The sequence below is a fragment of the Ipomoea nil genome, unplaced genomic scaffold (assembly GCF_001879475.1).
Source record: "Ipomoea nil cultivar Tokyo-kokei standard unplaced genomic scaffold, Asagao_1.1 scaffold0176, whole genome shotgun sequence".
NCBI classification, from domain to species: domain Eukaryota; kingdom Viridiplantae; phylum Streptophyta; class Magnoliopsida; order Solanales; family Convolvulaceae; genus Ipomoea; species Ipomoea nil.
Window position 1 is genome coordinate 852,474 of NW_017616604.1, and position 112,527 is coordinate 965,000.

General features: G+C 32.3%; 5 protein-coding genes and 3 long non-coding RNA genes across 10 annotated transcripts; 6 read left to right on the forward strand and 2 right to left on the reverse strand.

Annotated features, from left to right (window-relative positions):
- Positions 1–9,775: 9,775 nt before the first annotated feature.
- On the forward strand, positions 9,776–55,555 carry LOC109177658 (putative disease resistance protein RGA1; the record flags this gene model as incomplete). Its single annotated transcript, XM_019327077.1, has 5 exons — positions 9,776–9,950; positions 24,489–25,134; positions 25,201–25,279; positions 36,872–37,223; positions 54,567–55,555. Coding segments are annotated over exons 2-5 (1,995 nt in total), but the record flags the coding sequence as incomplete, so codon positions are not given.
- On the forward strand, positions 26,677–39,576 carry LOC109176677. Of its 3 annotated transcripts, XM_019326090.1 has the most exons (3): positions 26,677–27,656; positions 27,707–27,726; positions 39,525–39,576. In XM_019326090.1, coding segments are annotated over exons 1-2 (849 nt in total). In that variant the 5' UTR covers positions 26,677–26,809; the 3' UTR covers positions 27,709–27,726; positions 39,525–39,576. The 3 variants fall into 3 exon arrangements, with proteins under 3 accessions (XP_019181635.1, XP_019181643.1, XP_019181630.1); XM_019326098.1 differs by lacking the exons at positions 27,707–27,726; positions 39,525–39,576 and adding an exon at positions 28,049–28,223 and having other exon boundaries at positions 26,677–27,645; XM_019326085.1 differs by lacking the exons at positions 27,707–27,726; positions 39,525–39,576 and adding an exon at positions 27,779–27,920 and having other exon boundaries at positions 26,677–27,645.
- Positions 37,243–39,401, forward strand: LOC109176656 (late blight resistance protein R1-A-like). The gene has a single exon (XM_019326069.1). The coding sequence runs from the start codon at positions 37,281–37,283 to the stop codon at positions 39,264–39,266; it is 1,986 nt and encodes a 661-aa protein (XP_019181614.1). The 5' UTR covers positions 37,243–37,280; the 3' UTR covers positions 39,267–39,401.
- LOC109176737 lies at positions 51,988–53,909 on the forward strand. The gene is made up of 2 exons (XR_002053441.1): positions 51,988–52,189; positions 53,745–53,909. It is a non-coding gene; the product is annotated as an uncharacterized LOC109176737 (long non-coding RNA).
- LOC109176669 lies at positions 55,553–56,912 on the forward strand. Its single transcript, XM_019326077.1, has 2 exons — positions 55,553–56,690; positions 56,827–56,912. The coding sequence occupies exon 1, from the start codon at positions 55,568–55,570 to the stop codon at positions 56,570–56,572; it is 1,005 nt and encodes a 334-aa protein (XP_019181622.1). The 5' UTR covers positions 55,553–55,567; the 3' UTR covers positions 56,573–56,690; positions 56,827–56,912.
- Positions 56,913–66,466: 9,554 nt separating this feature from the next.
- On the reverse strand, positions 66,467–67,775 carry LOC109176750. Its single transcript, XR_002053444.1, has 2 exons — positions 67,698–67,775; positions 66,467–66,763 (listed from the first exon to the last, which is right to left on the reverse strand). It is a non-coding gene; the product is annotated as an uncharacterized LOC109176750 (long non-coding RNA).
- A 2,636-nt stretch (positions 67,776–70,411) lies between these two features.
- On the reverse strand, positions 70,412–92,044 carry LOC109176747. Its single transcript, XR_002053443.1, has 3 exons — positions 91,857–92,044; positions 72,205–72,210; positions 70,412–70,425 (listed from the first exon to the last, which is right to left on the reverse strand). It is a non-coding gene; the product is annotated as an uncharacterized LOC109176747 (long non-coding RNA).
- A 15,795-nt stretch (positions 92,045–107,839) lies between these two features.
- On the forward strand, positions 107,840–109,414 carry LOC109177671. Its single transcript, XM_019327101.1, has 2 exons — positions 107,840–107,930; positions 108,045–109,414. The coding sequence occupies exons 1-2, from the start codon at positions 107,840–107,842 to the stop codon at positions 109,412–109,414; spliced, it is 1,461 nt and encodes a 486-aa protein (XP_019182646.1).
- The last annotated feature ends 3,113 nt before the right edge of the window (positions 109,415–112,527 follow it).

A 112,527-nucleotide genomic window follows, 5' to 3' on the forward strand; every position in this document is an offset into this window, starting at 1 on the left:
ACTAAAATATTGATAGGGAACTTACGAATTAATTAAATAATTAATTCGGATTTAAAGGGCGTAACACGAGGTGTTACACCTAAGAATTTTCTTTACCAGTTTAGGCTGAGGAAATCTACTATGGATTCCTCTTCCTTCATTTTCAGCTGTTCGAAGCCAGTCTGGACCAGCTGTAATTTTGATTGTTTCAATGAGCTAATGCCTCTATACGTGGTTTCAAGAATTTCCCACGCCTCTTTTGCTGTATCACAACCTGCAATAATAGTAAATTGGCTCTCATGCATTAGAGAAAATATAGTATCCAAAGCTTTGTTTTTGTAGTTAGCCAACGTCATTTCGGCTATTGACCGTTCAGTTTCAGGCTTTAACACAAGTGGATCATTTGTTGTTGAACCATCCTTTGTTGGATGATCCCACCCAGTTATAGAACAGATCTCCATACTAGTTCACATTGAGCTTTTAGGTGCATTTTGGTGCGGGTTTGCCAATAGGCATAGTTAGCCCCAGTTAACTCCGGTGGACTATGTCTATCCATCTTGAAACACTCAACAAACAATTAGCACGTTCAATACAGAAGAACACAATTAATAAAAACACATGAATAAACTAAGTTCCTGAGCTCAAGAAACACAAATCACCCAGATCTTTGGACTAATAAATTAAGTCCACGTGCTCTGATACTAATTGAAAATTGTGAATGTTGAATGCAGGAGATCGAAAACATAATTTGTTCCTACTAGTTTTTAGAACGAATTAGTCATATGTATTTAGCATTGTATTAGGAACAGAATAAACAATAAAACAGTGCAGGAAAAGTAAATTGAACTAGAATATGTTCATGCAGTTCGGAGGTGAAACCCAACTCCACTGGATGATCACATATGATACAAGGTTCAACAGATTTCCATACAACAGCTATGACTAATCTATACCAAGTTGGTATTTCTTCACCTTTCCTGGACCTATCGATAGGACTCCCAATACTTGAATAATTCCAAATTACAACACAATCTCAATCTAGACAGACATTATATTTGAAATAAATAAGCCTGAAATAATTTAACAGACTTTAAACATTAAAAACCATTGTTAAAGCAGCAGGGCCAATATATTAAATCATCAGGGAAGTTGGCGTGAAAGAGATCTGTATTTCTCAGCTTCCAAAATCTTTAGGATTTGTCTTCTATTTATACTTGAATTCTCTTGAAGATGTCTTGCTTACACTTTCCCTTGAATCATGGAGAAACACCCATCCAAATCTTCTCCCTACAATATATCATATTTGCTTGAATAATTAAACACCACAAATTCATCCTCAACTTTAACAGCTTAGGCATAATTAACTAACCTTCTAAAACCTTAATTAAATATTTAGACTAACAAATATATTGTCAAGCTAAAATTAATTTACACAATATTAATTTTCTTGCAATTCTTTATTATTTTTTACTTATTTTTAATTTTGGTTTTTTTTGTGTTTAATAGTATTTTTTGTGTAGTTTCTAAATATATAAATTTTGTATACTAATACTAAAATTAATATTATGAAAATTTGAATTAAAAATAACTTTAATCAAGCTTCGTTAATCAAACCAGGCACATAAAATACTACAAGGCAGTATCATTTTGATTCCAACTAGGGGTGGGAATAGGCCAGGCCCCTTCGTACGCAAATTATGCTGTGCAACCGTGTGTACCATGTATGGTGCACACGGTTGCAAAAACGACGGCGTTTTGACTAAAAACGCGTGTCTCACTTAAAAAAAAAAAATCAGGTTCGATTCCCGGCAATAGCATTTTTTTATGCATAATTTGAATTATATCCACAAATTCATAACTATATATCCACAAATTTATAACTATATATCCACAGTGAATGAATAACACAAAATCCAGAATGAATAAACTAAATATCCACAATGAATGAACTAAATATCTACAATGAACGAACTAAATATCCACAATGAATTAACTAAATATCCACAATGAATGAACTAAATATCCACAATGAACTAAATATCCACAATGAATGAACTAGATATCCACAATGAATGAACAACATAATGCTGTTGAGGGGAATCGAAACTGATTTTTTTTTTAATAGACGTGCGTTTTTAGTCAAAACGACATCGTTTTGCAACCGTGTGCACCATGCATGGTGCACACGGTTGCACAACATAACTATCCCCCTTCGTAGGGGCCTAAGGCACGACCTATTTAAGACCTACATAGGCCTGACTTGTTTAGTAAAAAGGCCAGGCTTGGGCCTATTTTGAAGCCTATTATAAACTAAACATGTCATGCATATTTATACCAAGCTCGGTCTCCAGGGGGTCGTTATATCGTGGACTGCGGTGCATAATCGATTATTCACTGCGCAATGTTAACGGAGTGACACTATAGTGTATCTAAACCGACACTGCCTCACATATTATTTTTATATTATCAAATGAAACTGTAGTTATATCAAAATGATACTGTAGTTGTGGTGAAATGAAACTGCAGTATATATATAATGAAACTGAATAACATTTCACATATTTGAGTGTATATTGTATAATGAAGCTGTAATTATATCAAAACGGCCATGTAGTTGTGTTTTAATGAAACTATAGTGTATATAAAATAAAATTAAATAACATTTTCACATATTTGAGTGTATAAATATTGCATGAAACTGGAGTTATATCGAAATGAAACTGTAGTTGTGTTGAACTGAAACTACAGTGTATACAAAATGAAACTGAAGAACAGAGTTATTTTTTTGATGCGTGGTGCATAATCGATTATGCACCGTGGTACACGATATAATTTGCTGTCTTCAGGCCTACAGGCCTAGCCTATTTACACACATATATATAATTTATTTGTAATATTAAGTTAGTATATATTCTATTCTATACCTAATATATTTTTACATTTACAATATAGTTCCAAGTATATATAATTATGAAACCCTAACACTCCACCTACAAAATCGCATTCTAAATTCTGATTCAACTATAAACATTGTTGTTAATCCTATTATAAGTGTTCTTATTGTTTAATTGTTCTTACTGTTAAATATTTAATGAAGTGTCACAGCTTAATTATGTGAGTTGATTACTATTTATGAGATTATATAGACTAACAATCAATAATACAATTTAATTCATTGCTAAACAAGTTAACAAGCATGTTGAAGTTTTGATTTGTTTTATTTTATTTTATATATGGTTTAATACTATTATGTTTCCATTGTGGCGATATACTTATGTAGTTATATATTAATTTTGTATTAGCTAGGTATATTTCTTAAATTATTTAGAAATGCTTATTAAAGTTTTTAAAAAGACTTAATATATAGGTTTTAAATAAGCTCAAAGCAGAACTTACTTTGAAGCATTTTTTTTAATCATTTTTAATGGCCTACATATTAAACAGGCTTTTAAAAAGATTTCAGACCAGGCTAATTGTAGACACAGGCTTGAACCTAACAAAAAGCCTAAATACAGACTCAGGCCTAGACCCAAGCCTTAAATTTTCATAACAGGTCAGACTTAATTTTGTAAAACTCGGTTTGGCTCGACCTATTTCCACCCCTAATTCCAACATTTTGAAGTTTTGAACCCAGTAACCCACACACCCTTAAGAAGCCGTTTGGGCATTGCAATTAGAATATTAAAAATATGGGGAGGGGTGGGGGTGGGGGCGGGAGGAGCGTGGTTTTGGGCATTTGGCCTAAGGTTGTGTAATTAAGAGATTGAGTACCTGGAAGCTCACCTGGCTTGGGGGATCTAATTAACATGGAGATATGTAATTAAAAGATTAAGTATGTAGAAGGTCACATGGGTTTGGAGATCTAACATGGAGATGTCCGTTTGGGCATTGTAATTAAAATATTAAAAATATGGGTGGGATTTGGGCATTTGGTCTAGGGTTGTAAAATTAAGAGATTAAGTAAAAGATTATTAAGTATGTATAAGGTCACATGGGTTAGGGTATCTAACATGGAGACGTAGTGCGATTCAAATATTAATGGGTAATACTTATGTGAGACCATTATCATGGATCATTATTTGTGAAACGGATTGTGTCATCAGGTCGGGTCAATGTGTAAATGTAATAATTATACTAGTAAATGTATTAATTAGGAAAAGATAATAATATTTGTTACTTATAATAGAAAATATAATACTTTTGATGAAAAAAGTAAAACTTTTACATAAATGTAAAATTATTACATTTGTCCTTAAAAGCATTATATTTTTAAATAATATTTTATTCATGATTTAGTATTACATTTGCTAGTGTAAATATTAAATTTGACATCATATTTGGATTTTATAACTAAAAAAATCATATTTTGTGAATATGAAAGAAAATAAATAAAGAAAGAATAGTTGACTTAAATAATGAATAGTAAATATGAAAAGTAAAATGTGATTGAGTCATTAATTTACACATACTATAATTTAATTCTCATTTTGGTTGATTATAATATGATACTAGTAATTATCCCATGTGATGCACGGACTATAATTAATTTAATAAATTTTTCAATTAAATTTTTGACATCCTCTAAATTAGCAAAGAAAATAATGGTTGTGCAATGTAATATTATATTTTTAAAAGTTTAATTATGTTATTATTATGTTGATTTTAAAGTTTATTGTTACTTGTATTATTATTTGAATTTGAATTTAAAATAACTACTTTAATTATATAACTAACGTATTTAAATAAAACTTGTAAATAAAATAACAGATAATATTTGTCGAAAATCTCCACCAAAAACTTATTCATTTTAAAAAGATTATTTATGTAAGAACTATATTTATTTTATATCTAATTTCTCCTCTTTATATATGTGGAGTCAAATTAATTATAATTGAGGTTTAAATGAATATATACACATTATATTAAATATAAAACTTTACCAATAAATTTGAACACAATTACCTTTTTTTTGAATACTATTGAGACAATAAACTTTTTTCCATACTTCATTATGCTTTGATATATATAGAGATAGAAAAAAGAGTTATAATAATAAAATATAATTTATAAAATATAAATACACATAATAACTTCAAAAAAATATGTATAAAAATACATCTACCCACACAATTAACGCATTCATACTTGCTAATCTTGTTTCTATCAAAATACATTTACACTTTGGAGGGAAAATTTTGTGGATAGATTCCTTCATTATATATAACTAGCATTCCACCCGTGCGATGCACGATCTTAAAATTATACTCAAAATTATCAATTATTATTATTTGTTATATTTAGTAATACTAATTACTAATAAAAAGTAGAAAGCATTACTTTATTGGTCAACAGCAAAATTAAAAATATAAAATGAAATATTTGAAATGTACTTATAATATAGATATAATTATTGAAATTGATAAGATATATTTGAAATTGATAAGATATAGTAGAATTTTAATATTCATACTTCAATATATTACAAATTATTAGATGTAAAATACTAATTTTTAACTTTTTCAAACAAATATTTGCAAATATTATATGTTAAAACCCAACTTATAAATTTTTAGAAAGAAATAATCATACATAATATTTAAATATAACCAATTACAATAACATGCTATAAACTCTAACACAAACCCAATTAATCCAAAACCCAACAACCCATCCTATAAATGTTACAATTCACCCGTTTTAAACCCTAAACATCAATTCTTCATTAGTCCATAACTCTACCCCGTTCTCATTCGCTCCGCATCCAGAGAGAACCTAAGAAAAAACATACTTGAATTGTCATTAATTTCTTTATTTCGTAGATACTATGATTGTCTCAACCTCATTGAGGCTTTCTTCACGTCCTTCATTGCAAAAATATAAATAACTATGAGTTCTAAAAATTTGATAATTACAAAGAATATAATAAAATATATTAAATTTAAATTAATACTGAAATTTTTTTAATAATACATTAAAAAAATATAAATTGGGCCATATGATATATAATGACTTCATTGTCCAAAAATTAAAAAGGCAATCCCAACAAAATAAAACATGGTCCAACAATAATAATTCCACTTATTTCTTGCCGTTTTATTAGTTTTGAATGCTCCCGTTTAATCTTAAAAAAAAATCATATTCCACAAAACACCTAATCAAAAATTAATATGAAAAAAATTATTTAATAAAATGTAAAATAACAATTTGCAAGCTTAAATATGAGTTTTTTGAAAAATGTTAGTATTTTAAAAGTTATTTTTTAAATGCATTATTTAGAATGAAATAATAAATTTAAGTATAATATTTAGCATAATTCCAAATATATAATAGTTTTACCACAATTATAATTTTTTATAAAAAACAAATATGGTAAATTTATTTGGAACCGTTGATTTTAGGGCTTCGGACATAAATCCTCTTTCACTCTGTCTCTTACCCTCGCTACCGCTCACCGCCCACTTAGCCTCTCCGTTGTACCGTGATTCCGTCTCCGCCTCTCCTTGGAACCGTTACTCCGTCTCCCCCTCTCTGTGGAACCATTACTCTGTCATCTCACTTTCTGAGTTTCACAGACTCATCGTCTCAACTCTCAGTCGCTCTTTCTAACATCTCTATGGCTCTCTAAACAGGAAACCTTATATCTGCTCCGGGATTATTCTCCTTTGAGGGTTCGAGTGCTCTGGTCATGAAAATGTAACAGGTATTTTAATACTTTATTAGCTTTTTTTCTTTTCTTTTCTTTTTTTTTTTCTTTCAAAAAATTAAAATGTACAGTCTTTGGGAATTTGACCCTCAAGGACGGAGCCTTTCAAAAAACAATATGATGCTTTAACTGTACAGTTTAATGAGTAAATGATCAGATATGCACCCCAATTCTGTTAATTGAGCAGATTGAATTTCTTGCGAACGCACTGCAATTAAGTGTTGATTTTTTTTTTATTTTTTTTTTTTTAATATTTGTTGGCTGGTTTCTGCTTTGTATTGCTTGAGACATAGGAACACATATCAAGGGAGCATTTCTGTTAAAAGATTTACATGTTGATGCAGTTCTCTTGGTAAACCACAATGATTTCCATCACAGACCTAGTGTTTTAATCCCTACATCAATATTTTTCTATACATCATATAGAAAACTAAGAAGAATACCTTACATAGATGATGTTCTCTTACTCTTGCCTACTATTGTTGTGTGCTTCCTTTCAATTTTTTCATGAATGTTAAATATAACTTGTAAATTTGAAATGTGTTTTGTGAACTCTGTTTGTTATATGATATGTTAGTGTTCAACTTTGCAATCTACACTTCTATCTTACTCCGTATGTATAAGAGATACTAAAATTGGGGTTCTTATATATAATACATACATTTGTATTTTAGTGCATGTGATTTTGTAAATATAATGATTTACTTTTGTTTCTAAATCTGATATACCATGTTTGTAATCCCATATATAATTTTTTACTATGATGATCATACTTTATTCTTGATGATTTTAGGTGCCAATGGCATAGAGAACCCTTGGTAGTGCAAGATTACATGTTGCTTGGTATGCTGTTGAAACCCTTCCAAAAAGTGTTTCTAACAGTGTGTCCATACTAAGCTTTGCCTCTCCCATTCCTCCCATCAAAGAAGTGTTTCTATACTGCCTAAGTATTAAAAATGAAGAACGAAGGAATTTCATACGATAAATATAAAAAATGGAGGAAGTGCATACTTCAAATCACCGGCCTCTTGTTTTCTGCCATTTAACTCTCTTTGTGCTCTCTTGTTTTCTGCCCTGTATCTCTGTTTGTGCTTTAGTGTAAATGTGAGATTTCAACACAGAACATGTACACTATTTATAGGCTATTTTTTGCCAAAATTCAAATTCAAAAAGATGTAATAATTATTTTTAGCATTATTTTACATAACTTGTAAAACTAAACTATCTCTCATTCAATCATTTCAATGTATCTTTATCACTCAAAAAGTCAAAAAGCAATTGATAGCATTGGAAAATGGAATGCCAAAAACAACTAATTCCAAGTCCAAGTCCCAAGGTAGGCATTAAATATGTAATACTCCGTATCAGATTTCTTCAATAAATAAACCATTTATTATAGACACTGGTCACACTTCATCATCCCTAAATAATAGTAAAAAAAATAAAAATTAAATCTAAATTGTTTGGGCGGGAATTGGAGCCAATATTTGTGAGCAAAAGATTTGGCTTTTTTATATATAGGATATAGGATAGGATAGGATAGGATAAAGAAGATAAAGATTAGTAGTTGTGTAAATATAATTATACATTTTCATTTAATGCTATCAAATATCTTAAATTCTATTCTTAAAAAACAAACAAACAAACAAGATCGAACTTTGATTGTGGGGTACCTTATGCTCAGATTGCATTACTGTGACTCTCTTTGAGAAAAGTTCATAGGATCAAACTCCAATGATGGAATACTATCTTGTAATAGAGTTAATAGTACTAAAATGGAAGCAAACAAACAATTTAGCCCAACAAGAATTAATTTTTGGGTCAAACTTTGTAATATATAATGGATTACAGGTAAGAATGCAAATGAATGTGCATGAATAGTTGTTGGGAAGTAATTAATCAGCTTGGTTGGTGTGAGTAGTCGTGCACTCTTGTTCTTTAAAAGAGGTCAGGAGTTCAAATCCCTTCTCGTATGAAAAAATTAATCTGGCCAACACTTGCTGGCTCGGTGCGAATGGAGATTAGTCTGAGTATGGTATGAGTTACAATTTGGGGCTTGTGATCTGATAAAAAAAAATAGTTGTTGGGAAGTCGAAATCATCCATTCAAAAAAAAAAATTGAGCACCTTTGCTTAATATGACAGAAGAAAATTAGAATACATTATCTATCTGATCTTCAATTCTCATTTTGGTTGACTATAATATTATATTAGTAGCTGTGTAAATATAATTAGCTTAGCTTGCCGGCCTTTTCTACGCCACCTTTTCTTAATCTCAAACTCTACTCTACTTAAGACACCCCCATTATCATTTTTAGACTATCAATAAGTATTTAGACTATCATTTTTACAAAATTACAAATATTTATTTTAATAACAAATATAATCAATATCTCATATATTATCTTGTATTCATATACTTTGAATTAACGATTTAAATAAATAAATTTAACATTTAATTACATATGCATGAACATCTCTTATATAATCTTGCATTGATATATTTTGAAGTAATTATTTATAAAAATAAACATTGGACATTATCTCAAGAAGAGCAGCAAGAATACGGAAACAACATGAAAATAATAATTAGGTCTCAAAAATATAGTGGATAAAAATTAACTTGGTCCAAACATAACTATTTATCACATAGGAGGGAAGCTCAACCCAACACAATTAGCCATTTGTTTTCACATACTATACAAACCCATTAATTACTTTTCAGAAAGTACAGTGCTTCTTCAAATTTTGTTAGCCAATTAAGCATTAATCAAAGGCATCTCCTTTAGCACTCCCTTGGCTGAAATAATTGAACAAATTTAAAAGACATCTCCTTTAGCCGAAATAATTGAACAAATTTACCTGCTACAAACATCTTTTTGTCTACTCACATCTCCCACCAAATTAAAATTTAAAAGCACAGGAAAAGGCATCTCCTTTTGCATTCCACTAATATTTGTCTTAAATCCATTCCAATTTTTTATGACAAAAGGCGCCACCTAAAGCCCTCCTCCCATAATAAACTTTTGTCTTGTAGCTATACCCACTTCTCCTTCACTGCCGAAATCAACAATCAATCAGCTACCACTCTCATTACTCTACTCTGCAAATATTCCAATTTCAGCATTTTTCCTCTCTCTGCTAAACACCATTATATCTATCTTAATTAGCTCTTCAATTCGATCTACAACATCACCTACTGTCCATGCCTTTTGCTTTGCTGCTGCATCAAACCTTTGATCTCATCTCCAAATTCGCTTCCATCTCATGTAAGTTTAAATATTAAAGTATGCTTTTTTGCTTTCTTTTTTTTTTTTTTTTAAACATTTGTTACACTTTACTTTTCATGAGCTATATATATATATATATATATATATATATATATATATATATATATGAATGAAAATGAATATGACTTCACTATTCTCCTAGATCGGTGTTACTTTATGCTAAATGATAATAAAGCTATATTTTCTTTTTGCTCGATATAGTAATTACATTAACACACCTAATTCATTTGTATATACAGAGTATATATCATAATATAATCAGGGGTGGTCATTTGATTAATTTTGAACCAAATTAATTGAAATTGAATTAATCAAAATTCTAATGTTAATTTTGTGAATTGACGCTATTCATCTATCAAGTTGAAAAGTGATTTTTGATTTAATAGAGTTAAATTATAATTTTTTTTTTTTTAAACAAGTTAAATTATAATTTTATTATATATTTATTATTAATTTGGTTGATTCGGGAACTGTTTTTTGAACCAAACTAGTATTTGCGCCCGTGCGATGCACGGAATAGATTTGTTGTAATATATTAAGAATATTTGGATCGATATATAATTATTTAAATTAGAACATCAAATATTATATAGTTCAATTGAATATACGGGTTGGATCATTTATGTGTTTTTATATTATCATTGTATGAATTTAAGCAAATAATTGCTCAAATTAATAGCTAATGTGTAGATGTATGCATGTAGTGTTATAACTTTGGAGATTTTTTTGCATCATTGTTTAGTATTTTTTTTTTATAAATTATACGAATGTGTTTGTTTTCTAGCAACTCAGTTATATGAATGAATTGTTATCTTAATTCATTTGTATGGAGGATATTTTTTTTGTCTATACATATAGCAATTTTGTCATTTAAAAAATATAATATCAACGATTTTATTTACACATTGTTGAAATCTCTTTGTAGACGACATTGGTAGTAGCAACACAATCTTGTCCATCATCGTCTAGAGCTAACACCTTCAATTGATCAGGATGGGTGACTCGGTGAAAATATATAATGGTATAATATTAGTCAATTAGCGATCCTTTTATATTTTAAATAAATTAGTAATATCATATTCATTTTCAGTCAATTATTCTTTTGTATTTTTAGTCCATTAGAATATTACATGGAGTGATATTTTTACCTAATTTGTGTTCCATTTTTAATTGAGAATGTATAATATTATTATTGAAATATTTCTGTTCCATTTGTAATTTACCTTTATTATTGTTTAAAATATGTATTTACTATTTATGATGTAGAATATTATTATTGAAATATTGACGTTCAATTTTAGTTTCCCTTCCATTTTAATTAAAATGCAATGGTCTAACCATTTATTTTTTTCATATTAGTCAATTATGAATAATTTTTTATTTGCAGTCAATTATTAATATTCATTTCCTTTTAAATTTTCAATCCATTAGTAATATCATATTTATTTTCATCCAATTACTTCTCTTTTATTTTTAGTCAATTAATCAATTAGCGAACTAAAATATCAAATGCAATGATATTTTTATCAAATTTTCGTTTCATTTTTAATTGATGATTTAGAATATTATTATTGAAATATTTCCATTTCATTTTTAATTTTCGCTACATTTTTAATTTACCTTTACTATTGTTTTAAATATGTCTTTAGTATTGATGATGTAGAATATTATTATTGAAGTATTTCCTTTTTATTTTTAATTTACCTTTACTTGATAGTGTAGAATATTATTATTGAAATATTTCCATTCTATTGTTTAAAATTGTGTAAAATTTATGACATATTTATGATTTGATGTATTATACTGTGTAATATTATTGTGAAAAATTAAAATGTAATGATCTGACCATTTTTTTTTCTATTTTAGTCAATTATGAATCTTTTCTTATTTTCAAACAATTGTTAATATTCATTTCCTTTTTCAATTAATCTAATGTTTGTTGCCGAGCAGCTTGTGCTTAGATAGCATGTAGTGACATCTCTTATGTGGGAAGTCATGAGATCGAGCCTTAGTGAATGTGTTGGTTGAGAAAATATGTTTGAACAGATATTTATTTATTTACTTAATTTTCATTCCATTTTTAATTGATAATATAGAATATTATTGTGAAATATTTTTGTTCTTTTTTTTTATCATTTTTTTTAATTTACCTTTACTATTTACTATTGTTTGGGCGATAAATCAAGTAAATAGAAATTTGTTTTTAATTATATTATAGATTTTTTTTCTTTTTCTATTGTTTGGGTGTGAAAGTAAGGAAGAAGGCTTTTCTTTTTAATAATGGTATAGATTGAGAATCTTTTTATATTTACCTATTTAACTTATTATTATTAGTATTAATCAGTGACTTTCGTTTCTTTTTCTATTTTTAGTGAATTAAGGATCCTTTTATATTTTTCTATTTTAATGTTAACTTTTAATTTTACTGATTATTATTAGTATTAATTATTCAGTGAATTCCATTTCATTTTCTATTTTTCGTAAATTATGAATCTTTTTTTTTTTCAATTTTTTTTGTAGGATTGTTTTTACTGTAATTTTTATTATGACCCCTTTTTTAAAAAAAAATCTTTCATTTTCATTGAATTAAGAATCCTTTTTTATTTTCAATTTTACTGATTATTATTAGTATTAATCAGTAAATTTCGTTTATTTTTCCATTTTTAGTGAAGTAAGGATCTTTTTTTTTCTTCATATTTTACTGCTTATTTTCTGACTGATTATTATTACTATTAATTAATCAGTGAATTTCATTTCCTTTTCTATTTCTCGTGAATTAAGAAATTTTTTTATTATTCTAATTTTTGGTAGAATTTTCTTTTTTTTACTGTTATCCTTATTATGACTTTTTTTTTTTCACACCCTTACATTTCTTTTTTCCATTTTCATTGAATTAAGACTTTTTTTTTACCAATTATTATTAGTCATAATCAGTAAATTCCGTTTATATTTTCATTTTTAGTGAATTAAGGATCTTTTTTTTTTTACTGATTATTGTTTGTTTTAATTAATTAGTGAATCTCGTTTCCTTTTCTATTTTTTGTGAATTAAGGATCTTTTTTTCTATTTTACTACTAACTTTTTTACTAATTATTATTAGTATCATTAATTGGTAATTTTTTTTTTATTGTTTGGACGGGTAAGTAAGAAATGGGGGTTTAGTTTTTAAGAATAATATAGAATTTTAGTGAGTTAAGGATCCTTTTTATAGAATTCTCTTTCAATATTTAAATACATTAGCATAGTAATTACACCAAAGAAGGAAAGAAAAATTATTAGAATAATAGTATTTTCACCCGTTCGATGCACAGAATGGATTTGTTGTAATATATTAAGAATATTTGGATCAATATATAATTATTTAAATTAGAACATCAAATATTATATAGTGCAATTGAACATATGGTTTGGATTATCTATGTGTTTTGATGTTATCATTGCTTAAATTTGAGCAAATAATTGCTCAAATTAATAGCTAATGTGTAGATGTACGCATGCGGTGCTGTAATTTTGGAGATTTTACTTATCATTGTTTAGTTTTTTTTTTTTTTTTTTTTTTTTTTTTTTTAAATTAGTCAAATGTGCTCATTCTCAAGCAACTCAGTTATAGGAATGAATTACTATCTTAATTCATTTGTATGGAAGATATATATTTTTTTGTCTAGATATATAGCAAATTTGTCATTTTAAAAAATATCAACGATTGTATGTACACATTATTGAAACATCTTTCGACATTGGTAGTAGCAACACAATCTTGTCCATCATCGTCTATAGCTAACACCTTCAGTCCATCATGATGGGTGACTCGAGTGAAAATATATAATTGTAGAATATTAGTCAATTAGAGATTTTTTTATATTTTAAGTAAGTTTGTAATATCATATTCATTTTCAGCCAATTATTCTTTTTTATTTTTAATCAATTAGTCAATTAGAATATCATATGCAATGATATTTTTACCTAATTTTCGTTCGAGTTTTAATTGATTATGTATAATATTATTATTGAAATATTTCCGTTGCATTTTTAATTTAACTTTATTATTGTTTAAAATATGCCTTTATTATCTATGATGTAGAATATTATTGTTGAAATATTCCGTCAAATTTTAGTTTCCATCAATTTTTAATTAAAATGCAATGATCTAACCATTTATTTTTTTCATATTAGTTAATTATAGATCATTTTTTATTTGCAGTCAACTATTAATATTCATTTCATTTTATATTTTTAGTTAATTAGTAATATCATATTCATTTTCAGCCAATTATTCTTTTTTATTTTCAGTCAATTGGTCAATTAGAATATCAGATGTAGTGATATTTTACCCAATTTTCGTTCTATTTTTAATTGATGATGTAGAATATTATTATTAAAATATTTTTGTTTCATTTTTAATTTTCATTGCATTTTTAATTTAACTTTATTATTGATTAGAATATGCCTTTATTATTGATGATGTAGAATATTGTTATTTAAATATTTCCTTTTCATTTTTAATTTACGTTTACTTGATGATGTAAAATATTATTATTGAAATATTTCTGTTCCATTTTTAAAATTGTGAAAGATTTATGACATAATTATGGTTTGATGTACTATATTGTGTAATATTATTGTAAAAAATTAAAATGTAATAATTTGATCATTTCCCTTTTTCATTTTAGTCAATTATGGATCATTTTTTATTTTTAGTCAATTATAAATATTTATTTCCTTTTTCAATTAACCTAATTTATGTTCCTTTTTTCATTTTTAATTTTCAGTCAATTATTAATATTCAGTTATTTTTTCAGTTTACCTAATTTCCATTCCATTTTTAACGGATGATGTAGAATATTATTGTGAAATATTTATGTTCTTTTTTTCCATTCTTTTTTTAAAATTTACCTTTACTATTTACTATTGTTTGGGTGTAAAATCAAATAAATAGGATTTTGTTTTTAATTATAGTATAGATTGACTCATTTACGAATTGGTTCAATAAATCGTAAATATTACCAATTGTTTGATCACAAAATAAGCTTTATCTAATTATATCTATATTAAATTATATATATATATATATATATATATATATATATATATATATATATATATATATATATATATAATTTAATAAATTAGAAATTATAAAAATAAAAAATGATTAAATTGTGTAAAGTATATCAGGGAATATTACGAATTATTTGCTTAGAGGAATTACTTACTGAAAAAATGTAGTGAATTATTTTATTAAAAGTAGCAAAAAGTTGTGTATATAAATTAATAAATTAGTTGTATAAATTAAAAATGAAAAAACAGGAAATACATACTTAAAATTAGATTTCTAACTTATTTAATTTTCAGAATTTCGGAATAAATTTGTAATTGTATATAATAAGGTAAGAATAATTCTTCTGCAATATACAATTTGACAACTCAATTAATATTAAGATTTCGTGCAATGAACATGTATATCATATTTGAACGGTAATTTATTTTTATACAGTAATTATGCATAATAAATTAATATTATGCTAATTAATAACTAATAAAATTTATTATTAATTTGACCATTAAAATTAGTCTGGATGATAAAAAACATATATGAATTGGTTCAATAAATCATAAATATTACCAATTGTTTGGTTAGAAAATAATCATTATCAAATTAAAATTTATTAATTTGACAAATTATACTTAAGATAAATATTACATATTATTTACTTATATAAAACTTTTATTGAATTATTATTTTATGATAAGGAGTGAAAAATTTTATATATATATATATATATATATATATATATATATATATATATATATATATATATATATATATATATATATATATATATATATATATATACCATATTGGTTATTGGTTATATACCATATTATTGGTTATCAATATAGATTTCTTAAATTGGTTATAAATCATATTATAGTATTACGTCCATATGAAATAATATTAACATACATAAAATTACCATACATACTTGTTAATATTTAGATTTATTAAATTGGTTACAATTCATATTATGGTAAAATAATTCTTATGCAATATACGATTTGGAAACTCAATGAATATTAAGATTCCGTGCAATGAACATATATTCCATCATGTGTACTCATTTGACCAAAAATATGAAGGTTGGTTCAATAAATCGTAAATATTACTAATTGTTTGGTTAGAGAATAATCTTTATCAATAAAAATTAAAATAATTAAATCTCTATCATATTCATATGCTGTTGCTTTAGGCTTTTGTCAAGGAGCACTACTCACGATCCTCAACACATTGCCATGGCTCCAAATCCTTGTGTTACTCCTATTGGTGCTGGAAGGACCGTCACATCAAGAAAAAAAATATTAATAGTCCAAACTCATTCAATGATGTCCCCTCTCATGCAAATGACCTGCAGATCTAGTTGCTCAGAGTCCACTAATAATCAGATGGTCAATTTTTTTTTTTCTATCACTATGAATAGTGCATTACTTAATCTTGCCCAAAGTCCAATAATAAACAACTTTTAATGGATTGAGATAAGGTATTAGAGAAATACCTTTTAATGGGTTGAGCAAACTCGTCCAGATTAATGATGAAGAAGATCATATGATATATATGATCAATATAATCATAGTTTATATAATATATGTAGATAGATTTTAAATTTCACCAATGGTATATATGATTTTCTATTCTTTATTAAAAAAAAAAGAGTTGAAAAAGGATACAGAGATTTACCAAATGTGTAGGTGTAGTACGCACTTCTGGATACGCAGAGAATATGGGTCTTGTTCCTCCTCTTCTTGAAGGTCCCTGTTCTCTACACCATTGCTATGCAGTTGCAGAGAATATTCCCTTAGGTTCTTCATAACTTGGTACTATTTGTATTGAAGAGAATGTGATGTATATATAGGTGTTTAGATATGATTAAAGGTAACATTTATGGTTTTTATTATATTACCAATTACCAATTAAAATTAGAGTTACAATTTTACATTTGCTTACCAAAAAATTATATATAAATACTTAATTTATATTTGAAGAATATATTTACCTAATTTACTTTATATACAGTAATAATTATGTCTACACATAAATGAATAATATATAATATATAATTTCAATATTTTGATAATTAATTAAATTAGAAAATTAGGATATTATATAAATGCCACTAAGTTTTGGGGAAAAATTTATATGATTTTTATATTATTATTATTATTATTATTATTATTATTATTATTATTATTATTATTATTATTATTATTATTATTATTATTATTATTATGCTTACATTATTTCATAAGATTTTTATTATATTTGAACAATAATATTTTCAATTATATTATAGAATATAATACCATACATAATATTACCAATTATGTAATATAACAATTAATAGATTTATTTAATTTCCATTTGACATTTACTTACCAAATAAACTTTACTACAAAAGTTTTGGGGGGAAAATTTGTTAGGAGGATTTTACTTTTATATATATATAGATATATAGATTATATGTCATTATTGTTTAATTATTTTTGTGAAATTGTCTACGAGAATGGTATTTGGAAACTTATGTACATCTCACTTACCTTATGTCTTAATTTAATTCCCTAATCTTTAGTACAATCTTTGGTATCTGAATCAACCAAATCCTGATCCTTTATTTTACTTGTTTTATTTTCAAGTTGTTTAATCATATCAGCCCAACCTATTAATGTTCGATTTAGCTTCTAAAATAATAGTTTTAGCTTATATTTAACTCCACTTTGCATTAATTCTTAACATTACAAGACTCATCTCCAATTGAATGAATGATATCTTAACTCTATACTGTATTTTGATACTTGATGGAAGTGTAAAAACCATCTTATCACCTCTCGTCGCATTTTGACATAGTGTGTTTCCATATATTTTTTTTCACCTCTAGAGCTTTGCCTTCGAACAAAATTGCTGAAACACAAAGCCTATATCCTTAGCTTTAGGCATCTTTTTGTGATTTAGGATACATAGTCCATTTGGTTCCTATAATTGTCTCTTCCGTATCATTAGTCTTTACAATTCTCATGCCTTTTTCTAGAGAGAAGGGGTCACACATACTCACCAAAAAAGAAAAATTCTCCCTAGCGTTTACCTCATGTCACACAAAAAAATTCCAATTCTAGGTCATACCACTTTACAATCCAGGCCACCAAAATGGGAATAAATGAAGCAAATTCATAAGCCAAATTATGGTTTATCACTTAGTTACCAAACAAAATTACTTCGAGTTACACTTGTGTGAGACTATTTCACAAATTTTAGGTATTCAATCATGACTTTCATAGACTTTTAAAGATTTTTATGAATTTTAAAAGGTTGGAGGTATTCAATTCTGACTTTTTAAAATAAAAAAAAAAAAGTTTATAAAAGTTTATGAATGCTCTTTATATAGATTATTATAGAGTCTTACAAAGTTTTAAAAAACTTTGAACGACTCAGTAAAAGTCAATCAAAGTTATTAAAATCTATCATTTTAGAAGTCTTAAAAAGTCTACAAAATTCAGGATTGAATACACTCCCTTAGTGATGTAAAAAGTCAATAGAAAAGTCGGCTAAGGAAAACATACAAAACACCACCAATCTATTCAATAAAAAAGAGCCAACTAGCCGCCAACTACAAAACATTGGCACATTGCAACTTTCCATAGACCCCATAACTTTACTTAAAAAATCAATTAAACCCTTAAATTTTCAAAAATTGTAATTAAATTTATAAATATATTATTTTGAAACATTTAAACTTAGAAATCGATTGGTAACATGTACTCTGTAATTACATGTTATCTAAAGTTTTGGTAAACTTTTCTACACTTTTTGACACTAATCACCAATGACCGAATGGTCGCTAATTGTGTTTGGAGAAGGCGACCAATTTGCCTTCTCCTCCGCTTGAGAATGCAAATGAATGTGTATGAATATTTGTTGGGAGGTCGCAATCATCCATTATGAATAGTTGTTGGGAAGTCGCAATCATCCATTTAAAAAAAAAAAAAAAATTGAGCACCATTGCTAAATATGACAGAAGAAAAGAATACATTATCTGATCTTCTACCTTTTCTACACCACCATTATTTCTCCCCTTTTTGCTCTATTTTTCTCAAAACTTAAAGTCGCACTTTTTTTGTATTTTCCCTCTATTTTTCTCTTTCATCGTTTGTTTTCCTTCAGCCGACAACAATATTTTCCCTTCTTCCTATTAGGGGAGGGACAATATATGTTACGTTTTAAAAATTGAGAATCAATATTTATAGCACCAATAATTCAGGAGTGACATTGATAATTGACATATTTATGCTAAATGATAAAAAAGCTATTGAAAAAGATCGTGGATCTTGAATGCAAACAATTTCCTAATGGTTCCTACTTAATTTTAATTTCAACTATTAGTCTGGATTAGAGACAGGATCTATGCCAGAAATAATAATGAACAAGAACGAGAAATGTAAAAGGAACCAAACACCAGGAATTGTTCACGTAATTCGGAGCTACACTCATACGTCTACGGGGCCACTCATGTCAACCCAATCCACTAGATGATCAACAAGGAGTACAAGGGAAAAGTTCAATACACACTACTACTCCACCGTACTCTTCATCATCACTTTGGACAGGACGTGCAAGCCATCTTCAACATAGCCAAGGTGTCTTCAACCCGCTTATAATTTAATAGAGATAACCAGAGGAGGACTTGAAGAGAATTCAATAGATATGATTCGTTAAAAAACTTCAATTCGATAAAAAATCCGAGATAGCTATTTATAGGAAAGAATTGGAGCTTTTTTGTCTGAAAATGTACAGCCACCAAATCCTCAAGAGAAGCTGCACCACATGATTTAGATCACCACTTAAATAGGATTTGAAGATAACCACTTTTGAAAGAGTTTTCACCCGTTCTGGAGCGCATCCTGACTGTGATCCAGAGCCTAACAACTATTTGATTTGACAACTAATTAAGTCAACAAAGTGGGTCTAATGTGTAATATTTTTTACACTTATAGCTATATTTTATTTTTTGTTGATATAGTAATTACATTAACACACGTAATTTTTTTCTAAAAAAAAAAAAAAAACATTAACACACGTAATACATATGTATATAAGGAGTATATCTTCAATCTACAAATCTAATAAGAGTCAATAATGTTAGGTCCTTAACTAGAACAAAAAATGTTGGTAGTAGTTGTTTCTTAAAATGAATGGTTCATATTATTTTGATTTTAGTATTTTTTTAAATAATTTTTCTTATTTACTCTCTATTATATTATTTTCTTCCCTAAAATAACCCTAAATTCCGTTAGTATAAACTTTAGTAACGGAATATTCCGTTAACTATTTATTATTCTCAACATACTAATTAATTTATATAAGAAAGGTCCTAGGTTCGAACCCCATCCCAATTAGAGTTGGCATAATTGTTAAACATATATTATGAATATGTTAAAATGTATTAAAAAATATATAATGTAAAATTTAACATAAACTTTGGTCAAATAATTAGCACGACTAAATACATAGCATTCAAAGTTGAGCATCAAAGATTATAAATCAGGAACTTTAAAAATCATTTGATTATCTTGAATTTTTTTTAAAAAAAAAAACAAATTTAGGTTAAGTTTTTTTTTTTTTTAAACGTTTAATTAATCTTCTTTTGATTATTTAGAACCAAACTTAATATTTCAATTATGTTTTTGCATTATTGGAATGATTTAGGTCATTATGGTATTAATATTTTTTGTATTTTTTTTTATAATGGTACAATTGTACGTTACTTTACAAATATTATACTTTTTTTTTATCGGATAAAATTGTTCTTATTATCATTGTCAGACCTGCGCAGCCTAACTACAAAGTTGTTGATCATAAATACAATTACATATGGACTCTAAAATGGTAGGATCATTTTTCAAATAATTGACAATGTTAACATCCTACTAGCTCCAATTGAACAAGTTTACACATCAGAATTTTATCAATGCATGAAACTTCTAAAGAAATTTTTAAATTAATTTTTACTATATCATTATAACAATAATATATATATATATATATATATATATATATATATATATATATATATATATATATATATATATATATATATATATATATATATATATATATATATATATATATATATTGTAACCATATATTTTGAATTAGTTATTATCATCCTCTATTAGGCAGTTGTTATATTATAGACCGCGGTGCATAATCGATTATGCACCGTGGCCCATATATGGCGCCGTTTTTTTAAGTAAAGAAACGGTCCGCCGTTAGAGTTAACGGAGTCCGTTTGTTTGGTGTATTAAACACCAACTGACACTACAGTATATCCAAACCGACACTGCAGTTATATCAAAATGATACTGTAGTTATAGTGAAATGAAACTGCAGTGTATATAAACTGAAACTGAATAACATTTCACATATTCGAGTGTATATTGTACAATGAAGCTGTAATTATATCAAAATGATCATGTAGTTGTGTTTTAATAAAACTATAGTGTATATAAAATAAAATTAAATAACATTTTCACATATTTGAGTCTATAAATATCGAATGAAACTATAGTTATATCGAAATGAAACTGTAGTTGTGTTCAACTAAAACTGCAGTGTATACAAAATGACACTGAATAATAGAGTTACTTTTTGCAAAAGGGTGCGAAACGGCGAAAATAAATACGGTTAATTTTCATTTAAAAAAAAAAGACGCGCGGTGCATAATATAATTTGCCTCTATTAGGGCCGGCCCTAGGGCAAGGACAGGTTGGGCCCTTGCCCAGGGCCCATGCTTGGGGGAGGGCCCCATCTTATCTCTTATATATAGTATATATGTATTGAGTATAAGTAATTTATATACATATGTTTTATAGTAATGTGAATTAGTTTGGTTAATAAGATACTTGAATTTTAACCTCATTTATTAATCAAAGGCCCGTGATCCAATTCTTCCCTTCACATTTTAGAATTCCTCAACTTTACTTCTTTGTTTATATTTTAAAAATTTATTTTTATTAATTTTTTGTGTTTAATACCGAGTAGTATTTTTAATGTAGTTTTTAAATATATAAATTTTCATATATTTATACTAAACATATTATGAAAATTTTTTATATTAAATATATAAATTTTTATATTAAATTTTTAATGTAATTTCTAAATTTATAACTTTTTATATACTTATACTAAACATATTATGAAAAATTGAATTAAAAAAACTTCAATCAACTCATGTTAACCAAACAAGACACGTAAAAATAGGACGGAGGGGGTTATATGATATATTTTGAGATTGAATTATAAAAAAAATTAAAAGATAATTTACTCCGTACCTTTTTATGACTATCTAATAAATGTAATATAGAAGCTTTTATCATGTGTCATTATATGTATTCAAATTATTCTAAAAAAAGTTTAAAATTTATCTATTTAAAAGAAAAAGTATTTGTATTAAAAAAAGTATTTATAAAAATCAGATAAATAATATAGAAGATGTGTGATTTATAATATACTTTATGTTCAAACTATTTTATCTCGATAATTATGTTTCATATCTTTTTACATTTTTTATTGCGTTTTGAAATATTTTAATTTCTTGCTCCTAGTAAAAAAAAAAAATAACTTTCCATATGTTTGTAATTATTGTTTTATAATTTTTTAATAATACTTAATTTATTATTTATTATGATAACAATGTTATTGTTTATAAGTTTACTCGATTTTAAATTATTTATTCAATTTTATAAACTATAATATTATTTATTTATGAAGGCACTTATACGATTATTTATTATTTTGCATTAAGGAAAGCACCTAGAAATATTTTTTATGATTGTTGTTGTATATGTAAAATTGTAAAAAACTTGTTAATCTTATTTAAAGTTATTGATATTAATAATTTTTTTCTTATTTAATTTAAATTTTAGGCATGAAATATATATTAATCGGGGCCCATATTTTTATCCTGCCCCGGGCCTATAAAATGATAGGACCGGCCCTGTCCTCTATTGACAGCAATTGTAGCAATTGTCATTGACAAACTCTCAAAACAATTTGTCTCAACAAGGAATAGAAATTTTATAAAAAATCATTAATTTCATTATTATTAATGAAAAGTATGTACGTCACTTTATTACTCTTATTAATTTAAGAAATTAGTAGCTACAACCAAAAATAATACATAATGCTTTAGATGTCTATAATGCTTTATTTTAAAAAAAATTATTCATTATAAAAAATTTGAAAGAAATATAATTTCATTAGTTATATTATCTCTATTTTCTACAATTCAAAGATTCCTTACATTCAAATTTATTAATTTATTATATTCACTATATTGTCAATTGTCTTCTTTTTACATTATCTTGTAATTAAATATCAAAGTTATAATACAAAACATGTTTATATATATATATATATATATATATATATATATATATATATATATATATATATATATATATATTATTTATTTATTTATTTATTTACCAAGTATTTTATACAAATATAATAAATATTAATATTTTGTTTAATACTTTCACATGATAACCTATGACACACATCTCACAACATATGAAACATGTAGGGGGAAAATTACCACTACTAAATATCAATAGATGTTTGTAAGATAAAGAGTTCATATTACAACTAAAATCTCAGTCATATACACAGCAAGGCAAATCTAAAGCTTCCTACACCATAATCTCATTGCATGATGAATCCCCTATACTTTAAAATACTTATTTAAAAATAATCATTGGGCATTATCCATTCGTGCAAAGCGCGCAAAAAAAACTAGTATCATAATATAATTGATTAATTTTGAATCAAATTAATTGAAATTGAATTAATCAAAATTCTAATGTTTAACTGCTGGAAATTATGGAATTTCCGGCCACCTGAAACTCTGAAAGTAAACTTAAATCAAGTCGAAAGCAAAAAGTGGTCAGAAATAGCAACAAAGTTTTATACGGATACCAAAAGTGGTCGGAACAAGACTTCCAACTTGATTTAAGATCACTTTCAGGTGGTCGGAAATTTCATAATTTCCAGCAGTGTTAATTTCGTGAATTGAAGCTATTCATCTATCAAGTTGAAAAGTAATTTTTGAATTAATAAGGTCACCTATCAAGTTGAAAAATGATTTTTGAATTAATAGAGTTAAATTATAATTTGATTATTTATTACTAATTTGGTTGATTTGGCAGGAAATGGTTTTTTTGAACCAAATTATATGTCATTATTGTGTAATTATTTTTGTGAATTTGTAATAGTGAAATACAATAGTTTCATTTTCAAAAAGAACAATATTAATTGTGTTGACATCTTAATTTTAATTTCATTAATTAGATTATGATAATAGTTTCTTTTTTCTTATTGAGAACTAGAAAGATTTTCCATGGTATTCTTATTTTGCAAATTCTACTATGCAAAAAATTGAGTCCTTATTTTATACGCCATCCTTTCATCTGCAGAGTTATTTCTTTCAACTTCATTCCTTCCTGCGCTCTCTCTCTCTCTACAACATCACATCACATTGTCTGCTATGGCTTTTGCGGCTGTAACAATTTTAATGGATACACTCCACCAACACTTCCTCCAACTCACTCCTCGTTTCCCTCTTCGCAACAAAACAAAGGTCAGATTACTTTACAAACATCTTTCTTCTTTGCAAACCTCTCTTGAACAAGATTTCAACATGGGGGAGTGTGATGAAGCAATCAAAGCTTTGGAAGCACAAATGAGAGATGTCTCCATTGAACTGAGGTTCCAAATTGAACACCATTTGACGTTGTTTTACATTGGGAAATCCATGAAGCTTAGGCTTCACTCTGCTCAAAAGCTTCTTCCCATTTTGAATGAAGCAACTAAAGGCGGCATAGAAACTATGGATTTGGAATGTGTATCGGAGATGCTAAGGAAGCACTTCACGCTGCCGGTAGCAGGCATGCCCGCTCATATAAAGAGAATGGTCATATCTTTTTGCACACAATATGGTTATCTCTTTTACAAAAGATGGAGCAAGGTCAAAGAGGAGAGCGGGGATGAAGAGGAGAACGGGGATGAACTGGAGAGTGAGGATGAACTGGAGAGCGGGGATGAAGAGGAGAGCCGGGATGAATGGGAGAGCGAGGCTAAATTGGAGGGGCAGGATGAACAGGAGAGCGGGGATGAATGGGAGACAAAAGAGGAGACTGAGGATGAATGGGAGAACAAGGAAGAACAAAAGAGTGATGATGAACAAAGGAGCATGGATGAACAGGAGGTGAGTGATGATGAATGGGAGACTGAGGTACAACAACATATTTTGTGTGAATTAGAAAGTATAATCAGGCAAGAATCCCCCCTCTTATCTCAATAAATACATGAAGCAACGGATACAGGCTCGACATAAGATTCATCAAATTTTCATGGAAGGAATTAAGCTTACATCCTACATAAGAAAGAGGTGTTGAAGGTTAAAAATGCACACTACAATGAATCCAATACCCCACAAGGGAACAATACTTCTGCTTCTCTTACAGTTGGTGATTCATTGAAGCATACTACAATAGAAATGGTGGGCTGTGATGATGAGTTCAACATGATAATGGATAAGCTGAACCAGCAATCCAAACAACGAGAAATTGTGTCAATTGTGGGAATGGGTGGAATCGGTAAAACCACCTTAGCTAAAAGAATTTATGGAGATGCTTCATTCATTTCTCGCTTTCATTGTCGAGCTTGGGTTGCCATCTCACAGGATTATAATCCAATAAAAGTGCTCAAGGCCCTTCTTCGTTCTCTTGACCCAACATGGGTCGTCCCTGAAGAAAAGAATGAATTGGCTATGAAAGTAGACAAATGTGTCAAAGGTAAAAGGTATTTGGTTGTAATAGATGACATATGGAGTACAAATGTGTTGGATGATTTAATGAGATGTTTTAAGGATGGCAAGAATGGAAGTCGAATGTTGTTGACTACTCGCCTAAAGAATGTGGCTGAGTACGCTGATTCACGTGGTAATCTTTGTCATACCATGCGTTTTTTGGATTCACATGAAAGTTGGAACCTTTTTCACAATCAGGTGTTGTCCCAGAGAATAACTTTGTCCCCTGAATTTGAAAGAATTGGTAGAGAGATAGTAAAGAAGTGCAAAGGATTACCTCTTGCAATTAAAGTGGTTGCTGGACTCCTCTCAAGCCCCAAACAAGACTTAAATGAATGGGAGCTAATTGCGAAGAATGTTCATGCATTAAGTATAGATCATTCAAATGAGCAGGGTGAAAACATCATTGACTTGAGTTACACCTTACCTCATCACCTTAAACATTGTTTCTTGTCAATTGGGTGTTTTCGAGAAGATGAAAAACTTGCTGAAGATTTTATTGTTGATTTTTGGGTTTCGGAGGGATTTCTAAAGGTTTTGAGGTGTAAGAGCTTGGAAGATGTGGCAAGAGAATCCTTAAAAGATCTTGTAGATAGGAATCTCCTTTTAGTTTTTACAAAGATTGATTTTAAGGGATCAATGAATGTATATCAAATGCATGATGTGTTGCGTGAATTGGCCTTGAGAGAAGCTCGGAAGGAGAATCTATTATGTCTCAGAAATGATAGGTCTATCTTGAGTGTAGGGTTTAGGAGAAGTCAACTAATAAACTCTTCTTCTCGTATATCTCACCGCCAATCAAAAAATTGCAGCACCTTTTTAACTTTGAGTTCATTTCGTCAGCAGTTTCATTATGATTATTTGAAGTTTTTAAGGGGATTGATACTAGGAGTGGGAAACTACGATTCCTATGCGTCTATAGAGTTTATGGGTCTAGTGCATTTGAGATATCTAAAAATTCCTGCTACTCTGAAACTTAATTCTCTACCATTGTTCATGTTATGGAATTTGCAGAAGCTGGATATTGATGCTTCTCTTTCAATAAGTGAACCCCTTGATATTTGCCGATTGCCCCAACTGAAGTTTCTCTATCTTGTGGGAACCATTCAACTGGTTCCTCCAAGATCAGTTCATCATAATTTGGAGAGCATTAGATATTTGGATCATATGAGTTGTACAGAGGAGCTGTTTATGAGAATCCCAAATCTAAGGACATTGGGAGTTATTGCAGGTTGGGGCAAAGCATTCAATTGGTTCCAAAGCCTTGCCTGTTTATATAAACTGGAAGATCTACATGTTTGTGGCAAAATTCTTCATCTGGATTCTGTGGGGAGTTTGAGCATAGAGAATTTTTTGCCAAATCTTAAGAAATTGAAACTCTTTGGAACAAAATTAAATTGGAAGAAAATGTATGTTGTCGGGATGTTGCCGAAGCTTGAGGTCCTCTTCTTGGAGGATGATGCTGGTGTTGGCAGAAAATGGAAACCCAGAGATAGAGGATTTCGTGGATTAAAGTTGTTAATCATAGGAAATTGTGATCTACAAATTTGGAAAGCCACGGGTGACCATTTTCATGTCCTTGAATGTCTAGTCTTCATAGAATTAGAGGGTTTAAAAAAGATTCCTAGTGACTTTGCACATATAACTACCCTCAAATCGATCAAGTTATATCGATGTTCAAACTCAATTATATCTTCTGCCAAGTGTATTCAAGAAGAGAAACTAGACTATGGAAACGACGCGTTTACTGTTGATATTTTACGGTTAGATTTCTTGCTAATCTACTTTTGTTTTTGAAAAAAAAAAAATAATAATTATACTTGTAACTTTTAATCCAAATTTATTTGAATTGCTATGCTATAGCCTATAGATCGATGATGGTGTTTTACTTTCCAGGGATAATGAGTTTGATGAATCTTTATGGTATTAAAGTTGTTGCACGTTCCAGTAAAGATGATTTTCCGTTGATTGAGAATGGGTCGAACTAAGTTGATAGATGGCGGCAGCAAATTGAGAGCATTTTGGACGTGAATGGAAGGATTTAATGAATAATCTATCTTCTGTAGGGTGTCCACTTGGATCAATATATAATAAGTTTGTGTGGGCAAGACGAAATTAAAGTTACTAATTTTAAGATCACAATTCGAATTGAGCAATATGTAGGAGGTTTTGAGCTGATAAGATGTGGAAATGGGGCAAATTGAGAGCAATTTGGGACGTTGTTGCAAGTTGCAAGCAAGCACACGGGCAAATCAAGATTCAATGAAGACGGATAGCATGTGATGTGAGCAACTTGAGGATCTGAAGGTTCTGAAACTGACCTTTAATTTGTGAGCCACCTGCGAGACTTGTTCAGTTTGTTTGGGCAACACCAAACTCCCAAATCTTAACATCACAATTAAGTTGAATTGAGGTTCTCATATTGAAAGAAGGTTGAGCTTCCCTTCTATATGATAAATAGTTCATTTTGAACAATCCTATTTATATCCAGTATAATATTTTTGAGCCTGCAATTTCTCGTAATCTCTGAACTCATATAATATTTTGATATGGAAAATTCTATTCACACCACCTCTTTTACTATTTACACCACCTATTTAATAGGTCAAACCACTTTATAGATGGTGCTCATTAAAAATTGCTATTTGCACCACTATCATTTAATGTGGTCAAAGACTAATATTTTTTTATATATATATATTTTTATAATCAAATTATTAATTTTTTTTTTTTTAAAAAAAAAACGTCACCTTCTCCGGTGAGAAGGCAGCCCAGTGGGTTGCCTTCTCACCGGAGAAGGCGATGGTTTCCTTTTTTTTTTTTAAATAAATTAAATTTTGAATTAATTAATTATTACTTAAATCTAATAAATGCAGTTTTACTATGGTGGTGTAAATAGCATTTTGACCAACCATTAGGTTATTTGCACCACCTATGTATTTATTATAAATTATCACCTTTTTATGTTTTCAATGTACTTTATACCCCATTTTTTCAAAGGGTGGTGCAAATAGCAACACCCTTTGATATTTGTTAGCTTCTTCGAGAAAAAATGGGTGGAAGTTGGGCCGGCAGATGTTTGGGCAGAAGTTGAGGAGAAGAGGTTGAAAAATCAATTTGCTTTCTTCTATTCGGCACTCGGCAGTCAGCAAGTATAAAAGGGGAAAATTTATTGTTTTCTCTACATACTTCTACACTACTACATTCACACAATTTGGCAGTACGCAAATAGAGAAAGAAAGTCCATTTTCTTACTAATCTCAACAACCCAAATTGAAGGAGGGATACCAACATTATTAAACATAGAAGCAATGTCCACATTTCTACCATCAACAACTTTTTTAGTCCATCTTTTTAGAATGTATTTATCTGGAATACTAGAAACAACGTGCACATGAAGTATACGTAAACAATGACATCAAAGTATTTCTAATTCAAAAAATAACTTGCAACTACAAGATATATCCAAATTGATTGGCTTAAAATTACTTCATGCCTTATAATGTCTATATCTGGTCACTACACATGATACTTGCACTTACATCCATCATTCAAAACAATTTCTTGATAACAAGAGCTACCTTTCATAAATTGTTCCTCGAACAAAAAGTATATCTCAATAGTATATACCTCTCTAGCATGTGAAAGAAGTTTCACATGATCCATCATCATGGCAGATACTCCTTGAGAACACTGAAAATCTTCACCATTTTCCTTACTTCTCCATTTAGAAATAACACTAACAAAGGATGAATAAAAATCATACAAACCAGCAGTCTTAGATAACCTTCTAGAAATTGAATGATTTGTAGTTTCACTCCTTTGAGAAGATAAAATGCCACCGGAAAAATAATCATTGTTAAATGATGGACACCACTTCTCCCTACAATCATAAAGCTTCTCTAGCCAAGTATTCTTATGACACTTATACTCAGTCACCATCCTGAAAGTTACAAGACACGTTTACTAAGCTTATATGAAACAAAACAACAATATCAAAAAAACATAATACTGTATATTCATAATTTCTATGTTGTAGATCCATAATATATAAACTGCATATTCATAATTCTTATCCTCTTAAATACACAATATAAATGACTAAAAGTCCAAACAGAATACTGTACATTCATAATATATACATAGAATATCCATAATATCTATGCTGCAGATTCATATATAACTTCTAACTGTATATTCATAATTCTTACCCCCTCTTAAATACACAATATTAATGACTAAAATACCAAAATATGATACTGTACCCAATGAACAAAGTAAATAATAACATTAAACATCTTTAGTCTCGGTGTATTTCAACACAAAATTGAACATATCCAAAAAATTCTTATGATTCTTTAATGCCTTGATATGCTTCTTCGAATTCTCACCAATATGCCATATGCAAAGACAGTGGGGTGATGTAGGGAATACCATAGAAAAAGCAGCAGCCATAGCTGAACATTGATCTGTCATGATAGTTTGTGGACACTTGCCATCCATGGATCTTAAAAACGCTCTAAACAACCACGCAAATGATTCTATCCTCTCGTTCATAAAAAACCCACATCCAAACATTACATTCATGCAATGATGATTCATCCCTACAAAAGGGCCACAAGTCATATCATATTTGTTAGTGCGATATGTTGTATCATGCACTAACAAATCCCCAAACAACTCATAATCCCGCCTCATTTGACCATCCCCGAAAAAAAAAAAAAAAACTACACAGTCTTGCATCCAAATCAACTTCAAAATCAAAAAAGAAATCAGCCTCATTAGACTGCCTCCTCCTAAATATTTCAATCAAAGAATTGGAATCGGTTCCATCCAAACACTTCAAGCTCTCACAAGCCATCGAATTGTAAGCATCGCGGTTGGTAAAGCCAACCAATGGAGAACCCCCTGATTGATGTTTCAAAAACCTTATACCATCCGCCAATGCAACGCCACTCTTCTTCATATCTTTTAAATATTCCAGATGATTATTCCCCACCCTTCTATGTGAACGGAGTAGATGACTCTTGCCAAAAGAACATAACTCATGATTGTGCTCTTTCAAATGTTTTGTAACTGTCCACATCCCTCCCCCCCTCCCCCCACGTCAAATTGAACAAGTGCACCACAACCAGTCCTTATATCAATTTTTGAATAAACCTTGACACCACTATTTGGTTTCTCCTTATATCCAGCATTAGCACAGAAGAACCTCTTCATCTTAATTGACTTAGTAAATGCCTTGTAACGTTGTTGACCTTTCCTCACACTAAAACCAACTCTCTATGCATATCCATTATATAACTCAAAAGCTTCATCACTATTACTTACTACAACACCAACCAAATCTTTATCAACTACAATTGCAAAAAAAATATAACCACAACTATAACAACTACTGACTTTTGAACAACAATATCTACAGAACAAGTCTACACCTTATGAATGTACAGTTCAACTATAATGAATATAATATAGTACAAAATTGAAATGAGTTTGATGAAAATATATTCTTTATTTAAGTAGAGGGGGATGGGGAATGTCGAATAAATCCAGCCATGCTCTACAAAAAATAATATATTGTCCATCAATAACAATTCATATAATTCATAATTTCATAACATAAAATTCATAATATCATAACTGTAAATTCATAACAGAAACAAAGTATTAATAACAGTTGCGACATTATGGACATTCAAACTGCAAATAGATACTGAATAAACACTAGTAAAAACAAACTAAAAATAAAGTACATTGCAAATAATCACCATGAATCAATACCTACTACTACCAGTAACCACATTCACATTAAAAGCTAAGAAATATACCTGGACTTGAAGAGGAGCCATCAATGCCAATGCTTACATCTGCTTGATCAGTACTTAGTGAATCACCAACAAAATCTTCATTTACTGAATATATGAAAACAGAGTAACATACTAGTTAATATGTTATGAACATCGAACTATCAAATTATGAACATCCATACCACATGCATGAACAGAGTATCAAAATTCATAATTGCATAACAGAAAATTCATTATCTTATAACTGTAAAGTCATAACAGAAACATAATATTAAAAACAATTGCGACATTATGAACATTCAAACCGCATAGATACAGAATAAACACCAGTAAAAACAAACTAAAAATAAAGAACATTGCAAATAATCACCATGAATCACAAAATCCTACAAACACACATTTAAAAGATTATAACGCTCACACCACAATCTCGCAATAACAAACACAAACATACATTCTAATTCAATTTCAAGCAGCTAAAATCTCATAAACCAAATTAAATCAAACGCAAAAATCGCAGAAATCGAATGATACAAACTTGGAATCGCAGAAATCGAATCACCAATTAAATCTTCTCCCCGATCCGCTGTCTCCTCCATCTACGAGTTCAAATCAAGCAATCGTGAATGGAAGAAGAGAATTGTGAATAGCGAATGGAATCAAAGAACTGAATAGCGAATTGAAACTGCCAAAAACGATAACGAAAATTGCCTTCAAAATCGAGACTAACGCCGTTAATAGCACAGTAAATAATTTTTATTTGTTTTTAATGTTACGCCTGTAAAACAACGTCGTTTCGAAACGTGTTCACCAAGCATGGTGAACACGTTTCCACAGCATAATTTGCGGCAATCGAGAGGGCCAAATGCAATGCAAGATCTCAACTACATGGGCTCACATGGCAATTTATATCATGGATGGTCCACATAGCATTGTGGACCCTGAATTAAAACGATGAGTTACATAATTCATACTCGTAAGTTACATAATTTTATAACACAAGACACACAAAATTACAACAAATTAAGACACATACACTTGTTATATACTCCGTATTACTTATTTTTCAAATATGACTTAGGTACGCAAATTTGGCAGTACGCAAATAGAGAAAGAAATTCCATTTTCCTACTAATCTCAACAACCCAAATTGAAGGAGGGATACCAACATTATTAAACATAGAAGCAATGTCCACATTTCTACCATCAACAACTTTTTTAGTCCATCTTTTTAGAATGTATTTATCTGGAATACTAGAAACACCGTGCACATGAAGTATACGTAAACAATGACAGCAAAGTATTTCCAATTCAGAAAATAACTTGCAACTACAAGATATATCCAAATTGATTGGCTTAAAATTACTTCATGCCTTATAATGTCTATATCTGGTCACTACACATGATACTTGCACTTACATCCATCATTCAAAACAATTTCTTGATAACAAGAGCTACCTTTCATAAATTGTTCCTCGAACAAAAAGTATATCTCAATAGTATATACCTCTCTAGCATGTGAAAGAAGTTTCACATGATCCATCATCATGGCAAATACTCCTTGAGAACACCGAAAATCTTCACCATTTTCCTTACTTCTCCATTCAGAAATAACACTAACAAAGGATGAATAAAAATCATACAAACCAGCAGTCTTAGATAACCTTCTAGAAATTGAATGATTTGTAGTTTCGCTCCTTTGAGAAGATAAAATGCCACCGGAAAAATAATCATTGTTAAATGATGGACACCACTTCTCCCTACAATCATAAAGCTTCTCTAGCCAAGTATTCTTATGACACTTATACTCAGTCACCATCCTGAAAGTTACAAGACACGTTTACTAAGCTTATATGAAACAAAACAACAATATCAAAAAAACATAATACTGTATATTCATAATTTCTATGTTGTAGATCCATAATATATAAACTGCATATTCATAATTCTTATCCTCTTAAATACACAATATAAATGACTAAAAGTCCAAACAGAATACTGTACATTCATAATATATACATAGAATATCCATAATATCTATGCTGCAGATTCATATATAACTTCTAACTGTATATTCATAATTCTTACCCCCTCTTAAATACACAATATTAATGACTAAAATACCAAAATATGATACTGTACCCAATGAACAAAGTAAATAATAACATTAAACATCTTTAGTCTCGGTGTATTTCAACACAAAATTGAACATATCCAAAAAATTCTTATGATTCTTTAATGCCTTGATATGCTTCTTCGAATTCTCACCAATATGCCATATGCAAAGACAGTGGGGTGATGTAGGGAATACCATAGAAAAAGCAGCAACCATAGCTGAACATTGATCTGTCATGATAGTTTGTGGACACTTGCCATCCATGGATCTTAAAAACGCTCTAAACAACCACGCAAATGATTCTATCCTCTCGTTCATAAAAAACCCACATCCAAACATTACATTCATGCAATGATGATTCATCCCTACAAAAGGGCCACAAGTCATATCATATTTGTTAGTGCGATATGTTGTATCATGCACTAACAAATCCTCAAACAACTCATAATCCCGCCTCATTTGACCATCCCCCCAAAAAAAAAAACTACACAGTCTTGCATCCAAATCAACTTCAAAATCAAAAAAGAAATCAGCCTCATTAGACTGCCTCCTCCTAAATATTTCAATCAAAGAATTGGAATCGGTTTCATCCAAACACTTCAAGCTCTCACAAGCCATCGAATTGTAAGCATCGCGGTTGGTAAAGCCAACCAATGGAGAACCCCCTGACTGATGTTTCAAAAACCTTATACCATCCGCCAATGCAACGCCACTCTTCTTCATATCTTTTAAATATTCAAGATGATTATTTCCCACTCTTCTATGTGAACGGAGTAGATGACTCTTGCCAAAAGAACATAACAACTACTGACTTTTGAACAACAATATCTACAGAACAAGTCTACACCTTATGAATGTACAGTTCAACTATAATGAATATAATATAGTACAAAATTGAAATGAGTTTGATGGAAATTTATTCTTTATTTAAGTAGAGGGGGATGGGGAATGTCGAATAAATCCAGCCATGCTCTACAAAAAATAATATATTGTCCATCAATAACAATTCACATAATTCATAATTTCATAACATAAAATTCATAATATCATAACTGTAAATTCATAACAGAAACAAAGTATTAATAACAGTTGCGACATTATGGACATTCAAACTGCAAATAGATACTGAATAAACACCAGTAAAAACAAACTAAAAATAAAGTACATTGCAAATAATCACCATGAATCAATACCTACTACTACCAGTAACCACATTCACATTAAAAGCTAAGAAATATACCTGGACTTGAAGAGGAGCCATCAATGCCAATGCTTACATCTTCTTGATCAGTACTTAGTGAATCACCAACAAAATCTTCATTTACTGAATATATGAAAACAGAGTAACATACTAGTTAATATGTTATGAACATCGAACTATCAAATTATGAACATCCATACCACATGCATGAACAGAGTATCAAAATTCATAATTGCATAACAGAAAATTCATTATCTTATAACTGTAAAGTCATAACAGAAACATAATATTAATAACAATTGCGACATTATGAACATTCAAACTGCATAGATACAGAATCAGTAAAAACAAACTAAAAATAAAGAACATTGCAAATAATCACCATGAATCACAAAATCCTACAAACACACATTTAAAAGATTATAACGCTCACACCACAATCTCGCAATAACAAACACAAACATACATTCTAATTCAATTTCAAGCAGCTAAAATCTCATAAACCAAATGAAATCAAACGCAAAAATCGCAGAAATCGAATGATACAAACCTGGAATCGCAGAAATCGAATCACCAATTAAATCTTCTCCCCGATCCGCTGTCTCCTCCATCTACGAGTTCAAATCAAGCAATCGTGAATGGAAGAAGAGAATTGTGAATAGCGAATGGAATCAAAGAACTGAATAGCGAATTGAAACTGCCAAAAACGATAACGAAAATTGCCTTCAAAATCGAGACTAACGCCGTTAATAGCACAGTAAATAATTTTTATTTGTTTTTAATGTTACGCCTGTAAAACAACGTCGTTTCGAAACGTGTTCACCAAGCATGGTGAACACGTTTCCACAGCATAATTTGCGGCAATCAAGAGGGCCAAATGCAATGCAAGATCTCAACTACATGGGCTCACATGGCAATTTATATCATGGACGGTCCACATAGCATTATGGACCCTGAATTAAAACGATGAGTTACATAATTCATACTCGTAAGTTACATAATTTTATAACACAAGACACACAAAATTACAACAAATTAAGACACATACACATGTTATATACTCCGTATTACTTATTTTTCAAATATGACTTAGGTAAAAAATTTGAATTCATAGGCACAGAATTTCACAACATAAGACACAAAAATTAATAACATAAGACACGACTACTAATTTGTTTCAGGTACAGAATTCATACTCTTAAGGTATAAAATTTCATAGCACAAGACACAAAAAGTCAAAAACTCACAATATAAAACACATACATGCACCAGCATCAACACTGTACTGTGAACCCTGGTCCATGGTATAAGGATTGGGGCTCACATTCCCCATTGATCTCATGAAGAGGATTATGTACAAATAGTCATGTCATGTTGGTATCACCCATACATTGCTTGTGAACCGGAGTAGCTATGTACATTCTTTCTTGGCTTAAAACTCAAGTGAATAGACCCGGGGTACACTCGAGTTCTTCAACATGCAATAGCCTAATATGCCCAAGGGTCACCTCTCAACATGCACCTATTCAATCAATTACACCAATTCACATAAGCGATCCAAGGGCCTTCCTTCACTTAAACCGAAGATGGGAACATGCACAAGTCATTCCAGACCTTCACAGTTGGCTCCAATATAATGACCTATTTAGAATAAGGTGAATGTATGACATGAGCCGCTTGATGAATGTCTTAATTAAACTAATGATAAGAGGATGAACAGGAGACAAAGGAGGAGAGCGAAGATGAACATGAGACAAAGGAGGAGAGTGAGGATGAATTGGAGAACAAGGAAGAACAAAAGAGTGATGATGAACATGGTAGCCGGGATGAACAGGAGGAGAGTGATGATGAATGAACGAGCGACTGAGGAAGAACAAAATAGTGATGATGAACAAGGGAGCCAGGATGAACATGAGGACAATGATGGTGAATGGGAGACAGAGGTACTACAACCTATTTTGTCTGAAGCAGAAAGTATAATCAGGCAAGAATTGAGAGTCCCCTCTTATCTCAATAAATACATGAAGCAACGGATACAGGCTCGACATAAGATTAATCAAATTTTCATGCAAGGAATTAAACTTACATCCTACATCAAGAAAGAGATGTTGAAGGTTAAGAATGCACACTACAATCAATCCAATACCCCACAAGGGAACAATACATGTGCTTCTCTTAGACTTATAGGGCCAAAAAGGGAGAACATTACAGTTGGTGATTCGTTGCAACATACTAGAATAGAAATGGTGGGGCTGTGATGATGAGTTCAACATGATAATGGATAAGCTGAACCAGCAATCCAAGCAACGAGAAATTGTGTCAATTATGGGAATGGGTGGAATCGGTAAAACCACCTTAGCTAAAAGAATTTATGGAGATGCTTCATTCATTTCTCGCTTTGATTGTCGAGCTTGGGTTACTATCTCACAGGTGTATAATCCAACAAAAGTGTTCAAAGTCCTTCTTCGTTCTCTTGTCCCTGGGGTCGATGAAGAAAACTATGAAGCTAGCAACAAAGAATTGGCTGAGGTAGTTTACAAATGTCTAAAACGTCAAAGGTATTTGATCATAATTGATGACATATGGAGTACAGAAGTTTGGTGTGATTTGCAGAAATGTTTCCCAGATGATAACAATCAAAGTCGAATGTTGTTGACCACTCGACTCAAAAATGTGGCTGATTATGCTGGTTCAGGTGGTAATCTTCGTCATACCACGCGTTTTTTGGATTCAAATGAAAGTTGGAACCTTTTTCACAACAAGGTGTCGCCCCAGGGAATAACTTTGTCCCCTGAATTTGAAAGAATTGGTAGAGAGATAGTAAAAAAGTGCAAAGGATTTCCTCTTGCAATTAATGTGGTTGCTGGACTCCTCTCAAACCCCAAACAAGACTTAAATGAATGGGAGCTAATTGCAAAAAATGTTCATACATTAAGTATAGATCATTCTAATCAGAAGGGTGAAAACATCATTGACTTGAGTTACACCTTCTTACCCCATCATCTTAAACACTGTTTCTTGTCACTTGGGCTTTTTCTGGAGGACGAAGAACTTGCTGAAGATTTTATTGTTGATTTTTGGGTTTTGGAGGGATTTCTAAAGGTTTTGAGGTCTAAGAGCTTGGAAGACGTGGCAAGAGAATCCTTACAAGATCTTGTAGATAGGAATCTTGTTTTAATTTCTACAAAGATGACTAATTATGGATCAATAAAAGTATATCAAATGCATGATGTGTTGGGTGAATTGGCCTTGAGAGAAGCTCAAAAGGAGAATCTATTATGTCTCAAAAATGATAGCTCTATCTTTAGTGTGGGGTTTAGGAGAAATCAACTAATAAACTCCTCTCGTATCTCTCACCCATGGAGTATCCAATCAAAAATTTGCAGTTACAACTCTTTGTCTCATACCTGCAGTTCCTTTTTAAGGTTGGCTTTATCCCGTAACGGCTACAATAAGCAATTTCATTTTCATTTTAAGTTTTTAAGGGGATTGATAGTAGAAGAGCCAGACGACAATGCCTATGCGTCTACAGAGTTAATGGGTCTAGTGCATTTGAGATATCTAAAAAGTTATTCTACTTTGGAACTTAATTCTCTACCCTTGTTCATGTTATGGAATTTGCAGAAGCTAGAAGTTCAAGTTAATCATTCACTAAATGAACCCCTTAACATTTCGGGATTACCCCAACTGAAGAAGCTTAGTCTTCAGGCAACCATTACATTGGTTCCTCCAAGATCAGTTCATCATAATTTGGAGAGCATTAGATATTTGGATTATAGGAGTTGTACAGAGGAGCTGTTTATGAGAATCCCAAATCTAAGGACGTTGGTAATTAATGAAGATCGTAACATTAATATGAAATGCAAAGCATTCAGTTGGTTCGAAAGTCTTGCCTATTTGTATAAACTGGAAGATCTACAAGTTTGTGGCAAACTTCTTCATCCGGAGTTTAGTACAATTCATTCTATGGGGACTTTGAGCATAGAGAATATTTTGCCAAATCTTAAGATATTGAAACTCTTGTATACAAAATTAAATTGGAAGGATATGTATGTTGTTGGGATGTTGCCGAAGCTTGAGGACCTCGTCTTGCATCGTGTTGCTGCTGTTGGCAAAAAATGGAAACCCAAAGATGGAGGATATCATGGATTAAAGTTCTTAACCATAAATTGGTGTGATCTACAAATTTTGAAAGCCACGGGTCACCATTTTCCTGTCCTTGAATGTCTTGTCCTCTTGAACATGTATAATTTTTAAAAGATTCCTAGTGGCTTTGCAGATATAGCTACTCTCAAATCGATCAAGTTATATGAATGTTCAAAGTCAGTTATATCTTTTGCCAAGTGTATTCTAGAAGAGCAACAAGAATACGGAAACAATGCATTAACGGTTGATATTTTACGGTTAGATTTCTAGCTACTTTTATTTTTCAAAAATAATAATAATAATAATAATAATAATAATTATACTTGTAACTTTTAATCCATAATTTTCTTAATTTTAATCCAAATTTATTTCAATTTCTATGATTAATTTGTATGCTATAGATGATGGTGTTTTACTTTCCAGGGATGACGACTTCTATTATTCTAAAGATTGGTAATAAAGTTGTTGCACATTCCAGTAAAGATGATTTTCGGTTGGTTGAGAATGCGTAGTACAAAGTTGGTGCATTTATGATGTTAGAAGAGTTTCCTTAGCTTGCCTGTTCATAAATCCGGCCACATCACAGGTCGCATTCTCCTAGTTCTCTGCAATCTCGCAGCCATGCTCGATGGCGGTGCCGTTCGTCAGTATGCTAAAAAGAGAGGATCTTGACTCAGACTCGACTAGGGAGAGCTGCGTTACTGCACTGTATGGCCTCAGCCATGGCGTCAAAAGGAGATATGATGAATTGACGCAATTATCCCCTCTCAGACGTCAACTAGGGAAATTAGACGAATGATCAAAATTGTCCTTGTCACACTAAGGGTGTTTGGCAAAATTTATTTGGTGCTGTAACCATTTTAATGGACACACGTCATCAACACTTCCTCCAACCCACACTCATTTTCCCTCTTCGTAACAAAACAAAAGTCACTTCTCTTTACAAGAATCTTTCTTCTTTGCAAACCTCGATCTCTTGAACAGGATTTCGGTTTTAGGGTGGGCGAGGGCAACAACGATGAAGCAATCAAAGGTTTGGAAGCACAAATGAGAGATGCCTGAGTTGAACTAAGGTTCCAAATTGAACACCAATTGAGATTGTTTTACTTGGGGAAAGCCATGAAGCTTAGACTTCACTCTACTCAAAAGCTTCTTCTTCCCATTTTGTCTAAGAGAATAATTTTATCCCCTGAATTTGAAAGTATTGCAAAAGAGATAGTAGAGAAGTGCAAAGGATTACCTCCTGCAATTACTGTGGCTGCTGGACTCCTCTCAAACTCCAACCAAACAATTAATGAGTGGGAGCATATTGCAAAAAATGTTTGCGCATTAAATTTAGATCATTCTAATCTGCAGTGTGAGAATATCATTGATTTGAGTTACACCTTCTCCTCATCATCTTAGACTTTGTTTTTGTCATTTGTGTGTATACCAGAAGACTATGAGGTTGATGAAGATGTGATTGTTGATTTTTGGGTTTCAGAGGGATTTCTAAAGGTTTTGAAGTCTAAGAGATTGGAAGATGTGGCAAGGGAGTCCTTACAAGATCTTGTAGATAGATATCTTGTTCTAATTTGTAAGGAGAGCTGAGATCTAGTAAATTGTCAAGACTATATGAAATGCATGATATTTTGCGTGAATTAGCCTTAAGAGAAGCTCGATCAAAAGGAGAATTTGCTATGTTTCAAGGAGGATTTTGGCATAGGTTTAAGGTGTAAGACAATTCTACCAACAAACTCTTCTCGTATCTCTCAACCATTGAGTATTCAATCAATAATTTGCAACTATAATGGTATAACTCCTACTAGCAACACCTCCTCACTTATTGGTATAGGGTACCCCATAATCACTACTTTCCCGGTGAATCAAGTGCATGCACATTTTAAGTTTTCAAGGGCGTTGTCAGTTCATAGATGTCCATAATATTTTTTTTTTTTTGGAGATTGAGGGTCTAGTGCATCTGAGGACTGAGATGGTTAAATATTCATTATTTAGTTAGTTGTTCAGTGTAAATTATATCATCTGCTGAGTGCAGTCAAAAAGAGCGGCAAGAGTACGGAGATGACACATTTGTTGTTCATATTTCCAGGTCCAATTTCGAGCTATATATCTTTTGCTTTTCAAAACAGTTGAAATTAAGATTCTAATTTTTTAAATTCTTACTTTTCTTAATTTTAATCCAAACCTAGTTCAGTTTCAATGATTAATTTCTAAACCATAGATGATGTTTCGTTTTCCAGACAGTAAGATGGGGGCCAGAGATTTTAGCATAGCATCCCAAATCTTGATAATTGTAATTTCCGATATCCTGGGGTTTGTATGTGCATATATGTTGTGACCTTGTATGTATTGCAGTTTTTTAGAATGATTTCAAAGTAAACAAACACTATTTTATTTGTTCATTTTTGCTATATATGTAGGAGGTTTTGAGCGCTGATAGGATGCGGAAATGGGGCAAAATGAGAGCATTTTGGACGTGAATATAATGGAAGGATTTGGGACGCTAGCTAGCGTATGCAGGAGGGCTAATCAAGAGTCAATGAAGGCAGGTAGCGGGTGAGCATGCAACACCAAAGTCACAATAAATCTTAAGATCACAAATCAAAATGAGCTGAGGTTCTCATACATATTGAAAGAATGTGTCGTTGGTGGCAACAAATGGGAATTCATCAATGATAGATAGAGGATTCCATTGATTAAAGTTGTTGGACATTATGTATGGTTGTAATCTAAGATGTTGGGAAGCCACTACTTGTCATATCTCATCTTATCAGAGAAACACCGACCTTTGTAGTGCAAATTACTGTGCCTTTGGATTATAAGCAATTATACAAGTATTTGTACATACAAATTCATTAACGTAATTGCACATGACACACTACGAATAAAAAAAAAAGTTAGAGGACAAGTACTGAATATGAAGACAATCACTCAGCTACCCAAAAGATAATTAAGAAGACTTGAGAAATTCAAATGAAAAGTAGTAATTATTTAGATAATCGTTTTTAGACTAAGTATTTAGACTAGCGTTATTACAAAGTTAAAAATGTTTATTTTAGTGATTTGGCCTAGGGTTGTGTAATTAAGAGATTAAGTACGTGGAAGCTCACATGGTTTGGGGGATCTAATTAACATGGAGATATGTAATTAAAAGATTATGTAGAACGTCACATGGGTTAGGAGATCTAACATGGAGATGTCCGTTTGGGCATTGTAATTAAAATATTAAAAATATGGGTGGGATTTGGGTATTCGGCCTAGGGTTGTGTGATTAAGAGATAGTATGTGGAAGCTCACATGGGCTGGGACCTTGGGGATCTAATTAACATGGAGATATATGTAATTAAAAGATTATTAAGTATTTGGAAGCTCACATGGATTAGGGGATCTAACATGAACTGTAGTGCGATTCAAATATTAATGGGTCATACTTGTGTGAAACTGTCTCATAAATCATTATTTGTAAGACGGGTCAAATCAATATGTAAATGTGATATTTATATTAGTAAATGTTTTAATTAGGAAAAAAATATGTGTTAACTATTAGAGAAAATATAATACTTTTGATGAAAAAATAAAATTTTTACATATATGTAAAAGTATTACATTTGTCATTAAAAGTATTATATTTTTTCATATAAATAATAAACATTTTATTCATTCTTCCAAAAAGCTGAACCTCAATCTTAAGGGTTCCCCATACCCCGACCCAACATTTTATTCATGATTTAGGGTCCGTTTGGAAAGCAGGAAAATGACTTCTGGAAAATGAGTCATTTCCGGAAAATATTTTCCTTTCCCGTGTTTGGTTGCATTCTGGAAAACTGTTTTTGTGTGTTTGGTTCATTTTCTGGAAAATGAGTAGAATTATATAATTAAACATTTTAATTATTTTATTTAGAATATTACAACATATATAATAATATATAATAATATATAATAATTTTAAATATAATAAAAATAACTAATAATATATCAAAAATATTATGGTGCTGGTGGTGGTGTAGTGGTAGTAGTGTTATTCGTTATAATAATAATAATAATAATAATAATAATAATAATAATAATAATAATAATAATAATAATAATAATAATAATAATAATAATAATAATAATAATAATAATAATTGGTGGTGGTATGACGGTGGTGGCAGTGGTGGTGGTGGCGGCGGCGGTGATATGGTAGTGGTGGTGGCGACGACGGTGGTTGCGGCGGCGGCGATAGTGGGGGTGGTGGCGGCGGCGATAGTGGGGGTGGTGGCGGCGGTGGTAGTGGTGGTGGTGGTGTTGGTGGTGGCAGTGACGGTGGTTGCGGTGGTATGGTGGTGGTGGCGGTGGCGGCGGTGGTGGCGGTGGTATGATTTCCGTTGACTTGATTTTCCAGGCACATCCAAACAATGAAAACTTGGAAAATGATTTCCATAACTCATTTTCCAGGTTTCCAAACACACCCTTAGTATACCATTTGCTAGTATAAGTAATAAATTTGACATTATATTTGAATTTTAGAACTAAAAGTCATATTTTGTGAGTATTAAAGAAAATAAATAAATAAAGAATAGTTCATTTAACTAATGAATAGTAAATATGAAAAGTAAAATGTGATTGAGTAAAATGTGGTTGAGTCATTTTTTAAGAGGGTAAAGTTATAAGCCGGCCAGTTGTTATATCGTGGACCGTGATGCATAATCGATTATGCACCACGCATCAAAACGGCGTCGTTTCTTTAAGTAAAGAAACGGCGCGCTGTTAGTGTTAACGGAGTGACACTACAGTGTATCTAAACCGACACTGCCTCACATATTATTTTTATATTATCAAATGAAATTGCAGTTATATCAAAATGATACTGTAGTTGTGGTGAAATGAAACTGCAGTATATATAAAATGAAACTGAATAACATTTCACATATTTGAGTGTATATTGTACAATGAAACTGTAATTATATCGAAATGATCATGTAGTTGTGTTTTAATGAAACTATAGTGTATATTAAAAAAAAGGGAAAATTGTAAAAAATGTCCCTCTATAATATGCCAATTATCAATGTCACCCATGAATTATGAGTGGTGTAAATGTTGCCCCTCAATTATCAAAATGGTGCACATATAGCCCCTCCCATAACGGACCTATGGTTCCCCACCGCTGTCCAGCGCTGGTACTTCGAATCGAGGGAGGAAAAAACAATTAAATTACATATTTACTCCGACTTAACGGTGTCGTACACTAACGGGGAACCACATATCCGTTACAGGAGGGGCTATATGTGCACCATTTTGATAATTGAGGGGCAACATTTACACCACTCATAATTCAGGGGTGACATTGATAATTGTCATATTATAGAGGGGCTTTTTTTATAATTTTCCCTAAAAAAAATTAAATAACATTTTCACATATTTGAGTGTATAAATATTGAACTGAAACTGTAGTTGTGTTGAACTGAAACTGCAGTGTATACAAAATGAAACTGAAGAACAGAGTTATTTTTTGCGGAACGGTGCGAAACGGATTTCGTTTCTTTTCATTAAATAAAACGACGTCGTTTTGATGCGCGGTGCATAATCGATTATGCACGCGGTGCACGATATAATTTGCCGTTATAAGCAACTCACAGAGCTAATTTTACACATACTTTCAATTCTCATTTTGGTTGACTATAATATTATATTAGTAGTTTTGTAAATATAATTACACATTTTTATTTAATGATATCAAATGTTTTAAATTCTCTTTTTAAAAAACAAATAAGCGAACAAGATTGAATCTCAGTTGTAGGGTACTTTATGCTCAGATTACACCACTGTGACTCTCTTTAAAAAAAAAAAGTCACAGGATCAATCTCCGTTAATAAAATACTACAATATAATAAAGTTAATAATACTAAAAAAAACAATCAAACAAACAATTTCACCCATCAAGAATTAATTTTTGGGTCAAACCTTGTAATATATAATGGATTACAGGTAAGAATGCAAATGAACGTGTATGAATAGTTGTTGGGAAGTCGCAATCATCCATTCAAAAATTAATAATAATAATAATAAAAATAAATTGAGAGAAGAAAAGAATACATTATTATCTGATGTTCTACCTTAGCTTGCCGGCCATACACCACCTTTAATTTTCTTAATCTCAAACTCTACTCTACTCTGCTAATATTCCAATATCTGTTTTTTTCCTCTCTGCTAAACCAAGCCACCCCATTATATTCCAATATCTGTCCATGCCTTTTGCTGCTGCATCAAAGCTTTGATCTCATCTCCAAATTGGTTTCCATCTCATGTAAGTTTAAAAATTAAAGTATGATTTTTTGCTTTTTTTTTTTAAAAAAAAAAAATATTTGTTACACTTTACTTTTCATGAGCTTATATATATAAATGAATGAAAATGAATATGACTTCACCATTCTCCTAGATCAGTGTCAGTTTATGCTAAATGATAATAAAGTTATATTTTCTTTTTAGTTTATGCTAAATGCTAAATGATAATAAAGTTATATTTTCTTTTTAGTTTATGCTAAATGCTAAATGAAAATGAATTTGCAGAAGCAACTGTCCGGCTTAGTGATCAAGGAAGTTAGCTTGGTGTAGTTTGTACTAGGAGTGATAGTGCAAACCTTTCACGAGTTGTGAAAGAAGAGTGGAGTAGGCACAGTTGGCCGAACTACTATAAAAATTTCTCGTCCCTATCTCTTTACTTTCTGCCTGCTTTACATTCGTGCATTGCATATCATTCTCTATCACAACCGAAAGTTCTCACAAAGCAACAAACAGTGCAAAGTAATATAAAACTCGTTTAACTATTCCGCTGCGTGACCCCGAATGGAGTTATTTTTGAAAAATCGATTTGAGTCTATTCACCCCCTCTAGACTCTCCTTTCGATCCTATCGGAACCAACATATATATATATATATATATATATATATATATATATATATATATATATATAACGTCAACTACTAATAAAACAGTAACCCACCACAACAAATAATTTATTGGGACAATAATGGTCCATTGATTTTTTAAAAAAACTATAATAAGTGTTTTTATGAAGTCTTTTTTAGGGACACTTATTTTTTTTTCTTTTTCAAATAACTTAAGGGGATTATTCAAAAAAAAAAAAAAAAAAAAGGTAAAACAAAAAAGGATGAATAAGAAGTCAAGAAACATGCACCAATAGACCATGTGAAAGGAAGACAGAGAGGTTGCACTAATAAGTATGGATATTTCTTGTTCATCCACTTGCACTATTATTCACTTATTCAATTTAGTAAGGTAAATTTGAGTGAATTCCATTTTTGGTCCTACTGTTATAGGGGCGTTTCCAATTTTAGTCCACGTTAATTTTTTTTGTCATTTTATAACCACTATTATTGAATGTGTTCCACTTTTGGTCCCACCGTTAGTATTTTTATCAAGAGGCCGTGTAATCTAGGGGTACTTTGACCTTTCTTCTCATCCAAGACTATGTTTGACTAAAGAAAATGAGAACATTAAACCTAAAACCTAAGAAACCTCGTCGGCCCATGTTGGAACGAACGAAACGATGTAGCTTTGTCTTCCCATTCTCGTTGTTCGAAGAGCCATCTTCGAATATCGGAGGAGGAGGACGAAGCGCCTGGATTAAAAGAGAAGAGACAAACATAAAAAGATCAAAATACCCTTTGATTATACGGCCTCTTGACGGAAATAATAACAGTGGACTAAAAGTGGAACACATTCAATAACAGTGGTTGTAAAGTAGCAAAAAAAATTTAAAGTGGACTGAAATTGGAAACGCCCCTATAACAGTAGGACCAAAAATGGAATTCACTCGGTAAATTTTATTTAATGACTACAAAAGAATACAACAAAATACACCGTTAAAAATATAGACAAGGGGTCATGCCCCACCAGATGTCGCAAATTATGCCCTGGAAACGTGTTCACGATGAATGGTAAATACGGGTCCAAACGGTGTCGTCTTTATGGAAAAAAAATTAGTTAATGTGCTGTTAACGGCGCGCGTTTGTTCAGATTATGAATTTTCTGTTGTGAGATTATGAATGTACTATAAATTCATAATCTCATAACAGAAAATTCATAATCGCATAAAAGAAAAACATTTATTAAATTATGAATTTTCTGTTATGAGATTATGAATTTACAATTATATAATTATGAATTTTCTGTAAATTCATAATCTCATAACAGAAAATTCATAATTTCATAACAGAAAATTCATAATCGCATACCAGAAAATTCATAATCTCATAACAGAAAATTCATAATTTCATAACAGAAAATTCATAATTTCATAACAGGAAATTCATAATCTCATAAAAGAAAATTCATAATTTCATAACTGCACATTCATAAATCCATGCCTGCACATTCATAATTTATGAATGTTGAAGAAACTTGCGCGAAGAGAAAGTGAAACCGCAAAATGTGAAAATGAAGAAGAAAAAAGAAAAAAGATAACGGTACACCGTTACCGTTAGGACCGTGTTCACCATGGATGGTGAACACGGTTCCATGGCATAACGATTGACCAGATGTGGTGCAAATCTAATATCGGAACTAATACATACCCCTACTGTACTGGACAAGGCAATTGTACACCCAAAACTAATAATAAACCTTGGACCAATCGTTATACCATGGATCAAGATTTATATTGTATTGTGAATTTTGATGCAAAAATTATAAGAAAAAATGTTAAATTAATCTCCTAAGTCAAGTGGATAGTGTAATTAAATCCCATAAAAAAAAATCATTCAAGTCTCCTAAATTGGTAAAATTGTTCAATTAAGTCCAAATAAACTTGTTTATTAGATTAAATCTATGCGGTATTGACATGTGTCCTTTTTATTTTATTTTTTTAAAACAAATGTTTTTTATTTATTAAAAATAAATTAATAAATCTAAAACAAAAAAATAGCCACAGACTGTCCGCGCCGAACAGTCGGTGGCTGTCTTCTTTAATTTAAAGACAATCGTGGCTGTTTGGTAGGACGGCCACGACCATCTATGGAAGACGGCACTAACCGACAAAGAAAGACGGCCCTGGGCGACGGAGGAAGACGGCATGGATTTAACCTGATACATAAGTTAATTTGAACTTAATTGAACAATATAATTTTACCGGTTCAGGAGACTTAAATGAAGTTTTTTATTTATTTATTTAGGGGACCCGATTGCACTATCCACTTGACTTAGGGACCAATTTGACAGTTTTTTCAAAATTATATACCTTCAGTTAACACATTTTGTACCTATAGTTAAAACTTTATGTACATGTAAACATATAACTCGATAATTGCTTACACATAATATAATTCTATACCATTAGTTAACACATTATGTACCTACATGTAACAATTTTTGTATATGTAAATACATAATTTGATAATTGCTTACACATAATATAATAGCTACAAATGCAAAAATAATCAATTACAGATTTACAGGTACAAAGATCAGAGTGTCAACCACTAAAAAATTACAAAATGGGAAAATTATATTTAGGCTAGAGTGTACTAAGGACATCCCCATTAAGGGGATTGTGCATATGTTTTGAGAAAAAAAGGTGTGAAGTGGAGGAGAGAGGAGAGAGAGGAGAGAGAGGGGAGAGTTGCTTGGAGGAGGTTGGAGATTTTGTCTCCTTGTGTGAATCCCACAAAGAAAAGAAGCAAGTAGAGAAGAGGAGAGTGGGCTGCACATTCGCACCCAATCGGGCGCGTGCACGTTTCAGGTTATTTTTTATTTTTTTTTATTTTTTCTTTTTTCTTTTTTTTCTTTTACTGACATTTTATTTTTTTATTTTTTTATGTTTTTATTTTTTAACATCACTCCCTCATTTTATCTTTTCTAATCACATCTATAAAAATCTTTAAAATACTGTACTAAAATTTCCACTATTGAAAATGCCCTAAGTAGGACAAATACTTCACGTCCCCCACCAATAGCACAAGAAAAAGGCATCTACTTTAGCCGAAATAATTGAACAAATTTACTTGCTACAAACATCTTTATGTCTACTCGAGAGGACAAATTAAAGACATCAGTCACTTCACATCTCCCACCAAATTAAAAGCACAGGAAAAGGCATCTCCTTTTGCATTCCACTAATATTTGTCTTAAATCTATCCCAATTTTTTATGACAAAAGACGCCATCTAAAGCCCTCCTTCCATAAAAAATAAAAAAATAAAAAAATAAAAAAATAAAAAAATAATTTGAGTATTTTTATATGTGCTCTCATTTTATGCTCTTATTTTTCTGTTTATGATTTGACATATTTTGATTGCTCAATTTTATAAGAGGAGCCATGATGTTTGTCTATTTCTTCTTTTCTTCCTCCGATCAAATTTGAATACAAGTGAAAATGATATTTTTCTAAAAAACTTTTGGGGTCGTTTACCAAACTGAAAAGATGGAGAATTTTTCTAAAAAATAAAAAATTGAAAAAGTGGGAGAATGAAAAATGAAAAAGTTGTTTACTAAAACTATTTCTCCAATTGCCTAATTTTTCTTCATTCTCCAACTTCATGTATAATTTTAGAGAAGAGATATTAGGACTTTTCCAAATGAAAAAATAGTGAGAAACACGGGTGAACAGTGTCTCATTCGAAAAGGTTTGCCGTTTGATTCCCACTGCATGCGCAACACAGCCCATTTTTTGTCCTTTGGTCGTTTCCTGTGCGTGGCCGTTTTTTTCTCCATTTGTCTTTTTTTTTTTTTTTTTGAAAACTTCTCCTTTTGTTGTTTGCCCTGTGCATGCCACTTTTCCTATTATTATTATTATTATTATTATTATTATTATTATTATTATTATTATTATTATTATTATTATTATTATTATTATTATTATTATTATTATTATTATTATTATTATTATTATTATTACCATCTTTGTTGTAGAAATGTACAAATGCTATATAGGATGATTGTATTTAACAAAATAGAAAATTAGAAAAATAAAAAATTTGAGGAATGGAGAAATAGAAAACTGGAGAAATGAGAAAAGAAAACTGGAGGAATGGAGAAATAGAAAATTGGAAATGAAAAAACAGAAAAATGAAGTAAACGACCCCAAAGGGCATTGTCTTGTAGCTATACTCACTTCTCCTTCACTGCCGAAATGAACAATCAGCTACCACTCTCATTAGTAAAATATTTTAGTGTTATTGAAAATATAAATTTTACTTTTAATTATTTAATTTTAATAATTTTTAAAAATTGTTATGTAAAGCAAGTTTGATCAAAATTGGGGTTTTCCTTTAATGATACATGTGGCATTGTATTTATTGATGGTGTATAGTATTTATATAATTATATATCAACAGTAGAGTCATATTAAATTTTATGTGATAATAAAATTAGGTAAATAATAGATTACTTACTCTCGTCAGGTCAGACGCGGTGGAAAAGCAATCCTTCATACGCAAATGGCTAGATCCGATTCGGTGTTTAGTATGTATGAATCAATAAGTCCGGGTATATTCCTTATCAAAATCCATTATTATTATTATTATAAGTATTTAATTAATTCCAATTATCATTTTGATTCAACATTTGAACCCCACACACCCTTAAGAAGCCGTTTGGGCATTGTAATTAAAATATTAAAAACATTGGGGGATTTGGGCATTTGGCCTAGGGTTGTGTAATTAAAGAGGTTAAGTACGTGGAAGCTCACATGGGATGGGGATCTAATTAACATTGAGATATGTAATTAAAAGATTAAGACATAAGGTCAAGGGTTCAAGTCCTACTTTAAATAAATAATCCATTTATTTTCAAAAAAAAAAAAAAGATTAAGTATGTGGAAGGTCACATTGGTTAGGGGATCTAACATGGAGATGTAGTGCGATTCAAATATTAATGGGACACACTTGGGTGAGACTCTCATGAATTATTACTTGTGAGATGTATCGGATTAGGTCAATATGTAAATGTAATACTTGTACTAATAAATGTATTAATTAGGAAAAAAATGTTTATTACTTATAACAAAAAATATAATACTTTTTATGAAAAAAGTAAAACTTTTACATAAATGTAAAAGTATTACATTTGTCATTAAAAATATTATATTATATTTTCTATATAAGTAATGAACATTTTATTCATGATTTAGTATTACATTTGTTAGTATAAGTATTACATTTGACATCATATTTGGATTTTAGAACTAAAAATCATATTTTGTTAAGGAAAAATTGTAATTTATGCCCCTTTATAATATGTCAATTATCAATGTTACCCCTGAATTATTAGTTGTGTAAATGTTGCCCCTCAATTTTCAAAATGGTAAATATGAAAAGTAAAATGTGATTGAGGAAATATGTGTGCGCGTGCGTGATTAGGGATGTCAGGTAATATTATATTAGTAGTTGTGTAAATATAATTAAACATTTTCATTTAATGATATCGAATGTCTTAAATTCTTTTCTTAAAAAACAAACAAACAAATAAGATCGAATCTGATAGTGGGTACCTTGTGCTTAGATGACACTTTAGTGACTCTCATTGAAAAAAGGTTGCAGAATAAAATCCCGATTATATAATACTACCTTGTAATAGAGTTAATAGTACAGAAAAAACAAGCAAACAAACAATTTAATTAGCCTAACAAGAATAAATTTTTGGGTCAAACCTTGTATTATATAATGGATTACAGGTAAGAATGCAAATGAATGTGTATGAATAGTTGTTGGGAAGCCGCAATCATCCATTAAAAAAATAAAAAATTGACCACCATTGCTAAATATGACAGAAGAAAAGAATACATTATATTATCTGATGTTCTACCTTAGCTTGCCGGCCTTTTCTACACCACCATTTCTCAAAAGTTAAGTTGCACTTTTCTTAATCTCAAACTCTACTCTGCAAATATTCCAATTTCAGCTTTTTTCCTCTCTCTGCTAAACTAAGCCACCCCATTAATTAGCTCTTCAATTCTACAACTAACATCACCTACTGTCCATGCCTTTTGCTGCTGCATCAAACCTTTGATCTCACCTCCAAATTGGCTTCCATCTCATGTAAGTTTTTTGTTATACTTTACTTTTCATAATTTCATTGGTTATATATATTACATTAACACACATAATTTATTTGTATATACGGAGTATATATCATAATATAATCAGAGGTGGTCATTTGATTAATTTTGAATCGGATTAATTGAAATTGAATAAATCAAAATTCGAATGTTAATTTCATGAATTAAAGCTATTCGTCTATCAAGTTGAAAAGTGATTTTTGAATTATTAGGGTCGTTTATCAAGTTGATAAATGATTTTTGAATTAATTATAATTTGATTATTTATTATTAATTTGGTTTATTTGGTAGCAACTGCTGGTTTGAACCAAATTAACTAATAAATAAAATTATTTTAAACTTAAAATTACCTATGAATTGGAAGACTTTGGTTATCAATTAAATTATCCAAATTGTGCCAGTTAATTAGTTACCAAAATAAATAATTTTAATTACGTAAATATTATGGCCCTGTTTGGTAAAAAGTTGGCCTATAGATCAATTTTGGTTTATTTAACCACTATTAATTGTTTGATTTAATTAAAATATTAATATAAATGTTTGGTTAATTAGCTTTTTACAACTCCAAAAGGCTAAAATTGAAAAAGCTACCCCAAACAACTTTTTCAATTAGCTTTTTGAGAAAAGAAATTATACCAAACAGCTAACAGCTAACAACTAATTTACCAAACAATTTTCTATAATCAGCTAATGTTATCAACTATTTATACCCTCTAATTAACACAATCAGCTAACAACTATCAGCTAACATCCATTTTACCAAATAGGGCCTATATGTGATGGAGTTTGATTTGGCAACTAGGGACAAATTGGTGAACTCCCTGTTACTATAAAAGTTATGTAGCAATAGAGGCATGATGTATGAAGAACTAGAGAGCAATAAACGAACTTATATTCATGGTTGCAATAGGCTTCTAGGCGCTAGGCGCTAGTCGGGCGGTAGAGTAGCGCCTAGCGCCAAAACAGCCTAGGCGGGGTCTAAGCGGTCTAGGGGGTCGCCTAGGCGGCTAACTGAAAAAATGGAAAATAGTGCACGTGTGTAGGTGCATATATGTCATATTATACATACATACATACATACATTCATACATACATACATTCATACATACATACATACATACATATATATATATATATATATATATATATATATATATATATATATATATATATATATATATATATGTCATATAAATGAAAAAAATTAGCAAGGTCGAGTCGGTCGGGTTAACTCGGCTAACTCGACAGAAATTAACGAGTTAACTCGGCGTAATCGGTCGAGTTAGGCGCTAGGCGGCCGAATTAGGCGCTAGGCGGGTGCCTAGGCGGCCGGTCTCCTAGGCGGGAGTCTAGGGGGGAAATCGCTACGGCCTAGGGGCGCCTAGCGCCTAGGCGCCGATTACTCGGTGCCTAGGCGGGATTTTTGCAACCCTGCCTATATTACTTTTTTTGCAATATTATTAACAAAAACTAAATGTAACATAGAAAAATTTTCAATAGCATCTTTATTTTCCACACTATCCTTTCATATGCAGAATTCCTCCAACATCACATCGCTGGCTATGGCTTTTGCCGCTGTAACCATTTTAATGGATACGCTCCACCAACACTTCCTCCAATCCACTCCTCGTTTCCCTCTTCGCAACAAAACAAAGGTCAGATTACTTTACAAACATCTTTCTTCTTTGCAAACCTCTCTTGAACAAGATTTCAAAGTGGGGGAGTGTGATGAAGCAATCAAAGCTTTGGAAGCACAAATGAGAGATGTCTCCGTTGAACTAAGGTTCCAAATTGAACATCATTTGACATTGTTTTACCTGGGGAAATCCATGAAGCTTAGGCTTCACTCTGCTCAAAAGCTTCTTCCCATTTTGAATGGAGCAACTAAAGACGGCATAAAAACTATGGATTTCGAATCGGTGTTGGAGATGCTAAGGAAGCACTTCATGCTGCCGGTATCAGGCATGCCGGCTCATGTAAAAAAAAGGATCAAATCTTTTTTCCAGGATGAACAGGAGATCGGGGATGAAGGGGAGACAGATGAAGAACAAAAGAGTGATGATGAACAAAGGAGCAAGGATGAACAAGAGGAGAGTGATGATGAACGGGAGAAAAAGGTAAGACAACATGTTTTGTGTGAAACAGAAAGTGTAATCAGGCAAGAATTGAGAGCCCCCTCTTATCTCAATAAATACATGAAGCAACGGATAGAGGCTCGACATAAGCTTCATCAAATTTTCATGGAAGGAATTAAGCTTACATCCTACATCAAGAAAGAGGTGTTGAAGGTTAAGAATGCACACTACAATGAATCCAATACCCCACAAGGAACAATACTTCTGCTTCTCTTACAGTTGGTGATTCGTTGCAGCATACTACAATAGAAATGGTGGGCTGTGATGATGAGTTCAACATGATAATGGATAACCTGAAACAGCAATCCAAGCAACGAGAAATTGTGTCAATTGTGGGAATGGGTGGAATCGGTAAAACCACCTTAGCTAAAAGAATTTATGGAGATGCTTCATTCATTTCTCGCTTTGATTGTCGAGCTTGGGTTACTATCTCACAGGATTATAATCCAATAAAAGTGCTCAAAGCCCTTCTTTGTTCTCTTGACCCAACACGAGTCGTCTGTGAAGAAAAGAATGAATTGGCTATGCGAGTAGACAAATGTGTCAAAGGTAAAAGGTATTTGATTGTAATAGATGACATATGGAGTACAAATGTGTTGGATGATTTAATGAGATGTTTTAAGGATGGCAAGAATGGAAGTCGAATGTTGTTGACTACTCGCCTAAAGAATGTGGCTGAGTACGCTGATTCACGTGGTAATCTTTGTCATAGCATGCGGTTTTTGAATTCATATGAAAGTTGGAACCTTTTTCACAACAAGGTGTTGTCCCAGAGAATAACTTTGTCCCCTGAATTTGAAAGAATTGGTAGAGAGATAGTAAACAAGTGCAAAGGATTACCTCTTGCAATTAATGTGGTTGCTGGACTCCTCTCAAAACCCAAACAAGACTTAAATGAATGGGAGCTAATTGCAAAAAATGTTCATACATTAAGTATAGATCATTCTAATCAGCAGGGTGAAAACATCATTGACTTGAGTTACACCTTCTTACCTCATCATCTTAAACATTGTTTCTTGTTAATTGGGGGTTTTCCAGAGGACAGTAAACTTCCTGAGCCTTTTATTGTTGATATTTTGGTTTCGGGGGGATTTCTAAAGGTTTTGAGGTCTAAGAGCTTGGAAGATGTGGCAAGAGAATCCTTGCAAGATCTTGTAGACAGAAATCTTCTTTTAATTTCTACAAAGATGACTGATGATGGAGAATCATTGAAACTATATGAAATGCATGATGTTTTGCGTGAATTGGCCTTGAGGGAAGCTCAGAAGGAGAATCTATTATGTCTAAAAAATGATGACTCTATCATTAGTGTGGGGTTTAGGAGAAGTCAACTAATAAACTCCTCTCGTATATCTCATCCATGGAGTATCCAATCAAAAATTTTCAGCACCTTTTCATTTTTGGATTTATCCAATAACGGCAACAGTAAGCAGTTTAATTGTCATTTAAAGTTCTTAAGGGGATTGATACTAGATGCGCAAGGCTACAGAGCCTATTCGTTCATAAGCCTAGTGCATTTGAGATGGCTAATGTATGACTTTGCTTTGAAACTTAATTCTCTACCCTTGTTCATGTTATGGAATTTGCAGAAGCTAGATGTAGGTGATCGTTCACTATATGAAACCCTTAATATTTCGGGATTGCCCCAACTGAAGAATCTCAATGTTGGGGGAGGCATTACACTGGTTCCTCCAAGATCAGTTCATCATAATTTGGAGAGCATTAGATATTTGAATTATATGAGTTGTACAGAGGAGCTGTTTATGAGAATCCCAAATCTAAGGACATTGGGAGTTCACCTGAAACGCAAAGCATTCAATTGGTTCCAAAACCTTGCCTATTTATATAAACTGGAAGATCTGCAAGTTCATGGCGAACTTCTTCATCCGAAGTTTAGTACTATCCATTCTACGGGGACTTTGAGCATAGAGAATTTTTTGCCAAATCTTAAGAAATTGAAACTCTTTGAAACAGAATTAAATTGGAAGGATATGAATGTTGTTGGGATGTTGCCTAAGCTTGAGGTCCTCATCTTGGAGGATAATGCTGCTGTTGGCAAAAAATGGAAACCCAAAGATGGAGGATTTCATGGATTAAAGTTGTTAATCATAGGAACTTGTGATCTACAAATTTGGAAAGCCACGGGTGACCATTTTCATGTCCTTGAATGTCTAGTCCTCAAGAGATTAGAGGGTTTAAAAAAGATTCCTAGGACTTTGCATATATAACTACTCTCAAATCAATCAAGTTATATGACTGTTCAGAGTCAGCAATATCTTCCGCCAAGTGTATTCAAGAGGAGCTACGAGACTACGGAAACAACGCTTTTACTGTTGATATTTTAGGGTTAGATTTCTAGCCACTTTTGTTTGTCAAAGAAAAAAATAATAATTAATCCATAATTTTGTTAATTTTAATCCAAATTTATTTAAATTTCTATGATTAATTTGTATGCTATAGATGATGGTGTTTTACTTTCCAGGTTTGGTGACTTTGAACATTTGAGTTGGTATTAAAGTTGTTGCACGTTCCAGTAAAGATGATTTTCCCTTGGTTGAGAATGCGTAGAACTAAGTTGCTCCATGAAGATGGGATGAGATAGATGCAACCAACACATGCACCACACTGTAATCTGAAGACTTCAACAGAAGCTCGGCCACCCGGTACAATCTAGTATCAACATACTCTGATCTGTGTCTACATACTTCAATACATAATTAGTATGTATTTTAACCCACTATTTAAATTAATTAAAGGATCTGATACAATATATAATACTGCAAGCAAGCACACCAACACACTAACAAATTAGAGTCCTACTATGGGGGATAGGAGTAGAGCGTCAAAACAGGCTTAGCCCGTCCCACCCAGCCAAAAGGGTGGAGAATTTATGGCTTGCCAAATTCTGCAGTTAACATATTATGTATGTACCTTCATTTAATAGTTTATATATATTCGGAAACTAACTACTGATCTGAACCTGAATTGTAGGAAACAAAATAATTTGATTAAGGGTGTTTATATGCTTACTCGATCTGCAACTCTAATTTTGCCTGTTGGTCTGTTTTTCTCAGCGTTCCTTGATTATTATGACATTCCATACAAAATTATAGGATTCAAAAGGGGTGTTTTGATAAAAAAAAAAAAAAAAAAAAAAAAGGACTAAAAGTGGACTGTCACCTATAAATCTATGACTAGAAATGGAATTAACTCATTAAAATATGAGTTGCTATAGGACTAAACTATGATTTTGATTATAACTTCTCTGATCTGTTGCCATCTGTTTTACTCCTCTGCAACTCATTAATACTTTAGTGAGAATTTTTGGAATTGATTTCATAAGTTGGTGCTTAGCTTACTGTGAAATATATAAGTACACTAAAATTCAGAACGGGTGACTATGTGCTATGTGTTCTGTTAAACTAGGTTACATTTAGTAAACAACATATCATGTAACTGATAGACACCCTTTATTTTCTTATTTTGAATCTAAATTTATTTCAATTTCTATGATTAAGTCTCAACTCGCAATTGGCTAACGGAGTTAAGTGTAGCGCATTGGATAGGATGTTTTGTACAGATACTATAAATGGAGTTTAGTGTATCACATAGGATGTTTTGTTTTCCAGGTATGATGACTGGCCTAGATGAATATTTTTGGGGTTTAATGTGAAGATCGTCTATCATGTTGAGAGTTGAGAGTGTCTAGAACTAAGTTGGCTGTCACTTATATCATCTGCTGACTACATTCAAAAAGAGAGGCAAGAGTACGGAGATGACACATTTGTTATTGATATTTAATTTCCAGGTCCAATTTCAAGCTATATATCTTTTGCTTTTCAAAACAGTATGTTGAAATTAAGATTCTAATTTGTTAAATCCTTACTTTTCTTAATTTCAATGATTAATTTCTAAACCATGCATAGATGACGTTTCGTTTTCCAGATAGTAAGATGGTGCCTAGAGATTTTAGCATCACATCAAATTATGGTTCTTAAGGTGGACGTTGTTGGTAAGTTAAAACTTATTCATACATGTCTGTTCTTGAATGTCTAGTCCTCGGGATCATGTTATTTTTTAAAAGGATTTCTAATATTTTTGCAGATATAACTAGTCTCAAATCAATCAGGTTATATGGATGTTCAAAGTCAGTTATATCCTCTGCCAAGTGTATTCAAGAAGAGCTGCAGCAAGAGTACCGAAACAACATGTTTGCTGTTTATATTTTACGGTTAGATTTTTAAACTATTTTTGTCCTTCAAAAAAGTTGAAATTACACTTTTACTGTTGATATTTTATGGTTAGATTTCTAGCTACTTTTGTTTTTCAAAAAAAAAAAAAATTATACTTGTAACTTTTAATCCATAAATTTCTTAATTTTAATCCAAATTTATTTAAATTTCTATGATTAATTTCTGGTGTTCTACTTTCCATGGATGTTGACATGGATTTTTTGAGTTGGTATTAAAGTTGTTGCACGTTCCAGTAAAGATGTTTTCCCTTGGTTGAGAATGCGTAGAACTAAGTTGGTGCATATATGATATGATGTTAGAAGATGAGAGATTCCTTAGCTTGCCTGTTCATAATATATAAGCTCCATGAAGATGAGATGAGATGAGATGAGATAGATGCAACCAACACACCACACTGTAATCTGAAGACTTCAACAGAATTAAGCTCAGGATAACTGTGTCTGCATGCCTCACACATCTAATTGTAAATTCCGATCCTGGGATTTTTTTTGTGAATGTTGTGCCCTTGTCGTATTGCAGTTTTTTGGAATGATTTGAAAGTAAATAATCACTACAATACTTATTTGTTCATTTTTGCTTGGAGCTAGGTTTTGAGTTGATAAGTTGCAGAATGGCGGCAGCAAATTAAATTGAGAGCATTTTGGATGTAAAAGGAAGCAGGAGGGCATGCAAATGAAGATTCAGTGAGGTACAAATAATCAATCTGCTAGTATAAATATCTTCTCATTTGTGTCCACTTCAATATATAAGTTTGTCTGGGCAACACCAAATTATAGTCACTAATTTTAAGATCACAATTCGAATTGAGCAACAAGGTTTTTTGGCTTCCATTCCAGCCTCTATGATAACATTCGCCGAATGTATGTATTTAATTTTTAGTCCACCAAGGATCTCATACAATTGAATTCAATAAATACGTATTGCAAGCACACCAACACGTAAGGTAACAAATTAGAGTCCTACCTTCCGGTCTGCCCAACCCAAATAAAAGAACAAAGTCAAAGGTGTCCATGAAACTAAGGAATCTCCATGTTTCAGTTTTAATGATTAATTTCTAAACCATAGTTGATGTTTCGTTTTCCAGATAGTAAGATGGTGCATCAAATTATGGTTCTCAAGGTCTTGGATGTTGTTTGTAAGTTGAAACTTATTCATACATATCTGCTCTTCAATGTCTAGTCCTCGGGATCATGTTATGTTTTTAAAAGGATTCCTAGTAGTTTTGCAGATATAACTATGCAGAGTCTCAAATCAATCAAGTTATATGGATGTTCAAAGTCAGTCATATCCTCTGCCAAGTGTATTCAAGAAGAGCAGCAAGAGTACGGAAACAACACGTTTGCTGTTGATATTTTATGGTTAGATTTTTAAACTATTTTTGTCCTTCAAAAAAAGTTGAAATTGCAATTCTAAGTTTTTTAATCCTTAATTTTCTTATTTTGAATCTAAATTTATTTCAATTTCTATACCATAGATGATGATGTTTTGTTTTCCAAGCAGGTAGATGAATATTTTTGGGGTTTAATGTGAAGATCGTCTATCATGTTGGGAGGCCAGTAAAGATCATTTTCCCTTGCTTGAGAGTGTGTAGAACTAAGTTGGCTGTCAATTCTGATTAAATCCTTGAGGTTTGCAGATGAGATGAGAGGAAGCATATATAATTCCTCAAAAACTATATATGCAGAGGTTACTTTCATTCTCACATTCTTATTTCTTATGTCTATAAATCCAAAAGGATTGGTCTGAGAATTAAAGTGGTTTAATTTACCCGGCGGGCATACACAATATGTCTGAACCAATATATTGCAAGTTGCAGACTGGGAAATATAATGTACGTGGCTCAGGGATTGCTAGCTGCAGATGAAGATGTTAAGTCTGTCTCAACTCGCATGCCCGCAATTGGCTAACGGAGTTAAGTATAGCCCATTGGATAGGATGTTTTGTACAGATACTATAAATGGAGTTTAGTGTAGTATCACATGCATATATATATATAGGATGTTTTTCACAGATACTATATATATGATTGTGTTTCAAAAGTGTTACCTTGAATTGGTTATTAAAAGCATCTGATCTGATGCCAATATAATCAATCATCTTTACCTTGAAACAGATGGAGCTGAGGTTGTCTGTTGATGAAGATCATATGAGATAGATGCAACCAACACACCACCACTCTAATCTAGCTTTAAGACTTCAACACAAGCTCGACCGGCCTCCTGGTACTACAATCTAGTATAAATATCTTCTGTATGTGTCCACTTCAATATATAAGTTTATTGTCTGGGCAAGACCAAATTGAATTGAAGTCACTAATTTTAAGATCACAATTCGAATTGAGCAACAAGTTTTTTGGCTTCCAGATTCTAGAAGATCAGAGAAGGCTTACTGCAAGCTAGCGCTAGCTGTGTGAATATGGTGGATCTGAGGCTCAGAAGGTTCTGAGACTTGTTCAGTTTGTTTGGGCAACACCAAAGTCCCAAATCTTAATAATTGTAAATTCCGATCCTGGGGTTTTTATGTGCATGTTGTATTGCAGTTTTTTAGAATGATTTCAAAGTAAATAAACACACGTACTACTTATTTCTTCATTTTTGCTATATATGTTGGAGGTTTAATTTCGAGCTGATAAGTTGCGGAATGGAACAAATTGAGAGCATTTTGGACGTGATGAATGGATGGATTTGGGACGCTAGCGTATGCACGAGGGGTAATCAAGATTCAATGAAGGCGCGCGGGTAGCAGGTGAAACAAAAAAAGGAAAAAATATCACTTTTTAAATACTTTTTTAGGTGGTCGGAAAATCAAAGATTTTCAGCAGTGATACTTCTAATTGAGAATACTAATCAATTCATTTATTGTACTAGAAATAATGTTTATGATATATATTTTTGTTATATGAATGAACCGTTTAAATATTATGTAAGTAATAAATATGTTTTGAAAATTAGGCAGGTAATAAGTAATAAATATTTTTAAAAAATTAAATAGTTTTTGTCAATTAGAAATAAAGAGTTCTCTAATACAATAAAATACATAATAATTTATGAAAGAAAAGACCTAGTTAATATTATCTTTTTCTTTTTAATGATTTGACATATTCTCTTCCACCGTTGTTGTATAGCATTTATACACTGACAATGCATCAAATATAAATCCGTGTGTGTTTGTGTGGCTATATATATATTATATTCGAATGCAGTTGGTGCATCCAGGTGCGCGGTTGTGCGATTAAATTTGAGCCATTGATCTTGCTTAAATCAACGTCCAAGATTACCATTTAAAAAAAAATACGGTGGCAATTTGATAATTTTTGTATTTAGGTCAAATTTAAGGTGTGTGATTTTTGTGCTTAAAGTGAGTAGGTTTTGTGTTTAAGGTGCATGGATTTTGTGCTTATGGTGCTTAAGTTGAAAAATGAATTTTGAATTAATAGAGTCAAATTATAATTTGATTATTTATTATTAATTAGGTTGATTTGGTACAATCATTATTGCATGGACCATGGTCCACACAATGGTGTGAACCATAAATAAAAAGTACATTTTTAATATACTAAGGGTACATTATTTATGTACATAAAGTACATTTTTAATATACTAAGGGTACATTATTTTATATAATGTACCTTCAATACAAAAACAATGTACCTTCAGTACAAAAATAATGTATCCTTAGTATATTAAAAATGTATCTGATATTCATGGTCTACACAATTGTATGGACCATGGTCCATGCAATATAATAATTTGCCGATCGGTAGCAACTGATTTTTTGAACCAAATTAACTAATAAATAAAATTATTTTAAACTTAAAATTAACTATGAATGTGCCGACTTTGGTTATCAATTCAACCATCTAAATTGTGCCAGTTAATTAGTTACCGAAATAAATAATTTTAATTACGTAAATATTATATGTGATGGAGTTTGATTTGTCAACTATATATGGGACAGATTGGTGAACTCTCGGTTACTACAAAAGTTATGTAGCAATAGATGCATGATGTATGAAGAATTAGAGAGCAATATAAATGAAATTATATTACCTTTTTTGCAATATTATTAACGAAAACTAAACGTAACATAGAAAGATTGTGACACCATTAGACATTGTGGGGGATATGGATTATATATCAACAGGATTATTACCCATTGATATCCATTATATCCACTACCCACAATTCACCATATAGTATATGGATTACAATATGATATTGTGATGACACTATAATCGTGTTCGGTATTCATATGACATGCCATATTTCAATATTAATACATAATTTGATAGTACCATCGTGAACTACCAATCTACGATCATATAATATTGTCCTATTACGCGCATTGAATGGCCTCCCCGTAATGGGTAATGTTTTAAATATCCATAACTCTATTATGCAACTATATGTTACTGTGATTATAATGTAACATTACCCATTCATTTCCAATCTATGGATATCATTGGCTATAATGATTTAAATAGGGTGGACCCAGCCAATATAATAGGAAATAAGCTGGTTCATGTGAGTTCCTTAAAGATGAAAGATTAATACTAGGATTATAGTGCAATACTAATAGGGTTACACCACTAGTTTGCCATGGTATTCTGCTATGCAACTTGAGCTCAATCGGGTGACAAGGAAAAATTCAAGATAGGTTGAATTCTCAAACACGGTGGCTTTGTTTGGCAAAGTTTATTTAAGAGTTTATAACTCATTTTGAACTATTAATAAGTTATAAGTTCTGTACAAGTTACTAGCTTAAAATAAGCTAGTAGCTTCCTAATTTTTTTTCTCTTTATCCTTATTGTTTTAAATAAATGACATCCTTTATGTACCCATCCTAATTAAAACCCTTTAGCCTTTTCTCTTCTCCTATATTTTTATTCATCATTTTCCGCAATTCTTCACCGCCCAGCAACTCCTTAAAGTTCTAACTCCAATCGTCCATGCATTAACGAAAATTTAAGTGAGACCTCTATTGAAATGAAGGAGATTCGCAATAATATTACTATTTCATTATTGGATGCTAGATCATGATTATACTAATAGTTTAAATTCAAAACAACTTAAATTTTATGAAAATATCCTTTTTAGTCTTTTACATTTATTAGCTTATCAAAAAAGTTAATTTTACCAAACACTTTTAAGCATGATTAGCTAGCTTAACAACTCTTCAATTTTCAGCTTCAAACTTATTGATTTTCAACTTTTATCTACCTTTTCAGTTAAGTTTGCCAAACATAGTCACAATGTGAATATTTAATTTATTGTAACCTATATGTCAATGTGCACACCGTACATGAATTGGTATAACTCATTATACACCGATATCGTGGCTGAATTAATTTTTATGGTCATATTATGTAACATAAGACCCATATAATTTTTTGCTATAACACATGCATGATTAGTGGCATAATCTACATTATAGTATATCCTATAACTACAATGAATGGGTTTATCACCATATGCTTATTCTTCTCCCACCATATGCTTATTCTGGGTTATCTTGATGAACAATTTGCTAGGTCTGATACATAATTTGGCTGTCCTGATGTGCTGGGTACTATCAATTGACACATCTTTTTCAAGTTAAATTGTATACACTCTTACTTGAAGAGATCCTTGACTAAAATCCAAGAAAAATAAAAACTGTAAAATTAATACGATAAATATATAGAATAACACTTCAATATCATATATATATATATATATATATATATATATATATATATATATATATATATATTAGTAAGAATATATATGCCATACATGTATAGTAGGTAACGAGTATTAACTATTATGTTAATTCCAGTTACGTACTATACATGTATGGTATACTATATCTTTTTCCACACCTTGTCCATTGGAATATAATAACGTATACACCCTTGTATACGTCATATACTATCACGTTAATATATATTATTAATGGTTATACAGATGGTGAAATATACCTCATTGTATTGTTACATTACATATTGACCATAGGGTAGCCTAAGGATATATGGTAATTGTATGATCAATAATTCCGTGTTTTTTTTTATTGGGTTTATAACTTAAAGCTAGAAGATTAGTAGGAATGTTAATTGTATCCGTATTAGACATGGAATCCGATTCTTCACCCCTACGGGGGAGGGAATGGCGAAAAAAATAAGGGATCGGGATGGAGACAATTTTGAATTCCCTGCTGGGGACAGGGGCGGGGATAGTGAGTACTCTTCCCTCCCCATCCCGCCCCCGACATATATATATATATATATATATATATATATATATATATATATATATATATATATATATGTATATGTGTGTATATATATATGTATATATATGTATGTATGTGTGTATATATATATATATATATATATATATATATATATATATACACACATACATACATATATATACATATATATATACACACATATACATATATATATATATATATATATATATATATATATATATATATATATATATATATATATATATATATATATATATATATACTATACTAATAAGAGCCCAAGAGAGTTAGGCCTATAATGGGTAGAAAAAATTGCGGTCAAGTTTTTTAATCAAATGAATGGCTCAGATTGATCTGATTTTAATTTTTTCTTAAGATTTACTAATTTATCCTTAATGAATATGATTATCCATTAACTTTTCCGTTGAATATTATCTTTTCCGTTAATTTCTGTTAGTTCACCGTTAACTTATTCATTGATTTCAATAAGAAAGGTCTTAAGTTCGAAGTTCGAACCCCATCCCAATCAAAATTGGCATATTTAGTATTCTATTTTACTTTTATTAAATTAAATAATAATTTAGGCTCTGTTTGGCAAACCTAGCTGAAAAGCTATAAGCTAGGAGCTGATAGCTGAAAAGGAGCTGAAAGTTGAAAAGCTATAAGGTCGGAGCTGAAAATTGAAGAGCTGTTAAGCTAGCTGTTATGATTGAAAGTGTTTGGTAAAATTAGCTTTTTGATAAGCTGATAAATGTAAAATGACTAAAAAGGACATCTTTATAAAATTTAAATTAATTTGTTTACATATTAAAATTTAACATTTCGTCTTCCAAAAAAAGTAAACACTTTTTAAAATAAAACTATTAGCATGATCATGATCTAGCATCCCATAATGAAGTAGCAATATTGTTGCGAATCTCCTCATCTCCATAGAGGTGTGACTTAAATTTTCTTTGATGGAGGTATTACTACTTGAATTTGAGATATTAGAGGTGTGACTTAAATTTTCGTTGACGGCTCTTGTTCAATTTGAGATTGAAGTCATATTGCTAATTTTAAAATAACATTAATAATAATAATAATAATAATAATAATAATAATAATAATAATAATAATAATAATAATAACAACAACAACAACAATAGCAATAACAACAACAACAACAACAACAATAATAATAATAATAATAATAATAATAATAATAATCTATCATTATAATAAAGCACTAAGTTTCTACCTAAAACATCTTCCCGCCTAAAGAATTCGGCGTCGTTTTAATGATAGATAACACAATCAGTCTAATTAATTGTGTTCACATTGCCTTACGCTTTTCAATGTGATACTGCCGGCTAAGGTTGTCAATTACCAATGTAATTACACTTTTAATAATGAAAGACTTCTAATTACATTGAGAAACTAACCTATAATCTACATTTATTTATATATATATATATATATATATATATATATATATATATATATATATATATATATATATATATATATATATATATATATATATATATATATATAGATATATAGATATATATATATATATATATATATATATATATATATGTATATATATATAGATATATACAGATATACACATACATAAAATGCTTCGAAAAAACAATCTCTTTAATGTAGTCTTGGGTCTTCAAACGTTTCCAGCAAGATTCATAGTTCCAAGACAATATTCAAAATTGGAGAACAAATTTCAGCCTCTATATAAAGCTCCTTCATATCAATATTCACCCCCAAGTTCACCATCTCCCCGGTTTGAACCACCCGCAAATTATAAACGAAGAACCAAAATCTGTGCGAAGATACCATGCCATCTATGCATATTGCTGTTGAAGAGGAACAACACAGTTGCTTGAAGATTAAGGTGAGGCTTAGAATTGAGAACACCTGCACATTTGTTAAATCTTTGTATACACACACTTAGCACAATGCTGTGAGTTTTAGAAGTGAAATAGTAACTGACAGTTACATGCTTATGGCTTAGGCATCAGACGGTAGTATTCATCATTTGCCTTTTTGTTTAGTTATTTTCATATACAAAGATTATTTCATCAGATGGAAACCAGTGAGGCAGTTGTAATTTTCAATGCAAATACACACAACTAACCTATATTGTTGCTATGAAAATATATGACAGAAAGTGGTATGTATATATAAATATATAAGATTTTATTTACAAGCATGAATCACAAAAAGTTTTCAGTTGCAAGCAAGCAAGATGGATAATGCAGTACAAACAGTCGTGAAGAGGCATAAGGGATTTCACAATTTGGTAAGCATACTTGATTTTACCCTAACAAAAAAGTTTCTGTTTTGGCTAAATATTATACAGAGAAAATTTCAATTTTGGTCACATGACTATAGGGGCATTGTTAATTTCAACACCTGACTTTTAAAAGTGTCAATTTAGTACCTTGACTATGTAATTTTTGTCAATTTTGGTCACTCCGGCCAAATTGATGGTCAAATTTGGCCAAAAAAAATTAATCCAACATTTAGTCTATAAAGGATCAAAAGACAATTTTGCCCCTCAGATTATAGACTAAATGTTTGATTAATTTTTTCCAGTCAAATTTGACCGTCAATTCAACCGGAATGACCAAAATTGACAAATATTACATAGTCAAGGTACTAAATTGACACTTTTGAAAGTCAGGTGCTGAAATTAACAACACCCCTATAGTCATGTGATCAAAATTGAAATTTTCTCATATTATACAATTTTTGCAGGTTGGTGATTTTTATGTTTCGGGGTTTAGGGTTCATGGTTTAGGTTGGTGATTTTTAATTCCATTAGAATAAGTTACTGAGTAACATTTACCTGTGTTGCTCTGGATACCATAGCGAACTCTCATTTTTTAACCCAATATCCTATTACTTCAAAGACACACATCCTGTATATAATAAAAGAACGTTATATAATTGAATAAAATGCATAGTTGAATGAAAGGCATAATTAATAATGTAAATTGCACATGTGCAAGGCAATATAGTTTTTTTCGATTTTATATAGTAAATAGTAAATACAGAAACAGTACGTCGATTTTGATGAAAAGAAGAATGCTTTCCAGCCATCTATGTGATGTTTTGCTGTGGGTAGTCCTTACTAGACATTTCGTTCTAATCCTACTGGACATTGGTAACTTTATTCTGTTAAGTTCATGAACTTTTTTTGGGGTGCATGCATCATTGTTTGAAAAACATTCTTCTTTTCATCAAAATTGACAGATTAGAAGTTAAGTTGCAGTTTTTGAATCTCATACTTTAGATAAGTCATTTTACCCCATGATTAATCAAACGACTCTTCATTAAGAAGTTGTGAGAAAAACATTTGTGTTAAGAGGTAAAACAGTCTAAAAGAACTAAAAATTTATAAACACTTATATTTAAGAGCTAAAACGGACTAAAAGAAGATAACAAACACGAAAAGCTTCTAACTGACAATTTTGGATGTTATAGAAAGCTTTTGAAACTCAAACTTACTATTTACAGGTTCAATCTTATATTAAAACCAGGAATCTTATATTTATCTAATATTAAAATATAGAATGTTTCAAAAAAAAAGTCTGATGGAGTATGATAACAAACATAGATGCCACACAAAAGCACTTCTATATACTGAACAGTTAATAAAAAACAAAACCCTTCAATCAAATTTTTAAGCCTAAAAAATATTACACTTAAAAAAAGGAAAATAAACTTTGTTGTAGGTTTCTGACATTCCAAAGGAATTGGAGTCATTAATTGGAATGCCAATGATATTTAAGATATCACTGAAAATGAGCCAAATGAAGGGAGCCAATCCAGCATATACTGTGACTAGGATTTTAAGGTATGAGATATTAATATCTACTTACTGTTCCAAAATTAAGGACAAACAAGAAAAAGATTTAATCTCGAAAATGATTGATGAGGATGAAGAGGAGGAAGAGGAATCTGATCAGGTAATTTTATTTACTTCACTATTTTTTAGTCTTTATGTGAGATTTTAAATTTTAATCATTTTTTTCTATTTATAGGAAGCTTCAAATGGGGAAAATGAAGTGAACAGCCCTAATAGTGTCCAGCAGTCCCAAATGGCAGAGAGTGAAACTGCAGAAGCTTCTGTTGTGAAGAGATCCCTGTTGGACCAGTTTTCTTCTTCCAACAAGCTTAAGAAGGCCAAGGCTGTGACTGCTCACTAAATGGTTCCTAAGTTCCTAATATTTGATATATTTCAGCAGACAATTGTCCACCTTTGTGTGGTTGTTTTAATTTTTGGATGTTTTTTTGGGGAACCATCAATCATTATAATAAAGCAGCGTCAAGAGTTAGTAATCCAAAGGGTTTAAAATACTTATCTGTGATGAAAATGTAAAATCTAAAAATACGACTACAAATGTCGTATATAAAGAAGTTTTCAATAATGTCTAATAAATTGGAAATTTGTCTCTACCCTATTTGTTTTTTATATAATACTATATATTCTATTATTTATATATATGGCCGTGCATCGCACGGGTGCAACTACTAGCTAGTAATAATAATAATAATAATAAGCTAAAGTTTCAACATAATTGTTTAGCAGGAAACAAGACTAAGGAAGGGATTGACGTGAAAGTTGGGATAGGGGAAGAGAAAGGGTTTTAATTCATAAGGTTAAAACATGTCATTACTTTAAAATAATAAGGGTAAAGATGGAAAAAAAGTTAGGAAGCTAGGAGCTTATTTTGAAACGCTACCTAAAGTAGCGTTCCAAAATAAGCTCTTATTTTAAGCTAGGAGCTTGTTTTGGGAACATTACCAAACAGAACTTATAGCTTATTAGTAGCTTAAAATAAGCTATAAGCTCCTAGCTTAGCGTTGCCAAACAGAGCCTTAGTAGTTACAACAAAAAATAATACAAATGCATTTCGATCTTTAATTTAGAATTATGTATCTACAATGTTTTTATTCAAAAAAATTATTCATTATCAATAAATTAAATAAGAGAAATAATTTCATTAGTTGTATTGTCTTTATTTTTCTCCAATATAAAAATTCTTTACATTCAAATTCATCAATTGATTATACTCGCTACATTGTCCCTACAATGTCTTTATCAAAAAAAAAAAAATTATTCATTATCAATAAATTAATTAAGAGAAATAATTTTATTATATTATATTGTCTTTATTTTTCTCCAATGTAAAAATTCTTTACATTCAAATTCATCAATTGATTATATTCAATACGTTGTCCATTATCTTTTTTTGTGCACTATTTTATTTTAATTAAATATCAAAGTAGTTATAATACAAAATAATGTTATATATTTATTTACCAAGTATTTTATTAATATCATGAAAAAATTAAGAAAATTATAATTAATAAAGCCAATCATATTAACTACTTGAGGAATTTGTTGACAAAGAGAGTATTTAAATCACACAACAAATTGAAGTGAGAACTATCTCGTAATGTCCTTGTTTGACAATCAGTAGTTTGCGGTTAGCGTTAGCGGATTATATTAGCTGATTTGACCAGCGAATTATATCAACGGTTGGTAAAAAGATATTTGAAAAGATTAGCTTTTTATATTAACATGTAAAATGACATAATAATAATAATAATAATAATAATAATAATAATAATAATAATAATAATAATAATAATAATAATAATTGTTTTAAAAAAATAAAAAAATAAAAAAATATAATTAAGCCAATCATATTAACTACTTGGGGGATTTATTTACAAAAAGAGTATTCAAATTACACAACAAATTCAAGTGGAAAACTACCTCGCAATGTCCTTGTTTAACAATCAACAATTAGCTCTTCAATATTAGTATATATTTAAAATTTTATGCCCTAATTTTTATTTGATCTCCCTTATGTCCTGTATTTGGTTTCAACCATACCTATACAATTATTTTATTGACAATTATAATTAATCTGGACTATATTATCTTGCATTTGTAAACTTAGAATTACCTATTTAAATACGCAAATTCAACATTCAATTATTTATGCATGAACAATTCTAATATAATCCTACCTTGATATACTTTAAAGTACTTATTAAAAACACATTGAGCATTATCTCAATCGCGCAATGCGCGTAAAAAACTAGTACATATATACATACATATATACATATATATATATATATATATATATATATATATATATATATATATATATATATATATATATATATAGGATCGCATTCAAATGAGAACCACTTGTCCAAGAGAGAAATCAGAATGCATATCATCCGTTCATGTGTCCAGATCAAACGCATCATAAACACTTATTTTTATAATAAAAAAATGTGGTGGTATTTTTGTAAATAATTGAACATCGAAGTGCAAGTAACAGTTTTATACAGTGCACTTAAGTGCATGCAAAATGTATTACAAGTGCAAGTAAATAAAATGTATTACATGTGCAAGTAAAATTATCAATACTAAGTGCACTACCTAACGTTATAACTAGTTGCACCTAACGTTATAATTAGGTGCACCTAGGTATACGAATGTTAACAAGGTAAATTACTTGCACATGTAAGTGAAAATATGTGCATTTGTAAATGATTTTACTTGCACTTTTTACTTGTAAATGTGCACCAGCTAATTGCACTTATAACACATTTATTTGTATGAAAGTTTGAGTTATTTACGAAATGCCACAACGTCGTTTTTAAAAAAAATTACATTTGATTCGTTGATCTGGACATGTGGACAACTGTAAATGGTTCTTATTTCTCTCCTGGGCACTTGTTGTCTTTAGAGTGTGCCTCTGTGTGTGTGTGTGTGGCCACACATCACACACATATGTATTACTTTGTATATAATATATATAATTTTAAAAACATTCATGTCGTTATATGTTAGGCTTATGAAATGCATAATTAAATAATATGTTTAATTGTAAAATATTGAATGCCACTTTAAGTTGAAGATAATATATATGCGTTATTTATTTAAATATTTTTTAATTTTTAATTTATTTATTATAACTTATAAACGGGGTGGTGCTTCCCCATCCCTGGCAGGCCCGGTCCTATCATTCTTTAGGCCCGGGGCATAACACCAAAAATGGGCCCTATACGAAATTAATATATATTTTTATAATTAAAATTTAAATTAAATAAGGAAGCAATACTAATATCAAATAACTTACACGTTTTTAACAATTTTACATACATATGAAAACAATTATAGATGCATTCCTAAATCAGTAAATCCACAATAATCAATCACTGCATCAGTATTTTCATAAATAAATAATCTAAAAACATAATAAGTGTGAATGAAAGTTATACCCCTGATTTATGTCCGTTTTTTCCGTTAAGTTTTTTTGTACATTATACTATAAAGGTTGTACATTAAAATATTTTGGACAAACATACCCCTACCGTTATAACTTTCGTTATCTTTTTCACTATTGTTACCATGCACATGCATCGTCCACCATATATTTTCTTATCTTTTTCATTAATAATAATATATACACATTAAATATTTGAGTTATATGTTAATTATTACATAAATATAAATATCAAATTTATAAAAATGATTTACATTATTATTATTATTATTTAGAATAATTTAAATATCTAAAATTTAAATAAATTTAAAATTTTAATATAATGTATTAATATTGGGTACCTATTTTTTGCACATCGCGCGTAAAAAATACTAGTATAGTTTATAAAAATGAATAAATAATTTAAAACCAAATGAGCTTATAGACAATCACATTATTATTATAATAAATAATAACGTAATTATTAGTAAAAATTTATATAAAAAAAAACTTACGAGCATAGCATAAAATCTTAATTATTGGGAACAATAAATCAAAATACTCAAACGTGATAAAAGATATTCATAATAAAATATGAAACACAATTAATTAGATAAAATAGTTCGAATAAAAAATATGTAATAAATCACACATCTTATATATTCATATCATATTTATAAATACTCTTTTTTAGTTAGATCACTTTCAAGTTTTTCTAGATTAATTTGAATACGATGACGCACAAAAATTAAATTATCTTTTAAAATATTTTTCATAACTAAATCACGAAATATATTACATATACATAACTCATATAAAGTTCACAAAACAACAACTATTCTAAATATAAGTAGTAAATTACTCGAATAGAAATAGATTCAAAATTTGATATGTATTACAAATCAATCTATATTATAAATCTCACTATAATTATAGAAAGGTAACAAAATCACAAAGTTACAAATTAAATTTAGAAAAATACAAATTAGAAATAGAAATAAATAAATTGTAGAAAAATATTATATAAAGGGATTTGATCCCTTGACGAGTATAAAAATTACAAATCCTACCAACTCAACCAACTCAAATCTTAGTGTAATAAAATTCTTAAATTCATATAATAAATAGTAGAGGAGGAAAGTTTTATCTAAAAGTAGATATGGGGATTCAATCCCTAGACCATGCAAGTTAAAGCATTTAGCCTTACCAACTCAACCAACTCAAAAATTAATATTTTATATGTGTACTAAATTATTATATCGCATTTCTACAGTATATATAAGAGTAATGGTATAGTGTAGGGGCCCCTTCCAAGCATGGGGCCCTGGGCAAGGGTCGAGCCTGCCCTTGCCCAGGGCCGGGCCTGATCCCTGGATAATCCCCATGGGGATGGGGTGGGGGGATTTTCCCTTCCCCAGAGAAGATGGGGATAGCGACGGAGAACGGGGAAGAAAGTTCGGGGCAGAGATGGGGGTATGTCCCCCGCCCCCACTTCGCCCTGTTTACATCTCTAAAGGTTATGTAATCATTGACATATATTGGACACAAGTTAGTACAATGGTTGTTCCATCTCAATACACGGGTCTGGACATTGATCCTCAAGACCATCAAACTCACCGTACATGGCATGCAGGCTCGTTAGTGTGAATTTGATGCCACCATCGCCACTGTCTAGCTTCAGGCGAGTTTGCGATGAGGATTGCGAACGTTTGGTGGATTCAGCATACATATGTTTGGTATGTCACATTATGTTGTAATACGAAATATTCCTGCACATATACGTAATGAATGTTAATTTTAATTGACATGATGACATACCCTCTTACTAAATATAACAAACTAGTATTCCATCCGTGTGATGCGGTATAAAAATTAAATACCTTTATAGTTGATATGGTTTTTTAAAAAATTAAATGACAGAAAAAAGTATTAATTCTCAAAATTCAATTCATTGCTAAATATATATTTTCTTCTGCAATATTGAATTGTTTGTTTATATTTTCTTCATTGTGTTATATATTAAATACCACATGAGATTTGAAAAATAATTTCAATGTACGTACAATGTAAACATACTTATGCAAATTACACATACAAAGGGGCAGATCGAGCATGGGTGGCACGACATAGGAAACGGCTGTGCACTTGGCCGTGTCATTTGATCTTCAAAAATTCAGATTTTAGATTTATGGTCTTTAAGAAAGTTGTAGCCCATCGAGTTTTCTTTCCGATGGAGCAAGAATCACTTTATTTGGGCATTTCTAGGCTGAGATATGGTCAAAATACCGATCAGTGGTCAGTTTTGGACGAAATCTGTGTGTTTGGAACTTAAACTTCAAAGACGATTTTGATCCCTGTGACTTCCTTTTTAGACTTTGAGGTCAATTTATGCGAGAATTTCCTATTTTTGACACTTTTTCCACTTTTGCTTTGTTTTGTCCATATGATCAAAACCATTGAAAATACCACTCTTTGGCTCCTTTGGAAGTATTTTATCCATCCTCTTAGCTTCTCCTTTGCTCCTATTGACTCCTAATGCATAAAAAATGCCCCATTTTCTTCCAAAGCTTTCCGAACCAAACTCTTTAATTGCAAAATAACACAATTTAGTCCTAATCTCATTAAATTTGTAATGATCCATAAGCAAAATGACTTGATGTGAAAAGGGGGGAAAATATAGTGATAACGTGAAAGGGAATCTTGTCCCCTTGTACCTTGATGTGAAGGATGTTACCTTTTGCTGCAAGGATTCCCTCCAAAGCTACTTTTGCTCATCACATGAAGGGAATCAAATAAGAACTTAGTATAAATAATTCGGCCAAAAAAAAAATCAATTCCATACAATATATACTTTAACCTTAATACCCAACTATATTATGATGATCTCAATATTTCTAATCAGGTGATAACCAACCTTAACTTGCGAACTTGTGAAGGATTGCACCATAAGTACATGTTATATATGCTAATGCTATATATACATGCTATATATGTTTGATCATAAAAAAAGCTACATTTATGCAATCTAGGAGAAAATACACACATTAATTATACTGTATGATGTTATGTCGTGCATTCTTACATATTTAAATTCTAGGGCTATATCATACATGTTGGGCATCTGATATGTATACTGAATGATATACAAATATGCAATGCAAGGAGAGATAACATACAATCATTTGGACTATCCATATAATATGTGACAACATGATTGATAATAAAGATGCACCTTTAAAATTTGACGCATCAATTACCAAATATAAAACGGGGTTTAGTATTGGTTATCATTGACTATAATAAGTATAATCCCATTGTTAATTCAATTGTACTGATTTTCATCTACTACCTCAGCTCATTCGCATACAACCTTGCTAGTTGTACTCTTTCTTTCAACTTTAATTTCAACATGGTAACGCCCCTTCAAGCAAAGCTGACCAAAGGTTTCCAATGCTTTCTAAACGGGATAACTCTCGTTATCTCATTGGTCCCCTATATACGCAAAACCAGTTATGGAGTGAAATTAATGCTTCTTTTTATCAATATGCTTATAGCCGTTTTTATTGCGTTCATTTCAGTGAATGTCGTAGAAGTGTCCCTTCTCTTCCAAAGGTGTCATATACCCATTTCGGAAATATTGGGCATAGTTAATGAGATTATAGCATTGTGCTGTGGAATGCTTTTGTTGAAATTTAGTGCAATATACCGCATATTTCATTTTTATTGTCTCAATTATTTTTTAGTCTGGTCTTTAGTATGTTATGATCTTCCTTTTATTTAGAATTATAGCTATTATTTAGGAGGAATAATTTAATTATTATGACTTATTCTAGTTCGATTTTTGAGGTCTTTTCGATTTATTTAACAGATTGATAGTACATGTCATATCGTACATTCATGCAATGCAGCATGGGGGAAATACACACATTAATTATAGTGTATGATGTTATGTCGTGGATTCATACATATTTAAATTTTAGGGCCATATCATATATATTAGTACGTAACTACGTATACGGAATGATATACAAATATGCAATGCAAGCTAAGGTGAGATAACATACAGTCATTAGGACTATCTATATAATCCGTAACAACACGATCGATAATAAAGATGCATCATTACAATTTGACACATCAGTTACCAATTATGAAACGGGGTTTAGTATAGGTTATCATTGACCATAATAAGTATATAATTCGATGGTTAATTAAATAATATTGTACTATTTATCATTTTAGGTCAACTAATGGTAATATAAACATAAGACATGAGAAACCTACTCTTAACACATATATGCATACATAATACATAGGGCACAAACAAATTAATGCTAAGGGTAGTACCGAGTACGTGATATCAGAACAAAATTCTTTATGTGTGCAGTGCCGTTTTAGTTTCTATAAATAGGTAGGGTTTAGAGGGATGCATGGCAGTAATCGATGCTCAGCTTTCTGCATATTCCTTCATTTCTTTCTCTCATCTGTTTCCTCATTTCTTCCTCTCATTTGCTTCCTCAGCTCCCTCGCATACAACTTAACCTTCCTAACTGTACTCTTTCTTTCAACTTTCAACATAGTAACACCCCTTCAAACAAAGCCTGCCAAAGGTTTCCAATGCTTTCTAAATAGGATAACTCTGGTATCAGAGCCCTTGTTTCGTGGTATCAGAGCTTACGCTTGACTTTGTCACTCAGTAAAAAATGAATAGCAATTGTATTTCTATTGATAATCATGCTAGTGAGAACTATAGTTATTGGAGGCAATGCATGGAAGCTTATCTACAAGGGCAGGATTTGAGGTAGCTCGTCTCTGGTGAGGAGGTAATTCTAGTAAATACGTCACAAAATGCTGAGTTACGACAGGTATAGAAGATTAAGTGTGGCAAAGCTTTGTTTCCTTTGCGAAGGTCTGTCGGTAACGATTTCATCGACCATGTTCGTGGTAAACGGTCTCCCAAAGAAGTGTGGGAGACATTTGAGAAGTTGTTCGCCCGTATGAACACGATGAGGCTCCAATACTTGGAGAACAAACTTGCTGGGATGGTCCAAAGCAATCTATCGATTCTAGATTATTTTGTGAAAGTCGAATCTTTATGTTCTGAAGTTTCATAATTGGATGAAGATGAGCCAATTAGTGGCGCTCGTTTGCATTGTTGTCTTATACGTATTCTATAACTATGTACGTTATATATGCTAATGTTATTTATACGTGCCATATATGATTGATCATAGAAAAGGTATGGCTCTATTGTGGCATGCATAACGATAACAAATTGATATTACATACCATATGGTACATTCATGCAATGCCCCATAGGATGAAATACACACATTACTATAGTGTGATGTTATGTTGTGGATTCCTACATATTTAAATTCTAGGGCCATATCATATATGTTAGCATCTGATATGTATACCGAATGATATACAAATATGCAATGCGAAGTGAGATAACATACAGTCATTTGGACTATCCATATAATTTGTAACAACATTATCGATAATAAAGATGCATCATTACAATTTGACACATGAGTTACCAAATATAAAACGGGGTTTAGTATTGGTTATCATTGACCATAATAAGTATACTTCGGTGGTTAATTCAATAGTACTGTAAGATTTACCCTTTTAAGTCAACTAATGGTAAACATGAGACATGAGAAACCTACTCTAACACATATATGCAAACATAATACATAGGGCACAATCAAATTAATGCTAAGGGTAGTACCGAGTACGTACGGAGATCAGAACAAAATTAAAAGGAACCACTTCAAGCAAAGCTGGGCAAAGGTTTCCAATACTTACTAAATAAGATAATTCTGGAATAACTCTAGTTATATCGTTGATCCTCTATATGCACAAAACCATTTATTTAGTGAAATTCCTGCTTCTTTTGTTCAATCTGGGTATAGCCATTGTTATTGTGTTCTTTTCATTGGCAGTCATAGAAGTGTCCATTTTCTTCTGTATATCCATTTTGGAATTATTGGGCATAGTTAATGATGCTGTAGGGTTTTGCTAAGGATTGCTTTCAAAATGTTATTTCAATAACTTAAACGTTGGAAGTTTTTGTTATGGATTTAGCGTAACTACATTTGTAGCACAAATCCTAGAAATTCTGGGTTTCTTCCGCGGCAGAGGAGTTATAGCCGAAGAAGAAGGTATACCTCCACCTCCACCCCTACCCCCCCTGCTGCCGCCTTGTAACACCCCCGATTCTAAGCATATTTTAAAAACGTTTAAGCTTAAGTAAAAGATAATATCTAAGCATTAATCATAAACAAAGCGAAAGCTAGTCACATGCAAACCGGGAGATGTTATGCTACACCTACACAACTATAGGTGCACAGGCTAAGTCTAATCAAAACATCATTAACAAAGTCATAATATCCAAGGCACACAGGCCACAAGTCTAACTAAGGAAGCCATAAAAGAGCTACGTTATCTAATCCATCTTCTAGCGCACTCGGGAGACTACTCATCACCTGAAAACACAAGGGTAGCACCCGTCAGCGAATAATGCTGGTAACCCACCAATACACGTTAAGTATCATAATATATAGATATAGGGAAGAGCATTTGAGACAGTGGAATACGGTATATAATCCTTTAAAACGAAGAAGGAACAACATAAGACTCAACAACAAGTCACTCACAATCAAAGACCAATCTCAACAGATTACTCAATAATCAACAAGAGCGATAAAGACAACATGTTCAACAACAAGACTTATCAAACAATAATCAACCAAAAGACAATCATAAGTCACTTCTCATGAACCATGAGAGACAAGAATCACATTCAGATGAGTATCGAGTTCCAACCTTATGCCCTATTCCAACCATTCTCTCCAGGCCAACCTTATTACAGTTCCAACCTTTACCTCCTAGTGCCACCCTGTACACCAAGTCCAACCTTATTCCACCGGAGCGATCTGCCCCCCGCCTGCATCCGCCAGCTTTAACCGCCAAACGGGGACACTCGTAGTGTCAATAATCATATAGAAAAGTACTAATCACGTGATAGTCTATCTCCTTTCATTTATTGCCCACCAATCATATAACAATACATAGTCCTCATCAACGGAGGATTGGGGCTCATCAATAGCCCAATCAAGTATCAATAAACGGGTACATCACATGTACAAGATCATATCAAGGAATACAACCGATAGATTTCAATGAAAGACATGAATAGACCATCAAACAACGATACATTAGGAACAAACGAACAACACATACTAGCATCAACAACATTAAGACTAGCATGTACATCAAAAGGAGAAACATAACAGTTCAACCGAACCTCAATGACTTCACATTAATCCAACGAATCACAAGGTTGGACCATAAACACAATTCAAGAATCGTAATCCTATCATGGATACTTAGGACACCGTTCTAGACATACGAAACATCAAAGGAGACACACAAGTGCACAACAATTCAAGAAAACGGAGGCCAAAGCATCACGTACCAGTGGGTGGAACCGCAGGTGGACAACCACCCGCCACTCACTACCTGCCGGTACCAGCGGGTGGAACCACGGGTGGGCCTCCACCCATGGCTCTGCCCGCCGGCATAGCACACGCCCACATTGGGTGGAACGGCGGTAGGGGCCCTACCCGTTGTTCCGCCCGCTGCCTCCCCTGAAGCAACAATAATTTCCCTTTCGGGGAAAAACATCAATAAGGCCAAGTTCAAGTCCAAAACACCCAAACCCTCACATTCAACAAGAAAATGACTTGAATACATGAATAGCTCAAAAGATAGCATTTAAGAATCCTAGATACAAGTTCTAACATGCATAAACACAAGATTATGCATCAAATCACTCACAACATCAAGAACAATCATAGAATGTCAAGCAATCATCATAACAAGTGCAAAATAGGTTTTGTAAAGCATGAGTTACCTTTGTAGACCACAAATCTCTTCCTTAGACTCCTAGACTCCTCCTTGAGGTTCCTCCTCACCCAAATCTTCTCAACAAAACCAAAACCACACAAAGAAGAATCACAACTTAGATAAAGACTATGCAAAACTACTCAAAAACACCAACTAAGCTAAGATCTTACCCTTCCTAGTGCTTTAATGGTGGAAAGGTGAAATCTTGGAGAGATCCCTTGCAATGAAGAAAGTGGTCTTTTCTTGGATTGGGAAGAAAGCTACTATTCTAGTGAGAGGGTGGAGAGTTTAGAGTGTCTTGCCAAATGAGGGGAAATGAAATGTGATCTTGCTAAGAAAAGACTTGAATGCCAAGCAAGTGTGAAAAGACAAGCATACCCTTACTAAAAGGCTAGGAAGACTAAAAGACCATGTACAACTTATAAAGCTCAAAGTCATTTTTATTGACTAAACCTATTGACCAAGGAATTGGTCAATCTAAGTCCTCCGACTTTTAATTAGAGAAATGGAAGGGAAATTCATGAGAAGGCTTAGAATTAATTACATAATTAATTCTATTTAAGGATTGGATTTTCGGGGTATCACACGCCTCTCCTACAATGGTGACTGTTGCCACTGTTAATTCACCCCCACCTGTTATACCTCCACCTCTACCTCACCATCCACCCCACTAGCTATACTTCCACCTCAACCCTCACCTGCTGCCGCCTCACATGCGATTGTGACCGTTGCCGCTGTTAATCTACCCCCACCTGCTATGCCTACACCTCCACCTCCACCCCACTTGTTGCCGCCTCCCCTGAAGAACAACAACCTCAACCTGTTGTTGCTGCCGCTGATAATGTAGAAGCACCTCTCCACCGCCCTGTTGTCCAGCGTCAAGGAGCTCTGGTAGCTCTAGCTCAGGGTCGACGACCTGGTTTTGGTTGTTGGTTTTGCTGGATTTGCATCCAGATCGCTCTGATATGCATGATCCGATTCGATCCGGTAGATGGGCTTAACTTTTATTTATATTATATTATTAGAAATTTAGTGTAATTTTGTTTTTTGGCATCATATCTATCATTCCGATCTCAGATTTTCAGCTCGTTTTTATTTTTATTTTTTTAAATTTTTCAGATAGATCCTTATTGTTATTTTTGGGTTCATGTTTCTCAGGTGTAGTATGTTTTTTAGTTTTTAGTCTCTGATCTTTTACTTGATAAATGGTTTATTTTTTTAAAATCCTTTGACATTTATTATTTAATATAAAAATTAAATAGTAAATATGTTTAATATATATATAATTTAGTGCCCTATGACTAGGAAGAATATAATGAAAGTTGGGAAATTAAAATGATAGGACTTGGGAAATTAAAATGATGGGAGTTGAGAAGGGATAAGAAGAAAAGAACATACATGAGAAAAAGTTAATCTCCACCTTATAAGTTTTTGACCAGTAAGGGCTCCGTAACCTCTTCTTGTCACCCTCATTAGGACTCCCAAGACTGCAGTTACCATTGTTCCTATATAAAGGAAGCAGGGGAAGGGGTATAAGAGTACATAACACAGAAGAAAAAGGATGGAAAGAAATAAGGAGGCAATATGCCAAACTCAGCAGTTGCTTGCAAACAAACCTATTTGAAGTGACTTCCTCAAGAACAACTGTGAACTCAAGTTTGTTTCGAGGAAGTGCATCAACTGTAAACAAGCTCCTCAAGAACCACTACAAGAAAAATCACGAATCACGACGGAAACATCGCGACGGAACGTAATCTGTTGTCGATTCGCAACGGTTTTTGCGACGGAACGTGTTCTGTCACAATTTTGCGTTGTAAATGGTGATGGAATTCAATTCCGTAGCGATTTTGGCACAAAGTGAGAAAAAACCTAGGAAATTTTGGCGCCAACTTTTTGGTGACGAATTTTGCGACAGAATTAAGTTTTGTCACTACAATAACGACGAAAAAGGCAACTGACAATGGTTTCGTCGCGGTTTTGCGATAGAATTGGCGACGAGAATAAATTCCATTGCGATATTTGGCGCAAAGTGGAAAATATTCCCACGTAATCATTGCACCAAGGAATTGACGACAAAGGCTAACGACGGAAATTGCGACGAAAATTTTTTTTGTCGCGAAAATATTTAAATTTTGAAGTAAAATTTATTTTTGCTACAGAATGGGACGACGTAATGAATTCTGTTGCAAATATGTTGACACATTCGCGATAGAAAGTGCGACGCCCTACATGTCTGCCGCGCTACGGCGATGGAATCGACAACGGAAATGATTCCTGTTGCGATGTTTGGGGCAAAGAAAGATTTGACATTTGATGTTGGCGACGGAACTTGCAACGATCGTTCATCTCGTCACTAAAATATTTAATTTTGTAAGTAAAATTTATTTTTCACTACAGAATAAGACGACGGAATTGATTCCGTCGCCAATAGGTTAACACATTGGCAACAGAAAATGTGACGTCCCACATGTCCGTCGCGCTATAATGATGGAATCAGCAACTGATATTAATTCTGTTACGATGTTTGGCGCAAAGATAGATTTGATGTTTGAGGTTGGCGACAGAACTTGCGACGGTCGTTCTTTCCATCACTAAAATATTTAATTTTTAAGTAAAGTTTATTTTTGCTACAGAATGAGACGACGGAATCGATTCCATCGCCAATATGTTAACACATTGGCAACAGAAAATGCGAGACCCCACATGTTCGTTGCGCTACGACGATGGAATCAACAATGGAAATTAATTTGTTATGATGTTTGGTGCAAATATAGATTTCACGTTCGAGTTTGACGATGGAACTTGCGACGGTCGTTCTTTCTGTCGCGATAATATTGAATATTTTAAGTAAAATTTATAACTATTTAATTGTCAAATTTTGCACTAAGTTTGGTATTACAATTGGAAAAATTTTAAAATTTAATGTAAAATTTAAAAATGCATATGAATTCATATGCTATAACTAATTGCATAAGTTTTTTAATCACTACTCCATACGAATTCATATGCTACAACTAATTGAAAATCTTTAACCATTGGCCGAAATGAAATATTTATTTTAAAAATTTGTTAAATGAATTCTTCAGTTTGATTATTTAACAAATTTTCACCTAATTGTAAGCACTCCTAAAGATAACAATAAAAGTTTGCTGAATATTTAAATATAAGAAGATTTTGATCATACACAAATGTAAAAATTAATTAAATAATTAATTAATTTTTCTTAATTATTTACAATTATATATATCTATTATATTCATTAATTCAAAACGACATAATTTTTATAATTCTCTCTCTCTCTCACACACACATTTATTTATTTATTTATTTATATTGTAATTTAAAAATCTAACCTTTAAATAATTAAAAATTAAAATTTAGCTTTCAAAAAAAAAATTAAAATTTAAACTTTTAGTAACGACATATTCCTTTAAACTATTTATTATTCTGATGTAAACTATTTTTTTAACATTTTAATAATAATAATAATAATAATAATAATAATAATAATAATAATAATAATAATAATAATAATAATAATAATAATAACAGTAAAAATAACAACAACAATTAGCATTTTATTTTTATATTATTATTATAATAATTAAATCAGTGTACACAAAATTATAATCGTGCTATAAAAAATTTTTACTCTAAAACAATATGAATGTCATGCTATAATTACTCTAAAAAATACATTGTCTTTTATTTACTAAAATAAAACATTATTTGTTGTAGCACAGATTTTAATTATTCTATTCCAAATATATATTGGTTTAAATAAAATGTATAGTCATCCATTACAAGCTGATCTGCTATATATTAGACAAAAATTTTCTATATTTTAAGAATTTAAATACAAAAATTTCATTATCTAATCAATCATATAGGAAAAAATAATAATTTTTCAAAATACCGAGTATTAATTAGGATTTACTAGATGAATAGTGCACATATAATAACAATTGAAGTTTGAATCATATACACAATAAAAACTTATGAATTAATATGATATAACTTAATTGCATAACAATTTCACAATATCAATAAACATATTATAATCATGCCACTTTTAACAGAAATTAAGTTAAGTTATACGGATTAACCGACGTTGAATATATATACTAACAATTCACTTAACAGATCAGTTAATTCGATAAACCAATATTTTAACCATTGATCGAACTGAAATATTTTTAATTAAAAAAATTGTTTGTTGAAATTTTTTGGTTTGATCGTTTAACAAATTTTCACCGAATTGTGCACACTCCTAAAGATAATAATTAAAATTTTCGTAAATATTTAAATATAAGAAGATTTTGAGCCATTCTCTTAAATATGAGAAATAATTAAGTAATTAATTTTCTCAATATTTTGTGAATTATATTTATTGTGATGATTAAATTATTTTCAAAAAATGAGTTATTCTCTTAAAATTGTTTTACGAAAAAAATGAGTCTTCCTACTCTCTCGCCTCTAATTTCTAATTTTTCCCACTTTCCCAAATTTCTCATTTCCCTCCTAAAATTTCTATTCTTCCCACTCTTCTGCCAGCTCGCCTAAGTTTTCCCATTTCCCCTAATTCCCCCTACAATTTCTAAATCCCTAACATTCATTTAGGCTTCAGCAGTTCACACACATTGCAATTCTCTAAATGTTACTGATTTACTGAATTTATAAAACAAAGCCCTAATTCTCTAAATACACAAGTTTTTTAAATATTTTTTTATCTTTTACAGTCTTTTTTTGATGGTGAGTTCTGTCTTCTCTTCCAAAATTCAGAATTCAAAAGCTACAATCATGGCTTCGTTGTTTCACTCAGATTGCCCTCCGTTCAGCACTTCAGTGAGACAGCGAGTCAGCATGGTGCAATGGTGCGTCCGCTCAGCGCCTCAGCCCGTTTAGCGACTCATCCGACTGTTGCCGTGCAATCGTTATATCCTACACCACGGCGCACATAGCACTGTGCGCCGCGCGCCTCCCAAAACGACGTCGTTTTGGGGTCGTGTTGGGAGGCGCGGTAGGAAGTTGCTGAGATTATGTGTATTCATTCACAACGTTATGTGTATTCGTTCACAACGTTATGTGTATTGGTTCATACAGTTATGTGTATTTTTTATACAATTATGTACATTGTTTTTATACAATTATGTACATCCGAATCAGAAAATTTGTGTGTATTATGTTAAGAGTTGATGTGTATTATGTTAAAAGTTTATGTTTATTATGTATTATGTTAGATTATGTGTATTATCTTTTAAAAAGAGTATGTATATTTTGTTATAACATTATGTGTATTCATGTATAACATTATGTGTATTCAAGTATAACATTATGTACATTCTTGAACAGCGGGTTTTTTTTTTTAAAGAAAAGCCTACTGCCATTCACTGGGGCGGGAAATTTCAAAAAAAAAAATAATTAAAACGACGTCGTTTTGCATCTGGGCGCATAGTGCAATGTACGCCGTGGTGTAGGATATAAATTGCCGTTGCCGTGTTGTGTTGTGCGTTTATGGGCTGGGAAAGAAAGGCTACGCGGGCCAGAAGAAACTGTGTTTCAGTGCTAGAGGTGGTAATTTTCTAAGACCATTAGGAGAGTCCTTACTCAAATCAACTGAGCAATTAGGTTTCATTGTGAGAAACACCCGCTCAACTTCGCCTCGATTTGGGTCGAGTCTGTAGAGAGTAAGGGGTCAAATGAGGATGGGAATATCGTCTTTGAGAATGAGGGGATGCCTAATAACGAGGTTGGGACAGATTCTCCAAAAAAGGTGCTGATCTTGATGAGTGTTACTGGCAGGGGGCATAGGGGCTCTACTGAGGCCATTAAGGCAACTTTTCATGAAGAATTTGGAGAGAAGTATCAGGTCAATTTGATTTGCAAAGTTTTTTGTTTTTCTTTAATAGCTTGCAAATAATCTGTTTTTTACCGCTTGTAAAATATTATGGATTTATGGGTTATAGATTGTACTCCGAATAATAAATTGTTTTGCTCATTTAGCCTATTGCCCATTTGGTTGGTACAGCTGAGTGGAATGGGATAGCTTGAGACTTCTTAGCTGGTAATTATTTTTCTTGTGAATACGTGATATGCTAATATTAATGATTAAATGTTGATTTTATATTGCTTTTTTATGATATTCATACATATAAATCAGTATATTAATTTTGATTACTGAATCTGTCTGATTTGGTGGTTAATTCTTTTTCTATTCTGAGTAATCTTTTGTTCTTGAGCTTGGCATACCAAAGATAATCATGAATTGACTCCTTCGCATTGGTGGGGCAAAGGATGGTAGATTATGCAATTCTATGATACTACTAGAAGCAATCTTTTCAATGGTGAATTGATCTCATTTCATATCTGCTATCTTACAGTCTTATGTTCTTATTGAACTTTGAAGTGAATGTATGAATGTGTCATTCTGTGGATTAAAGATCATGAAATGAGGAAGAACTTGTTGCTGAAATTCTTTGCTTATAGAGTTATAGTTTGTCGGTAATCACCATTTTGTTGTTGGTCAAGTGGTCACATCTCATCATTAGCATTCTTGTATTCACCATATAGTTTTTTGGTAATCACAATTTAGTGAGAACAATTCAGGTCAATTCATTTACTTACCAATGTAAGAGTTCAAAGTTGATTGTTATTGTAATGTGGTTTATAGTGATGTTGGTTACTACATTGAATTGACGATGAGCATTGTGTTTGATAGTTCCGTAACTTGATTGTTATTTTGTTAGAGAAGCAAACCAATATCATTTGATATATGCATGACTTCATGGAGTTCATGCGTTTTACACTAACTCATTGTAACACTATAATGTGATGTATTTTGTGCATTATTGTCTTGTGCCTTATACAAATATACGTATTGTAGTCAATTCATTCACATGCGTAGGTTTATGATTGTCTGCATTGCATTACTAACATTCCTATGGCATGTAATTGTTTAAGCATACACATATCAAAAAACATGATGGTCAAACATTCATAGTTGAGAAAGATAAATAAATTCATGCAAGTTTATTTATCTTGATTTTTCTTGAATATATATGAATTTAGATTAAAAAAATTGTACTAAATTATTTAATTTTTTGCAGGAGCAAGTTGCATTGTAACTGGAAGTATTGACACAAAATGGAGAGGAAGAAAATGAAAGTCAATTGTACAATGATGTTGTTGGCAGGTATGTAAGAAAAAAAATAGTTTATGGACTTGGCTCATATGGTAGCTTCATTCTGTGGTCTAATTAGTGTTAACACATCGGATAATATAATCTCAACATTGCAACCATTAGACAATGCTAATTCTGCAAAGATGCAAGATGATATTCCGAATTTGAAGACTTCTATGCTTTTTATGTAGCAGCTTGTCTTTGAGAGTGAGAGAGCTGGTACTGCATCATCAACCTCACCGCAACAGGATTGAAATAGATTTTGATTTTTATGCATTATTATATTGTTGTTTAGACATTAATTTGTATTAAGTACAACATTAAGCTTTTTTGAATATAAAACAATAGTACTTTTGTAATACAAATTATGTTAATTTTTATTGATAGTGTTTTTGTTTATAAATGTAATTGCATATTAACATTTTAATACTAACATTAGAATTTTAACAAAATAATAATAATTAATAAAATATTAAAAAATAATTATTTAGCAAAATTGCGACGAGATATGATTTTTAGCGATGAATATTAAGCGATGGAATCGCGATAGAAATTTGTTCCGTTGTTTTTCTTACGACGAATCTTTGTGATGGAAGACGGAATTTGCAACAGAAAGGTTAGCGACGGAATCATGAAGACAGTTTGTTCCGTCGTTTTCTTACAACAGAATTTTGTGACGGAATACAGAATTTGCAACGGATATGATATCGAAGGAAATCGCGACGACAATTATTTCTGTTGTTATATTTCACGACAGCAATAGAAGACAGAATATGAGTTTTGCGACAGATAGTTTTTTTCACACAATTGCGAAGGAAAGAAACATTTCCGTTGCCAAAACCGTGACGGACTCACGACGGAATGATTTCTGTTGCCAACTTCGCGACGGAAAATTCCGTTGTGTTTTTCCGTGACGGACTCACGACGGATTATTTCCGTTGCAAAATGAAATATGACAAGCCTGGAGGCTACGGAATGAATTCCGTCGCGAAAATGCAAAATTCCGTCACCAAAACGCGATTCACGACGGAATTTCACGTTTTCGCGATGGAATTTTTCCGTCGCGAATCGTGATTTCTCTTGTAGTGAACAATTGTGAACTCAAGTTTGTTTTGAGGAAGTGCACCAACTGTGAACAACAAATATGTTTAATATATATAATTTAGTGCCCTACGACTAAGAAGAATATAATGAAAGTTGAGAAATTAAAATGATGGGAGCTAAGAAGGGATAAGAAGAAAAGAGCATACATGAGAAAATGTGATCAGAGAAAAGGAAATTACTTTTCTTTCAGTATGCATGAGAATGGAAAATAAGGTAGATGGATGTCGTGTCTGACAGTTGAGCAAAGGTTTCCAATACTTTCTAAATGAGATTACTCTGGTATCAGAGCCCATGTTTTATGGTATCAGAGCCCATGTTTTATGGTATCAGAGCCCAGGTTTGACTTTGTCACCCAGTAAAAAATGGATTACAATAGTATTTCTATTGGTAAGTGAGCTAGTGACCATAGTAAGTATAATTCGATAGGTTAATTGAATAGTAATGTAGGATTTACCATTTTAGGTCAACTAATGCTAAACATGAGACAATTAAAAAAAAATGCTAAACATGAGTCATGAGAAACCTAGCTACCCTAACACATATATGCATATATACATAATACATATAGCACAAATAAATTAATGCTAAGGTACTGGGTAGTACGGGGGATTAAAACAAAATTAAAAGCAACCAATAGAATTTGTGCACTTTATGTGTGCTGTGCAGTGCAGCTTTGTATACATAGGGATGCAGCAATGGATGCTTAGTAGCTCACTGCATTATCTTCCTTTCTTTCATCTGCTTCCTGAGCTCTCAATCCCTCTTTGCATACAACCTTTCTAGCTTTACTCTTTTTTTTTTTTTTAAACATTCAACGTGGTGACGCCCCTTCAAGCAAAGCTAACTAGAGGTTTCCAATGTTTTTTAAATGGAATAACTCTAGTTATCTCGTTGATCCTCTATATGCACAAAATCATTTATTTAGTCAAATTCCTGCTTCTTTTGTTCAATCTGGGTATATGCATTGTTATTGTGCGCCTTTTAGTGGTTGTCATAGAAGTGTCCATTTTATTTCGTATATCTATTTTGGAATTATTGAGCGTAGTTAATGAGGCTGTAGAGTTTTGCTGTGGATTGTTTTCAATAGGTCATTTCAATAACTTTAACGTTGGAAGTTTTTTTTTTTAAATTTTATGGATTTAGCGTAGCTACATTTGTAGCACGTACAAATCCTAGAAATTCTGGGTTTCTTTCGCGACGCAGGAGTTATAGCCGAACAAGAAGGTATACCTCCACCTCTACCACTGCCCCCACCTACTATAATTCCACCTCAACCCCCACCCTCACCTGCTGCCGCCTCTCCTATGGTGGTTACTGTTGCCACTGTTAATCCACACCCACCTGCTATACCTACACCTCCACCTCCACCCCACTTGTTGCCGCCTCCTCTGAAGGACAACAACCTCAACCTGTTGTTGCTGCCGCTGATAATGTAGAAGCACCTCTCAGCCGCCCTGTTGTCTAGCGCCGAGGAGCTCTGGTAGCTCTAGCTCAGGGTCGACGACCTGGTTTTGGCTGTTGGTTTTGCTGGATTTGTGTCCAGATCGCTTTAATATGCATGATCCGATATGATCTGGTAGATGGGCTTAACTTTTATTAATATTATATTATTAGAAACTTTGTGTAATTTTGTTTCTTTGCATCATATCTATCCTCCCGATATAATATTTTCAGCTCGTTTTTTAAATCTGTTTTTTTTTTTTTTTTTTTTTTTTTATATTTCTCAGATGGATCCTTATTTTTATTTTTGTGTTCATGTTTCTCGGGTGTAGTATGTTTTTTAGTTTTTAGTCTCTATTCTTTTACTTGATAAGTGGTTTTTTTTTTTAAGAATCCTTTGATTTCATGAAATGATAATTTTAAGCCATGTGAGGAATAAAATATTATTGACATTTATTATTTAATATAAAAATTAAATAGTAAATATGTTTAATATATATAATTTAGTGCCCTACGGCTAGGAAGAATATAATGAAAGTTGGGAAATTAAAATGATGGGAGTTGAGAAGGGATAAGAAGAAAAGAACATATATGGGAAAAAGTGATCAAAGAAAAGGAAATTGCTTTTCTTTCAGTATGCATGAGAATGGAAAATATGGAAGGAGGATGGCGTGTCTGATAGTTGAGCAAAGGTTTCCAATACTTTCTAAATGATATAACTCTGGTATCAGAGCCCATGTTTCGTGGTATCAGAGCCCATGTTTGCCTTTCAATGGTTGTCATAGAACTGTCAATTTTCTTCCGTATATCCATTTTGGAATTATTGCGCATAGTTAATGAAGCTGTAGGGTTTTGCTGTGGATTTCTTTTAATAGGTCATTTCAATAACTTTAATGTTGGAAGTTTTTTTTATGGATTTAGCATAGCTACATTTATAGCACAAATCCTAGAAATTCTGGGTTTTTTCCGCGGCGGAGGAGTTATAGCTGAAGAAGAAAGTATACCTCCACCCCTATCCCCACCTGCTATACTTCCACCCGAACCCCCAACCCCACCTCCTGCCGCCTCTCCTACGGTGGTGAACGTTGCCGCTATTAATCCACCCCCACCTGTTATACCTCCACCTGCTATACTTCCACCCCAACCCCCACCCCCACCTGCTGCCGCCTCTCATGTGATGGTGACCGTTGTCGCTGTTAATCCACCCCCACCTACTATACCTATACCTCCACACCACCCCACCCCCACCTGTTACCGCCTCTCCTGAAGAACAACAGCCTCAACCTGTTGTTGCTGCCACTGATAATGTAGAAGCACCTCTCCGCCGCCTTGTTTTCCAGCGTCGATGAGCTCTGGTAGCTCTAGCTCAGGGTCGACGTCCTGGTTTTGGCTGTTGGTTTTGTTGGATTTGCGTCTAGATCGCTCTGATATGCATGATCCGATCCAATCCGGTAGATGAGCTTAACTTTTATTTATATTATATTATTAGAAACTTAGTGTAATTTTGTTTCTTGGCATCATATCTATCATCTCGATCTCAGATTTTTAGCCCATTTTTAAATTTTTTTTTTTTTAATTTATCGGATGGATCCTTTTTGTTATTTTTGGATTCATGTTTCTCAGGAGTAGTATGTTTTTTTAGTTTTTAGTCTCTGATCTTTTACTTGATAAATGTTTTTTTTTTTAGAATTCTTAGATTTCATGAAATGATAATTTTAAGCCATGTGAGAAATAAAATATTATTAACATTTATTATTTAATATAAAAATTAAATAGTAAATATGTTTAATATATATAATTTAGTACCCTACAACTTCGAAGAATATAATAAAAGTTGGGAAATTAAAATGAGGGAGCTGAGAAAGGATAAGAAGAAGATAACATACATGGGAAAAAGTGATATGAGAAAAGGAAAATACTTTTATTTCAGTATTCATAAAAATGAAAAATAAGGTAGGTGGATGACGTGTCTGACAGTTGAGTTTGCCTAATAAACGAAACCAAACAACAGAATCAGTCATTTGTTTGTTTGTTTTTTTTTTTTGTTTTTTTTTGGAACAGTAAAGACATATCTGAAATAAGAGAATTACAAATGATAGAGGGAGGGTTCGTAAACCACTCCGAGCAACCAGACAAAGAAGGAGACTTCCTAGCTAACAGATGAGCCGTCTGATTCGCAGATCACCTAGCGAACACTAAACTGCTATGAGCAAACAAGCTTAATTAAGTTTTTCATATCAGATAAAATAACATGAAAGTAAGACTCCCCTAAAGATGAATTATAGTTCTGGACTACTTGAAGTGAATCAGACTCAACAATGATCTTGTTAAAAGCTAAGGATTTGAGCCAAGATAGAGATTCATGAATTGTTATCACTTCGGCTTCCTTGACGTTGTACAAACCCCTCTAGTTAAGTCCTCTTGCGGCCAAGAACCGTCCTTGGTCGTCTCTTAAGACAGTCGAATCCCATGCAACCATTATCCTGGTTTATGGCGGCATCAACATTGAGTTTCATGAAGCCCTGATGTGGTTTGGTCCAATGCTCGACAATAATAGTGTTTCTCTGTGGTTTGAGATTGTCTGTCGTAGCTGCATGCCATGCCGCATAGTAATCCTTTTGTTCTGAAGATGAAGCTACTTGCCGAAACTAGTGTGATTATTCCATATAGTATCATTTCTCAGTTTCCAAATATTCCAACATACCATTGATAGTTTGCAAAGCTGATCTGAAGAGTTTCTTTATGGCTGGCGAGCTGTCGTAGGCTCCCAAATTAAAACCTTACAAACGTAGTAGCGGGAGTAAGGATCGATCCCACGAGAAGTAACTAGTTTAATGTAGGGCTCAAATTAAAGGAAAGGGGGGTTTGGTATGAAAGTGATAATCAAAGTAAATAAACGAATAAAGCAATAAAAAGAATATATTGAAAGCACTTATAATAGAAAACCTTGGTTAGTAAAGATCCACCACCGGAATTTAGCACCGATCATTGATTCCAAAGGTAATTAATATGCAATTGAATATTTTTCATGAAATTATTTCATTTCCGTTTTCCCTTAGTTGTAGATAACTAAAATACATGTGGTTTAATTACCCTAACTACTAAATAATCTAAGACAAGCGCTATAGATTTAATTTAATAGCAGCAATAGGAACTAGGAAAACCGACAAACTAAATAACACAAGCACAAACGGTTGCATTTAATTTAGGAAAATTTTCTCCTTGAGACCAATTATCACTAAAGCCGTCAATAATTAACCTTAGTTGCTACTGAATATTAGAATAATTTGTAGCACAACATTATCAAATATAGCAAATAATTATATCAAATAAATAACTAGTAGGCCTCCCTAGCAATTAAATGATATAACTATTCAAATAACTTAGAAGAATATTTAATACTCAAACGCATAAAAATTATATAATAAAAATAAATAAATAATCTCACAGCATACTCAATTCTGGGGCTTCAATTCACTAAACCAAGCTAAAGAAAATTAGCCACGCAGGGACATTGATAACCACTTTAAAGAAAAAAAGATAATCAAGAGGAGAAAGTCAGAATGAACGTTTCAACAAGAGAATCCTTCTACTATTTATACAGCTCTTGAATTATTTTCAAATCAGTTTTCACCGTACAATTCCTATCATTCCGTCGAGCGACGAATTCTTCCGCGATTTTCGTTCTTGGTCGAGAATTTCGTAGCATTTTGACAAAGCTTTGTTGCACGTTCTGTACGTAAGAAAAGAAACAAAAACAATGTTAAATGTTTTATTTATTTTGTCTTTTTCTAAGAATTTGGGTGGGTTGGGCCATAGTGTTATAGGATTAGGATAGAATTAAGAAAATGGATTCAAAACAAATTATTAACTAAATATTATTATAAAACACTAATTAATTAATTAAATTCTAAATTAAAATAATTATTAAATAATTATAAATAACTAATGCAAAAATATTATAAAGATGTATATAAAATAAGAGTATAAAATATGTCTATCAATGGCGTCACAATCATTCCAGCAAGCCTTAGCAAAATCACACTCCACAAAGATGTGTTGTATGGATTCCTTGCCATCTTTACACAAATGGCACTTATCATCACAATTGATATGCTTCTGCCTGAGTGTATCTTTGGTAGGTAAACACTCATTACATGCCTGCCACAGAAAACTCTTGACCTTAGGAGGAATATCAAAATGCCAAATACTTCTCCAACCTACAACATCATCCTCATTCAGCTCGTCATAAAGAGCCTTGTAATAACTCTTAACTGAGAATTTGCCATCATCATTATGTCCCCAAATGACTCTAACTTGAACATGTTGTTTGGGTAGGGGGATTTGCATGATAAGATCAGCGTCCCTAGGTATGAAGATATTCCTGATAGTGGATTCGTCCCAGTTGTTAGTCTTGAGGTCGATTAGGTCTTCCACTTTAGAATTCTCCATATAGGGGTAGGGGAAAGGCACGATCATTGGGTTTGTGTTATCCGGCAGCCAATTGTCTTCCCAAATACGAGTTTGAGTACTGTTCCCTATCCTCCATCTTGTGTGTCTACGGATTATATCTTGCGTTGCCATCATGCTGCTCCATATAAAAGATGGATTGGCCCATGCTTTGGCATCAAGAAAAGAGGAGTTTGGGTAGTATCTTGCCTTGTAAACTCTAGAAACCAAAGAATCTGTGTTCTGGAAAAGCCTCCAAACTTGTTTGGATAGAAGAGCCAGGTTGAAAAGATGTAGATCCCAAAGGCCAAGCCCACCCCAATTCCTTGGTATACAAAATTTGTTCCAAGATCTCCACGCAATGCCTTTTCTATCCATACTACCACCTTTCCACCAGTATTGGTTCATAATTATTTCAACTTCTTTGACAAGGCCCTTAGGCAAACCCATTGCATAAGTTGGAAGGGCTTGAAGAACTATTTTCAAAAGGATCTCCCTCGCCGCTTTGTATATGAAATGGTGATTCCACCCTTGTATACGGTTGGCAATGCGATTCTTGATGAAGCTCATGATCTCTTTTCTGTTCCTCCCCACCATCATAGGGAGCCCAAGAAAATTACCATTGTTGTTGCTATATTGAATACCCAAGATGTCACTTAGATGAGCTCTCACTGTAACCGGGGTATTGTTGCTAAAAGTCAAACAAGATTTACTCAGGTTAATACTCTGGCCTTAGGCCCTCTCGTAATCAATCAGTAGGGTCTTCAGATTGTTAGCTTCCACCTCATTAGCATTGAAGAAAATGAAACTGGCATCGACAAAGAAGAGGTGACTAATATAGGGAGCATTCCTGGCTACTATAATACCATGTAAATTACCTCTTCTTTCCTGGCGTCTTAACATGGCACTGAAGCCTTCTACGACAAGGATAAAGAGGTAAGGGGATATAGGATCACCCTGCCTTAAGCCTCGTTCTGGTAATATTGGACCAATCTCCTGACCTTGGTTCAATATAAAATAGCTCACGGATGATACGCATTCCATAATAATATCAACCCGCTTGGTACAAAAGCCCATCTTAATCATAATATTACGCAGCAGAGTCCATTCCAATCTGTCATAAGCCTTGGTTATGTGAAGCTTAAGGGCTGCCAAACCTTTCTTGCCTTGTGTTTTTTTCTTCATATAATGTTGCATTTCAAATGCAAGAATTATTTGTATGTGAGCAATCTCCCCAGAACGAAAGCCCCTTGATTCTCTGAAACTAGATCATTCAACAATACTTTCAGCCTATTTTCCAGAGATTTAGCTAGAATCTTGTAGGCAACGGAACACAGGGCAATAGGCCTAAGGTCTTCCATAGGGATAGTTATGCTGTGCATCCGTATGCACCATGCATGGTGCATACGGATGCAAAAACGACGTCGTTTTATTAAATACGCGTATCCCACTTAAAAAAAAAATCAGGTTCGATTCCCCTCAACAGCATTATGTTGTTCATTCATTCTGGAATTTTAGTTCAAAGATTCTGGAATTTTAGTTCATTGATTCTGGAATTGTAGTTCATCGTTTCTGGAATTTTAGTTCATCGATTCTGAAATTTTAATTCATAGATTCTGGAATTTTAGTTCATTCATTCTGGAAATTTTAGTTCATAGATTAGATTATGGAATTTTAGTTCATTGATTCTGGAATTGTAGTTCATCGATTCTAGAATTTTAGTTCATCAATTCTGGAATTTTAATTCATATGTTGTTGTTGGGAATCGAAATTGAACTTTTTTTTTAAGTGAGACACGCGTTTTTAATAAAACGACATCATTTTTGCATCCGTATGCACCATGCATGGTGCATACGGATGCACAGCATAATTTGCCCTGCCATAGTTTCCGGTGTGGAATTTTTCGGTATCAACACAATCTGAGTAGTGTTGATATCCTTTGGAAGCATGCCAGTGGATAGGAATTCATTGCAGAAATTTACTAGGCTATCTCCTAGAGTCCCAGTACGTATATCCCAAAATGATTGGAAAAAGCCCGGATTAAATCCATCAAATCCCGGACTCTTATCTGGATGCATGCTAAACATAGCCTTCGTAATCTTAGATGAAGAAAATTTTCGCAGCAACAGAATATTTTGGGAATTGGTAACATAAGCATTTAGACAATCTAGGACAAGAGAGCTACTCCTAGCAGTACTAGAAAAGATGTTTGTGAAGTAGTCTCTTACCATAGAATCAAGTTCTGGTCCTTGTTCGACTCAATTGCCAGCCTGGTTACAGAGCTTTGGAATCTCGTTGAACCTTCGCCTCTGGTTAACATCATTGTGGAAGAATTTGGTGTTGTGATCACCACCCTTGAACCAAAACAACTTAGCCCTTTGTTTCCAAAACTGGTTCTACTTGTCCGAGAGGGAAAGAAACTGCTTCTGGAACTCCTTGAAGCTCTAGGCATCAGTTTTCAATCTGAGGGTACCCAAAAGTCTTCAGTGCTGCATAATTCGAATCCAGAACTCAGATGAAGACCTTCTGATCCGCTCCAGCTACGATTGACTATCTCACGGCAGCGAGATTCTTTTAACCAAAAATTCTCAAACTTGAAACTTCTTCTCTTCCTGGTACTCGCTGCGGGGGACGGCGAAATAGCGATTGGAATATGGTCGCTGGAAGGGGCTTCGAAAGACTCAGCTCTTGCACCTTCGAAAATGTCGAGCCACCCATAATTGACAAGAATCAGATCAAGTTTTTCCCTTACCCAATTGGATGAACCTCTTCCTCTTTCCCAGGTGAATTGATAACCTTTGAACTAGAAATCCTTTTAGCCACTAAAATCCAAAGCATCTTTGAACCCCTGCATGAGCCACCTTGGTTGACAAGCTCCTTCGATCTTCTCCTCTGGGAGAATAATGTCGTTGAAATCACCCATCAGCATCCAAGGGAGAGAGTTTACAAGGGAGAGTTGCTTGAGGAGATTCCAAGATAGTTTCGTCTGATGTCTCTCTGGCGTCGATATAGTTAGCTGAACTATCCAAGATATTGACCACGATTTCTTTTTTCCAGAATAATGCAAGGCCACCACTAAAGCCCACACTGTCAACATTGAACATAGAATCAAACCCGATGACTTTCTTTATGCCTTCTAACTTATCTGAACCAAGTTTAGTCTCCAACAAAAATAAAAGATCCGGCCTCTTCGAGTGGACCATATTCACAAGGACTTGAACTGTTGCCGGGTTGCCAAGCCCCCGATAGTTCCATGAGATAAAACTCATTGATCTAGGCGGGCCTGCGATGCATGTAGATTTGTCAATACGGGCCAGCCCAGCCTATACGAGCTGGCCCGTCATGGGTTGGAAAAAACGAGTCGGCCTGACCCGGCCCGGTCCGGCCTGTTTTCTATACGGGTTGGGAAAATCCGAACCCATCCCGTTGGTTACGAGCTGACGGGCTAAACGGGTCAGCCCGTCAACCTGTACTACTTTTTAAAAAAAATATTTACCTTTATTTTAAGCTATTTATTTTATTGTTAATTTGTTATAACTTATAATAAATAAATTACAATTTAACTCTAGAAATCTAGAATGACATACTTCCTTATTCCAGATTTCCAACACAACATTCATATTGCACATTCAAATCTTACAAGTTTTCAACACAATTTTAATAAAACATTCAAAGTGTTCAAGTTTCGCACTCTCGCAAGACACACATAACAAAAAGTTCAAAATAGTCAAACATTCAAACATAATTTAAATTCAAAAGTCCATAACTGATAAATCAATTAGTGAGTAGTGACTACAAGTCTACAACACAACAAAGCTATTAGAAGCCATCCCAATAGCATTAGAAGCCTAAATCAATAAATGAATATATAAATCATTAAACTCTAAAGCCTAAAGTATTTTCATCCGCCAATAACATTAGAAGCCTTCTGCCCTTCTCAATTGATAATTAGTTCACCGATACTAGGATCTCCATCATCTACATAAATTTATAAAATAAATCATTAGAAATTTATAAGTATTTATAATAAGTATTAACTATTAAATAACAATTAAATGATAATAATGCATTAATACCTTCACAATTAAATCATATCCTAGCAACCAATTGCGAGTACAAATGAGTGCTTGAACATTTTTCGAGTCGAGGGAATATCTATACTTCGTCAAGACTCTTGAGCAATGCTAAAAGCACTTTCACTAGCAACTGTAGTGATTGGAGTGCTCAATATATCACAAGTCATTTTGGATAGACATGAAAATCTAGCTTGATTCTCTTTCCAATATTGCAGAACATTGATAAGTGTATTTTTGTCTATATTTTTGCCCCTTCATGAACTCATTTTATTTGTGAATTGCTTAAATACTTGTGTGAATTGTGACTAATTTATGTTGGTTTTATTTCAATGTGCAATCATTCACAACAAGTGAGGAATTCAATGATTTGTGAGAAGATTCGAGCAATTCTTGGACCAAGAGATCAACCAAAGAATTTAGAATGCACATAGGAAGTTCCAGCAGCATCGTACTGCCTCTCGTACGCCCATCCAAGATCTCAAAAAAGAAGCAGGTGACGTACGCCCTTGCGTACGCCCGTACGTCCATTCCAGTGTTCACTGGAAATGCACCAAAAATGGTACTGCCTGGCGTACGTCCATCCCTGTGGCAGTACCTCTGTGCTCTATTCACTATATAGGCGCGGATTCACTCATTTTTACACGGTTTTGGACCTTTTTCCACCCTAGACATTTCCTTTCACTTCCTTTCATATTTTAGTGTTAAATTAGGCTTAGATTTAGGTTCTTTAACACATTTCAAGCTTGTAATCAAGGATTCAACACTTGGATTCCAAGATTTACCATCAATTTCTTAGTGAAGTTTTCTTTTCCTTATCTCTTTCTTTTGCAAGATTTATGTTTATTACTTATGTTTTTGTGTTCTTTATGCTATCAAATCCTGAGTAGTTAGTTTGTGGACTTGAGTTAGGATTGTATTATCTATCTTGATGCTTGATTTGTGATTATTGAAAAAAGGGGAAGAACTCTAACCTAGGGTTCTTGAGTTTATGAAGGATTTGTGTTTGTATTTTGTTAATGCTAGGTGTACAACATTCATTGGCATGTTTTGAAGGATTCTTGGCCTCAATGAGAGTTGGGCCAAGATTCCATGCCACTCCTTACTCCAAAATAATTGATTTGCGGTGCATGAGAAGAATCTTCTTCAACTTGTGAAGAATTGAAGCTGAAGTTGAAGTTGAAACCAAACTTGTCTCATTCTCATATTGCTTAAATAAATGATGCATCTTTCTCTTAACAACATTCACCTTGTTTTCCCAACCAAAAGAATCAGACTTTTTATAACAAAAATTGATCAAATCAAACTTCAACCTAGGATCAAGAACAGCAGCAATAGAAAGAATAACACTGTAATCACTCCAATATTTTTCATACTTCACTTTCATTCTTAATGTCATATCTGTAAGTATCAAATCATCACAATCTTCATGTACCTTCAACAAACGCTCTATTTTCCAAATTTTCGTAAAATACAAATTGGAATTACGATAACAGGACCAAGAAAATAAATTAGTGATGATGTAAAAGGGAGCCAAGAAATCCCGAATCAATTCCCCTCTCTTCCATTCCTCACTCAAAGGACAATTGATGAAATTCTTGTCATGTAATACTAAACTCCCAAAAGCTCGTTGATACTTCATCACACTGTCTAACATGACATAAATTGAATTCCATCTAGTGGAGACATCTAACTTCAAGCCCACCCTATCATCAATTCCTCCTACTTGCTCCACACACTTAGCAAACAATATATTTCTTTTTTCAAATTTTTTCACATATTTGATACTTTCTCTAATCTTTTGAATACTAGAACTTGCAGCTTCCAACCCTTCTTGAACAATTAAATTCAAGATATGTGCAGAACACCGAATATGAAAGAACTCACCATCAAACAACAAACTATTCTACAAACACAAATGTTGTTTTAAAATATTTTGCATGCTATCATTTGTAGAAGCATTGTCCAAAGCCAAAGAAAATATTAATTTTCTTATCAATTCCCCACTCTTTCAAAGAATCAAAAACTGCCCCTGCTAATTCTATACCAGTGTGTGGAGGCTCCATTTTGCAAAAAGCAAGAATCTTGCTATTTAACTTCCAATTCCTATCCACAAAGTGAGAAGTAATACAAATATAGCCTTCAATTGTATATGCAGTCCAACAATCAGAAGTTAAACAAATTATGCTAGGAGACCTACTCAATTGTCGTTTTAACTCCATTTTATTGTCAAGATAAACATTCCATACATCATTCACTGCGGTATTTCTTGTATACTCCTTCACATCCGGATTACAAATTGAAAGCATCTCTCTAACTCTTCTATATTCCACAAAAGAATATGGAAGGTTATGTTCAATAACATCCATTGCCATAGTCTCCTGTAAAATATAATTTTGTGATCAAGTTTCCTAGATCTCAACTTTCCTTGTGTATTTAACATCATTGTCCCAATATTACGATACTTATGAAGAGCAACACATTTAGGAATATGACGTAACATAGAAGATGTTCCATACTTAATGCCACCAACAACATATTCCTTTCCACAACCATTACACTTAGCCTTTTCTTTACCATCAACTATTCCAACTTTAATAACTGACTTCCAAACAACAGAAGTAGTGGATTTAGCTTTTTTAGGCTTAGGTTCTTCAGAATTAGGTTGTTCAGTTTCTTGGATAGGAGATGTAGGTTGTTGAGAACTAGGCATCTCAGAGTCTAAATCAAATTCATCATTATTACCAACAACACTACCAGTACAATTCACACTACGAGATGTCATTTTGCTACAAAAGATTCACATTTTAATTACAAACATTATTATACTCACAAGGTAGTCTATTAATGCCTATTAAGTATTAACAACACATCAACAATAAAGATTAAATATCATTTAGTTTTAGCAAGTCAACATACAACAACAAAAACTCAACAATAATATATTTAATCAACTCAATAATAATAACATACATCAAGAATAATAATCTAAATAATTTAAATAATAACAATCCAGAATAACAATCTAAATATTAACATCAAGAATAACAATACATTTAAAGTTTTAAACTATTGAAGAATAACAATTAAATATAATATTAATTAATAAAAAAAATTACCTGGTAGCAGTCTAGGCGTTTAGCAGACGGTGTTAGCACTATAGCAATGGTCCACTGGTCCAAGTCGCGGCTCGCGAGGAGCGGTGGCATCGTCCGTCGTTGTCGCAGGTTGAGTAGCCAGTCGAGTCAAGCAGAGAAGGCGGCCGGTGTACTGACTGGTGGTCCACTGGTCCAGGTCGCGGCTCGCGAAGAGTGGTGGCGTCATCCGTCGTCCTCTCAGGTTGAGTCGCCAGTCGAGTAGAGAAGGGAAGCCGGCTAAGGCGCTGACTGCGGAGGACTAGAAGAGCGGTGGTCTCTATCTCTCTAAAGTCTGAATTAGGGATATTTAGATTTTAGGGTTAAGTCTTTGAGACTTTGACTGCATCGCAACCATCGTTATTCGCCTATTGCCCTATTCGCTTAATTTTTTTATATTTTTTTAAAAGTTGACGGGCTGGGTAACCTGTGTAACCCACGGGTTAAACAGGATGGGTCAAATACGGGACATGCTGGGATTTCTCCCACCCAACCCGTCCAAAATACGGGTTAAACGGGTGCTCTAGATGTAGGTCTCGCCTCTAGCAAGTTTTTTGAGAAACTCGGGCTAACATCCACACTGATCATATCGTGGTCTTGATTCTGATCAAAGTCCACTAGGTCTTTACGTTTCTTCCTTTACTCAAGTCCACTAGGCACTTCCAGATGGGATTCCCATAGTAATGCAATCGTTATACCGTGCACCACGGCGCACATAGGACTGTGCGCCCCGCTCCTCCCAAAACGACGTTGTTTTGTTAAGTTGTTAAAAAAAATCATCTATTTCGAATGCACATAAACTCATAACAGAATACACATAAACTCATAACAGAACACACATAATCTAACATAATACATAATACACATAAACTTTTAACTGAATACACATAATGGGGTTTGGTTAATATAATACACATAAATTCTTAACTGAATACACATAAACTCATAACACAATACACATAAACTTTTAACTGAGTACACATAATGGGGTTTGGTTAACATAATACACATAAACTCTTAACTGAATACACATAAACTCATAACACAATACACATAAATTTTTAACTGAATACATATAATGGGGTTTGGTTAGTTCGGACGGACGGAGTGACGTCAGCATGAAACGCATGCGTTTTGTGTCTGGGCGCACATTACTATGTGCGCCGTGGTGCACGATATAAATTGCCATAGTAATGAGTCTTGTGAGTTGGGCTGAAGACTTGAAGAGTAGTTGACCAAAGCTCCACTATAGGTAGGATTCAAACACGGGGCAAGAGGCCTTGGTCCATTGGATAAAAGCTGAGCTCCACGACTTAAATGCTCATTTAATACAATTGTGCAGTGTAACGTTGGGTTGTTCACAGAATTGAGGTTCACTCCATCCCCATAGGCTTGCATTAAATGACTGCCACAAGACGACAAACTCTCATTAATACCATGCGCAGCTGGAGACTGGAAGGCTGATCCTTGAGCTACATTCTGCATATTCTGACAATTTGTTTCCTTGTAGGGAATGTATGCTTGTTTGCCTTTACTACCAGGAGTAAGAGCATCCACATCAGTGGATATTATGGAGATAATGTCAGATGAATTATCTCGGGTGGGGATAATAACAAGTGTGGGGTGGGGTTATTGATGGAGATATTTCTCCTGCAAATTCAAGGAGATTGCAGAAAAAGAAGAAAAAGAAAGAGAAGAAAAAGGGAGCTGCTGTGCGCGTTTCGCGCATAGCAGCTCGCCCACACGGGCGCGTGCCTTGCACGCGCCCGTGGGCGCGTCAGGCGCGCCGAACGGCGCGCCTGACTCTTTTTTTTTTTTTAATTTTTTTTTTTGTTTTTTAATTTTTGATTTTGATTTTTTTGTTTTTTTTTCCTCCCCTTCCCACATTCTCTCTCCTAATCACTCTTACATTATCTCCCAATTCTCCCCAACCATTGTGGATGCTCTAAGGCCATCTCCAACCCATTACACTAAATTCTGCACCAAATTTTACACTAAAAGAATATTCCCAGCATATTCTTACACCAAATTTTATTCATCCCCAACCCATTACACCAAATTCTATTTCTACACTAAAATAATTTGTTTTCTCATAAATTAAAATTTTAATTTTTTTACTTTAATTTTGTTATTATAAAATTTAATTTTAATGCAATTAATATTTTTATTCCACAATAATATAACATATAACAATTATTACATTTAATTTTTAAAATTAACATATCGTTTCCATATATGCTCAACGAGCAAACATATCGACGTGGTGGTCTTGGAGACTATTAATTCTACGTATATTTTGTTTAATTTCAAATGTATTCAGTTTAATATTATGAAAATTATGTTTTATGTACTTTAATTTTTAATATATATATATATATATATATATATATATATATATATATATATATATATAAATATATATATATATATATATATATATATATATATATATATATATATATATATATATATATATTATGCTTGTTTTAATCGATGAGATCTTTCAAATGGTATAATTTATTTTTAATTATTCAAATTTTATGTTTATGTATTTAATAAAATATGTAAATTCATAAAAACAAAATAAGGATACAAAAGGAATTAATAAAAAAGACCAGGGGCAAAAATGGAATGCAAATAGCTTAGACCATTTTGGCGTAAAGCTACAGTGCAACGCCAAATATGACGCTGCACTGTAACTTCACGCCAAATATGGCGCTGCACTGTAGCTTCACGCCAAAATGGCGCCCAATTTGGCACCTCATGGGAGACAATCCAACGCCAAATTGGGCACCATTTTGGCGTTGGTGGCCAAAATGGCGCTGGGTTGGAGTTAGCCTAAAAGTATCCTTTGTACTATCCTCTTTTGACACTCGGCGAGGCAGCTCTGCGAGCGTCCATTGTTGGCAGGGCCGGCCCTGGGGCAAGGGCAGCCTGAGCACTTGCCCAGGGCCCATGCTTGGGGGAGGGCCTCATCCTATCTCTTTTATATATATAGTATATATGTATTGAGTATAAGTAATAATTTATATACATATGTTTTATAGTAAGGTGAATTGGCTTGGTTGGTAAGATATTTTAATTTTTATAACCTCATTTAATCAAAGGTCGGTGTTCCAATCCTTCCCTCCACATTTTAGAATTCCTCAACTTTACTTGTTTGCTTATATTCTAATGTATATTTTAAAAATTTATTTTTATTGTTTTTTTTTTGTGTGTTTAATACGGAGTAGTATTTTTAATATAGTTTTTAAATATATAAATTTTCATATATTTATACTAAACATATTATGAAAAAATTTTATATTAAATATATAAATTTTTATATTAAATTTTTAATGCAGTTTCTAAATTTATAAATTTTTATATACTTATACTAAACATATTATGAAAAATTGAAATAAAAAAAACTTCAATCAACTCATGTTAACCAAACAAGACACATAAAAATATGACGGATGGGGTTATATGATATATTTTGAGATTGAATTATAAAAATAATTAAAAGATAATTTACTCCGTACCTTTTTATGAATATCTAATCAATGTAATATAGAAGCTTCTATCATGTGTCATTGTATTCAAATTATTCTAAAAAAAGTTTAAAAATTATCTATTTAAAAGAAAAAGTATTTATAAAAATCATATAAATAATATAGAAGATGTGTGATTTATAATATGCTTTATGTTCAAAAAATTTTATCTAGATAATTATGCTTCATATCTTTTGGTATTTTTTTATTGCGTTTTGAAATATTTTAATTTCTTGCTCCTAGTCAAAAAAGATTTTTAGCTTCACATATGTTTGTAATTAATGTTTTATAAAATTTTAATAATAATTAATTTATTATTTATTATGATAACAATGTTATTGTTTATAAGTTTACTCAAATTTAAATTATTTATTTATTTTTATAATCTATAATATTATTTATTTATGAAGGAACTTATATTTTTTTTTTTGAAAGGATGAAGGAACTTATATGATTATTTATTATTTTGCATTAAGGAAAGCACCTAGAATTTTTTTTCATGACTATTGTTGTGTATGTAAAATTGTTAAAAATTTGTTATTCTTATTTAAAGTTATTGATATTAATAATTTTTTCCTTATTTAATTTAAATTTTAGGCATGAAATATATATTAACCGGGGCCCTTTTTTTTTTTTATCCTGTCCCCGAGCCTATAAAATGATAGGACCGGCCCTGATTGTTGGCCTGTATTTGGTTGGGTACGCCGGCCGGTGGCTCTGAGTTACGACCCATAGTTTCTTGCTAAAAATTACAGAATTCCATCAAAGAGCTTATCACAGGGTTTGTCATTATGCCCGATCAATCCGCAGAGAAAACAATATGTTGGTAATGTTTCGCGAACTCGATATAGAACGATTCTCCTGTGACTGGTTTAACCTTCATCTTTATTTTGAGGTGCTTGGTTACATACATACGAACTCTGATACGCATGAAGCTTCTCCACAGTCCATCAATATTATCAACATCTGTTTTTATAAAAGAGCCAATGAAGGATCCAATCATTGCCACAATAATGCCTGCCACAATATTCTCTTTTGCATGTTGGGTGGTATGTTGTATGCTTGAACCCAGAATTGAAGTCTACAGTGGACAGTTGGATGGTATGAAGAGGGACGTTTCCATCTATCTGTTTCACGAGAAGGAGACACTAGTACAAAAAATATCAATAAGATCGTATAAATCGCGTCCAAAGTTAGAACTTTGGACGCTGAATGTGTAGTGTGGTGGCAATTTTGTAATTAAATTGCCACTATATTATTATTATTATTATTATTATTTTTTAAATAATTCGCGTCCAAAGTTTTGAACTTTGGACGCGAATAATTAAATGAGGCCAAATTTCGCGTCCAAAGTTTGAAACTTTGGACGCGAATTATTTAATGCGGATATAATTCGCGTCCAAAGTTGGCAACTTTGGACGCGAATTAGTTTTCAAATCCCCCAAATCGATCAGTTGCTCTCCGCTCTAACCCTAACCTTCTCCATCAGATAGCTCGCTAGACCTCCATCGTCCGTCCGCCTTCCCCCGTTCATCGCTCGCCGCTGCTGCTCACACCCCCACCACCGCCGGTTGTCGCTGCTGCTCGCATGCCAACACCGCCGGTCGCCGCTGCTGCTCGCACGCCAACCACCGCCGGTCGCTGCTGCTACATCGCACGCCACCACCGCCGCTGCTACGAATGCCAGTCGCCGCTGCTACATCGCACGCCACCACCATCGCTGCTCCGAACGCCGGTCGCCGTCTCCAAGGTGCGTTTGTTATTTATTTTTTTTTCGAAAATTATTTCACTACTTTGCCTAAAATGGTTTAATTATTTGTGTTGTGGTCTTCTTAATTTAGTCTGATCTGTTTGAAATTAATTTTATTGTGATTATTATTTTACTTTCATTATTATTATTATTATTATTATTATTGTTATTATTATTATTATTATTAAAACACAAATGAGTAATGAATTAGAGTTCATATAAAACTAATATGAAGTAATCAACAACCAACCCTGACTCTAATGAAGGTTTTACCTTGACAAATTAAACTTTAATGAAGGTTTTACCTTGACCATTTCATAATTGCATTTCCTATTCCCTACTCTATTCAATTCGCAGCTACTGTAAGTAATCAACAACCAACCCTGACTCTGCACTGCTGCCCACTGCCACCCTGCCTCACTTTTTCTTTTTTTAATCTAAATTTCTGATTTCGTCGAACTATATCATATATATTACTTTTATGTTTTATAAATTTATTTTTTTAAAAAAAAAAAGTTTACAACTTGATTGCAATTAAATTGGTAGTTAATTTTTAATTTACTTAGAATTGGGATCAAATTAATGATATTTTAATTCAAAAGTATAGGCTAATTTCCGTTGATTACAATTTTTTTTTACCATAATATAAACAATGAATGTAGAGATGGTGATAAAATTGAAGTGTGACAAATTGGACAGCACATTTGGAGGGCATAGATATGTAGGCCAAAAAATTGAACGCAACCCAAGAACATATGAAGGTTTAATATGGTCAAGGTAAAACCTAAATTAAAACATAAAATTAATTTAGGCATTGTTGACAAATTTAATTTGTTGTGTATTATTATATATGTTAGGCACTGTTGACAAATTTGTTGTGTATTATTGTAAAATATGATGTTTATTTTTGGAAAAGTAAAATATGATATGAACTTGTAATTACTAAAGTACTTCGCTTATTTTGTTGGAATCATATTTGACCAACCATTACCTTATGAATTAGTAAATTTAAAATTATTTAGTTAAAGCTTTAATTTGAACCTTTAAGTTATAACTTAAGAAACTAACTCATTTATCATTTCTTAAATGTTGTGTGACAATATATAGGAGATATGGATCGGAGTTGGATGTATAAAAAACGCAATACACTTGAATATGTTCATGGGGTTCAAGAGTTTGTTAAAATTGCCGAGGAATATGCAAGTAAAATTGGTGAAAATTATATAGTGTGTCCTTGTTATGATTGTAGAAATCTAAAAAAGTTTCGTAGTTCTGAATAAATTAAGGAACATTTGATACGTCGTGGTTTTAAGATAGGATATGACTGGTGGATATGGCATGGTGAAACTGTCCTTACTAGTAACAGTACAAATCAAAGAGAATGTAGAAAAAATGTAGAGAAAGATCAAAGTAATGAAGATAATGTTGGAAATGATGGAGACAATGATCGGCTAGATGAATTGATGCGGGATATGCAAGGGGATTTGAATGAAATGCCTCAAGAGTTTGAAAGTTTTTTTGAGAGTTCTGGAAAACCTTTGTTTTCTGGATGTAGTAAATTTACAAAGTTATTAGCAGTGCTTAAATTGTATACCGTAAAAGCAAAACATAGGTGGAGTGATAAGAGTTTCACGGAGTTATTAGAGCTTTTAAAGGGCATGCTTCCAAATGAGAATGAACTTCCTTGTTCAACTTATGAGGCAAAGAAAATGTTATGTCCGTTGAGTATGGAGATTGAAAGGATCCATGCATGTCCAAACGACTGTATTTTGTATTGGAATCAAAACAAAGACTTGCATGTGTGTCCAAAGTGTGGAGCATCGCGTTATAAACGAAAAGGGCTCGATGATGCATGTGAGCAGAAGAAAGGTCCTCCAGCGAAGTTGTTATGGTATCTACCGGTGATTCCAAGATTCAAACGTTTGTTTGCAAATGCAAAGGATGCGAAGAATTTGCAATGGCATGCTAGTGGGAGAAAAGAAGATGGAAAGTTGAGACATCCTGCCGATTCTCCTCAGTGGAAGAACATTAATAAAAAGTTTTCTGATTTTGGTGCTGAAAATCGAAATCTTAGGCTTGGACTATGCACGGATGGAATGAATCCTCATGGTAACATGAGCAGTCGCCATAGCACTTGGCCAGTTCTTTTAACAGTTTACAATCTTCCTCCGTGGTTGTGTATGAAGCGCAAGTACATCATGTTATCATTGCTAATATCTGGTCCTAAACAACCAGGAAACGACATAGATGTGTACTTGGCACCGCTTATTGAAGATTTAAAGATGTTGTGGAATGAAGGTGTGACAGTATTTGATGCTCATAGTCAAACCAACTTCACTTTACGAGCCATGCTGTTCTGCACAATCAATGACTTCCCAGCATATGGTAACTTGTCAGGGTATACTACTAAAGGGGCTAAGGCATGCCCTGTTTGTGAAGATGAAACAGTTGATCTTTGGTTGAACAACAGTAGGAAAAATGTGTTCATGAGTCATCGAACCTTTTTACCTATTGACCATCCTTATCGAAAGAGGAAAAAAGCTTTCAATGGAAAATCTGAGACTGGAGTTGCTCGCTTACCATTATCAGGGGATGTTGTTTATGATCGAGTGAAAAACATTGATAATGTGTGGGGAAAAACTTCAAAAACAAGTCAAAAGGGTATTTGGAAAAAGAGGTCTATATGATGGGATTTACCATATTGGGAGCACTTATCTGTTCGACATTGTCTTGATGTAATGCATGTGGAGAAAAATATTTGTGATAGCATTATCGGGACATTGTTGAATATTCAAGGTAAGACGAAAGATGGTATTAAAGCTAGAAAAGATATGGTAGAATTGGGGATAAGGACTCAATTAGCAGCACAAGAATCTGGAAAGAGGGCATACTTACCTCCAGCTTGTTATACTCTGTCTAAAAAGGAAAAAACAAGTTTTTGTAGCTGTCTAAATGGTGTCAAGGTTCCTTCTGGCTATTCATCTAACATTAAAAAGCTTGTTTCAATGAAGGACCTTAAATTGGTTGGTATGAAATCACATGATTGCCATGTGCTAATGCAACATATGTTACCTATTGCTATTAGAGGCATATTACCTAACCATGTTAGACAAGCAATTACAAAGCTTTGCTACTTTTTCAATGTCATTAGTAGTAAAGTTGTTGATCCTGAGGTGTTGGATTCTTTGCAAGCTGATGTGGTAGTAACTTTATGCCAGTTTGAAATGTATTTCCCTCCATCATTTTTTGATGTTATGGTGCATTTAACAGTTCACTTGGTGTGGGAAATTAAAATGTGTGGTCTTGTATTCTTGAGGTATATGTATCCATTTGAGAGATTCATGGGAAATAGAAGAGAAACAGATTAGTTGAGACCTCTCTCAGTCTCTTGTCATCATACCTTTCTTAGGTCTCCAAGTGGATGACATAGTGTCCTTGAAGAAGTTGAAACGTGTGGGTTTCTTAAACAGGAGTTTGCCCACTAGGATAAAAGGGCTATCAATCTTCGACTCGGAAGCAGTTCCATCTTCAATGGTGAACTCAAACTCCTCGTCATCCTGTAAAGAGAGGGAAGCATATTCTTCCACCACGTCCATAGGTTTTTTGTAGCTAGAAGCCATGAAAAGGTAGCCAACGGAGAAAAGGGAGGAGAAGATGGTGGTGGAAGGAAGGGGTTAGTGGTAGGAGGCTATAATCTTTTTTTGAAAAGGAGGCTAGTCTTTAAGAAGCAAGGTTGGTTGATATTGAATGAAAGCAACTAATGAGCTGAGGCATTGTAGGGGAGTAAAAGCCAGCATAAAGGGATGGATAAACAGTGAGGAGTAAAGGAACTAAAGAGCATCCACACTAGAAGAGAATTTTGGGTTATTTCTTACATTAAATCTCTCAAGTAAAGTTAATAATTGATGCGGGGAAGAGTTATTTAAAAAATAATTGATCTGCAAATGTTGAAATAATGTCAGAGAAAAAAAAAACAAAAGAAAAGAAAAGATGTGCGCGAAGCCAAATGCCAGACGGGCGCGTTTAGTGCACGCGCCCATGTTGCGCGTCAGGCGTGCTGACGCTTGACGCAATATATATATATATATATATATATTTTTTTTTTTTTTTAAATTCGGTTTTCTCTTCTTTTTTTTTTCTTTTTTTCTCTCCCCTCCAACATTCTCTTTCCTAATCACTCTTACATTCTCCCCCTAATATCCGCAACTGATAATGTTGCTCTTAAGAACTGCAATGGGGTAGATGATGACATTAATGGCTACCAGAAGATATGCTCATTACCAAGAATGAGATGTAGAAACTCATCACAAAGATGAGAGGAAAATGTTTGGTATGCTCATTTGTTAGACAATATAATGGAACTGCAGCTTGATGGAAATAACAAAGTGTCCTTCCGATATGATTTCAAGAAGTAGTATAGGAGGCATTCAGTGCTAAAATCCTTGTCTATACACAACATCACACAATATGAAATATGTGCAATTCAAGCACATCTACCATACCAGATTTTATATATGAATTTAAAGAGCAATAAAAACTAGTCATCAACTAAATAAAACCTAAAATATAAAATAATAAGTCTACCTCCATAGTACGTACAGTGCCAATATATATATATATATATATATATATATATATATATATATATATATATATATATGTTGGAAAAAAAATAGCTTAAAATGGCATAAAATGGCATGTTAAGTGGCTATTTTGTGGTACAATTATCAGTGGGGTCCACTTCCGATTTGGGTCGGGTAAAAGTGGATTCGGGTTCTACGTAGTGAGACGAAGAGATTGATATATTGTACGCTCAAAACGGATAATGGGTGAATGAGATATTGATTCTCAAAGTAGACCCATTTGAGTTGGGAAATGAAGGGAAAATAGTGGACTTTGTCCCACATTGGTTTGGAAACAAGATTTGCCCCCCTTATATACAAGAGCTCATTTGAAGCTCGTAGAATTGTATAGCATAGATGCTCTCTCGGGGGAGGGAGGGTGCAAATCAAAATCCAACTAGAAGAGCTCAGAAGGCTTGATTCAAGCCTGAGCTCGTGTGCGCCAACACCTGCGGGCACGAATGTCGTCCGGAAATTGACTGGGCTAAGTTATTATGCCAAACGACAGAATCATTTTCCAACATACGCCACACTAGTTGTCTCGGCCTTGCGAGCCGAGACAGTAAAAGGGCCGGCCGAAACTTCCAAGTTTCGGCCTGGTGGTCGAAACTGGAAGTTTCGGCCTACACGAACCTGTGCAGTTTTGTGACCGTTGGGTGTTCAATTCTACTATTACGGAATTAATTTTTTGAGTTAATTCCAATTTTTAATTTTCGAATTGAAACCCAGGTTTAAGGCTGCTGTTACAGGAAGGTGGAGGGGTGCCCTTAAGTGCCATATTAAATGCTATTAAATCCTTCACCCCTATATAAAGAGGAGTTGGACAGTAGAGTTTTACACTAAGAAATAGAGAACACGAAAGTTCATCTTTTAGCCTCAAAACCTCTCTGCTTCTACTCCTTCTTTAGCCTACTGTGTTCATAGCCGTGTCTTGCTCGCCGGATTCCTTGTTTGAGTGCTCAAACATTGAATTACTAGCAAGTTTTATCCTAGGAAGCCTAGGCCACAACGCTCCTAGCATCTTTGGGAGGTGGAAAATAAGGTTTTAAGGAAAGAGTGCTCACTTGACTCTTGCAAAAACCCAACACCAAACACTAGCCTTTTTTCCTTCATCTCTTCTTCCCTTCTTTCCAGAAAATAATAGTCAATTTTTATTTGATTATTATTTGTTTTCTACC

Coding starts and splice junctions, on each gene's coding strand:
- LOC109176677 (XM_019326085.1), top strand. CDS start 26,810: ATGGGTCTAGTGCATTTGAGATATCTAAAAATTCCTGCTACTCTGAAA. Junction 27,646..27,778: donor TTTACTGTTGATATTTTACG/GTTAGATTTCTT, acceptor TTTACTTTCCAG/GGATAATGAGTTTGATGAAT.
- LOC109176656 (XM_019326069.1), top strand. CDS start 37,281: ATGATAATGGATAAGCTGAACCAGCAATCCAAGCAACGAGAAATTGTG.
- LOC109176669 (XM_019326077.1), top strand. CDS start 55,568: ATGCATGATGTTTTGCGTGAATTGGCCTTGAGGGAAGCTCAGAAGGAG.
- LOC109177671 (XM_019327101.1), top strand. CDS start 107,840: ATGGATCGGAGTTGGATGTATAAAAAACGCAATACACTTGAATATGTT. Junction 107,931..108,044: donor AATTGCCGAGGAATATGCAA/GTAAAATTGGTG, acceptor GTTTTAAGATAG/GATATGACTGGTGGATATGG.